Here is a 144,179-nt window from a genome sequence, read left to right as displayed (position 1 = left end):
TACGTTTTGTGTAACACCGCGTAATTTATCCTCATAGGGTTAAGCCAAAAAAAATACTAACTTTTATAAGTATACGGAATAAAATGAAAATTCTGAAAAATGTATCCATCGCGATACGCGATGGGATAAGCACTAAGCCCATCGCGTAGCGCTATAAACTTGCACAAAGACCCAGTTTTGGGCGGCGTAGCGATAGGTGATGGCTCAAACCTATAGACCATCGCATATCGCGATGACTAGGTTAAGTAACCAGGACACGTGTCCAACCATGTGTCAACACGTGGCACGATATGATTGGCCACATGTCACTTCAGTACAAGGCGGCGTAAAACTACGGCGCCACGATACGCGATGGGGTAAGAAAGCCCATCGTGTATCGCGACGTGACACAGAATTTGCCTATAAATAGGCATTTATGGGATTAAACCTCATTCATCCCAATACACAGTCATTTCACATGCACATAGCACAGGAAATCGTGCCCGATTGCCGTAACAAACCAACGTGCCATTTTCTCTAAGTTCGTGCAAGTTTTGAAGTCATAAATTAGTAGTAATCACATAAGCGAGTAGATCAAGATCCTACCATCAAGTTTTTCTTAGTATTATCATTCCAAGTATCCGTACTAAGGTAGGAGTTACGTTTAAGTTATTCACATTATAGCTTAGACATCAATCAAGGCTATGGCCTTTAACCTTGAAAGTAATTTATAAAGCTTTTGTAAACATTCATTGAGTTTTCATAAACGTTATTTCTTAGTGAAATAATTGTTAGAACCTCACATCTCAGATCTAAGATACATTAATACAATTAACCGGATCTAGTTCATTGATTACCCTTAATCGATATAGATTATACGTATATATATATAAGATATATTATTAGTATTAGGTGTATTATGTAATAGCTTAACGAAGTTTGGATCGAGAGAGCAAATGGATAGAGTTTGTTTACTTTAATCTCCAAAACTTAAATTATCAGAGGTATGAACCTCTATATATATAAGATGGATCCAATTCGTTACACAACCCGTAACGAATTGGAGTCCATTTCGTTACATTACATATAACTATACAAGACATAACGAATCAACTGATTCGTTATGCCCTATTCATCAACATTCCATGATGAATGGGAATAAACATAACGAACTACTTACCATTCGTTAAACATCCTTAACGAATGGGAGGAAACTTAACTTAACTGTCTAGTACGTTAAACATCCTTAACGAACTAGACATACATTAATGAACTACACTATAATAATAATATCTTTTCATTAATAAATACAAAACGATAAATACAAAGACTCAAGACGCAAAACCATGCACTAACAGTAATGTTAACAAAAGTTATATTTTGACGGGCATGTAGTAAAATGTAAGGGGGATATCACTAGTAATAAGCTTCTTGCCTAAGGAAAATGAATTCGTACAAATCCCAATCAACCGAGGGACCCGTTTACTTACCTGGAGAAACTTACCAACGTGTTATAACCTATTAAGCCAAATCATGTTATATCAAACGTCACATAAAAACAAAGTGTTTAATTCACAAATAAAGATAAAAGATTTTCAAGGTTAAGCTTAGCAATCATAGTCTAATCAAGAAACCCCATTCAATATTTATACAAACCTATTTATGTATAGTTTAAATATCATTCTCATTCACAGTCAAGGTTTCAAATGCACACCGGCGGTACAAATGAATATCTTAACCTTTACAAACATTCAAAACATATTTATACTCGATAAGATGAACGAGTGTTTGTCTTAACAAGTCAGTCAACGTTTACATGAGTTTACGTGATCTCTAAAACATTATAATACAAAGTAGAAAATAAAATCAATTCAGACCGATAACATATGTGTCTGGATCCCTAACATGATGAGGAAGTGTTGGGAAATGATGATGAGTTAGTCGATGATGTGTTAAAGATTTATGAGATTGAAAAGATTGGGGATCAGATAGAGATTGATAGTGAGTTAGAAGAAGGAGAGATTGTTGATGATGGTGTAGAGTATGATATTCCGAATGTTAATAAGGTGAACTTGAGTCAGGATGCAAATGTGTCAGATGAGTCTGAGTGGGATGAACAACCGAGATGGAAAGAGGGCTGTGCTCAGTGGTTCTTCAAGACAAAGAAGCCCGCGGTGCCCACAATGTTTAAGAAGAGTTACAATATCAAGGGCTACGCTGAGTCAAAGAAAGGTATCATTTGCTGGTTGTATGATGAACAGTTAAAGTTGTTTGTGATTAAACGTTATGATGGGATTCAGTATTTTAAGAAGGACTTGAGATCACTTAACACCTACCTGAGTGTGAAGTGAAATATTTGGAAAATTTGAGGTTGATTAATCGATGTGATGACAATTTTGCAAGATGGGTTGGAAGGATTGTGTGGAAAGAAAGTGTGAAAGAGAAAAAGTTCGAGTTGTTGAAGCCATAGAAAGGGAAATTGGTTGAAGATAAGGAACGGGGAATGCGGGCTGATGGCAAGCCCTGGATGGTGATAAAGTATAAGCCGATTCGTTGCTTGAAAGAGGTTCCGATGAAGATGATGCCCAAGGATGTATTAAAGGATTTAAAGTGGTGGTACGTTGATTTCCAGACAGCTAAAGCTGTTATGGAAGATGAAGATGAACAGGAGATCCTGAGAGTGTATGATCCCATGCACTTGGTTAATTTGTCTCAAGCTGATTTGCAGGTACTAAATGATAAGAAGATATTCTACATTCCTGCGTGGAAGGATGAAGCCAAGAAGTACCAGAGGGTGGTCTCTGTCTGTGTGAGACAGGGCATTCGTGCTTGAAGACGGCGGGTACGAGATTTTTGGATTACAAGACACGAGAAAGAAGATAGAGATATGAAGCTACAGCCAAGGGGGAGTCTGTTGGTGCATATTGTCAGTAGTTCAGTATCTCGTGTTTATTTGTGTTTGTAATCGTTTAAACTGTTTGTTTTGTTTTGCACGTGTTAAGTTGGGTTTGGGTTTAGGCGAACTTGGGGCTTAGCGAAGTTATGACAACTTCGCCTAGTATGTTAGGCGAAGTTGTCGAGGTTTATAAATACCTCAACTTCGGCCATTTTGTTTATGTTTTGGTGAACGACGGGTCTTGGTGATCTTTAGTATCACGTGTTGGCTCTTGCAATATATCAAGTTTTACAGTATAATCTCGTGTGTTTATATACTTATTCAACGTGTTAATTGTCTCGACACTCGCATCGTATACGTGGGGATTCCGCACCCTCGTGTTACGAGATATTCCTATGTAGATCCGGCTGGGAACCTACAATTGGTATCAGAGCATTTTGCTCGTGATTGTGTGGTTCGAGATTATCACACGGGTGTTAAGATCGTTTCGTTTGAGTATTCGCGGAACGAGTTTACGTTGAAATACCTTGTTTTTGTCTTTTGCCCATCTTCCCTCATAAAATATACCTTCAAATCACCCTCGCATCCATCGCAATCGACCTAACTAAACCTGCAAAACTCGCTGTTCTTCTAGCGAACTTGCCGTCACAGAAAGTAGGATTTAAGTGAACATATAAGTGTTTGGCGAAGTTGATTATCTGCGAAGTTAAGGGATCAACGAAGTTGTAGGTGAAGTTATCCTTAGCGAACTTGTGTGGCTGGCGAAGTTGTCCTTAAGCGAAGTTCTACAGGCGAAGTTGTAGTAACTTCGCTGCCTACTGCACCCAGAATCCTAATTTTAAATTCTAAGTATCGTTTCGTACAAGTATGACTTCGATAAACATCACAGAACTGGTGAAGATGGAGGTTGAGGCTGGTTCTGAAACTAAAGCTCCAAAACTACTGAAAGGTACTGATTTCGTTGCATGGAAAAATCGGTTTGAATAATATGTGAAGTATCAAGATGCAAAGATGTGGGTTTGCATTCAAGACGAGTACATTCCACCAACATCCATGTTTGAAGGTCATGAACAGATTAAGAAGTACAGTAAGATGGAAGATGATGAAAAGAAAATGTATGAGGCAGAGAGTAAAGCGCATGCAGCTATAACAATGGCACTTTCACAAGAAATTCTTCACACCTTCAAGAAATACAAAACTGCTAGAGAGCTATGGGAAACACTAAAAAATAGATATGAAGGTAATGTTGGGATTCGTACCTCAAAGACAAAGCTGCTAAAAACTCAATTCTCCGTGTTCAAGTATATGAAAAACGAATCACTTGATATTATCATCACATGATATTATCATCTGATGACCGAGCTAAATAACTACTCCATTGAATACAAGGAAGAAGAAATAGTAGAGAAACTTCTTGATGCTCTCCCACCAAAATGGGAGATGTACACAGTTCTAATGTGAGAAGATAAAGACTTTGAGAAGATTGATTTGGAAATAGTGGTAAATAAGTTACGAAATTTTGAACTTAACATGGCTCGAAAGGAGACACCAACTGATCAGGTTCAGAATCCGGGAATGTATGGTGCGAAAGTCACTCCAAACTCAAGTTCAAAATCAGAATCCACTGCCTACTACTCAAAGGGAGAATCAAACTCCACTCCAGATGGTCATGTGATTCTCAATATGGATGGTGACGTATGTTTCGTAGCAGGAGGTAGTAGTTCCTTAAAACCTCAAACCACAACTGGTAACTTCTCATCCAGTGCTACAAACAAGAACTACTCACATATGCCTATAAGTGTGAAATCAGCTGAACAGCAGTTCGCTCTCTATGCATCCTTCATTGCATCTTATGAGAATTACATCAAAGGTAAAATAGTTGACCCTGCAACGTTGGATGAAGACTATGATCAGATCGACGCTGATAATCTGGAGGAAATGGATCTGCAGTGGCAGATGGCAATGATAGTAAGAAGGGTTAAGAGGTTTATGAAGAAAACTGGTAGAAAGTTTGTTGGAGAAAGACCGGGGTTTGATAAGTCAAAAGTTCGTTGTTACAATTGTCAAAAAAATGGTCACTTTGCTAAAGAATGTACAAATGAGAGAGTCAAATGAAGCCAGAACAGGCCTGCTCAACAAAATGGTGGTGGTAATGAAAATAAGGCTATGGTATCTCAACAGAACGGTGGATACAACTGGAATATACAAGTTGAGGAGGTGTTCGAACAGGCAAATCTGGTAAATATTGAAACTGGAGAAAGTGAGAGAGAAACGGGGGAAGATCAAGCATACATGGCAGAAGTGAACGATCAACTCTCAGAGGTAAGTTCTGACTCTCATTGTGAACAATGTGAAAAACTGTCTGATCAATTGAAAACATTAAATGATCAGTTTGTCAGTTTGGACACTCAATTTATAAACTTAAAAGAAGAACATCACTATTCTAAAACTAAATAAAATAGTTACTCGGTAAAAATGAAAGCTAGTGAAAAGGATATTAGAAGTCTTAAAGCCACTCTAGCTGAAAAAATACAAGTAATTGATCTTAGTTATGAAGTGTTAGAAGAAAAGACCAAACTAATTGCTGAAAAAGATTAAGAGATAGCTGATTACCAGGTAAAAGTGGTGGAACTAAACAGAAAAATTGAACAATTTAGAAATTCTTCTGCAATGTTAGATCATATCATAAGTGTTCAACGTTTCCCGGTTAACAAAGGGGGAATTGGATTCTCTGAAGTTCCACCACCATACAACAATAATTATACTTATGATCCGAGTAATCAGCAATCTGCTAATGTTGAAATTATTCAGACAGTTCCCATAAAAGTTTCTGCTAAAGAAACTGAAGTTAATGAGAGTGAAACAAGTAAGACAAGTTCAAATGTCACAAGTTCTATCTCTAGTTCTGTGTCGTCAAATTCGGACAAGACGTCCGAATCGGATGAGATAGAAGAAAAAGTTGTGTTATTAAAACGAGGGGAGGACTATACGTCTGATGAAAAGAAATCTTCCCTAAATCCGTTCGTCCCACCATATGTTAGACAAACGGGTAGTAACGCAACCTCGACATCTGCAACAACTTTTGAGACGAAAGTTCAAAACAACCAAAATAGTTCGAACAGAAGTTGTTTCAGATGCAACAGAGTGGGACACCTTGTCACTGATTATCCTCTGAAAAAAGAAAATCTAGAAATATGAGGCCTCCAAAAACTGAGAATAAAACGAATACTAATTATGATGCTGGTAAGAATGTGAACACACCAAATTTCAATCATTGGACTAATCCAAGATTTCAAAGAAATCAGTCTCGTTTTTTCCCAGTGTACTACCAAACCAACAAGTTTAATTCAGTTAATTCACAAAGGTTTGGATGGCCTCATAGCCAGTCCTCTAGAAGTTTTCCGTTCAGAACTTATAGAAACTATCCTCAAACTGACTTTGGGCAACCAAGGTACTGTATGCCGGATAACAGGTTTACTCAACCCAAGACCAGAGGGTCTTGGGTCCCCAGATTTTAATCTATCTCTTTAATTGTGCAGGAACAGTCAAACTGGGCTGTAAACAATCTGTGGGTTGTTGACAGTGACTGTTCCCGGCACATGACTGGTAACAAGAAATTGTTACGTGACTGGAAATCTGTTCAAGGAGGAAGGGCTAGTTTCGTAGGAGAAAGTGGAGGAAAAGTTAGTGGTATTGGGACTGTGACAAATGGAAGAATTAAGTTGGAAAAGGTGAATTTTGTGGAAGAATTGAAGCATAACTTGTTGAGTGTATCCCAGATTTGTGACAAAGAATACACTGTTCATTTTACTAAAGATGAAGCACTCGTACTTTATCCTGGTTTCAAGATACCAGAGACTTGGGTTGTAATGAGAGCTCCAAGAGAGAAGAACACGTATGTGATGGATATGAGATCAACCGAGGTATCAACAGAAGAATCATGTCTCTTGTCAAAAGCAATAGAATCTGAGTCAGAACTGTGGCACCGAAGAATGGGTCATATTCATCGTCGCAAGATGAATTACATTGTCAAGAATGGGCTAGTACTTGGGGTTTCCTTGAAGATTTTTAACTTTGAAGATCAATGCATGTCGTGCAAGAAAGGAAAGCAACACAAAAAGCTTCATCACTCCAAGAAGGTTAACTCAATTGTCAGCACCGTAGACCTACTTCACATGGATCTTTTTGGTCTTGCGAATGTAAAGAGTCAAGGAGGAACTTCATACTGTTTGGTGATAACCGATGACTACTCACGATACTCTTGGGTATATTTCTGAAGACAAAAGATGAGACAGTTCAGTTGGTAATTAACTTGATTACCAAGGTGGAAAATATTGTTGGGAGGAAGGTGAAATACATCAGGAGTGATAATGGTACAGATTTCAAGAACTATCAGATGGAGATGTTTTGTTTGCCGAAAGGGATAGAGCATCAGTACAGCGCCCCATATACTCCGCAACAAAATGGAGTAGCTGAGAGGAAGAACAAAACTCTAATCGAAGGCGCAGGACCATGCTGGCGGATGCTAAACTTCCCGTGGTGTTCTGGGCTGAATCTGTTGCTATAGCCTGTTATATCCTTAATCGTGTTTTAACTGTTAAAAGATTAAATAAAACCTGTTATGAACTTATGCATGGTAGAAAGCCAAATTTGAAGGGTCCCCATGTTCGATATTAACCGGTGTATGTCAGTTTCCCGAAGGAATATTGGTGTCGTGGCAGTGCAAGAAGCAGACCACAGTAGCCATTTCCACATGCGAAGTAGAGTACATGGCAGCATCAAACTGCTGCTCCTAGGTTTTATGGATACAACAACAAATGCGCGATTATGGTCTGAATTTCACTCAAACTCCTATTTGCATTGATAACACTGCTGCTATCTCAGTAACTAACAATTCCATTAAACATAGTAAAACTAAACATATTGACATTCGTCATCATTTTATACGGGATTGTGCTGAGAAGAAATTAATTGTGCTTGAAAAGGTTGATTCACTGGATAATTTTTCCATTCTTTTTACTAAAGCGTTTGACAGATCCCGTTTTCAAAATCTTGTTGAGCTTAATGGGATGATCAATCCCGAGTAACCTTGTTTTTAGTTTTATCTTCAAAAAAAAAAAAACCAGCACTATCGCTTAAAATTATGTCGGTTGCTCAAGTTTGAAGGACATATCCAAGGATATGTTTGATCCTTACTTCTACGTGTAGATTATAAGGATAGCCATTAACCAGATGACTGAAAGTGACCGGGGCGGTTAATGATGGGTTTTTATTCTTTCACTTAAAATTAGTCGTTCATACTTAGTTAGAAGAACACATACTCGTATGTGGTCGGTCCGGCTGATCCGTTGGATCTTCAGGATAGCCGTTTACCTAAAGACTTTGACTTGATCGGGGCGCTAGAATTTTAAATTTTTTTTGGGGAGATGATATAATTTTTCAAGTCTATAACTTCGTAAGAAGTTTCAATACGATGTTTAAAAGAAAATTGATCCAACCTTGGAAAGTGATTGATAAACTGATTTTGTGTGCTTAACTGGTGAAGTTATTAGGCCTAAAAGACTCTAGAACAGTCATTGTATGTTATGGTAGCTTTCTATGGTGCGTAAAAGTAGAAATGATACAAACTAAATCTTCTCGATTTAACGTGGAGAATCATTCTGAGTTGTGCATGTCTCCATATACATCTTTCCGAATGATAGGCAGAAAAGTGATTACCCAGTCATACACGAGCCCGTGAGTGTTCTGATTCCCGCAAAGATAGTGTTAAGTATCTGCAGTGATCCAGATTCGGGACTTGCAGTTGTCTTCAATTTGAAGTTGTATTAATGTCTTTATTAAAAAAAAAAAACACCTCTAGTTATTATTGTTAAGCCTTCTGAAGCTTATATCTAGAAAGAGGCAAGAACGAATACTTCAAAGTATGAGAAAGAACGGGAAGAAAACTCTGAAGATCGACGTGTGCTTATTGATTAATCAGACACTACGGGTCGAAGTCAACTCGGGGTGACTTGGGGAAAGCCAAATACGCTTTGAGAATAGATAGGAGGCATCACAATCTCTTATTTGATGTCCATCTAAATTTTGAGCTTAATTGAACCTAATCTGTATCACAGAAACGATGAAAACCATACTAAGTTTTATACCTGCCTACAACCTGCTTCTTTATGTCATAATACCGCTGAACATGGATCTGAGTGACAGCCGCTTAATTCGGTATGATTCCTGTTCGGACCTTTTCTAAAACGTGCAGGTTCTCGTCAAGACTGAAATTTGATCCCGTTCATTCTATTATTCAAATTTTCGTTATATGCTTGGTATAATGTTTAGACTTTATTCTTCTGGTTACTTGGTTCTTTGATCGTTAACTTTGAATCTTTTTCGGAGAACTTTAAAAGCGAAGTTGACTTTGGTCAACTTTATGTGTTTTTGTTTATAAGTTATAAAATGGGCGAATTTAACTTGACGGGCAAAGTTATCAAAAGAGGCGAAGTTGACCTTGGGTTGACTCAGGGGCGAAGTTGAATAAAGGGAGAAGTTAGATTAACTATATATTTTCTTTTTTACTTGATTACCCCTCGAGACATAACTTAGGTCCGGCCCATCGTGGCTTAGGAATATTCTAGTTTTAAAACAATACAATTTATAAACTCAAGTCTCTACGCAAAGCACCCCAGCAAACACCGCAGCGTTCGGCATTACTTAGGTACTATATCTATGCACATGGTCATTACTCCCCGCAGGAGAGCGTGACTATAACCAAGTGTGGTGCGATGTGCCCACCGCATTTTACCACATATGTAAGGATCCAGACAAACGTATCTACAGCCTGAGGGCTAGGTTTATACTCTTGCTTATAAATGTTTTTAGAGACACGTAGTCTCATGTAAATCTTTTCACATAACACATTTGACTTGTTTGAAAACAAGTTTGTAAAGTTTGGGGCGTATTCACCTTTTTGATTTGGATCGGCTTCAATTCACCGTCTGAGGGTCTTTCCTGTTGCTATCTCGTTTCAGGTCCCCGTTTGTTGGTAGATCGTTAACAAATTAAGTCATAACTCACACAATAATGTGTTGACAAGAAAGTTAATGACGGGTTGCTATATTTAGAAAGAAAACCGTTTGATAAAGGCGGAATCAATAACAAACGATTTAGTTGCTGAACAATTAATCAAAGGTAACTAACACACAAGATTCACTCAAAAGATTTCCATTTATATAATGTTAATCATACAAACGATAATCTATCTAAGGTTTTGTTGATGGGAAAGTTATATCTGTACGATTCTTAGAACAGCTGACACTCGCAAATATTCTCTCTCAATTCGTATTAAGCCACTCTCCTAGAGGTGTGCCCTAAATATTCCTTTTATAGGCCTGACACCTCTGGACAGCTATCATTCCTTCTAGAAACCCTAAATATAACGTACATATTCAAATTACATATTCAAAGCTATGCTAAGTGTAAAATAAGTCTTCCGGGTAGGCTTTGTCTTCTTCGAGTAGACTTTGTACTCTGCCTTCCTTGGTAGACTTGATATCCTTGAAGTGTGTTGGGGAACAATTTCCGGGTAGACTTTTAACTTTCACCGGGTAGACTTCAATCTTCTTGATTTTATCAGACTTTTCCCGATAAGATCTTACGAGCAACCTTGTTCTTCCATGGTCCTTTAACTCCTTGCTATGAAATAGCTTATTAGCAAAGTGTGCTCGGTAGCACTGTACTATGCTAGAGTTAAACCCTGCCCGATGTTACTTGGAATATATCATTACTCACATCAAGCTTTCTCGGACCACTATTATTAATGAATACCTTGCCCGGTCTTCCAATCACTTGGTTTCATGAGCTTGGTTAGCTAAGAGCTTACCCGGGGTAAACCTTACTTGGCTATGAAGAACAAACTTGCTAGATATAGTGAACCCTGCCCGGGTATACACTAACTTGTGAACTTGCTCGGGTATGTTGGATTTAATGGTCGGTTCGGGTCAAGTCAACGCGACCGACCCGAGTATGACCCGGTATGAGTTACACCGGGGGTAACGATCTATTAACCCACTTAAATGTTAATTGGGCCCGACACAATCGATTAGATGGACCGGATAATGGTTAAAGGCTTTGTTTTTTTAATTGGGCTCAAGCCCAATTGTTTAACTTGATTAAACCCTAACTATGTTCCTATATATAGTATAACTTGATATTATTTATGGGAACACCATAATAACAACAAACCCTAGCTGCCACCTCTAATTCCGGCGCCGAAATCCGGCAGTCGGTTTTCCGGCGACCGCTTCCGGCCACCGGAACTTCATCCGGTCATTTTCTCCGGCTACCATACACAGCAAACCATCACTATAGCCTTTATTGTCTATTCGTGTTGTACCCTACTGCTGTCCGCCGCCTATTCGAGTTATTTCGGCGATTTTCGTTTTTCCGATGACCTTGCGTTTTTCCGGCAAGGTCGTTTTTCCGGCAGCCCCATACAAGCTCATTTCCGGGCTGTTATTACTCCGAGGAGGGTGTTGATACTGCTGTGCTGCTGTTCCACCACCGAGTTCCATCACCACCACTACTCCGCCGCTGCCACCCTGCCGGAATATCCGCCGCCGCTGCTCGCCGCCGCCGCCTGAGTTCTTGTTTGTTTGATTGTGTCATCTAGCTCATATAGTTAGCCCTCGGCGTCTTCCCGGTTTCTATAACCGAGGTATATCGACAAACTAATCTATGATTGTCTATTATTTACGTTTTATCGTACTCGTACATAGTTGTATTCAGATCCAGGTTTTGGGTTTCGGTTTTTGGTTCGTTTTATCGTTTATATTCCGCTGCGTTTCATAGTTCGTTTATATGTATATATATATTAATATTGATTAATATCTATCGAAACGAATTATTAACTAAAACGGGTTTAAAATACTTGACCGTTTTCGTTCCGAACAACCGTTGAAACCCAACAGTGGTATTAGAGCCGCGGTTACAACGTACGAGTCGATCCCGGTTTGTTTAAAACCGGATCTACATCTTAAACTTTAAATCGTTTAAATTTTTTATCTAGATTTATTTTCGAGTGATTTTGATTTGGTCAAAGTTTTGTTTATTTTATTTGACCAAGTTAAAACGACCCGAAATTTTATTTATTTTAAATATGTAAATCCGGCCCCGGCCTATGTTTGTTTGGTGTTTGAGCTTGTTTTTGGCCATATGGATGGTTCAAAATTTGTAAAAGGTTATTATTAAATTTTCGGTTTTCTTTTGGCCATAACGATGGTTGAAATTTGTAATAGGACAAATTATTGTTAGTTTATAAATTTGTAATTAAGAAGACGCGAAGATAACCGAGGAGGAGCTCAAGGACTTCTTGGAGTTAGTGGGAGTTCGGGCAAGATGACGGGATGCATGAAGAAGTCCATCCTTGTGGTTGTTTTGTGTTGTGAACCCCTTGACCCAATCGGTCTCCCTAATTGGCTCTAGCGAGACCAATCACCTTTTGGCCATAAGGATTTACATATTATTTGCTATTGTGGTTGCTTGGATTGTTTATAATAGGATTATAATATCACCGACCTAATACCAAATAAATTTGAAAATAAACATTTTATTAACCAATAATGTTTTGCAAAATAAAAGCGTTTTGATTTTCAAAACTAATAAGTTAATAGATTTCTATTAACTTAAAATTGGTTAGCCGAATCGCGACAAACTTAGTTTTTTAAATAGGTTATTTAAAACTAAGTGTCCTGATAGATGCGAGCGTTCATCAATTCGTCCCAATAATAAATACACTAAAATTTGCCTTTTACTCTATTTGGTAATTTTAAAATTAATCCCAATTTAAAACCAATAGTTTATGCCAATCCTACTACAAGTCACACTTGAGGCATACTGCGAAATTTTGAGTGTTTGGAGCTACAGCAACGCACTCGTTTTCTAGCCTATCCCATCAAGGTGAAAGCGTTTCGTTGACACATCTGGCCCTTTCACACGTCCTATACTAGGACAACTATTATTTTACTCTCCTGTTACGTGCTAAAGCTGTATGGAGACTTAAAGTGGGCAAAGTTGAGGCTAAATGTATCTATACAGACAATCGTTGTCTCTATAGGCCTCATAACCGAGAGTTGTGCTCTATTCACAATTGGCAATCGTTGTAAGTCTGCCTAACCACTTATTAATGTTGTGTGCTACAGCTGCCTTTAATAACTGGAAGCGGATTCTCATGATCCTATTTCATTAATGTTATTGGGTCATTAATAATAGTACTACAACGTCGAAAATACTAGTTAAATTTACTTTTGCTTAATTAATCAGATGTCATTAAACGAAAACTCACCCTACGCCCTTAAGACTATCCTTGAGATGGATAAACTGAACGGTACCAACTTCATCAAATGGCACCGCAACTTGAGACTTGTTCTCACCATGGCAAAGCGCCTGTATGTTCTCGATGGACCTGTTCCAACCGAGCCTGAAAACAACACAGCCGCTGCTCGAAAAGTTCTTGAGAAGCATAAGGATGACTCGGCTGATGTCTCCTGCATTATGCTAGCCACCATGACTTCTGAGCTTGCTAAAGGCTTGGAAGACTTTGGTGCCTATGAGATGCTTGAGCAACTCAAGGGCATGTTCCAGAAACAAGCCTGTCAAGAACGTTTCGACACCATGAAACAACTCATCAGTTGCAAGATGGCAGAGGGGTCTCCCGTCAGTGCACATGTTCTTAAGATGAAGGGGCACATCGATCAGCTTAAGAAACTTGATTATCCCCTGCCCGATGAGATGGCAGCTGATTTCATCCTCAACTCTCTCCCCAACTCATACGACCAGTTCGTAATGAATTTCAACATGAATGGTTGGGTGAAGACAGTGCCGGAGCTTCATAACATGCTCAAGACGGCTGAGATGAACATTCCTTCTAGGACCAATCAAGTTCTGATGATTCAATCTGCTGGTGTCAAGAAGCCAAAACCAAAGAATCAGGGTTTTAAGGGAAAAGGCAAGAAGAAAGTTACTGTTGCTGCCAAGGTTGCCACCAACACTAACAAGATAGTTGCAAAGCCAAAGTCGCCGCCCTTTGAGGAGCGCAAGTGCTACAAATGCAACCAAATGGGGCACTGGATGAGAAACTGCCCCGACTACCTTGTTGAGATTAAGATGAAAAGAGCCAATGGTGAAGGCTCTTCTCGAGGTATTTCCATATACGTTATTGAACTTTTCACTGTCTCTAGCAACACATGGGTATTTGATACCGGATGTGGTTACCACATCGTTAATGTCTTGCAGGAGCCTGAGAAGTTGAGGAAACTGAATAAAGGCAGCATGGAACTCATCGTTGGAGATGGGAAGAGAGTACCAGTTCTGGAAACTGGAGTATTTCATTTTACTTGTCCATCTGGCCTAGTTTTTCTTTTAAATAATTGTTTTTATGCTCCTGGCTTGACCAGAAACATCATTTCAGTTTCGTTGTTATTTGAACAAGGATTTAAGTATGTTCTTAATGGCATGGCTATTTCTACTTACTTAAATGATATCTTTTATTTTGGGGCTAAACCTCGAAATGGTATTTTTGAGATTGATGTTCAACCGACAATAACGTATATCATCTCAAAACGTATCAAGACTAGCATCAATGATACTTTTCTATGGCATTGCCGACTTGGTCACATAATCAAGGCAAGAGTTAAAAGACTCCAATCCGAAGGGATTATTGAATCCACAGGACCAGACTCTTTTGACGATTGTGAATCTTGCTTAGCTGGCAAACTCGCCAAAGACTCCTTCACTAATAAAAGTGAACGAGCAAGTGATCTGTTAGGACTCATACATACTGATGTATGTGGACCTTTCAGAACCATGACTAGAAACCGTGAAAGATACTTTGTTTCTTTTATCAATGATTATAGTCGATACGCTTATGTGTATCTTATGAAACACAAGCACGAAACTTTTGAAAAGTTCAAAGAGTTTCAAAGCGAAGTGGAAAAACAACTTGATAAAACCATTAAGATACTTCGATCAGATCGAGGTGGAGAGTATCTCAGCTCAGAGTTCATCACTCATCTAAAAGAGCATGGAATTGTTTCACAGCTCACTACACCTGGCACACCCCAACTTAATGGCGCGAGCGAGAGGAGAAATCGAACTTTGCTAAACATGGTTCGATCGATGATGTGTAGAACTCACTTGCCTCACTCCTTTTGGTGTTTGGCCCTTATGACCGCCGCCCGCATTGTCAATCTAGCTCCAACTAAAAAGATAGACAAAAATCAATATGAGATATGGCATAAGGGAAAGAAGCCCAAATTGTCTTATCTTTGAGTATGGGGATGTGATGCTTATATCACAAGTGAGTCTGATGACAAACTTGATCCCCGTGGCGAAAAAGTTATTTTCGTCGGATACTATTACAAAAGCGGTTATTACTTCTTTCATCCTGATACAAATACGATTTCTGTCAGGAGGAAAGACCACTACCTTGAGAAGAAATTTCTCAATCGAGGAACTGGAGATAACATTGTCGATCTTGAAGAAATTCAAGAACCACAAACAACCGCTGAGGAAGTTGGAGCGTCTGATCAACAAGTTGTTGTTGCTGATACATCAGACGTGAACACGAGCGTTCGCAGAAGTAGTAGGACTCCCGTACCAAATTCTAGATACTTATGGCATCTAGATGGTCCCGAAGTCTTATTAGTAGCGGAGTCTGGGGACGAGCCTACTAACTACAAATATGCTATCTTGGATCCAGAATCCAAGAAATGGCAAGATGCCATGAACACCGAGATGCAATCCATGCATGATAACCAAGTTTGGAACTTGGTTGAGCTACCCTCCGATAGTCGGGCAGTAGGGAGCAAATGGATTTTTAATAGAAAAACCGACATGCATGGAAATGTGCAAACCAATAAGGCACGATTAGTCGCGAAAGGTTTTACTCAAACTCAAGGTGTTGACTATGATGAAACCTTTTCGCCCGTTGCCATGACCAAGTCAATTAGGATATTGCTTGCCATTGCTGCATACTATGACTATGAGATATGGCAAATGGATGTCAAAACCGCTTTCCTTAATGGATATCTTTCTGAAGATGTCTATATGGTTCAACCTGAAGGTTTTGTCGATCCAAAATATCCTAATAGGGTTTACAAATTGAACAAGTCCATTTATGGACTTAAGCAGGCATCTCGAAGCTGAAATCTTCACTTTGACGAGAAAATCAAAGAGTTTGGTTTTGTCAAAAATGAAGATGAGCCTTGTGTTTACAGAAAGGCTAGTTGGAGCAATATATCATTCCTCATCTTGTATGTGGATGACATACTGATCATTGGAAACAACATTACTATGCTTAAGGAAGTTAAGCAATGGTTGGAATCTTGTTTTGCAATGAAATATCTTGGAGAAGCCGCATATATTCTGGGAATAAATATCTATAGAGATAGATCTAAGCGGATTCTAGGGCTAAGTCAAAGTACCTACATAGACAAAGTAATGGCACGCTTCTCAATGGAAAACTCCAAGAAAGGAGCTGTTCCAATGACTAAAGGAACCGTGTTGAGCAAATCACAATCTCCGGCAACGGACATTGAATCTAAACGTATGCAAGCAATTCCATATGCTTCTGCGGTTGGCTCTATCATGTATGCTATGTTGTGTATTAGACCTGAAGTCTCGTATGCCTTGAGCATGACTAGTCGTTTTCAAAAGAGTCCTGGCATAGCCCATTGGACTGCTGTGAAGAACATTCTAAGGTACTTGAATTGGACCAAAGACATGTTCTTGGTGTTTGGGGGAGTGGAAGAGGAGCTCACTGTAAAGTGTTACACTGATGCTAGCTTCCAGACTGACCGAGATGATTCTCGCTCACAGTCAAGTTTCGTTTTCACTCTCAATGGAGGAGCTATTTATTGGAAGAGCTCCAAGCAGAGTGTAGTGGTGGATTCTCCCACCGAATCCGAATATATAGCTGCATCAGATGCTGCTAAGGAGGCTGCTTAGATGAAGAAGTTCATCACCGATCTTGATGTGGTTCCGAGTATTCACAAACCAATCGAGATATTCTGTGATAACACAGGTGCTATTGCTCAAGCCAAAGAGCCAAGGTCTCATCACAGAACCAAGCACATTCTAAGGAAGTTCCATCTTATTCGGGAAATATTGGAACGAGGTGACATCGTGATAAGCAAAGTAGACACAGATCAAAATCTAGCTGACCCGTTCACTAAGTCGATGACTCAGGACAAGCATGATCAGCATAGAGATGCTATCGGGCTTAGACTTGCTAGTGATTTATTTTGATTTAGTATTTGGATGTATGAACGTTTAATCAGTTGTACTTCTCTGTTCACTTTTGATTTAATGGTTAAATGCAAACGTTGAATAATACAACTGTGTTCATTTTAATACGTTTAATCCGTGAATATTCTATTCTAAATTATCCGTAGTCGGTCAGACTCGTGGGAACGATTCTGAGTTAAGACTATTCTGACTTTGGACTCAAGCAGTTGACTTCCAAACTCACAGACCTCATTATGAATGACGTTGGATGTAACTCGCATCAAATCATCTTCATGGATCTTGATCATAAGATGTTTTGATAATAGTATGCTCATTTAGTATCCTAAGACCTGAGATACATATTAGAACTTTCGTTTACCGAGGAATATTTTTTGATCATGTCAACCGCTGTTGCATAACTGCCAGCCATAAAGGCATTGGTTGGGAATGTTTTGGAGTTCAGTGGGAGTTGTATGTAGTCAAGATGGGATTTTGTACTCTTACATTAAAATGTAATACTTAGACATATTGGCGCCCTCGTTGATTCAAACTGGTAAAGTGTGAGGCCTCACCCAAACTTACTGTGTGTTTGATTGGACCACTTTGACTCTATATCGAGAACTACAATAATTGAACACTGTATGAGATTGATTTGATCCATGTTTCATTGTTCAATTGATGTCTTATACAGAAAGGATAGATGATAACGATTACTATAAATTCATTATCTTGCAATAAGGTATTCCAAGATATTTTGGTTATGGATTAAAAAATGTCATATTCGGTTGGGGACAACTATGTGTAGCTAGAACGCCTATGGCTGTTAGCGTTGTGATACTTGACCCAAATCCGTCCAAGTGGGAGACTGTTGGATTTAATGGTCGGTTCGGGTCAAGTCAACGCGACCGACCCGAGTGTGACCCGGTATGAGTTACACCGGGGGTAACGATATATTAACCCACTTAAATGTTAATTGGGCCCGACACAATCGATTAGATCGACCGGATAGTGGTTAATGGCTTTGTTTTGTTAATTGGGCTCACGCCCAATTGGTTTAACTTGATTAAACCCTAACTATGTTCCTATATATATTATAACTTGATATTATTTAGGGGAACACCTTAATAACAACAAACCATAGCTGCCACCTCTAATTTCGACGCCGAAATCCGGCAGTCGGTTTTCCGGCAACCGCTTCCGGCCACCGGAACTTCATCCGGTCATCTTCTCCGGCTACCATACACAGCAAACCATCACTATAGCCGTTATTGTCTATTCGTGTTGTACCCTACTACTGTCCGCCGCCTATTCGAGTTATTCGGGCGATTTTCGTTTTTCCGGCGACCTAGCGTTTTTCCGGCAAGGTCGTTTTTCCGGCAGCCCCATACCAGCTCATTTCCGGGCTGTTATTACTCCGAGGAGGGTGTTGATACTGCTGTGCTGCTGTTCCACCACCGAGTTCCATTACCACCACTACTCCGCCGCTGCCACCCCTGCCGGAATATCCGCCGCTGCCGCTCGCCGCCGCCGCCGGAGTTCTTGATTGTTTGATTTTGTCATCTAGCTCATATCGTTAGCCCTCGGTGTCTTCCTGGTTTCGATAACCGAGGTATATCGACAAACTAATCTATGGTTGTTTATTATTTACGTTTAATCTTACTCGTACATAGTTGTAATCGGATCCGGGTTTTGGGTTTCGGTTTTTGGTTCGTTTTATCGTTTATATTCCGCTGCGTTTCATAGTTCGTTTATATGTATATATATTAATATTGATTTATATCTATCGAAACAAATTATTAACTAAAAGGGGTTTAAAATACTTGACCGTTTTCGTTCGAACCACCGTTGAAACCCAACAGGGTATTCACTAAAGAAGACTACTTGAAGATAACCTTGCCCGGTAGGCAAGATATCATGTCCGGCTAAGTAAAACCTCGCTCGGATGTTCTGAGGTGTGCCCGGTTCCATACTTAGCGATTTCTGAGGAGGTTGAGAAGATTCCAATCTTCCATATGATCATTTTAGGTCAAATATTGACTCAACAATCTTCCCCTAGATTGGAACACCTCAGCTGTCTCAAAACACCTCTATGGTTACTTACACGTAATTAAAATACACATCAAATCAAAATCTAATTACATATTCATTACAAAATCAAAGGATTACATACTCAAAGACTGTCCGAAGAAATTACACAATAAATCCTATTCTATAGGTCATTGTCTTCTTCTTCTCGCATCGTAGTAGACTTGTCTTCTATACACAAATACAGTTGCTGCCCTTTGCATAAAGATATCAAGGACTTGGTAATGAGTGCGAACTTCAGGAATGACCAAATCCCTAATATCTCTCAGATCTTCAAAGTGCAAGTAGGTCAGATCTTCATCTCTTCTAATTATGCCCAAAATAAGCCCGTTTGAGTTTCGAAGAAATAGTGACCTGTATTTTCTTTGTATTCAATCTCTGCAATGATCCCATTCTTCTGCCCAGTGTAATTTAGTCTTGTCATTCTTCTTTCCAATCTTATGCAGGTATTCATGTTTGACAGAGGATTCTTGTCTTTGGCATTCATCTGATAATACAGTTCAGCTTGGGCTATTTTTTTTCAACTTGTCAGCCCTTCTTGATTTAATCCTCTTTGTCAAATTCCAGCTTTTCTTCTCCTTTATAAATGGGAATCCCTTGTAAGCTTCGTCCTTCAAGAACTTGGAGAGATCATTTTGTTGTCTTCCTGCCAACTTGCTTGTATCACGATAATCATAAAGATCAAGTGTGGACATTTTCTCCAACTGCTCTTGAGTATACTCATCAAAATCTTCTTTCATAATAATGTCTCTCAATTGTTTGCTTTCCATTATCACTTTAAGAGACTGAGAGACTGAGTCAAAGTAGAGTCTTCTTGGTAGATCCACATTTGATTGTGGTCTTGTTGTTCTTTGCAATTCAGCTCCACTTGATTCACCTCTATGTGTTGTTGATTATTGCCTTGATGTAGATGGCCCTCTTTGTGTAGACATCATGGGTTGACTGGGCCCCTCTACTTCGAATCTTTTCTTGTACCAACTTACAATCATTTCAGCAGGAAGATTGACTAACTCTTCCAAGTTTTCTCCTCCTTCACTGAACAATCTTGCAATCATTTCTTTAATTGAATCATCATGTAGTAAACCAGCAGGTACAAATTTTCCTCAAATAAAACTTCTTGGATTTGCACACTGCAGCAACACCTTCCCCCACTCAGCCTTTTACAAATAGAATAGTTCTTTAAGCTCATCTATGTTCAGTGCATTGAAAGCATCAACATCCATTCCCTTTTGAGTTATCGTTACCCCTTTCAAGATATCAATTATTTCGTCATTTTCCCAAGGAACAATAGGTTCTTCAATAGGTTCAGGCTTTACTTCCTCCGGGATTGGGGTTTCATGAGTTTCACCTTTCTTTGGTCTCTTTTCAGCCTCTTGCTTCCTCAATGTCATTAGTTTTCTCTTCTTTTTAGGAGGCTCAGACTGTCCTTCTTCTTTCTTTGTCGGAATTTTCCTTGTCAAAAACCTGTAATAATTTTCCACCATCTCTTGGGACACTTTCCCCCATATTTGTTGTAAATCTTTTCAAGTCTTTCCTTCTCACTAACAGTTTTCAGCTTAGCTTTCTCAAACTCCTTTTCCTTTTCAGCTTCTTTGGTTTTATGATAGAGATCACTAAGTTTCTCATATTTACAGTTTTTCAAATCAGCTTCAGAGTGGTTGTGCAAATTTAGATACTCTATGAATCTTTGCCTTTCTTTTTCTTGCTTTGAGCCTTTTTGTTTAACATTGGATGTTTCAGTTTGTAGCAACTCTTTCAATTTTTCTTTCCTTTTCATTTTGTTATAGAGTGCTTCAACTGCATCCTTTTCTAAGCAATCAATCATGCTAGGCTTTATCCCTCTCTCCACCAGATATCCACATTTTCCTTCAAATTTCTCTTTCAAAGCTTCAAGCTTTTCAGCTTCCTCATTTTCTTTAACAAAATTTTCTTTTATTTCTTCCCTTGCGCTTTCATGGGCTTCTTTCAGCTTGTCAACATTGAAATGACTCAGATCTTTTTCAGAATACCCATGTTTTCTTAAATATTCTCTGTATTTTTGGGCATCCCTGTTCTTCTGCTGTATTAACCTCTCAATGTATCCCTTTCTTTGTTCAATCTTTTCTCCAGTTCATCATCATTCAAATCAGCTAAGCTCTCAAAGCTTATGCCATAGCTTCTCAATTTCACAATCAAAGGATTTTTCCTTTTAGCATCCAACAGACTTTTCTCAATGTCTGTCCTCTGTTCATCAGTCATTGTAACTTGTGGGGACATAACATTAGCAGTTTCAACACCCTTTCCCTGTTCATCATCATTGTTATCATTAGTTTCATCTTCATCAGAATCATCCTCCTCCTCAGTTGTTTCATTTACAACATCTATTTTTGGTTCATCAGGAGTTGGATCTTCAGGGATTGGTACATTAGGCACTCCTTGCACATGTTCTTCTGGCCTTAAAGTTTGCAAAGGTATTGCTCTTATTGGACTTGCCTCATCATCAGGGGTCTCTACAAAGTAATTGTTCTTATCATCCCATTTCCCCTTTTTGTTAGGCTCATCCCTTTCAGCTTGTTTAAATGATTCTGGTTTATCCCTCTTTCTTGAGTATTTCTTTCCATATTTGGGATCATCCACACATTCCCATTCAATTGGGTTTTGTCTTATATCATCTTTAATTTGTTCAGCCCATTTCTTAGCAGCCATTGAGGTAATAGATTCACCAATTTCTTCTTCCACATTTAAGTCCATATTCACATTGGCAGTTTCAGTTGATTCTATTTCAGGTTGACTTTGAGTCTGAAACTTGCTTACCACCATGGCCAAAGAGTTGTCTACTTCCTCAACTCTTTTCAACTTAATCAAAGCTTCAATAACATCTTGATCATCAGCCTCTTCTTCATCAATCACTTTAGCAATATTGGCCTGATTGATCAAGGCTTCCCGCTCTGCCAACTCTAAAGGATCCATGATTCGGGAAATGCGTTCCCTTTCCCATGTTTCATTAATGCCTTGTTTCATTCTTCTGGCAGCAGCAGTAGCATTATCTTCTTCCTCTTCATCAATCAATTTCTTTTTTACAAGATTTGCCTTAGTAGGCTCTTCATCATAAACCTTTGCCTTTCCCTTTTCAATTCTCCTCTGTAAATCTCCTTCAGTTTCAGATTGTTGATAATCATCTGAAACTGAAAGCTCTTCATCATAAACCTTTGCCTTTCCCTTTTCAATTCTCCTCTGTAAATCTCCTTCAGTTTCAGATTGTTGATAATCATCAATTTCCTTTTCAAGTGCTTCCAAATCTGGATCATACTCTACACTCTTGGAGCTTTCAGGTTGTTCAGTTTTAGTAATTGGCTCCTCAGTAGTAGTATTCCCTTCATTGATTACATCATTTTGGGTTTCAGTCTGATTGTCAGTTAAAACATTAGTGACCACATCAGTGGTAGCCACATTTTCTTCATCATTTGTCTTTTCAATTCCATCCTCTGTCTCCTCTTCATCATCATCCTCCTCACTCCATACAACATTCATTACTTCATCATTCACATCATAATTTTCCTCTCCAACATCAGATTTATCACCTTCATACTCTTCATCCTCCATCCTTCTTTCTTCACTCTCCTTCTCATCATCATAAGCATTCAAAATACTTGTCAACCCATCAACATTTCTGTCACCAGCCTCTTCCATCACTACATCATCAACATTAACAATAGCACCAGTTGGCTCAATTATATTCTCCCCCTGTTTTGGGGCAGCTGAGGTTTTCTCAACCTCCTGTTCCAGGGTTTGAATTTTCAGAATTGCACGGGCCAACTTATCTAATAGTAACACATTCTCCTTGGTTACCTCCTCATTGCTTTCCTTCAACCTCGCATTTTCCAACATTAGATCAAGGTTTCTTTAAAACAAAAATTTTTCAGCAGGAGGGGTTATTGGTGGTGAGGTAGAGAAAGGGTCAGGTTCATATTGGTCTTGGTTAGTGGTTTGAGTGATTATTGGGTTGGCATCTTAAAAAATGTTTTCACTTGTAGATGGTAGTGGGTTGATAGTAAATGTGGGTGGTGTAGATGATTCAGGTAGAGTTTGAGGTGTGGTTTGAGTTTGGATATGGGTAGGCTGTGTTGTTGTAATTGGTAGGGGTGGTGATTGAGTGTGAGGTGGGTTTGGAATGAATATATCTGGTTGGATTGGGCTGTTAGTTGGTGGTGTTTGTGGTGGTGGTGATATTTGTGTTGATGTTTCAAGCTTGCTTTGGGTCAAGATTTGGGTTGGGGATTGGTTGGTTTGGTCTTGTGGGTGTGGTGATTGGTTTAGGGTGGGTGATGGTAATTGTGGTATAGGTGGTTCTCCCCCTGATCAAGTGTATCAACAATCATGGCTCCTCCAGCCCCTCCTTAATTTCCATTATCATCTGAACTATCATCATCTTCATCATTCTCACCCTCTCCTTTCAGCAACTTCCTCATCTTCAGATAATATCACATGCAATTGAGGAATCAGAATATAATCAAACATTAACCAAGGAAGCTCCTCAAACACCTGCTCTGGATCAAATCTGCTAGTGCTAGCAAGATTTCTATTCTCTTGAATGTATCAGGATTTTGCAGAGTGTGTGTGATTCCTGTAGTTGGTAAGTTCTCCAACTCTTGATTGAAAATAATTTGCAGGAATCTCGGATATGCCAGAAATTTCTGCTTGATTGGCTACTCCAAATTTTGAACTAAACCATCAAATATCATTCGTGAATAGTTGAATGGATAGTTAAATAGAACTGCAATGGTGGCATTTGCCAAATCTCTGCTCATAAGGGTCTATGACCCTTTTCTCGGTGCAAACCCCTGTATTATGTGATGAATCAAAAATCTGTACAGGGTAGGGAACATGCCCTTCTGGAATTGTCCATTTTTTGTGTGTCTTTGATAGCCCATACATTTGACAAAGATCTTGTATAATTGAGTAGTAGTAAGATGGATTGGATTAGGGTTATCATAATTCAATTGTTGACACCTTCTTATCACTGCCTCATCCACTCTGACTTCCTGATTGGCAACAGTGGCTTCTATTCGTCGGCCATTCATACCATCTATCAACTGTGCCGAGTTCCAAAAATCCAATGAGTGGTTCCGGTATATTACAGGATTTTCTGTTAGTGCGAATCGGATATTTGATTTTTGCAACCATTGTATTATCGAGGCAACATCTTCATTTGCAGGTGTGACTTGTAAGAAAGCGCACATGTTGTGCTTCTGCTCAAAGAAGTATCTCGGAACTTCTTCGTCTGCCATATCTGTAAAACATAATCAAATATATTCAAAGTGAAATTAGCCCAAAAGTTCTTTACTTTAAGCGATTTCAAGTTATAAAATTGAATAAGAAAGAGAGAAATATCATCAAAAACCTGTTCTTCGACAAGTTTATAACCTAAACACAACAACAGAGTGTTAGCATATGAATACATAATCAACGCCCATTATCGTCTAATCGTGATCGGAAAACACATTATTATTGCTTACCGAGTCAGAATTAGAGGGCTGGTAATATTAGGGTTTGGATTAAAGCGAATGCGATAAGTCGGTTAGGAGTTCTTAGAGTAATCAGTGGAAGGAGAGAGAGAGAGGGAAAATAATGTTGAAAAATATCTCTCACTCCCTCTTATATACCTTTTGAAAGTGGGTTTTAAATGAATTTTGTCGTGTAGTGAGTCATTAGCTGTCATACATTTAAAACTTATCCATTCAAATTTTATCAAAGTTCAAGTGTCAAACCTTGCCCGGTATGAAATTTACAAGGTTTGCCCGGTACTCTCCACTTACTAAGCTTGCTCGGTCAAGATAATTTTAAGTCAAGTGATAATGAAGAAAGCTTACCCGAAATACCAGATTTCTTGAGAACCCAATCACAAGATAGATAATCAAGGATAAAACTATCAAATAAGCAATCTTGCTAGGAATCAATTAAGATACCCACATGCATTTCTCAATTTTAAATTAAAAAGCTTAATCTAGCATAAACCCTATCAGAATAAGAAACACATTCAATCAAGCATACTTTGATGTAAAGTGTGCCCGAGCAACCTTCATAAGAGTACAAAGTGTGCCCGAACAGCCTTCCTATGAAAAGTATACCCGAACAACCTTCCTAGAGTACAAGGTATGCTCGGAAAAAGAGATCTAGTAGAGAGTGTACCCAGAAAGTCAAATTTTGAAATTACCAAGTATATTGAGGGAACAAAGTGTGCCCAGAATATAAAGTGTGTCCGGAGAGCAAGGTCTACTCGGAAACACTTGTAGTATCAAATAATCGTAATCACACCTAACATATAGCTTGCTCGGAATGAAACTAAACATTAAAACACCTAAGTGTGCTAGTCTAATGTCACTAGATCTTTCTCGGTACATCATGCAACATATAGTATGCAAAGCTTGCCCGAAACAAGAAACATTTGATCACATATTCAAAGACTTCAAGCTTGCTCGGGAATTTAGTACATTAAGTGTACTATACCCGGAAAGTGTAAACACTTTAAAGCATGCCCGAAAATCATAAACTTAGTCCAAAATGACTAAGCTTGCCCGGAAAGGTTATAAGACATCAAACCTTACCCGAAAATACATATTCAACTGTTTTGTGCCCGGGAAGGTTTGTAAACATCAAACCTTGCCCAAAAATACTTATTCAACCTTTTTTGAGGCAACATGCAACTCTTTTTGACTTAAACCACTTGTCAGTTATATTTCATTAGAGATCATAGTTTAAGAGAAAATGGTGCATTTAGAGATCAAATTTCAGTCATGATTCCTCTCAAAACTATTTATTTGTTTAACTGAAAAGATCTCAATAAATAGGATCATATTGACTAAGTAGCTCTCTCAATACTTCATTCTCAGCATTATTATGACAACATAGACAGGTTAACAGTAGGTCTATACTTAACATGAATTTCATTTCCTTGGTGATATGATTAAGTTTCATTTAATATGCATGATTCTTAATGGATAACACATGATGTTTTTGGATGCTCCTTATCTATTCTCAAGGCTTATTTGGCTTTCTCCAGATCACCCCAATTTGACTTTGACCCCCTGGATTTGGTCAAAACTTTTAATGACAGAACAATTTTTGTAGAAAATTTTGAGATTTTTTTTTAAATTTTACAAACATATGTGAGGTTGAACATTGGACTTACATGCCAAGCAATTCGGACTTACAAGCCTTTCATTCAGGATGTTTAAAGGACTTATATGATTTCCTCCACCCCTGTAGTTCTAGAATTAACCCTCATGTTTGCATTTTCTTTCAAAATTTGTTGTGAACATCAATCAACTTTTGGTTGATAAAATATTTAAAAATTATGCTGTTCACAGTTGTTCTGAGTCATTCTTTTTAAATCAGACATTTCATTTTGGTGACCAAATACCAACAGGCTTGTGTATGACTGGATAATTTACTTTTCTGCCTATCATTTGGAAAGATATATATAGGAACATGCATAGATATCAATGTAACTCCACATAAGATATAGCAGTTTCTTTATGTTTATGTCACCTTAGATTTTACACATCATGAGAAAGCAACCATACATGTTAATGACTGTACTAAGTGCCCTTTTAACCTATTAAATCCATATGATTGGCTAAGTAGTCAATGTACTATCATTTCCCATAGTTAAACAGTTTTAAGTTCAAACACCCCAATATCTCTTATTTGACTGGTAAATGGCTATCCTGTTATATGTCCTTTCAAAGTCAGAGTTGTTGACATGATTTTAAGTGAATAAACAGAAAACTAGTTATTATTGCCCCAAGTGCTTACAGTTTTCTGGTTAATGGCTATCCTTTAAACCCATGCAGATTATAGGACCAAACATACATGTGTATGTCCTTCCAACTGTACAAATGACATAATTTTCAGCAAGAATAACTACTTGAGACTTTTCATTGAAAATTTCTTCTTTTAAGCTTCTTTTAAAGCTTGAACTGAATAGTATTATCATATCTCTGCACCATTAACAACTTGCTCATGGTTTAATCAAAATTCTTGTGATTATGCAAAATTCATTGGAAAATTCATTTTATCATTTAATTTTGACATAAAAACTAATTTTGACATAAAAGTTGTAACAGATTCAAATCTTAATCATAATAAACATCATCAAGACAAGCAGACAGGACTAACATTCAAGGTCTAGCCTATCTTAATAGTATTACATGGTCAGATAACACACATAAACAAAAAAATTCATCATGACATCAGACAAGCAGGTAATCAGTTTAGACAATTCAAACTACTTATCATAATATCAAAACAGTTAACTAACAAGAAATTATAAGCATCAATGACACCTAAGTTGCACAGATAATCACTTAATCACATATCAGTTAGCACAAAGAAAGTAACATATGCAAACATATTCAATCAACATTCAGTGTGTGACCTTAAACAATATAATCAATAAGCATAAAGAGACACACACTAACAACATATCCTCAATCAGACCTCACCTGAGTTGAGGTCAGCCAAGTTGTCACTTGTATCAACTCTTTTCATTTCAATCAGACCTTTTTCACTGCAATCTCTTATGTAGTGATGTCTGATTTCAATATACTTTGTCTTTGAATGTTGAACTGGATTTTTCACAGTAAAATATGCAGCAGTATTATCAATAAAAATAGGGGTGTTCAGAAAATTCAAACCATAATCCAGCATTTGGTTCTGAATCAAGAGAACTTGTGCACAGCAGGCTGATGCAGCTATGTATTCAGCTTCTGCAGTTGATATGGACACAGTAGTCTGCTTCTTGCATTGACATGACACCAGCCTGTCTCCCAGAAATTGACATCCACTGAGGTTGACTTCCTGCTCATGTTACACCCACAATAATCACTGTTTGTGTAGGCTATCAAATCAAAAGACTGGTTCTTTGGATACCAAATCCCCAATTCTGGTCTTCCCTTCAAGTATCTAAAAATTCTTCTTGACTATATTCATGTGAGACACTTTTGGACTTGACTAGAATCTTGCACAAACACAAACAACATACATAATTTCAGGTCTTGTAGCAGTTAGGTACATCAGGGATCCAATTTTGACTCTATATTCATGCTCATCCACAGGCTCCCCCTTTTCAGCAGCAATCATCTTTTCTTTTGTGTCCATTGGAGTTGAAGCTGTTTTGAATTCATGACATTTGAACTTATTCAAAATGTCCTACACATATTTAGTTTGGTAAATGAAAATTCCCTCAGCTTTCTGTTGAACTTGCAGTCCAAGTAGGAAATTCATTTCTCCTATAGAGCTCATGCTATATTTGGATTTCATTACCCCTTCAAACTCCATACACATTTGTTCATTTGTTGAACCAAAGATGATATCATCTACATAGACTTCTAACAGCAGCAAGTCTGATCCCTTTCTTTTATAGAAGAGAGTCTTGTCAATGGCTCCCCTTTGGAAACCATTTTCAAGAAGATGATTTGACAGCTCATCATACCATGCTCTAGGAGCTTGATGAAATCCATATAGGGCTTTATTTTGCTTATACACCCTGTTTGGATACATTGGATCCTCAAAACCTGGAGGTTGAGCAACATATACCTCTTCATCAATCTTTCCATTTAGGAATGTAGACTTGACATCAAGCTGGAATTTCCTAATGTTCTTTGAGGCAGCATATGCAAGAAAAATCTTGATAGCCTCAAGTCTTGCAATTGGTGCAAAGAATTTCTCAAAGTCTATTCCTTCTTCTTGAAGGCATCACAGTGCCACAAGTCTAGCTTTATTTTTAATCACAATACCACTCTCATCACTTTTGTTTCTAAAAATCCATTTTGTTCCAATTGCATATCTGTTTCTTGGCCTATCTACAAGATCCCAGACATGTAGATCTCTGAATTGTGGCAACTCTTCTTGCATATCTTATACCCAACTGTTGTACTTAAGAGCTTGAACAGTGTTCTTTGGTTCTATTTGGGATAGAAAGCAGGAGTACAAACAGATGTTTGCAGATTCAGAATGACTTCTTGTAACTCTTTCATATATATCTCCAATGATGTTTTCAGAAGGATGATTCTTTTCAACATAAGGGGTTTGAACTATCATATCTGCAGACATATTTATGTCAAGATTTGATTCATTGAGTTCAGGTTCCTCAATGATCAATTCTGTTTTAGCATCATGAAACTCTGGTGCTTCTTCATTGTTCTGTCTTGAAGTGGATGCACCATTGTTTCCTATATTAAACCTCTCAAATAGGTCTTGAAATCTTGATGTTGTTACAACTTCTTCTTCAATTGTTTGGTTGCTTGGGTTTCCTTCATCCTGAACTTGATCAATATTCACTTCTTCATTGTCTTGATTGCCATTTGCATGATCTTGTTCTGGACTGTGATTGTTCTCTTGATCATTGTCTTGAACTTGTTCAATAGTATCACTTGAGGGACCCTTTGTAAATGTATACTCTCTTTCTTGACTAGCAACCTTCTTCCACAACTTTTCTAAATCCAAAGTCTTATTCTCTTTCTCTTTAATCACACTTGTCTTGTAAAATGGATCATCAAAGTCTTCAGGATAAATCTTGAAAGACCTTATCAATTTCTCATGATCAAACAACTATGCTCCACCATCAACTATGTTGAACTGATTTTCATTAAAGACAATGTCAGATGATTCAATAACACTCAAATGATCTTTCACATATACTCTGTAGGCTTTTGAGTGTGTAGAGTAACCAACAAAGAAGCAGTCCAAGGATTTTTTTTGAAACTTGTTCAAGTAATCCCTGGTGTTGAGAAGAAAACATTTACATCCAAAAGGCTTGAAAAACTTGATGTAAGGCTTTCTATTATAAAAAATTTCATATGGTGTCTTTTCAAGCCTTTTGTTGACAAGTACCATGTTCTGAACATAGAAGGCAGTATTAATGGCTTCAGCCCAAAATGTAACTGGTAGGTTTGCATCTGCTAGCATGGTTCTTGTAGCTTCAATAAGTGTCTTGTTTCTTCTTTCTGCAACACCATTTTGTTCAAGAGTTCTAGGAGCTGAGAATTGCTGAAATATTTCTTTTTCTGTACAAAATTCTTCCATGACTCCATTATTGAACTCAGTACCATTATCACTTCTCATTGTTTTAACTTTCTTATTCAGTTTGTTCTCAATCATTGTCACACATTCCTTAATCAGCTCAGTAGTCTCATCCTTTGTACTTAGGAAATAAACCCAAGTGTATCTTGAGTAATCATCAATTATCACCAGACAATATCTTTTCTTCCCTATACTTGGCCCATTCATAGGACCAAAAAGGTCCATGTGAAGTAATTCAAGTGCTTGATCAATTGAGTTGATGAGCTTTGTCTTATGAGAGGATTTGTGCTGCTTGCCTTTCTGGCATGAACTACAATGATCTTCCAATTTGAACTCTCTTGTAGGTAAGCCAATGACATGCTCACATTTAACAAGTCTGTTCATATTCTTCAGATTCACATGACATAGTTTCCTGTGCCACAGTTTTGACTCATTTTCAGTGGTTTTGGAAACAAAACATGTACCACCCCTTGAAACAGCTTCTTTCATGTTAGGCTCATATAGGTTGCCAATTCTTGGGGCCATCATCATAATCATTTCAGGTGGAATTACAAATTCAGGTAATAAGATGAAACAATGTGAGTCATCAAAACCAACTTTGTAACCCTTATCACACATTTGTGATATGCTTAACAGATTATATTGGAGACCTTCAACATGAAACACATTATCAAATGAAACCTATCCATTTGTTAGAATTCCTTTTCCAACAATCTTTCCACCATTCTCATCACTTCCAAATGCCACAGGACCTTCAAACTTTTCTTCATAGTTGACAAGTGATCTCCTGTCATAAGTCACGTGCCTAGAACATCCACTATCCATGTACCATATGTCATTAAGTGGAGTGGACTGTTCCTGCACAAAAGAAAGAGTTTGATTAGCTAGTGATGAAGTGCAAGCTATTTCAACTTGCAGCTCATCAGTTTCAATTTCAGTGGCAGCATTGGAAGTGAGTGTTGTTGGTTCAGGATCTTCATAAGTTACTTCAAGATTATCTGAGTTGTCAGTTTAATATCCACACTCTCTTGGAGTTTTCACAAATGAAGTTGTGTTCTTGAATTCATCAGATGCATTGTCAGCTTCTTGCACAACATAATTTTTTTATTTGAGAAATCTCTCACATCAACAGTCTTTATCACTTTGGTTTCAACCTTGGGTTTCCAAAGAAAACCTTGAGGTTCAAAACCATGTTTCAAAAGATACTTTTCATCACCAGTGAGTTCAGTTGGTTTCTTTCTAGGAAAGATATCCCTGTTTCTTGTTTTCTCACTTCTTGGTGATCCTTGAGAATCATCAGACTTCATAGATTGTGTATCCTTGTTGGGGATAATTCTTAAGGGTTGAACACTCCTTTTCACAACCTTCTCAGACTTCTTAGGAGACATGCTTCTTCTTACTGATTTAGTCACAGGTTTCTTTGTCTTGACTTCAGTTTTCTTTTCTTTCCTTGTCTCTTCAGCATCTCAAACTGTTCTCACTTATGATTTCATTTCCACACACCTTTCCTTTTCCTAGGTATGCATCATAATTTTGTTTGTACAAAACAAAGTCTTGTCCATATTTTGTCTCATTTGGTACATGAAAAGGTTTGAAGTTGAATATCTCATTACATGAGTCATTGTGATGACTATACTCATCACACTTCTTGCACCAAACTTTTCCCTTGTATCTTTCATGTTCACATGCTTTCTTGAACCTTTCACTTGGTTTAGAAGCTTTAACTCCAAGTGTCTTTTAAGTCTTCTGACCATCATAATCAATTGAAAAAGGAACAAATTCCTCAATCTTGATATCTTGTCTTTCTGTCTTGCTTTTGATAAAGACAATCTTTTCCATAATCATAGGTTCCTCTTCTTGACTTTCTCTATGTCTTGATTGTATTTTCTCATATTCTTCCATGGTTTCCATCTATCCAATGTCAAACACCTCATGACTGGAGAAAATAGGGTAAACTGGAATAAAATTTTCAACATCAACATTTTCAGTCACCCTTTTCTTGTTGTTTTCCTTTATCCTTTCCAACACAGCTTTGCTTGGAGGCCTCACTGCATTGTAGCTTATCTTCTTCCTTTCACAACTGTCAAAAGACACATGTTCTCTTTTCAGTCTTTCATTCTGCTTCTTCATTCTTGGTGTGACAGGTGGGTACAATGGAAGTTTGTCAATTGATTCAGGAATCTTCACTCTTCTTCCTCTATCAGCAGCCTTGATCTCTTCATCAGTTATGTGATCACTTAATTCACTCAAATCATCTTGATTAAGATCATCAGAATCAAAGTCATCTTCAGAGACTTGCACTCCAATTGATTTTTCTTCTTTCACCTCTTCCTTAGCCACAAACTCACCTTCTTCATTCACCTCAACATTCTTGTACAAATCAACAAATTCTTCTTTGTCGTGAAAGACATTTCTGAATTGTTGTAGATACGCATCTCTTTTCTCTTTATCAACTTTTGCCATAAAGTTGTTGTTGAATGGTGGTGGAACTGCTTTGTATTTATCTTTCTCACTTACTTGGTTTAGAATACCACATATGTTTTATGTGGAGACCAAGTTTTTCAAAATTCATTCTCAACTTGTAGTTTTGTGTTCTGCACCTTTTCCTCAACAATCATCTTCTTCAACCCATCAATCTCAGTGGTGTATCTTTTCTGAGCTCTGTAACTACTTATGCAGTCATCTTCTAAACTTTTAATCTTTTCTTCACTTATCAGCTCACTAGCCTCATATCCATTGATTATATTTTGCTTCCTAAAACACTCACTTTCCAGCTTTCCTACTTTTGTTTTTAGATCATTGATAATTTCATTTAAATCAACAGTAGGAGCAGAGTGTACCTGAGATGATGATCCACCTTCTTTCTCAATCAAGGCCATGAATGCCACATTTTCTCTCTTAATGTCATCTGCAATGTCTTCTTCATGATTGCTCCAATCAAAATTACCCTCATGCTGTGTGGTTACAGCCACATTCCCTTGATTTTTGGGTTGATTTTGATTAGTTGGGATTGAGTTGTTTGGAATAGTTTGAAGGTTTTGATTGTTGTTTCTTTGAAATTTTTGATTCTGACGCACAAATTGTTGATGATTGTTCATTTGAGGCTGTTGAAAGTTGTTGAAGTTGGGATTATAGTTGTTGAAGTTGTTGTTATTGTTGTTTCTCTACTGGTTTTGCTGATATTGGTGCTGCTGATTTCTTGAATGGTTTTGGTACTGGTTCATCTGAAAATTTCTTGGCATGTTACATTCTCTGGCAAAATGACCAGGCTGTTGGCAGTTATAGCAAATGGCTTCTGACTTATCAAAACCAATTCTTTCATTAGGCCATGATAAGAGTGATCTACCAGTCCTGTTGTATAGCATTTTGCTTCTAAGAGCCAACATGGCTGCTTGCCATTTCAAATCCATGTCTTCCAAATCATCAGCATCTATCTATTCAAGGTCATCCTGGATGACACTGGTATGAATCAGATTTTTTGCTACAAAAGCATTGTATGATTCTGTAAACATGGAGAGCAAAGCCCGTGTTTCACTTCCTTGGCCACTTCCTCCACCAGTGTAAGGTACATGTCCACTAGCCATTGAGGCATAATCAGTATCATCCATCAGTTGGACATTCAACCTTTGCTGGTTTCCATGATGACTTGTACTACCACCAACAAAAGATTTAGATGTATCCACACCATGCTCAACTGGTTCTTCAATGATAGGAATCTGTTGTTGATTTTTGTTTGAAAAGTTGCCCATTGGTGCAATGAGAGCATTAGTGACCTGGAAGCATGGCTTCTCTTCTTTAATAATTTCATTTTCAATCATTTTAATTTCAGCAGCCTGAAGGAAGCACACTACATCATCCACTTTTAAATAATTTTTGGAGGATGAATTTGCAGGCAGTGTACCATTCCTTAGGCATTGAGTTAAGCAGCTTGGTATTCAAGTCAAAATCAGTCATGACATAGTCAGTGGTTCTTAGCTCATTCACAATAGTTAAGAATCTTTCTAGGATTGACTTTAATCTCTCTCCATTCTTGTATTTAAATCTCTCTAGCTGTTGCTTGAGCCTTTGCTTTTTTATGTTCTTCAATTCACTGTTTCCCTCAAACATTTCACGGATTGCATCATACATAGCCTTAGCTGTGGTGTGATGTGCAACCTTGGTCAATATTTCCCATGACAGACCGATCTTTATCATGGCTAAAGCCCTTTCATTCACTTTCCTCATTCTGTCTCTTACAGAAGCAGTTGCATTAGCACCTTCAGTAGTGTCTTGTGGACCATTCTTGATTGAATTCCACATATCCACATCAATATAGCAAACGGCTGCTTCAAATAAGACCTTCCATTTTGTGAAGTTTTCCTGTCCATATAGTCTAGGTATCTTATTAGTAGACATCTCTTGGTCTTCGTAACCAGACATTTTGAAAATCAAAATCAGTTAATCAGTGAATACAAGGTTTGAAAATTATCAGATTTGAGAACCGGATCTACAGATCTGATGTTTCTGGTTTGATTAGAGCAAGATTAAGTAATAAAGATTTAAACTTTAATTGAAATAAGGAAGAGAAAACACCGAAAAGTTGTAGATCTGGACTGAAATGAAGAACAAAGCAGCTGACGTCACTCTTTAATGGAACAGTGTACTGCTTACGTCATTATTCTTCAGATCTTCAATCAACAACAAATTTCTTACTAAAATAGCAGTGACCAGCTCTGATACCAATTGACATAATGTTGAGTCAAGATTTGACCTAAAATGATCATATGGAAGATTAGAATCTTCTCAACCTCCTCAGAAATTGCTAAGTATGGAACCGGGCACACCTCAGAACATACGAGCAAGGTTTTACATAGCCAGGCATGATATCTTGCCTACCGGGCAAGGTTATCTTCAAGTAGTCTTCTTTTAGGAATACCCGAGCAAGGTTCACAAGTTAGTGTATACCCGGGCAGGGTTCACTATATCTAGCAAGTTTGTTCTTCATAGCCGAGTAAGGTTTACCCCGGGTAAGCTCTTAGCTAACCAAGCTCATGAAACCAAGTGATTGGAAGACCGGGCAAGGTATTCATTAATAATCGTGGTCCGAGTAAGCTTAATGTGAGTAATGATATATTCCAAGTAACATCTGGCATGGTTTAACTCTAGCAGAGTACAGTGCTACCGAGCACACTTTGATAATAAGCTATTTCATAGCAAGGAGTTAAAGGACCATGGAAGAACAAGGTTGCTCGTAAGATCATACCGGGAAAAGTCTGATAAAATCAAGAAGATTGAAGTCTACCCGGTGAAAGTTAAAAGTCTACCCGGAAACTATTCCCAAATACACTTCAAGGTTATCAAGTTTACCAAGGAAGGCAGAGTACAAAGTCTACTCGGAGAAGACAAAGCCTACCAGGAAGACTTATTTTACACTTAGCATAGCTTTGAATATGTAATTTGAATATGTAAGTTATATTTAGGGTTTCTAGAAGGAATGACAACTGTCCAGATGTGTCAGGCCTATAAAAGGAATATTTAAGGCACACCTCTAGGAGAGCGGCTGAATACGAATTGAGAGAGAATATTTGTGAGTGTCAGCTGTTCTAAGAATCGTACGAATATAACTTTCCCATCAAGAAACCCTAGATAGATTATCGTTTGTATGATTAACATTATACAAATAGAAATATTTTGAGTGAATCTTGTGTGTTAGTTACCTTTGATTAATTGTTCAGTAACTAAATCGTTTGTTATTGATACTGCCTTTATTAAATGATTTTCTTTATAAATATAGCAACCCGTCATTAACTCCCTTGTCAACACATTATTGTGTGAGTTATGACTTAATCTGTTAAAGATCTACCAACAATCGGGGACCTGTCAATTGGTATCAGAGCCTGGGTTACCGAATCATTCAGACTAACCGCTGAACTGATGCATTTCGCTCTTGAATCCACCATGGACGTTAAATGATGAAGTTCGTTGAAATTATTTTTGGGGGTTTTGAAATTATTTGATGTTTTGGAGAAACCTATTTGGATTTATGTTTGGGTTGATAACTCGTTCGGAGATCCAACATCAATTTCATGTTTATTTGGTCAGAATGATCTAGATCTAATGTAACAGTGTTATTTGGCTCGTTTTGGGGCAACTCTGTTCATTTGATGATTTCCAGATCTGAAAAGGTTGATTGATGATATGAAGATAGGCTTTTTTGATTTTGAGACGACATGGATATTGCTACAATGATCAATTTCAGATTATGAAACTAGTTTCTAGATCTGAATAAAATTAGGGTTTTGTTTGCTCGTTGTTGTTTCAGATGAATGTGCTTCACAAACAGTAAATGGTATGTTGGAAAATATTGCTGAGGGTACAAATTGATAAGGAGAATGTACAAGTGAAGAAAGCACAGGTACTAAAGGTAATATCATCAATGTTTGTTGCAGCAGATGCAAATTGAATATTCAAGCATGTTCTGCAAGGGCAAATCAGTCACTTTGGTGAAACCCAGAGCATATCCTTTGTCTTCTCAAGAAAACTATCTTTTTAAGGCTCCAGAGCACACTTATTGCTAGTGAAGGCTCCAGAGCACACTTAGTGCTAGTGAAGAAATGAAAAATCACAAGTGCTAGTGCTACCGAGCACACTTTGTGCTAGAAATGAAAACCGAGCATGCTTTCCGAGCATGGCTCCTGAGCACACTGTGTGCTCGTGAAAAAAATTAAAAATCACAAGTATTTTGCTTCCAAGCACACTCCCGAGCATACTTCCGAACACACTTTTGCTCCCAAGCATGTTCGGTGTAAAAAAAAAATTGCAAAATCACAGGTGCTATGCTCCCAAGCACACTGTGTGCTAGGAAAAAGAGTTTGTGTGCTAGGAAACAGAAAGTTTGTGCTTGTGAAACATTTCAAGGTTTTGAAGAAACTTTTGAGATTTTTGGTGCCGTTGACCGTTTGACCAAGCTGTTCTCTACGGTAGATATATACTCAGGGGTATTTTGGTAATTTTTCTCCAATCATCAACAAGCTTATGAAATTCAAACCTCATCCAATTTCAAGACTTAATCAAAAGCTTTACAAGAACAAGTGTTGACCAAGCTTAAGGATTTAATCAATTTTAGTGTCAACCAACATATGAATATGTTTATTTTCAGATTTTTACAATCTTGATAAGGTTGGTCAAGATTGCATCACCCACACATGATTTTAAGACACATTCATTAAAGACAATTGCAACGAAATTGGGGGAGTAAAAATCTTTGAATTTCATTGCAAATGGCAAGCTTCAAATCAAGTAAACGACTCAAGTTAAGGAAAAGTTGATCAAGATCAATAATCCAAGATTTTTCAAAGATGTTTCATCGTTTGTCAGTTTTCAGATTTCCTAGTACGGATGAGAAGATAGAGTCATCTCGAGCAACAATGTTGAAAGGATGATTAGTAGAGTTCAACCTCCTATGAAATAGTCATTTGAACAGTCAAGAACGAGTATGGTTGACTTGAATACTATCTTAATTCAGGGAATTGTTTGAAGATGATTTACGGGGAAGAGACAAATTTGAAAAAATGAAGATTATTTGATGATCACAATGAGTTTATTTCTTTTTGTGATAACCTTGTTACTTGAAGTTGATCTTTAAAGTTCAAAGCCTCATTCGTATGCCCATACAACAATATCCAAAAGTGGTATAAGAGTGATAATTTGAAATGAACAATGGGAGAAGCTTTACGTGAGGGGGAGAATTTCAAAGAATGACAACGAGTTATGAGGTGATCATGAAAGAAATTCGATGGCATCGGTTTAAGGGGAGATTGTTTGGACTTATGTTTTAGACCGACGCATCGAATTAATTTGTGGGTGAAAAATATATTGTTTGGTCTCAACCAAGGGTGGATTGCTTGAAGACCAAGTCATGCTAGACTAGTATAAATAGATATTTTTATTTATTTGTCTAGTATGAGTGAGTGTATTGTGTATGAGTGTGATCTAGGGTTTTATCCCTTTGAGAGAGTCTCCTCCTCCAGGATGAGCTCACCTGGTGGCGGCTGATATATTTCTTAATCAAATGTATGTATGATTGTATGTATGAGTGTTTCATCTTAATGAGAATCATTCGGCTAATATTTCATACTACCATTTCTATCTTTTATGTTTTGATTACAATTGTTCATCCTATTATTGATTGTTAATCAAATCAGGCTCTCTCCCAACACACCTCATCCGTCCAAACATCTTTCAAGAGTGAATCAGAGTGAGATTTGATCCTAACCCTAGATCCGAGCTCCACACCGTTGTTTAATACCGACTATTCACTCTTCCGCACCGAGGCTCGGTTATGTCATCTCGTACCTATAGTACGAGTATAACCTTTAGTTAAGTCGGACATACAATCCGGCTTAAGACCTTTAGTCTTTTATAATCTTTACCTAGATTATGTGAACCTTTAATTCAAATCTCTTTTCTTTACTTTAAAACCTTTAGTTAAAAAATATTCTTTTTCTTTTTATAAATTAAAAGTCTTTCTCTTAACTTATACTATAAACCTTTAGTTTATTTTCATAAATCCCTACGTTTCTTCTTCTTTAAGAAATGTATTCTTCTTTTCTTTTATTGTTGTTTAATAATAGTTATTATTACTTAAATAATTATTCAATAACAAAGAATCATACATATATACATTTAGATATACATATCTCTTTCTTTTCTTTTCTTTGTTATATGTTTCTTTTATTTTATCGAGGTATGGAGTATAACCTCGACTTTGGGTTTTAAGTATTTTATAATATTTTATTATTTTATTTGCCACTATGCCTACCTTTGTCGGCTTATAAAACCCTACATACTCGAGCATTACTTCCATGCCTTTCACCTTATTTTTCTTCTTGGTCAAACGCCTTTCCTTCGACGCTCCTCCTTTGGCACGCAAAACAATGCACACCAATACTTCTCCACCTTTGGCACGCTTCACGAGATGAGTCGTCGGGACATTGGAATGGAAACTCCTTCTTGATTGGAACGTTGGTGGTAAGTGGCACGAATATCGTGGTAACGGGCTGTAAGGCCCCGTTACTGGTAACCCTACTTTCGTGTTGGATTTACTCATAAACACAGTTCTAAATATCAGAGTTAATTAAAACATTTATGCGGAATATAAAACTTTCATTAAACATTACATAATTCATAACTTGTCTCAAAACATCCTTTGTCTTTCACATTAAAGCATTAAAATTAGAACATCATAAGTCTTCAGATGCCAGACTCTTGTTCAGTGCCATGTGTCTCCTCAAGCGAGCTGCCTCATCCTACTCACCTGCGTGCATACTAAAAGTCAGCTACGCTGAGTGAGTTCTAGATAATCACATAATCATACCATTCACATAACATCACATTCTTTCATTCATACTTTCATACTTTCATACTTTCTTACTTTCTTACTTTCATACTTTCTTACTTTCTTACTTTATTTTGTATTAACTTACCTTCATATCTTACGTTATAAAGAGCATTACGCCCTACATTCCTCGAGTATTATTAGGGCTCGGTACCCTCTTTCCTCGAGTATTATTAGGGCTCGGTACCCTCTTTCCTCGAATATTAGTAGGGTTCGGTTCCCTAGTTCTCGAATATTAGTAGGGTTCGATTCCCTCTTCGTTACCATACAACCATACATCATACCTCGAGTATTATTAGGGCTCGGTACCCTTTCCGTAACCATACAACCATACATTATCATTTCTTTCTTTTATTATCTCTATCACGTTCATACACATAAACATACATAACATACTTACCTTATACATAGCGTTACAACCTGACAGTACGTGCAATATCCGAAGATCGTTCACGTATCATCAAGCAATCATTCATACATTTCACATTATCCACATAAGCATACACTTATCTCTTAGGATAAGCGTATTAACAAACATATTGAGTATGCACACAGCCCCGAAAACATAACACATAAATGGGGCTAGAAACTCGCCTGAACACGGTTACGTTCACCGTTAATCGTAATCCCTTTCTTCAGCTGTGCACGGCTGACTGTATAACAAGTATACGTATCAATTAACTATCACTTCTCATAATGTATTTCTATCTTTATATGACCCACAACGAATGGGGGTCCGGGGGCAGCGCCCCTAGCAGCGGGGTCTAGGGGCGGCAGCCCCTAGCAGGGTCCAAGGGGCAGAGCCCCTGGCTGGGGTCGAGCTGCCAGGTCAGCTTGAAAAAATTTTATTTCCATTAACTGTCTTAACACATTTTTCATTAGGTTTTAAATTTATTTTCTAATCGAACTTGGCTTTAGGCGAAGTTAAACCTTAGGCGAACTTAGCTTTAGGCGAAGTTAAACCTTAGGCGAACTTAGCTTTAGGCGAAGTTGTCATCAGGCGAACTTGGCTTTAGGCGAAGTTAAGCCTCAGGCGAACTTAGCTCTAGGCGAAGTTGTCATCAGGCGAACTTAGCTTTAGGCGAAGTTAAGCCTCAGGCGAACTTAGCTCTAGGCGAACTTAGCTTTAGGCGAAGTTGCCATCAGGCGAACTTAGCTTGCAGGCGAAGTTCATCAGGCGAACTTGGCTTGCAAGCGAAGTTCATCGCTTTGAAGGCGAAGTTGCCCAGATGAAGGCGAAGTTGCCCAGATAGCCGCAGTTTCGGTTTCTGTCCAACATTTCGAGCGATTTTAACACCCTTGTTACGGTTCAACATCACCCACTACGCTTCCCGACCATTTTCGGTCGTTTATACACTAAAAGCTCGGATCTTTAAACTTCAAAGATCAAGAATCATACCTTTTTGAGCTTGTTTGGGTCTTGTTTATTTGCTTAATCACAACTAGTCTCTCTCTCTCACACTCTCGGATCTCGCCTCTCTCTTCCGGCCGCCGGCGGTTGAGGTGTGTGGTGTGTGTGTTTTGGAAGTGTTAGAGAGTATGGTAAAAATGAAGATATTTTTGGATTTTTGGGGTATTTATATCCCTGAAATCCCATTCTCATTTAACCCATCTCAATTAATCCAAGTCCAAGACCCGCTCCTTACCCGATATTAATTAATTACGCGAAATCACTAAACATATCTTCCTTTATTCATCATTAAAATTTTAGGATGTTACACGGGCACGGAAATCGAGTGATACAGACACTCTTTTTGAGGTGGATCGAGGGTATGATTCTTGGGTTCTAGAGAGAAGTTAGAGAGAGAGGAGAGAGCTGAATTTGAGGTGTGAAATGAATGAACCCTTAACTTGCTATTTATAGGCAAATCAAGTAGGGCATCGCGATACCCGATGGCCCTTTGGCCTTGGCGTCGCGTATCGCGACGTAGCATCGCATCATCATCACTAGACCAACCACGTGGCAGTTGTTGTGCCACGTGTTTGACACATGGCGACATGTGACGGACGTGCTGCCACGTGGTGACTGTTGTGCCTCGTGTGGACACGTGGAAAGCCACGTGTTTGCGTGTCAGACAACCCATCGCTATACCCGATGGGTTTCCCTTCTGATCCATCGCGTATCGCGACGGGTCAGGAAACCAGAATTTTCATTTTAGTCCTTGAAGTTTAGTTTTTGACATTTTTGGTTCATTGACTTTAGAAACTTGGTATTTTGAACTCGAAATTTTCATGGTGTTACATCCTCACCACCTTGAAATAAATCTCATCCTCGAGATTGCTTCTTTAGAATAGATGGGGGTATTTCGTTCGAATTTCGGATTCGAGTTCCCATGTATACTTAGGTTCTCTTCGTGAGTCCCACTTTACTTTCACGATTTTTAGGGTTCGTTTATTTAATTCCTTTTTTTTGAATCTTCGATTTGAATTGGTTTTTCAACAAATTTTAAGTTCTCATTTATTTCTACATCTTTTAAAGGCATCGATAAAGATTCGTCGGCTAAACATTTACGCAGATTCGAGACATGGGTAGTCGCAATCGGTATGCAACAGTACCAATTCGTTCAAGTACCTCGAAGGGTCCAACGAACCGAGGACTAAGTTTTCCTTTCTTACCGAAGCGGATAACGCCTTTCCATGGCGAGACTTTCAGAAGAACTTTGTTAACAACATTGAATTCCAATGGCTTACGACGGACATTGGCGTAACACTTTTGGCGGTCACTAGCCGTCTTAAGTTGTTCTTGGATTTGTAGAATCTTGTCGGTGGTTTCTTGGACTATCTCGGGTCCAGACAATTGATTGTCTCCGGATTCATATCAGCACACGTGTGTTCTACATTTTCGACCACATAACGCCTGAAATGGTGTGGCTTGAATACTCGTGTGACAACTATTGTTGTACGAAAATTCCATTAGGGGTAAGAGATCATCCCAACTTCCACTTAAGTCAATCACACAAACGCGGAGCATATCTTCCAACGTTTGAATTGTCCTTTCGCTTTGCCCATCAGTTGTGGATGATAAGCGGTGATAAGCTTTAGCTTTGTGCCTAACGCTTGTTGGAAGTTTTTCCAAAAGTGAGACGTAGAACGACTGTCTCGATCAGAAATTATAGACAACAGTACTCCATGCAAAGCAACGATGTTGTTCACATAGATACGTGCTAATCTATCCATTGAGTATGATTTATTGATGGGAATAAAGTGAGCGGATTTTGTTAGCCTATCCACTATGACCCAAATTTCACTATGTTGTCGAGTCGTTTTCGGGAGTTTAGTGATGAAATCCATGGTTATTAACTCCCATTTCCAAACGGGAAGTTCGGGTTGCTAAACCAATCCTGATGGATTTTGGTGTTCAACCTTGGCTTTCAAAAAAGTTAGACATTTCGCAACATGCGAAGCGATGTCCTTTTTCATCCCATTCCACCAGTAGTTAGGTTTAAGATTTTGGTACATTTTGTCAGTACCGGGGTGCATCATGTACTTGGACTTTTGAGCTTCATTCATTATCTTCTCACGCAAATTCCCAACGATTGGTACCCAAATCTGGTTTCCCATTCTAAGGGTACCATCGTCAACCTCAACTAACGAGTCAATGGTGCAGTTACGTTTTTCGTTGGAGATCTTGTTTTCGTTGATCGCTTGGTGTTGAGCGGATTTGATTTGTTCAATGAGATCGATTTGGAGTTCTAACCTTAATTCTCGAACTCTTCTCGGCTTTTCATGTTCCTTACGACTCAAGGCGTCGGCCACTACGTTGGCCTTACCTTCATGATAGACAATTTCGTAGTCGTAGTCATTTAGAGTTTCCATCCAGCGTCGTTGATGCATGTTAAGCTCTTTTTGTTCGAAAATGTGTTTCAAGCTCTTGTGATCAGTATACACAATAAATCTCACTCCATAGAGGTAGTGCCTCCATATTTTCAAAACAAAAGTTATGGAACCTAACTCTATATCGTGAGTTGTATAGTTCTTTTCATGCACCTTGAGTTGACGAGAGGCATAATCGATCATTTCTTTCGTTGCATCAGTACACATCTGATGTGTGTTTAATAAATTCCCTTTTTAAATAATTCACAACTAAGCTTTAAATTTATAAAACGAAAATCCTAACAAATCCACACACAATCGGCAAGTGTACCGATCACTAATAGTATAGACCTAAGGAATTCCGAGTATCGAACACAAGGACACTTGAAAACATACTTAATACTTAACCCTAACAAAGACTCACCTAAGAAAAATATTTTTTTGAAATGATTTTTATATTATTAACTATTTGATCTAACTTACTTTACTAACTTGAATAACTAAACTTAACAAGACCAGACGAAACTTTGAGAATAAGATTTATCAATTGAGACAACGTCTACCTTGGTAAGAATCCTATTGAAGGCATAATAAGCTGATGGATTAAAGATTCCCACAACACTGGTATCTAAGGATGACACAACTAAGGTTCGCTCAAGAAAGCTAGATTACCTCTCGGTCTCACTAACAAACCCTAACCTACACTTAGTTGATTTTAAGAACAAAACCGGGTAACGAATTGCTAAAGTGCTCTAATGTCGACTCTCCTCTCGGTCTCACCGACAAACTACCCTAATGGAGACGAATACTACGCAACCAAGGATAGAGGAACAATTTAGTTTAACTTAAACTAGGTCAACTAATCGCTCACAAGCCCAAACCCGATAAGAACCGAACCCGCTCTCGCGCGATCCTAATCCTAACAAGTAAAAGCTATGAGAACCCTACTTCCTATAACCTATCGGTCTCTAAGAAGGTGTCTACCCGCTGATTTTGACTAATTAATATATCCAACTTAAAACCCTACGGTTGTACTTCCCGCAAAAATCTCTAAACACAAAGTAAAGAGTTCAAACATGCTAAAATCAATCAAAACTGATTCAATCATTCAAAGCAAGAGGTATATGAGTATAATTAAATAAATCACAGCAACTAAACACAACCTAATTTAATATTAAACCAAACTTTCATCAACAATTCAAGTCATGATAATCAACAATCCATATTACTTACTAAAACCTAACAATATTCATCAAACCTAGGTAGAACTAACAAGTTTAGCCTAACATTAGTTTTGGACAGCAACTATATCTTATTATAAGCACCATATTAATCATCATAAACATCATATTAATCATTCAACAATCTACCAAGATCATACACAATCCAATCTTAAATTCAATTGCAAAAGAAATCAAGTTTAAAGATCAAATCAACAAGTTATGAACCTTGAACAAGAACACAAAGTATAAGGAATGTTTACTACCAATTGGGGTTGAGTTTAATGATTAATATCAACCCTATTTTCTGTCCACAACCTTTTCTAATGATCTTCTTCTTACTCTAGACGCCACAAGCTTCAAAAACACTTTTTTTCTTTCTTTTCTTGGCTGCGGATTGCGATTGGACTAGGGGGGCTGCTGATTTCGGGATTTTGGGCTGGTCTAGGTTTTTTTCTTGTTAATTAACTTAATATATTATTATGTAAGGCTTTAATCTTGTGGGCTTGGGTCAGGCATTGAGTTGTACCCTTCAAAGTTGATCAAAAAGGCCCCTTAGAGTCTTCAAACTTTACTCTTTTCTCCATTAACAATCATAATCTACAATTAATATTCAATCTTTGTAAGATCAAGCAAAAACAATCCATAACTCTTATTAATTATACTATTAAGCAATTAAAACATGATAAAATGATACAGAAAGTAAGTGTGTTTTACAACACATCAGCATCCCAAACCGGAATGAGACGCGTCACTAAAGACAACAAAGTCCTCAGTACGTTATTGCAAAGCCAGTATAGATGCTTCGGTGAGGTTTTGTTTAAGTATATTGAACGCCTCTTGTTGTTTAACTCCCCATTCGTACTTAATGTTTTTGCGAGTCAAAGAAGTTAGGGGAACTGCTATGCGAGAAAAGTTTTCAATAAACCTACGATAGTAGCCGGCCAAACCTAAGAAACTTAGGATCTCGGTTTCCGACATTGGGATCTCCACTTAGAGATAGCTTCAATCTTAGTGGGGTCCACTTGAATACCATTGACATTGATGATGTGACCAAGAAATTGCACTTCGTGCAACCAAAACTCGCATTTCGAGAACTAGGCGTACAACTTCTCGGTTCTAAGTATTTCAAGCAAGGTTCGGAGGTGATTTCATGATCATCCTTAGACTTAGAATAATAAGTATGTCGTCGATGAATACGATAACAAATTTATCCAAGTAAGGCTTGCAGACTCGATTCATCATATCCATAAACGCTGATGGCGCATTAGTGAGCCCGAATGGCATAACGGTAAACTCGTAATGGCCGTACCTCATTCGAAAAGCGGTTTTAGGGATATCTTCGGATTGGACTTTGAGTTGATGGTAACCAAAACGAAGGTAGATTTTTGAAAAGAAGCTAGCGCCTTAAAGTTGGTCAAATAGATCATCGATTCGAGGGAGTGGATAACGATTCTTGATGGTAACTTTGTTCAACGCTCGATAATCGATACACATACGCATGGATCCATCCTTCTGCTTGACGAAAAGTATCGGCACTCCCCTTGGTGATGAACTTGGTCGAATGAAACCCTTCTCAAGTAGCTCGTCAAGTTGCTTCTTTAATTCCTTCATTTCAGTTGGAGCTAGACGATATGGAGCTTTGGCGATCAAAGTGGTACCAGGAATAAGATTGATCCTAAACTCTACTTCACGATCAGGAGGGATTCCAGGAAGTTCGTCAGCAAAACCATCGGCAAAGTCGGAGACAATAGGCACGTCCTTTATCTCCTTTGATTTAGATTCTTTGGTGACGTAGGCTATGAATACTAAGCATCCTTGATTCGAACATTTGTTAGCCCTAATCACTGAAATTATGATAACTTGGCCAACATCTTTGTCCCCTTCAATTCGTATAGTTCGTTTATCAGGGGCTTAAAGTTCGATGGTTTTGCTATCGCAAATGATACGAGCATGATTGTTGGATAACCAGCCCATACCAAGTACAATATCAAAACCAACAAGAGTCATTGGCAATAATTGAATGGGCAGAATATAACCATCTAAAAGAATTTTTCCGTTTTCAAAGGCTTCAGAGATTTTGACTATGTCGCCGCAAGCAGTCTCGACGTTTAGAGTTTTATTTAGTTTTGTTAAAGGTTCGTTTAATAGACTACAAAAGTTATAATCTATAAAACATAAATTGGCACCCGAATCAAACAAAACTCTAGCATAGGTGTCATTGACTAGAAACGTACCGGTAATGGTTTCCGGCATGTCAACATCATTTTTAGTGTCAAAGACGAAGACTCTTGCATTGCCTTTCTTAACATGACCACTTCCACCCGCACCGCCAGTCGCGGGTTTGTTTCTGGGGCATTCGAAGCTCATATGTCCCATTTCCTTGCAGTTGTAGCATGTCATTTTCTTCTTCTAGCAATCGACCGTTGCGTGGCAAGGTTTATGACATGCTTCACAGACATTTGCGGTGGAAGACGGAGAGAAGTGGCATCGACCCCTATGATACCTTCTGCAGGTTTATCATTGAGGGTTGGGATTAAATCCTAGCTTGCGTTGATCCACACCTTTGCCTTTGAATCAGGAGCTTCCTCTAGTCCTCCTTTGGTCATTGGTTGTCACAACCTTCTTGTCTTCCTCTTCTTTTCGGACAAGGCCGCCAATGAGATAACCAGCTAACTCCATCGTGGAGTCAACAGTTTTTGGGAGATGAGACCTCACCATGTCGCGGATTTCCCGCGGCAATCCCCAAATGTAGCAGGTAACTTTGCTGGACTCAGGGTTAACCAGCTGGGGAACATGGCGACAATACTCGTGGAACTTAGTATTATATTCTCGAAGGTTAGTTCCCACGACCTTATGATTAAGAAATTTGGTTTGGATCTGGTCGGTATCCTGTATCGGACAATATGTCGCCATTAATAGTTCTTTGAATTCTTCCCACGAAATATTATACATTACTTGTCTTCCTTTACTCATAATCAACGCGTTCCACCATTCTAACGCTTCGCCCTTGAACATTTGGACAGAGTATTATATCTTTTCTTGGTCGGAGCACTTGCTTATGATCACTATCGATTCCATATATTCCAGCTACCTCACAGTCGTAATGGCTCCCTTGTCACCATGAAACTCTTTTGGTCCAAAATATTTGAAATCTTTGAACGAACAACCACTTATCTTAAGTTTCTTAAACTCTTGTCTAATTCCACCATCGCCATTGTACTAATGAACACTCCCTTCTACATGGGACGGTTTTGGACGAGACTTGACATATTTTCGGGAGAGTTCAAAAGATTGGGAATGTTTTGATTGTTTAGATTGAGATCTAGCTTCGGTTTTAGCCCTAACGGCTTCTTTGATCATGCGTTGAATATGATTCATATATTTGTCGGGAATTTGTACGTCTTGTTCTTTCTCAGGATCTTTTCCCTTTTCTTTTCTTTTATCAGCTTCTTTTCGAGAAGCTTCAAGGCTATTAATTTGTTGAGACATTGTTCTTTTCTTTTTAACGTTTTCTTTTTAACTGAAATTTAACAAATTTCTTTTCTTAAAATTCATATTTTATTTATGTCACATTATATATAATGAAATGATATTATATATATATACTTACAATATTCATATGTATATCATTTACTTGATATACATATGTACCTATCCTTATTATTACACATATTACACACATAACTTTCAAGTTACATAAAACACACACACAACTCTTCCACATTCGTCCTTCTTCCATTTCCTCAATCATTGATAAATTCTTGACCATCTTTGTCATCTTGTTGCATTTTCTTAGAAGTATTTCTCCTACCTTCTTCTTCTTCCCATCTACTGCTATCTTCTTCTTGAGGTCATCTGTTTCATGCAAGGGTCGGTCCAAATGCTCCTCTTGTGACTGAGGGATCTCGTTTGGGTATCCATACTTTGGTGGGGATCGCGGTACCCGATCATGACCACGTCGTAATAGTTCCTTGGGTTCGGGTATGGCGATGATGTTATGTTGGATGGGTAATTGAAGAAAGCTTCGGCAGCCTCATTCTGCTTACGGATTTCATTTGCTTGGTCTTTAATTGATAGGAAGTCACCTAGGTATGGTGGGAAGCTTGATGATGCTTTGTTCTTGACTTCCTCGAGATATTGCAATAAGGATCGACGGAGCCATAACTTGGATTTTGGTGAGAGAATGGTGGGAAGCTTGATGATGCTTTGTTGTTGTCACTTCATCGGGATTTTCTGGGTACTCTTCTTCAGGGTCCTCTTCGGATTCTTCTTCAGGATCCTCTTCCTTCATTAGTTGGGCAGTCTCCTTCACTATCGAGGATATGCGGAAACTTTCGTATGGCATCATGTAGGTTCCTAGCCAGATCTACACAGGAATATCTCGTAACACGAGGGTGCGGAATCCCCACGAATACGATATGAGTGTCGGGATGATTAATACGTTGAAAATATAAAAACACACGAGAACGTAAGATAATACTTGATATATTGAAAGGACTAACACGTGATACCAAGAATCACACAAAACCAATTGTTCTACCAAACTTAACCAAAACAGCCGAAGTTAAGAGTATTTAAAGCTCGAAAACTTCGCATACCACACTAGGCGAAGTTGTCATAGATTCACTGACCTTCAAGTTCTCTTAAAGCATGGCGAACATATAGAAACAATATTAAACAAAAAACAAACAATCTAAACAATTATAGATACAGTTAAACACGAGATACTGAACTACTGACATCATGCACCAACAGACTCCCCCTTGGCAGTAGCTTCATATCTCTATCTTCTTTCTCGTGTCTGGTAATCCAAAAATCTCGTACCACTCATCTTCAAGCATGAACGCCCAGACTCTCAACTACCTCTAAGCCACTGTTAATCTCAATTGTTCGCCAATCTTTTTAATCTCACTGAATGATAAAGCATCTTCAACCAAGTCGTCTTCATCATCCACAACAATTATCTCACTATCTGCATTGCCAGACCGGAACAGATGACTCCCCCTGAGATGTGGAAGCCCCAAGAAATTGTGATGTTCTTGGCAGCTCATTACCTGCACCTTCCGATGCATTGAGATCATTGTCTATGTCCTCACCCTTTTTCTTTTGATCTAAGCTCATCTCCCTTGCAGCTACTCACCCCCGTATTCCCTAGATTTCTCGGCAACAGCACGTTCCAGAACCACAATTCGCTCGGAATCCATCAGAGAAGTAACAAACTCAAACGACATATGAGAAATATCCTTAATAAGTGAACAAAACCAGAATTGATCAAGGTTGATTCTGAGATTAAATTCGCCGAGGGTTTTAAGAGTAAAGTTTGACCTATTTTGACCAATAACTTGTTTATAAACCCTTTGGAAAACCCAAGAAGTTAAGTCAACTTCGCTGGTTTAGAAAACTTCGCCATAGTGAAGTTAATTTTAGAATCATTTTGAAAAAGATCAAAAACGAGTAACCAAGAATTTAAAGAGGAAAAACCATAAGACAAACCACATAACAAAAGTTAAATAAAAGGACGGGATCAAATTTCAGTCTTGATCGAACCCTGCATGATGTTAGAAAAGATTCGAACAGGAATCATACTGATTAAGAGGCTGTCACACGGATCCATGTTCAACGGTATTATGACATAGAGAAACAGGTTGTAGGCAGGTATAAAACTTAGTATGGTTTTTATTGCTTCTGTGATACGGATTAGGTTCAATTAAGCTCAAAATTTAGATGGACATCACATGAGAGATTGTGATTCCTCCTATCTATTCTCAAGGCGTATTTGGCGGTCACCCCGAGTTGACTTCCACCCGTAGTGTCTGATCAATAAATATTCACATGTCAAACTTTCCGATTCATCTTCCCGAACTCTCTCATACTTTGAATTATGCTTTCTTGCCTCTTTCTTGATATTTGTAAACATATAATCTTCATCAGGCTTAACGATAATAATAATAAGTAATGTTTTTTTTTTTTTAACTAATAATACAACTGCAAGTCCTGAATCTGGATCACTGCAGAAACATAACACTAACTTCGCGGGAATCAGAAAAATCACGGGCTCGTGTATGACTGGGTAATCACTTTTATGCCTATCATTCGGAGATGTATGTGGAGACATGCACAGCTCAAAATGACTCTCCACAGTAAATTGAGTAGATTTAGTGTGTATCACTTCAACTTTTACGCACCATAGAAAGCTACCATAACATACAATGACTGTTCTAGAGTCTTTTAGGCCTAATTACTTCACCAATTAGGCACACAAAATCAGTTTATCTATCACTTTTCAAGGTTGGATCAATTTTCATTTAACATCATTAAAGAAACTTCTAGCGAAGTTTAAGACTGGAAAAATAATATCATCTCCCAAAAAAATAATTAAAAATTCAAACGCCCCGATCAAGTCAAAGTCTTTAGGTAAACGGCTATCCTGAAGATCCAGTGAATCAGCCGGACCGACCACATACAAGTATGCGTCCCTCAGACTAAGTATGAACGACTAATTTTAAGTGAAAGAATAAAAACCCATCATAAACCGCCCCAGTCGCTTTCAGTCATCTGGCTAATGGCTATCCTTACAATCTACAAGTAGATACAAGGACCAAACATATTCATGGAATATTTCCTTCAGACTTGAGCAACCGACATAATTTTAAGCGATAGTGATGTTTTTTTTTTAAGAAAACAAGAAAAAACGAGGTTACTCAGGATAGATCATCCCATTTAGCTCAACAAGGTTTTGAAAACGGGACCGGTCAAACGCTTTTGTAAAAAGATCGGCAAAAATATTCATAGAATCAACCTTTTCAAGCACGATTAACTTCTTCTCAGCATAATCCACGGTTTGTCTTTTATCTTCAACCTTTGAGTTATGCGTGAAGCTCTCTTCTTCGACAGTTAACATCTGAGTGTCCATCCTTTCTCCCATATCAATGCCTGAAATACTCTTTCACTTTCACCTCCAACACTCACTCTTCCTCCTTGTACGACTTTCCAATCACGTAACAATTTCTTGTTACCAGTCATGTGCCGGGAACAGCCACTGTCGACAACCCACATGTTGTTTCCAGCCCTGCTCGACTGTTCCTGCACAATTAAAGAAACGGATTAAAATCTGGGGACCCAAGAACTTCTGGTCTTGGGTTGATTAAACCTGTTATCCGGCATCCAATATCTTGGTTGTCCAAAGTTAGTTTGAGGAGAGTTTCTATAAGATCTGAAATGGAAATTTCTAGATAACTGGCTATGAGGCCATCCAAACCTTCGTGAATTAACTGAATTAAAATTGTTGGTTTGGTAATTTACCGGGAAAAAACGAGACTGATTTCTTTGAAATCTTGTATTAGTCCAATGATTGAAATTCGGTGTGTTCACTTTCTTACCAGCATCATAATTTGTATTCGTTTTATTCTCAGTTTTAGTAGGCCTCATATTTCTAGATTTTCTCTGTTTCAGAGGACAGTCAGCGACAAGGTGTCCTATCCTGTTGCATCTAAAACAACTTCTGTTCGGACTATTTTGGTTGTTTTGAACTTTCGTCTCAAAAGTTGTTGCAGATGTCGAGGTTGCGTTACTATCCGTTTGTCTCACATATGGTGGGACGAACGGATTTAGGGAAGATTTCTTCTCATCAAACTTATAGTCATCCCCTCGTTTTAGTAACACAACTTCCTCTTTTATCTCACCCGATTCGGACTACTTATCCGAATCTGACGAGACATAACTACATGCAGAACTTGTGACATTAGAACTTGTCTTACTTGTTTCATTCTCATTAACTTTAGTTTCTTTAACAGAAACCTTTATTGGAACTGTCTGACTAATGTCAACATTTGCAGATTGCTGATTACTAGGATCATAAGTATAGTTATTATTGTATGGTGGTGGGACTTCTGAGAATCCAATTCCCCCTTTGTTAATCGGGGAACGTTGAACACTTATGATGTGATCTAACATAGCAGAAGAATTTCTAAATTGTTCAATTTTTCTGTTCAGTTCCACCACTTTTACCTGGTAAACAGCTATCTGTTTATCTTTTACAGCAATTAGTTTGATCTTTTCTTCTAACACTTCATAACTAAGATCAATCACTTGTATTTTTTCAGCTAGGGTTGCTTTAAGACTTCTGATATCCTTTTCACTAGCTTCTATTTTTACTGAGTAACTGTTTTCTTTAGTTTTAGAATAGTGATGTTCTTCTTTTAAGTTTTTAAATTGAGTGTCCAAACTAACAAACTGATCAGTTAATGTTTTCAATTGATCAGACAGTTTTTCACATTGCTCACAATGAAGTTCAGAACTTACCTCTGAGAGTTGATCATTTACTTCTGCCATGTATGCTTGATCTTCTCCCATTTCTTTGTCACTTCCTCCAGTTTCGATGTTTACCAGATTTGCCTGTTCGAACACCTCCTCAACTTGTATATTCCAGTGGTATCCACCGTTCTATTGAGATACAATAGCCTTATTTTCACTTCCACTCCCATTCTGTTGAGCAGGCCTGTTTTGGCTTCGTTCGACCCTCTCATTTGTACACTCTTTAGCAAAGTGACCATTTTGCTGACAGTTATAGCAACGAAATTTTGACTTATCAAACCCCTGTCTTTCTCCAACGAACTTTCTACCAGTTTTCTTCATAAATCTCTTTACCCTTCTTACTATCATAGCCATCTGCCACTGCAGATCCATTTCTTCTAGATCATCAGCGTCGATCTGATCATAGTCTTCATCCAAAGTTGCAGGGTCGACTATTTTTCCTTTGATGTAATTTTCATATGATGCAATGAAGGAGGCATAAATAGAAAACTATTGTTCATCTGATTTCACACTCATAGGCATCTGTGAGTAGTTCTTGCTAGAAGCATTGGTTGAGAAATTCCCAGTTGTAGTTTGAGGTTTTGAGGAACTACTACCTCCTGCTACGAAACATACGTCACCATCCATATTGAGAATCACATGACCATCTGGAGTGGAGTTTGGTTCCCCCTTTGAGTATAGGCAGTGGATTCTGATTTTGAACTTGAGTTTGGAGTGACGTTAGCACCATACATTCCCGGATCCTAAACCTGATAAGTCGGTGTCTCCTTTCGAGCCATGTTTAGTTCAAAATTCCGTAACTTATTTACCACCGTCTCCAAATCAATCTTATCAAAGTCCGATTTCCAGATTTTCTGGAAATGAAGAACACAAACACCAGAAACCCAGAAGTTTCAAATCCGTAATACTTCCTCAAATCGCAACCAAAACTCACAAATTACCTACCAAAACACTTGTAACTCGATTGCGAATCCAATACAACTAACCTCGTAACCGATTATCTCCGATTACCAACTCAATTATACCAAGACACAACCTCTGTTTCGGCCACAAACCAAACCAATACAGAATCACCTCAAAACCAATCCAAATCTCAATTCCAACTCACAATACCTTACCAATACTCAAATCCATTCCAATTCGTCCATAATACACTCAATTAACCTTTAAATTTATCCAAATTCAACCAAAACAGAACACTAACAAACCAATACTCTTAAAAACCACCAAATCAAGTGTAATTTGAGCCCCGAAAGCTCTGATACCACTTGTTGGATCCCGGTGTATCAATCCAATAACAATAACAATAACAATAACAATAACAGATCTCATATCTGTATATAATAGATTAATACCTTGAGATAGATCTAGCTCATAATTACGTATGATTAAGTGTTACATGTGTATATATGTATTATCAGTATATATATTAGTAGTATAAGATTAAGGTGAAGATTGAGAGAGAGAGAGTAATTGGACAACACTTAGTTAATTATCTCAAAACTTTAATTAAAACGTGAACAGGGGTTCACAATAAATAGAAGATAGGTCTGGTTCGCTAACATTCCCTAGCGAACCAGACACTACTTCGTTACATACATAAATAACAAAATAAACTAACGAATCACCCCCTGAATCGTTAACATCCCCTAATGAATCAGGAGGGAATAATCTTAAGGCTTAGTTCGCTACACAACTGTAGCGAACTAGACAATACATATAACAAACTAGAGAATAACTTAATAGTTTATTACATTAAACATAACACAAATACTTTAACGATAATTACAAAGACTCAAGACGCAAAACCGTTCACTAACATTTTGAAACATTTGTTATTTTCATGTTTAGATGGTTGTATTGATACATATATTAGTTTATTGTTTTGAATGTTGGTTGGTTAACTTTTAAATGATTTACTTTTATAGTTTCTTGTAACATATTGTTTTGAATGTTGGTTGGTTACATATTTTAGTTTATTGTTTTAATGGTGCCTTTTCTATGAAGACTTTTAAAGAATTGTAATTATGAAGTATCTTAAAACAAATCGTAAAAACAAAAAATAATTTGTTAAAAACGCTTGTGATATGCTTATTAAATCGTAAACAACACTTTGTTAAATCTAAAAATAAAACAAAAAAAAAACACTTTGTAAATGATTAGGTTAAAATACGTTATAATTTTGTTCAAACGAGTTTATTACGCTTGTAACACGCTTATGCACAAAAACATATATAAATATTCTAATACGCTAGTAACACGCTTATGTACAACAACTCCTTTCTAAACCCTCCTATATATATATATATATACACATATATATCTAGTTTTGTTTTCAATAAAAACTCCTTTTTCACCCCATAAACACTAAAATAAAACACTTAAAAAAACCACAACATCCATGGAAGAAATCTCATCGCGGACCACAACATCCAGTAACAGAAGCAATCGATCTCAGGTTTATTGTTTTTGTGGTCAAGAAGCCATTCTAAGAACATCAAGGACCACCAAAAATCCAGGTCGGAGGTTCTACAATTGTGCATCTCAGGTTAGTGAAATTGCAAATAAAGTTGGAATTCATCTCGTCTTTATGTTGATTGTTGACCCTAAACTCTATATTTTTTAACTTAGGGCAAAAAATGTGATTTCTTTATATGGTCTGATTGTGTTTCGTCCACAAGCTCTGATATGTGCACAAGATGTACAGACCTAATTCCTATCTTGATAAGGGCAAATAAGTCATTAGAGGATCAACTTGCAAGAAGTGTAGCTTCACGTATTGAATCAGAAAAAAAAAGTGAAGATATTGTATTTTATTTTCTTCTTGTTATTTTTAGGGCTTTTAATTAGTTTTGTAATCTGAGTAAAAATCTAAGAAACTTTGTTACGGAGTATGATTTTAGACCAGCTATTATGATGTATTTTTATGTTTCTGAACGGATTTAAAGGCATTTTAATAAGTAGTTTAGTTTGAGTGTTTTCAAAATGAGATGTTTGACCGTACACAGTGTATTCATTTCATTAAAAAGAGGTTACTATAAAAATTTAATAAAAATATGTTCCTCCTGAGTTTCGAACCCGCGACATTTGCAATCTATGTTTAATCACAAGCGCCTCAACCGTTTGAGCTACACTCTGAGAACAAAATAGAACCTCTTCTAATATTTATATAACGAAATTTCGATGTTTTAATATTTCATTTTTACCCACCAATTAATCAAGTTATCTACTGGAAGACTCCCAAATCAATTATTGACCAAATAAAATCTCACAATCTCACCAAACCCTAATAAATGATCTTCTAGTGTATTTATTGAACTCTCATCAATCTCAATCCTACCAAACAGCTTCATTAATCTTAGGTGAGTACCAAATATTTTTGCTTTTTGTGTCATACTTAATAAAATGTCAGTTACATTTATTGACGTTAATGTATATCATTGATGACACAGTTAATAAAAAAATTCTTGGATGATGGATTAGTCTTGGATGTCAGTAGGCGACAGGTGCAGTAAAGCATATAAAGATGGTGTTAAGGCGTTTCTAGATTTTGCAGTTCATAATTTCAAGGAGACATCACCACCAATTTCTATTTCATGTCCATGTGTTCGGTGTGTGAACCACGTATCTCTTAGTTTAGACGATGTAGAACATGACTTATACAGGTTTGGAATTGATAAGAATTATACTACTTGGATAAAACATGGAGAAGCCGACACCAACATTCCAACTAATTATGATAATAATACTGGGTTTGTTGACACCAACATTCCAACAGATGCCTGTGAAACTATAGAAATGGTAAATGCTACAAAATACAATTTCAAAGGAGACAAGAAGTATCAACAGTTTCTACAACTACTTGTTGACACTGAGAAGCCCCTGTATAAAGGATGTCTTGACTTCACCAAGTTGTCTGCATTAGTAAAACTACTCAACTTGAAGAGCAAGCACGGGGTATCTCATAAGTTCGTTGATGAACTTCTGAAATTGTTGAAAACTATGCTACCTGCAGATAACGAAATGGTAAATAATATGTATGAGGGCAAAAGGATGATGAAGGCAATGGGCTCAGGATACAAAAAGATACATATGTGTATCAATGACTGCATTATTTACTATAAGGATTAAAAGGATTTTGAAGCATGACCAGTTTGTAACAAGTCAAGGTGGAAGGTGGATGAGAAGACTAACAAAACTTACATAAACACGCCCCCTAAGGTACTGTGGTACTTTCCCATTATTCCACGATTGAAGCACCTCTTTCAATCAAAGTCCACATCAAAGAATTTAGCATGGCACGCCACGAGTACCAATAAACCTGGTGTTTTACGCCACCCATCAGATTCACCAGCATGGAAAGCCATAGATGACAGATACTCCAATACCATCGGAAGCGATCCAAGAAATCTTCATCTAGGGATTTGCACTGATGGGGTCGACGTACATAGAGGCAACATATTCCACAGCGTCTGGCCTGTTTTAGCAGTCATTTACAACCCTCCACCTTGGATGTGTTAAAAGAAAGTTCATCATGCTTTCCTTATTAATATCCAGAGTGCCAGGAAACAATATTGATGTGTTTTTACAGCCTTTAATTGACGATCTAGCATCTTTATTTGAGGTCGGGGAGCCAACATATGATGCATAAAAACAAGAAATATTTACACTACGTGCAGTTGTGTTATGGACGATTAATGATTACCCAGCTCTTGGTACACTATGTGGTTACCCTTACAGTGGATTCAAAGGTTGTGTAGTGTGTCGGGGCGACACTCAGTGTGTTCGACTTTATCACACAAAGAGCAGAGTTATGCTGCCCACAGAAGGTATTTATCACATGACCACCCTTTCAGAAAACAAATAAAGACGTTCAACGGAAAAGAAGAGATGAGAACCGCTAAAGAACCTATGACAGGGGAAGAGATATACGACGAGGTCAAAAACATTAAGAATGAATGGGGAAAGGGATCATAATCTCTAAGTGGGAGTAAGAGAAAACGGGATAACACAACGCCGCAGCCATATTGGAAGAAGTTCAACATATGGTACCAACGGCTCAGCTATTGGAAGTATTTACATGTCCAACATTGTATTGATTTGATACATGTTGAAAAGAATGTGGCAGAAAGTATTGTCGGGACGTTGCTGAACATTCCCGGTAGGACAAAAGACGGATTGGTAGCTAGAAAGGATTTGGAGTTTTTATGGATTAAAAAGGAGTTGCAACCGAAAGCAAAAGGCAACAATACAGAACTGCCTGTAGCATGCTTCACATTATCAGCACAAGAAAAAGACATGTTTCTTGAAACATTGTATAAACTGAAGGCTCCACTAGGGTATTGTTCTAACTTCTCTAGTTTGGTGAATCTTAAAGAAAGGAAGCTACAATGCCTTAAATCACATGATTATCACATGCTTATGCAACAGTTCTGCCCCTTGCAATACGGTCCATCATGCCATAACCAATGAGAAATGCTATAATCAGGCTTTGTTTTTTTTTCAAGTCAATTTGTAGCAAAGAAATCATTGTAGAAGAGCTTGATAAGATGCATGAAGAGCAAATAGTTACACTGTGCCTGCTGGAGAAGTACTTTGCTCCATTATTTTTTGATGTCATGGTTCACTTAACCGTGCACCTTGTCAGAGAGATAAAATTATGTGGGACATCATGCTTTCGTTGGATGTATCCCTTTGAAAGGTGTATGAAGGTTATCAAAGGGCATGTGAGAAACAAAACTTATCCATAAGGGTGCATTGCTGAGGAGAACATTGCGGAAGAAACAATCCAGCGATTACCAAAAAAACATCAAGAATACGCCTGAAATCAGTTGAAGTTTCTCCTTATCTCTTCAAGAGAGCACATTTCTATGTGCTGCAGAATACGCCTGAAATAGCGCCGTATATCGAGTAAGTATTACTAACATATATACTCTAAATTATATACATATATATATATTCACAATATATTATACTCCTACTTACAGACAACACAAGACCTCTTTGAAAAAACAAATGCCTGGTAAACGACAAGCATTGCTGGAGAAGGAGCATACTTTAAAGTTTGGTGACTGGTTACGCGACAAGGTAGATCAATTTATTAAGTCTTCTATAATTTTTAAAAATATTTTATAGTTTCTACAATGTAGGTGAAGAATCTAATCCTTGTAATGAAATTCAGGTTGAAAGAGAGCTAGCAGGCTCCCCAGGTTCTGTATAGAAAACCATAAAGTGTATTGCACACGAAGCACACCGCAACGTATACAAATACGACTCATACGACATCAACGGTTTTGAATTTCGTACAAAATCTCACGATGTATAGTTTACCAGAACAAAGGGGTTGGTGTAGAAGCGGATGACATGCACATCAAAAAATACGTGGTGACCTATGGACAAAACTTTTATTTTGGGATTTTGCAAGAGATATCGGTCCTAGATTATCATACTAAAAAAATTCAGTCTTCATGTGTCGATGGGTTGACCGTAAACATGTCAAACATGATATTCTTGGTTACACGTCGGTCAACCTAAACAAATTTGGCCACAAGGATGATCTGTTCATATTGGCCTCGCAAGCACGCCAGGTGTTTTATGTTCAAGATCAGCTGGATAGAAAAAAGCATGTTGTCAAAATGACTCCACCCAAGAATTATAGGCATTCGTATGACAAGGTCGATGAGGAATTTAGTACAATAACTTTCCCTCATGAGGGTAACACATTGCCACTTGTATAACCAAATCAACTGATTCGTAATGAGTCCCCGGATGATTACTGGAGGCCCGGGAAAAAGCCTACAACTATTCGTATTGGAGATTGATACAGTAGTTTGTTCGCCTAGCTAAATGTCAATAATGTCACCAGCTTTACTTTGTACTTATCAATTCAAAGTAAACAAATATTGGATGTTTTTAATACTATTACTACTTATACAGGCCGGTTTGTTGAATTCATTTCATTAAAGTCTCAGTCATTAAGTTGAAACAGACATTAACAAAATACACACATTCAAACATCAAGTGTAACGCTGAAACCAAATAAGCAACAAATATAAAATACAATATCATGCTGTCACAGTTCATCCACTTTATTTCCATGCTGTGACAGTCATCATTTCTCCGCCTGCTGGTTTTGTTTCTTCACTATTTGTTCATATTGTTCTTCTGCTTCTAATTCAACTTACTTTCAACAGTTGGTTTTCCTGCAAAACATTATCAACTCATTTTATAAAAAAAAGATCATTAGGCCCTTCTTTTCACTAACCTGCATACCAAAATTGTACCATCTATACTCATATCTTTGACCAAAGCATTTGTGGGTCTTAGACTTTGAAGAAGCCTTTGAACAAATAAAATTCAGTTTTAAAAAAACCCTTCCAAACTCAATGCCATCACCAGTAACCTAATTTAAGATCTGGTGATGGCATCGAGTTTTGGAAGGGATTTTATCAAAATTTTAGATCTTTGGGAAGTTTAAGATCTGTGGAAACCTTAGATGTTTTCTGCTTGGCCAAGTTTGGAATTCACATAACATACATATAAGCATAATAAATTTCAGTCAGAAGTTTTATTGCAGTCATTAAAGTTGTTGAGTAACTTACATTTATGCCTACTTCCTGTCAAAAATCTTGGAAATATATTTATGTAATGATAGCCTACATTAAAGTTAATTAAAATAAAAAAAAAACTATATCTAGTACGCTTTAAAAACGCTTACTAGAAATATTGGTTGTTTTAATACTATTACTATATCTATTACGCTTTAAATGCGCTTACAAGAAATATTGGTTGTGTTAATACTATTACTATATCTATTACGCTTTAAATACGCTTACTAGAAATATTGGTCGTTTTTAATACTATTACTATATCTATTACACTTTAAATACGCTTACTAAAAGTATTGGTTGTTTTAATACTATTACTATATCTATTAGAGCTTTTTCACGAGCCGATCTCGAGTAGCTCGCGAGCAAATCGGCTCGTTTGCACCCCCAGTCTATTTCATTTGGTTAAGTTCAAACGTACAGACATTAACTAAATACACACATTCAAACATCAACACAGTTAATAGAATAACCAAAATAAAATACATGTAGTATCATCAACACAGTTAATAGAATAACCAAAATAAATTAATTATATTTGTAGTTAATAATTTATTTACATTACATTAATATAAAAAAAAAGTAATTACAAATTATTACTAGCCGGAGTCCTACCATCAGATTCCGTATATGAATCTACATCCATCGGATTCTCTTCCGGATTAAGAGAGGGCATGATCCTCTCCCACATGCCGTCCGAGGTGTAAGTGGAGTCCTTTAGCCTTTGCAGGCGAAGGTGCACCTCAGTACGGAATGTCCCATAAGCGGACACAGCCTTGAAGTCTTCGATTCCTTTCATTTCAATGCGTGCCACCTCGATGCCCCGGGCTTCCATCACAATGCTGAAATAATCAGCAGTAGTGTACCCAAGAAGCCTAACCATCCGGTTAAGTTGTTGGTACTGGAAGGTTAGAGAGTTGAGATAGTCAACATACCTCACCCTTTAATTCTTCCGGATGGCGCCGGAATCAAAGTGGAAAACAATAGTGAAGAAGGTGGAGTCGTAGTAGATGGGGACATGAGTACTCGGTTCACGTACAATCCAGTTTGTCGGCGCCAAAATATTTTCGGATGTGATTTGCTGGTGAAGAAGATGGTGAAGGCGATGGGTCGATTGTGATTGTGAATATTGGAGGCGATGTGGTGGAAATCGGAAACCATGAATGGTATTTAAACACCATCATCGGAAACCAGTACATCTCCCTGACAATTTGAAATTGGCGGCACAAGGAAACTGGAAAGACAATGATTACTTGGCCACCCGTCAATTCACCTTGTGGCCATTATTACGTTTGGACACACTTAAAAATATTTTAGTGTGAACATTTATCACTTATAGCCACACATAACAAGTGTATCCGTGACAATAAAAAACTTAGAAAAATAAAACTAAACTACTATTTGGTCACACAACCTTGTTTAAGTGGCCATTAATTATATTTGGATACACTTAAAAGAATTTAAGTGTGACCATTTATCACTTATAGCCACACATAATAAGTGTATCCGTGACAATAAAAAACTTAGGAAAAATTAAACTAAACTACTCTTTGGTCACACAACCTTGTATAAGTGGCCATTAATTACATTTGGACACACTTAAAAATATTTAAGTGTGACCATTTATCACTTATAGCCACACAAAATAAGTGTATCCGTGACAATAAAAAACTTAGGAAAAATAAAACCAAACCACTCTTTGGTCACGCAACCTCGTATAAGTGGCCATATATTTTAAGCGTTTTAGCCACATTACTAATAAATACAATGGCTGTTCGTCATATTTCGCCACATTATTAAAAATGTGGCTAACAAATGTGACATTAGGTCACACAACGTAATATAAGTGGCTATATCTTTTACCTTTTAGACACATCTCTTATCATAACAGTAGCTGTTTGTCACATTTGGCCACACTATTAAAACATGTGGCTAGCTAAATGTCACAGTTTTCCCTTAGAGTGTGGCTAATACATGTGTTTTTGGTCACATGTATCAAAGATCAAACAAACTATGACTGTAGGTCACATTTCGTCACATATTTTTATAATGTGACTAGATTATGTCACATTGTTTTTATAAAGTGTGGCGAAAAGTACCTGAGTAGATATAGAATTGTCACATGAAGAAAAACATGTGTGGCCAAAACTAGTCTGGAAGGTTTTCAAACGTGGTCAATGACCTTTTAGCCACACATTTAAGCCGAAGTGTAGCAAATCGCCCAGACCACATGTGTGGCTAAAAGGCGATTTTCACGTAGTGGCTTGTATTGTGATTGTTAGATGAGAGTCTGTGTATGAATGAGTATATCACTGCCCTGTAACTATAAGTGTGATTGTGTTGATAGATTAGTAGTGCAACTATTTGTTGTTTTTTTGTGTGTAGAAGCCTCCAAAGAATTTTATATTGCTTGAAACTATAATGGATTTGAAGTGAATTATTACTTTCTCTTTGGTGACAATGACAGGATCAGGTCTTTGCACAGGTGCTATTATTTAACTAAGTTGAGGAGGAAGAAATTCACATATGTTTTTCTTTAGTGAAGACCTTTTTTTCATCTATCTTCTTCCTCAAATCATCTTTAAGATTGGGTAAGTTTTAGTCTTCTCAAAGATTGTACAATGATCATCACCTATTTGCTTTTAATGACTATTATAGATTTAGACATGGCAAACATATAAGATTATTTAATAGAAGACCGGTTATTAATTAAGTCATGTCTTCTTTGTATTAAATGAAAATTTAACTAGAAATTGTATGAACAATTGTATTAAATGTGTATTACCGGACATGATCTTCACACTCCTTATGACCTTATAGGCCATTCAATAATTAAAACATATTGATCTCTTACAGGTCATTTAGGAATGAGTAATTATAAATTTATAATTTAAACATATTGATACTTCACTATTTCTTATTGCTTTTGATATATATTAGGCGGTTTTTTGGTTAATTTCTTAAATTCATATGAATATAATTCATGGTTTTTTATGAGTAGTTGTTTACTATTCATGTCGTTTATCTGTTTTGCACTATTTGGCTTATTATTGTTCATGATTCTTTGTTGGTTTTCATAATCCTAATACTCGTCCAGTGTCATTGGGTTACTTTTACTTTTAGATATTTTGTTGGTATTCATACTCCTAATACTCATTTCTTAAATGTGTTTATTTTCATAAATTTCAATATATATTTTTAATTGTTTTAGATGTTTTTTTTTAAATTTTATTTTGTTGGGTGCTGCCTTTGATAGTTATTAAATACACTTTTACCATATGAAAACAATTTAATCTTTGGCAAGATGCAGATAGTAGGATGAAGTTTTGCTTCGTCTTAGATTTGTTAAATGCGTTAAAGAATTGAGGTTTTGTTTTTGTTTGCTCTCGATTAAGATTTTTTTTGTTGAATGATTTCATTTAGAGGTTTACTTTGTGGAGTTAGTACATGCTTGTAAAGGTTTATCATCATTTTGTTATGAATGAGAGTCTATATATGTGCTCTCAATTGTTTGTTGTTGATTTGATGTGGTTATGTAAGTTGGAATTCTTAATGTACAAAGTTTATGAATATCTTTATGTGTATGCTTCTGCTTGACCCTTTGTGTTGTTTTTAGTGTATGGTAAGGTAAATATACTTAGTTTTGTGTAAATGCACTTTCGAGCCCACCATACTTTATCCTATGCATCCTTCCGCAACGAAAGAATTTAGACATTTATGGTTTTTCCCAACTTTAATTACCTATAACAATTGTTTTTTATTTAACTTTATTTATGGTACTTAATCTATTATGATGGCAGCTCTGTGGAAGCAAAAACATCTTGGGGTCTGTCACACAATCCATCATCCCAACTAAAAATCAACGATGAAGAGGAAGGGATGATCAAAGTATTGAAGGTGAAGATGATTGATAGTTTTTTTAAACACATTGCACCGGATCAAGATGAAGGAATGATCAGGTTAATATTATATAGCCTTCTACAAGATTTTATGAAGTTCAGGTAACTAAGTTGGAATATTTGTGTGGTGTTAGACAACTGTTGGAAGATTTTTATTTCTCTCTTTTAACCCGTTGCACCCAATCAAGATGAAGGAATGATTAGGTTTATATGTTGGTGTTTGTTATACAGACCACATGGAACTGCTTGATCCACCCATTACCAAGGACTTGTGGAACAGATTGGTTCCTCTGCGGATGAGTTGCAAGAGGTCATGCCTGTTATCCTCTCCACACACACTTATACTTTTATATATACATGTTGAATATTTATGTGTTTTTCGAAGACACGGCAAAACTAATTTTCAAAAATTAATTTGATTTGGTACTTTGGTACTTTGATACTTTTAGATAATGTCTAAAAAAGATTGGGTGGTGACGGGATCCGGAACAAGGAGAGATAAAGGCAAGCTTACTAGATTCGCCTAATAGGGCGGGCACCTTTCTGACCCGAAAGCTTCTATAACTGAATTCAGATGGCCTAGACGCCAAGACCAAGTATTGTTTGAGAGTTTATTATTTGTTTGAAATGGGATGGAGTGAGAGTACTTATTTTAAAATTGGTCGAAACAGGCCAACTGGCTTGGGTCGACCTACAAAGTGCGTATATCTTTTTGTCCATTTTTATATAACTGATGCATTAACAAATTACAAATTCGTGAACAAAACCCTTTCTTAAGTATGAGCACTTTTGCTTTATATTTTCTTTAATAAATGATTACTCTATTTCTACTGACTGCTTAGCCTTCTTTGATAATGCTCTCAACATTAAGTTGTTTGTAACATGGTGCAAGAAAAGTGTTAGTTCGTGTGTGTCATAAGAAAAATTTATTTAAATGAAACTAAGAAACAATCCATATAATAACTGATTTTGTCCATAATAACCAGGTTTCCATATAATCAAGTTGACCTATTTCTGGGCTGCACAATGCATTAGTAACAAACAAGACTTAGTTAAAATTGTATTATCAAATTTTATGACACAGAAGATAAAGCATTGTAATATAAATATATAAAATACTAAAACTTACATTGTAAAATCTAACGGCCCGGTTCGGTTTAATACCGCCGGTTTTCGGTATAAACCGTAAACAAGACCGTACGTTGTGGTTTATAATTTTCGAAACTGATCAACCCAGAGTTATCGAAAAAAACCGACCGTGAAACCAATGATCAGTTTGGGCGGTTTCACTGTTTCAAACCGAAGCGTTTACACCCCAACTTAAAGTATTAATATGTTAAATCAATAGAAAGTTAAAAAAAAATTGGTCAAACAGATTATATTCGGCTCAAAATGCGAGGTTTATATTGTTCAGTTTATGGTTTGAAAACCTGACTTTAACAGCTCAGTTCTTGGTTTAGAACCAACCTATTTGCTCTTTTTTTCATGATAAAGTATTTTTAAGAAAGCGGTTTTTAGTTATATTTTTTAAAAAGCTCCAACCTCCAAACCGAACCGTTTTGGTTGGTTCAGAACTTAACAAACCTGTATGGTTTGCTTTTCTTTTATCTTTTGAAAACATACATCAGAGGTTCACCCAAACATGTTATTAAAACTTGATTGTGAACATGTCGGGTGACTAGTGGTTGCAATACGGACCGATTCTTGCATATTTTTACTTTTTTTTCTTTATTTTCCTTTCAAAGGCTATCTGTTTTATTTTCCTTTCAATCTGCAAAGTTTTTGCTTTTATTCATTCAATGCAGATTGCCGCCAATCAGAAGCGCTCGGATTGTTGAACATTCTAATTTACAAGGTCAATAATCCATACTTTATTTGCAGTAGATACAAACTTATAGCTACTTATAATAACCCATACTTTATTTGCCTAACACGGGTATTTTGGTCATAATTTCATTTCATTATCATTTGCAGGTGCCACAAACAAATCTTATTTCAAGGTCAAAATATTGCAGAATGCTTTCAGTTTAAGTAAAACGTAATTTAAGGATAAGGATATGATCAGAAATTGCAGAATGCTTTCAAGTCTTGGTTTCGTGTTGAGAATAGATTACGGGTCAAAATTTGAGCACAAAGGATATAATCAGAAACTTGAAGGAAGTTCATTTGTGAAGATCAGTTTTAAAAGGGTTTCAAAGTTCAGGGGTATTTTGGGGAATTCTTAGTTGATTTGAGTTTAGAGGATTCTAAGTTTATTGGTAGTTCTCTCCCTATTATAAGGGATACCCGAATAGCAAATAGCTCGTGGCTCGAAGCTCGCTCAAAATTGGCTCGGTTGTAAACGAGCCAAGGCCCAATAAGTATATATAAACTTGTAATAAATGGGAAGCTATATTCTTTTTTCATCTTTATGTCATATGCTAGGGGTGCAAACGAGCCGAGCAGAGCCCGAGCTCGACCAGGCTCGAGCTCGGCTCGTTTAACTTACACAGAGCTCGAGCTCGGCTCGTTTCGAGCTCTATTTTCAAAGCTCGAGCTCGGCTCGTGAGTAGATTTTCAAGCTCGAGCTCGGCTCGGGATCGGCTCGTTTACCATTTATTAGTTATTTTTAAATAATATAATTATTTTTATATATTATTTCCTATTATAATTTTCTGTATAAAATAATATATATACATATATATTATTTAGTTATTTTTATTTATTTTTTATAACAATATATATATATTAATTAATAATTATTAAATATATATTTAAAAAATTATTTAAATGACAGGCTCGTTTAGGCTCACGAGCCGACTCGAGCTCGATAGGTGAAGCTCGGGCTCGTTTATTAAACGAGCTTACATTTAGGCTTGATCTCGGACTCGGGCTCGATTAAGCTCGGCTCGTTCGAGCTTTTTAACGAGCCGATCCCGAGTAGCTCGCGAGCAGCTCGGCTCATTTGCACCCATATGCTATATTTTGTTTAGTGCGTTAAAATTTTATTTTAAATGCTCGTCAAATTGTTAAACATGCATGTTAGTTGGTTGGTTGGTTAATGAGAATTTATTTGAAAGTTTATTCTCACCTGACTTGAGATTAAGGTTTGTTTTAGATTTATTGTTTTTAATGTCAGGTTTGATTTCATATTATTAATATGTTTAAAAAATAAATTTTTCAACACATGTGTTACACAGGCATATAAGCTAGTAAATAGATAGAATAAAATAAATGATGCAGCCAAGGGGATTTGAATCCACGCAGCTCTACCATACAAAGACGTTAGCAAATCACATTTGAGCCAACACATCATCACTAGACGTGCACAAAAAAACCGGTTCCGGACCCGAACTGGTGTACCGACCCGGATTCGGTTCCAGTTCGTACCCGGTGGACTTAATACCCGGCTTGGGTATTTATATACCCGAAATCCGTACCCGGTTCCACATATTATATCTTCAATCGGTTTGTACCAGGTTCCATTTTGAAACCGCTTCCGGTTCCTACCTGGAATAACCGGTTCCGTCGGGTATTTTACAACATGTCAGAAACTAGCTGTTGGAACCGGTTCCAATGGTAATATAGCTGTTGGAACCGGTTCCAATGGTAATATAGCCGTTGGAACCGGTTTTTGAGAGTATCCAACCTGCTCCAACGGTAATATAGCTGTTGGAACCGGTTTTTCTTGTTCAAAATGTTGGTGCATGATGTCAGTAGTTCAGTGTCTAGTGTCTGTAATCGAGTTTGTAATGTTTTGTATTTGATGTAAGCGAAGCTAGCTAACAAGTTCGCTGATATAGGCGAACTTGTTAGACAATCGAAGTTAGGGACAACTTCGCCTGAACATGCCAGGCGAAGTTGTCGTGTTATATATTGATTAGGTTACGGCTTAATCAATAACATTAAGAACTTTTATTATTCGAGTTTACGAGTCAGAGAGTCCTGTAATCAGTGATTGATATCATGTGTTTAAGGTTGCAATATAACGAGTATTTGTTTATTGTAACGTGTGTTCGATTGTGTTAACTCGTATCGTCTTCTACGCTCGTAACGTCTTACGTAGGGATTCCGCACCTACGTAGAACGAGATATCTCGTGTAGATCCGGCTGGGAACCTACAATTGGTATCAGAGCTTTTGCTCGATTGTGTGGTTCGGGATTATCACGCGGGTGTAGAAATCGTTCCGTTCGACTATTCGCGGGACGAGTTTTCTGAGTTTTTGTGTTATACTCACCTCCTACAATCATAAACAACCCATAACACCTTCACAAACCTCGTAAAATCCAGAAATCTAACCTGCATATTCATTGTGTTCATCAGGCGAAGTTGCCGTCACTGTTCGTAGGGTTTCAGCGAAGATATAAGGTTAAGCGAAGTTATCCACAACTTCGCCTACCTTCTCAAGTTCGCCTATACCAGCGAAGTTACCCACAACTTCGCCTACTTCACAAGTTCGCTTACCTTAAGCGAAGTTATCTACAACTTCGCCAAATCAGGCGAATTTAAAAAGAAAGAGAAGTTCAGAATCAGCGAAGTTCAGACTTAAGCGAAGTTATCCACAACTTCGCCTACAGTACTGTTAAAAATAAAATTTTTATTTTTCGGGTTTCTGTGTGTTTCGTGAAAGATGTCTTCAATCAACATTACGGAACTAGTTAAGATGGAAGTGGAAGCGGGTTCGGCTACAAAGGCACCGAAGATGCTTAAGAAAACCGATTATGTAGCGTGGAAAGATCGTTTTGAACAATATGTCAAGTACCAAGATGCTAAGATGTGGGTATGCATACAAGATGGTTACATTCCACCTACTGCTGAGTATGAGGGTCGTGACCAGATAAAGAAATACAAAGAGATGGAAGAAGAAGAGAAGAAAATGTATGAGGCTGAAAGCAAAGCTCATGCTGCGATTACTATGGCTCTTCCACAAGAGATTCTACACACCTTCAGAAAGTATAAGACTGCTAGAGAGCTTTGGGAAGCTCTTGAAAACCGTTTTGAGGGTAATGTGGGAATTCGTGCTTCAAAGATTAAACTACTTAAAACCCAATTCTCGGTCTTCAAGTACTTGAAGAATGAATCACTTGATGATATCATCACTAGATATTATCATCTGATGACCGAACTCAACAATTATTCAATTGCTTACAAAGAAGATGAAATTGTTGAAAAGCTTCTTGATGCTCTCCCACTGAAATGGGAGATGTACACTATGTTGAAGAGAGAAGACAAAGACTTTGCTGACTATGACCTGGAAACAGCAGTTAACAAGCTACGAACTTTTGAACTAAACATGGTTCGAAAAGAGACACCTACTGATCAGGTTCAAGATCCAGGAATGTATGGTGCAAAGGTTAATACAAGTTCAAGTTCGAAGTCTGATTCGTCTGCTTACTACTCAAAGGGAGAGTCGGGCGCTAACTCAACACATGAAGGTCATGTATCTCTCAACATGAATGGTGATGTATGCTTTGTAGCTGGAGGATCAAATGCTTCTAACCCTCAAGCAACCAAGAGTAGTTTTACCCCAAGTGTTTCGAACAACAACTACTCAAGGATGCCCATGAGTGTTAAATCTGCTGAACAGCAGTTTGCTCTCTATGCATCCTTTATTGCTTCGTATGAAAATTACATTCAGGGTAAGATTGTTGATCCAGCAATATTGGAGGAAGACTATGATCAGATCGATGCTGATGATCTGGAAGAGATGGATCTGCAGTGGCAGATGGCGATGATTGTGAGAAGGGTTAAGAGGTTTATGAAGAAGACAGGAAGGAAGTTTGTTGGTGAGAGACCGGGTTTTGACAAGTCAAAGGTGTGCTGTTACAACTGTCAACAGAATGGCCACTTTGCGAAGGAGTGCACGAATGAGAGAGTTGAACGTAGTCAGAACAGGTCGACACACCAGAATGGGGGTGGTAATGATAATAGGGCCATGATTTCCAGACAGAATGGGGAATATAACTGGAATCTGCATGTTGAAGAAGTGTTCGAACAGGCCAATATGGCGAACATCGAAACTGCAGATACTGAGGAAGTGACTGGCGAAAGTGAAGCTTACATGGCAGAGGCTCAAAATGAAGCTTGTATGGCAGATGTGAAAGATCAGCTCACCGAGGTAAGTACTAGACTCCCTTGCACTAAGTGTGAAAATCTGTCTGAACAATTGACAACTATAACTGATCAGTATGTTAGTTTGGATGCTCAATTTAAAACCTTAAAAGAAGAACATCATTTCACTAAAGCTAGAGAAAATAGTTATAAAGTAAAAATAAAAGCTAGTGAAAAAGATATTAGAAGTCTTAAAGCAAATCTAGCTGAAAAAATTAAAGTAATTGATCTGAGCTATGAAGTGTTAGAAGAAAAAACCAAACTAATAGCTGAAAGAGATAAACACATAGCTGATCACCAGGTGAAAGTGGTGGAACTTAACAGGAAACTTGAGAAATTTAGAAATTCCACCGCTATACTTGATCACCTCGTTAGTGATCAAGGTTCCCCAGTTAAAAGGGGAGGAATTGGATATCATGAAGTTCCGCCACCGTACAATCATAATTACACTTATGATCCTAGTAATCAGAAATCTGTTGATGTTGATTATAGTCAGACAGTTCCGGTTAAGGTAACTAGTAAAGAACCAGAAGTTAGTAAAGGCGAAACAAGTAAGCCTGTTTCGAGTGTTAAAATTTCTGTTCCTAGTCCTGTCTCATCAAACTCGGACAAGTCATCAGAGTCGAGTGAGACAAAAGAAAAGGCAGTATTACCAAAAAGTGGAGAGAAAAATAAAACAACTGGAAAGAAATCTCCACTAAACCCGTATGTTCCACCATATGTGAGACAAACGGGCAGTAATGCAGCCTCATCATCTAAAACAACTGTTGAAAAGAAAGTTGAACACAGGAGTTGTTTCAGATGTAATCAATTAGGACACCTAATTGCTGATTGCCCTCTGAAGCAGAGATTCAGAGGTGTGAGGCCTTCAAAAACTGAAAACAGATCTAACAGTAACTATAATAGTGGTAAAACTGAAAACTCATCAAAGTTCAGAAATTGGACTAATTCAGGTTTTCAAAGAAAAAGATCTCAGTTTTTCACTGCTAACAACCAAACCACAAGTAATAATTCACTTAATTCCAGAAGGTTTGGATGGCCTCATAGTCAATCTCCAAGAAGGTATCCTTTCAGGACTTACAGAAACTATTCTGATACTAACTTTGGACAGCCAAGGTACGGGATGTATCGACCCAAGACCAATAGGTCTTGGGTCCCCAGATTTTAATCATCTGCTTTAATCGTGCAGGAACAGTTGAACATGGCTGCAAACAATCAATGGGTTGTGGATAGCGGTTGTTCTTGGCACATGACGGGTAACAAGAATTTGTTACACGAGTGGAAACCTGTTCAGGGAGGAAGAGTGAGTTTCGCTGGAGAGAGCGGTGGTAGGATTACAGGAATTGGGACGGTGACTAACGGAAAGATGACGTTAGAGAAAGTGAATTTTGTTGAAGAACTGAAGCATAATCTGCTAAGTGTTTCGCAGATTTGTGACAAAGACTACACCGTGCATTTCACCAAGAATGAAGCGATGGTGCTATATCCTGGTTTCAAGATACCAGATGATTGGATACTTATGAGGGCTCCAAGAGAAAAGAATACGTATATAATGGACATGAGGTCGACTGAGATGACCACAGAAGAATCGTGTCTTCTGTCGAAAGCAACTGAATCGGAATCCGAATTATGGCATAGGAGAATGGGGCATATTCATCTTCGAAAAATGAACTACCTTGTCAAGAATGGGCTTGTGCTGGGTGTTCCCTTGAAGAATTTCAACTTTGAAGATCAATGCTTATCGTGCAAAAAGGGAAAGCAACACAAGAAATCCCATCGCACCAAGAAGGTTAACTCAATTGTCAGTACCCTAGACTTACTTCACATGGATCTTTTTGGTCCCGTGAATGTAAAAAGTCTAGGGGGGACATCGTATTTCTTGGTGATCACTGATGATTTCTCTCGATACTCTTGGGTATATTTCCTGAAGTCAAAGGATGAAACGGTTCAGATGGTAATAAATTTGATTACCAAAGTTGAGAACATTATGGGAAAAAGAGTTAAATTCATCAGGAGTGACAATGGGACTGAGTTCAAGAACTATCAGATGGAGCTCTTCTGCTTACAGAAAGGAATCGAACATCAGTTCAGCGCTCCATATACTCCATAACAAAATGGAGTGTCTGAGAGGAAGAACAGAACGTTAATTGAAGGAGCCAGAACCATGCTGGCTGATTCGAAACTTCCGGTGGTGTTCTGGGCTGAAGCTGTTGCAACAGCCTGTTATATCCTTAATCGAGTGTTAACCGTTAAAAGATTAAATAAAACATGTTATGAGCTTATGCATGGGAGAAAGCCCAACTTGAGTGGTCTTGAACCATTCGGGTCCCCGTGTTCGATATTAAAGACAAATTCTAAATTTGGTGAAGTAGCCGACGAAGGAATCTTAGTCGGATACGTTGTTGGGACTCCCAACAGACGAGTCTTTAATACATCGACCAGCAAGGTTGAGGTGGTCTGTAACACTGATATCACAAGTTACAAATCACCAAAACCAAGCACGGGACCCGCTGGGGTTTTCGACTATGATAGACTTTTCAAATCTTTTAACATACCTTACTTGGATTGTGCAGAAGTAGATGAAAGAATTGCTTCGAAGATGATTTTTGATGAGGAAGACAATTATGTGCAAAGACCGAAGTATAATGAATGTCAGCCTTCCTCATCAAAAGCTGTCGATACCCCTGCTGCCTCTACTGAAGAAGAATTTTTCAATCCGTTTCACTCTCAACAACAATCACCCACTGATGAGCTACCTTCGAACCTGGAAGACAATCTAGATGTCAGTGCGGTTCCGACTACGAGAGTTCACAAAAATCACCCATTGGAGAATGTGATAGGTGATCTGTCCGACGGTGTACAAACAAGACAAAGCTTGAATGAGCACACATGTGTTTATACAAGCATTAAAGATTCAGGCATAATCAACGAATGCTTGTACACCTGCTTCATCAGCCAGATTGAACCAAAGAACTATCAAATGGCTCTCAAGGACAACTCGTGGGTCGAAGCCATGCAAGAAGAATTAGCCAGTTTAAAAAGATGGAGGTATGGAACTTGGTTGCAAAACCAAAGAATGTGCATGCGATTGGCACAAAATAGGTCTTCAAATGCAAGAGAGATGAGAAAGGGATTATTATCAGGAATAAGGCGAGGCTGGTTGTAAAAGGTTTTAATCAGCAAGAGGGGATTGATTACAATGAGGTGTTTGCTCCTGTGGCAAGATTGGAGGCCATTCGTTTGTTTTTGGCATTTGCTGCACATAAGGAGATGAAGGTTTTTCAGTTGGATGTGAAGAGTGCTTTACTTAACGGTAAAGTTGATGAGGTTGTGTACGTTGAGCAACCTCCGGGTTTTCCTGACCCAGACTTTCCCGATCACGTATACAAGCTAAGTAAAGCACTGTATGGACTACATCAGGCACCTCGTGCCTGGTACTCAACGTTATCCGACTACTTGCTTGAGAATGGTTTTGAACGGGGAAAGATTGATAGCACTTTGTTCTTTAAGAGAAAAGGGAGCGACTTTCTACTGGTGCAAGTCTACGTGGACGACATCATCTTTGCTGCATCAAAAGTCGCAATGTGTCAGGAGTTTGAGGCCGTCATGAAGAAGAGATTTGAAATGAGTGCTATGGGTGTACTAACTTTCTTTTTAGGACTGCAGGTTGACCAGAAGAAAGATGGGATGTTCATTCATCAGACTAAGTATGTCCATGATGTTCTCAAATGCTTCAAGATGGAGGACAGCACTCCATACGTTACTCCAGTCTGCGTCAACCTCAAATTGGGTGCTATTCAGACAACGATGCAGACGTGGACCCAACTCAATATCGGGCAATAATAGGCAAACCCAAAGGAATCTCACTTGAAGGGTGCGAAGAGGATTCTACGGTATCTCAAAGGCAAGCCTAAGCTGGGGTTGTGGTACACGAGAGGAGGAGACTTGGAGTTGGTCGCCTACACAGATTCTGATTATGGAGGGTGCAATCAGAGTCGGAAGTCAACTACAGGTGGATGTCAGTTTCTTGGTGGCAGATTAGTGTCATGGCAATGCAAGAAGCAGACCTCAGTCGCGATTTCAACCTGTGAAGCAGAATACATGGCAGCATCTAACTGCTGCTCCCAGGTTCTTTGGATTCAACAACAGTTGCGCGATTACGGTCTGAATTTCACTCATACTCCTATTTGCATTGATAATACTGCTGCTATCTCAGTAACTAACAATCCCGTAAAACAGAGTAAAACTAAACATATTGACATCCGTCATCATTTTATACGGGATTGTGCTGAGAAGAAACTGATTATGCTCGAAAAGGTTGATACGCTAGATAATTTCGCTGACATGTTTACGAAAGCGTTTGACAAAACTAGATATCAAAACCTTGTTGAACTGAATGGGATGATCAATCCCGAGTAACCGTGTTTTTATCTTTATTAAAAAAAAAAAAGGTCACTATCGCTTAGAATTATGTCGGTTGCCTCAGTTTGAAGGACATATCTTCGGATATGTTTGGTCCTCATTTCTACTTGTTGAATATAAGGATAGCCATTAACCAGATGACTGAAAGTGATCGGGGCGGTTTATGATGTGTTTTTATTCTTTCGCTGAAAATTAGTCGATCATACTTAGTTAGAAGGACACATACTTGTATGTGGTCGGTTCAGCTGATCCATTGGATCTTCGGGATAGCCGTTTAACTGAAAACTTCAATTTGATCGGGCCGATTGAAGTTAAAAATTTTTCCGGGAGATGAAATTATTTTTCAAGTCTACTACTTCGTAAGAAGTTCCTTTACTATGTTTAACAGAAAATTGATCCAACCTTGGAAAGTGATAGATATACTGATTTTGTGTGCTTAACTAGTGATGTTATTAGGCCTAAAAGACTTTAGAACAGTCATTGTATGTCATGGTAGCTTTTTATGGTGCGTAAAAGTAGAAGTGATACTAACTAAATCTACTCGATTTTACGTGGAAACTTCTTAACAATTGTGCATGTCTCCATATATATCTTTCCGAATGATAGGCAAAAAAGCGATTACCCAGTCATACACGAGCCCGTGAGTGTTCTGATTCCCGTGAAGATAGCGTGTCAAGAAACTGCAGTGATCCAGATTCGGGACTTGCAGTAGTTTATCTGAAGTTTGTGTAAATACTTAAAAAAAAAAAATTAGTTATTGAGACATTATAGAGTTCATAATGATAAGACTTCTCAATCAAGATGCAAGATAGAGAACGGGATTAAGAGTCCAAAGATCGAAGAGTTCCTACTATTTAATCAGACACTACGGGTCGAGGTCAACTAGGGGTGACTTGGGGAAAGCCAAATACGCTTTGAGAATAGATAGGAGGTATCATAATCTCTGAGTTGTTGCCCACTTAAGTTTTGAGCTTTATTGAACCTAACCCGTATCACAGAAACGATGAAAACCATTCTAAGTCATTTACCTGCTTACAACCTGTTTCTTTATGTCATAATAAAGCTGAACACGGATCTGTGTGACAGTCACGTAGTTAGTATGATTCCTGTTCGGATCTTTTCTAAAACATGGTAGTCCCTATCGAGACTGAAATTTGATCCCGTGTACTTTAAATTTTAAAATTTTTCTACTTATGTAGTTGTATAAATTTATATCTGGTTACTTGGTCTTGATCGCATCATTTAACACATTAAAGGTTGTTTTTAAAACTTAATTGCAAATTGTTCAAATTATAGGGGTTTGTTTTGAAAATTTTAATACCGGCGAAGTTGTCCATAACTTCGCCTGCATTAGGCGAAGTTATCCACAGCTTCGCCTGTATAATTTTGACCCTATATAAAGGAAATTAAAGGTCAAACTGGTTCATTATTTTCAAAACCCAGCGAACTTATCCAGCGAACTTAACCTCTAAACCCACAGCGAACTTATCGATCTTCATCTGTGTTCTTATTCCAGTTTCTAATCCGTGTTTAAAGGTGTGTAGGGTAATCGAATCGATTAATCATGTTCATTAACGTTTATCATCGGTCGATTCGACCCGATTCACGTTCTCGTTTTTTGAACCCTTAACAACCGATTTTCAAACGTATCTTTACGTGTTCATAATCAATCTAATCGTCTAAATCGTCATTAAATCAAGTTTTACGAGATCCGCAAGCTCAAAATTGACCAAATCACGTCGTTCGATAAACCTAATTGATGCCGTTTCATATTCGGCGAAGTTACAGTTTAGGCGAAGTTGTCCGTAACTTCGCCTAAGGTTTAACTTCGCCTGATAATTATTTTTGAAACAGTTTATGAGGCGATGTTGTGGTTAGGCGAAGTTACCATTAACTTCGCCTGGACTTTTTTAATTAACAGTTAACAGACGAAGTTAAAGTTGAAGCGAAGTTGTTTCCCAACTTCGCCCCTTCTTTAACTTCGCCTATACTGAAAAGATCACAACTTCACTCATGGTAACAGGCGAACTTGTGATTTGCTTTATCGCTTATCTAACTTAGTCTGTTTGGTGCAGATATGGCTGCTATAGGTGGTGTAGGCGGTGATGACGGTGGTGATAACCAGAGACAGTTCTTCCCGGGTCACAACATGTATATAACATTAGACCCGGAGGCGAGCGGAGTTGATGATTTCCGTGAAATCATCACGTTCCTATTACGCTCGCGTATATTCCACGCGATTACGACAACTCTGCCGATATCCTTACCCAACATTGAGGATATTTGGCAGACCGTGGAATATGATTGTAGGGTCGAGCCCCCGGTGATGCGAGCAACAGTCAACAATCACATTGTTCAGTTCTCATCTGAACAGATCCGGGCGGCTTTACGTTTTGGAGATGAGACGAGGGATGACCCGACAGATTTTGTAGCTCCTTTCCGTGATGGAGCGTTTTTGAGGATGGGATACTCAGGTCCCTTGGGAGATACCCAGAGAAGGAAGGGGTTTTTACTTGACCAGTGGCGCTTTCTCATGCATGTCATGATTGTTTGCATGTCAGGGAGAAAGGCGGGCACTGATGGCATGGGCGCGACCATGCAGTCGGCAATGACTGCTCTGACTTATAATAAGCGTTACAGCTTTAGTCAGATGGTCTTCTACGAGATCGATCGACAACGAAGAGCGGTGGTGCGTGAGAGATTTATCATGTATCCAAGATTTCTCCAAATGATCTTGAATCATGTTGCTTCAACGCTACCTCAGCGCCGACTAATCCGATACGTAGAAAGTGTGAGCAAAAGGATCTTTGCCCAATGCAGATCCTCCAGTGCGAGGAGCAAACCTGAGCTCCGTCCTCGGCATGCTCCACTATTCGGGTACCTAATCAACCCGGGGTATGTGCCTGCTCGTGGGGACGATTTTCAGGACCCGGCACCACAACAGGCAGGAGCACCTCAAGCTATACCTGCTGCTCCTGTTGTGTCACCGGAGGAGAACGTTGACCTTGACGCAGAGTTTGGCGGTCAAGGATTTTTTGACATGGAAAGCGTTGATCCAGAGGATAATGTACAGGTCTCGGTTGAACAAGCTTCGGGTGTGAATGTTACTAGGGCAGCTACAACGGTGGCTGACTCAGATTCTGATGATGAAGTGGCCGAAGCAAGACGGATTTTGGTAACACATGAACGGACTCATGGGAAAAGAAAGAGAGCTGATGATGATAGTGAGTCAGACTATGAAGAAGAAGTTCAACAGTTGATCCGGAGATCAAGAAGGGAACGGATAGGTGCAGGATCGGGAGCCGGTGAGAGCTCGAGGGTGGTACGTTTCACCCCACCCGCACTGTCCGGTATGACAATGGTTCCCTCATCATTACAAGTTACAAGGCCAAGCGCCACGGACATTCCCGTGGTGGCTACCTCATCTTCATTTGGCCTCCCACTCACTTCATTTCAACTATCGGCTCCGGAGATTGTCTCGTTGCCACCTCCAACTCTTACTCCAACGGAGGTCGTGGCACATTTTATTGAGTCGACGGTTGTGGCCACTGCAGGGTTATCGGTGACGATATCACCTGCGGTTACGTCTACTTCTAAGGTCCCGGTTACATCGGAAATCCCTCCTCAGTACACTTAAGATATATCACATCTGAGGTTTGATTTCGATGCAACCTTATCAGACTCAGAACGAATAGCAGCACTTGAACGGGTCGTGGCAGAGCAGTCAAGGATTAATCTTATCCAGACCCAGGCTATTCAACGCCTAGTTGCAGAGAATCAGATGCAGTCGTCCCTGCTGGTAGAACATGGAAAAATCATAGATGCTCTGAAGGAGTTCTTGGCATCTCAGGGGGAGACGAGCTGTAAAGGCGATGAGTTGAGGACCAAGAGGAGAAATGATCGAGACGATGATCCCAATGCATCGAAAGGTGCAGGTGGTGAGTTGCCAAGAACTGTACAAGCTCTTGGGACTTCCACAACTCAGGGGGAGTCGACAACTGCAGGTGGTGGTGATGATGTGGTGGTAGTGGAGGTTGAGGAGATGGATGATGACTTTATGTGTGATGATGATGTATTACCGAGTGATGAGATAGAGAAGATTGGTGAACAGATTGTGATTGATGATGAGATAGAAGAGGGAGAGATAGTAGAAGAGAATGTAGAGCATGAGATTCCAGAAGTCGATAACGCAGATATGAGTAAAGAGATGGGAAATGATGAGACTGAATGGGAAGAGCAGCCTAGATGGAAAGAAGGCTATGCTCAGTGGTTCGTCAAAACGAAGAAACCAGCGGTCCCTACTATGTTTAAGAAGACTTACAACATTAGAGGCTATGCTGAAGCGAGAAAAGGGATTATTTACTGGATATACGATGAGCAGTTGAGGCTCTTCGTGATTAAGAGATATGATGGTATTCAGTACTCCAAAAGAATGTTGAGATCGTTGAACACACTGCCAGAATGTGAAGTGAAAGACTTAGCCAGATTGGGATTGATAAATCGAAGTGATGATAATATGGCTAGAGTCATCGGGAAGATAGTATGGAAGGAGAGTATAAAGGAAAAGAAGTTCGAGCTGCTGAAACCACAGAAGGGTAAACTTATCAAAGATAAAGATAGAGGGTTGAGAGCAGATGGCAAGCCTTGGATGATTATGAAGTATAAACCGATCCGGTGTTTGAAAGAAGTGCCGATGAAACAAATGCCCAAGGATGTGCTCAAAGAGTTGAAGTGGTGGTATGTATATTGTGAGACAGCTGAAGCAGTGATGGAAGACGAAGATGAACAAGAGCTGCTGAGAGTCTATGATCCGATGCATCTAGTGAACCTGTCTCGAGCTGATCTGCAGGTGCTGAATGAGAAGAAAATCTTTTATATTCCTGCTTGGAAAGACGAAGCGAGGAAATATCAAAGAGTTGTTTCGGTATGTGTACAAGAAGGAGTGAATGCTTAAAGATGAAGATTCAAGATTGTTGAAGATTACAAGACACGTGCTTGAAGATAAAGAGATGAAGCTACTGCCAAGGGGGAGTCTGTTGGTGCATGATGTTAGTAGTTCAGTGTCTAGTGTCTGTAATCGAGTTTGTAATGTTTTGTATTTGATGTAAGCGAAGTTAGCTAACAAGTTCGCTGATATAGGCGAACTTGTTAGACAAGCGAAGTTAGGGACAACTTCGCCTGAACATGCCAGGCGAAGTTGTCGTGTTATATATTGATTAGGTTACGGCTTAATCAATAACATTAAGAACTTTTATTATTCGAGTTTACGAGTCAGAGAGTCCTGTAATCAGTGATTGATATCACGTGTTTAAGGTTGCAATATAACGAGTATTTGTTTATTGTAACGTGTGTTCGATTGTGTTAACTCGTATCGTCTTCTACGCTCGTAACGTCTTACGTAGGGATTCCGCACCTACGTAGAACGAGATATCTCGTATAGATCCGGCTGGGAACCTACACAAAACTTTTATATAAATTGTTTTCCACCCCTTGTTTCACCACCAAACTCAAAAACATTCTAAAATACTTCTCGTTTTACAAACCTGACCAACCGACTCAAAAATATTATGGCACCCGCCAAAAATACTAACAAGGCTAATAAGAACGTTTTTATTGACCCGGTTCGTGCTATTGATGACCCACAAGTTGTTGGGGTCATCGACCATAACCGCAACAAAGAAGTATGGAAGAATTGGGATTTGGTTATCACTATCGAATGTGATAAAATGGCTCGTTGCAAACTTTGTGAAACTTTTTTAAAGCACGATTCCAACTCGACTTGAGAAAGCATATCGAGAAGCCATTTTGCAAGGCCTTGAAAGGCATTCGCGCAACCGACCAAATGGACTTGGGTAAATATGGTACACTATTTCGTTACAACACGAACCAAGTTTAAGATAGAAAGGCAAATTTCGTTATTCAACGAGGTTTGCCGTTTAACCACTTTAACGACCCGGATTGGACGGCGTTGATTCGAGAAACTCTACAACCGCGATACACACATGTAAGTCGTACTACCCTAAGACGTCATTGTATCAAGTTGTGGGAGTGTACAAAAAAAGAGTTAATCGAGTTTTTTCATACTTTAGAATCGATGGTGAGTTTAACTACCAATGTTTGGTCGAAACCACACGGGTTACCCGAATGATTCATATGTGTAACCGCTCATTGGGTTGATCCGGTGACATGGCAAATGATGAAACACACCATCGCTTTTGAAAACTTCACGTTCCCACATACCGCCAAAAAATTGTTTGAATTGGTTGATGAAGTTATAACGACTTACAACTTGAAAAATAAATATTTTTGATTTCGTTTGACAACGCATCAAACAATAAAAAGGAGGGCGAAAAATTTATCATTAAATATTCACCACCTAGTTACGGGGATTTTTTTCATGTTCGATGTGTTGCACATATCATCAACTTGGTTGTTCAACAAGGTCTTGATGTGTTCAAAACCGCAATAACTAAGTTATCGGGAGTTTATTATCCTACTAGTTGTTGGGTTTTGCAAGAATTGTACAACATGTCTTCTACTTTTAGAGTGTTTGAGGAGAAGAACAAACTATTCAAGGATATTGTTGCGGTAATGAAGGAAAAGTTCTTAAATTATTTTGAAAACATACCGCCGGTCTTTACTTATGCCGCCGCTTTAAACCCCTATTGGAATGTTAATGGGGTTGATGCATTTATCGAGGAAATATTCGACAACATGGGTATGCACGAGATCGACCCGAAGTTGTCGACGGAAGCGAAGGAAAAGTTTAACAAACACCTTCAAGACCTTTATGACCATTTTTTCAAATTTATGGTCCAAGCGATAGGTCATCTTTTGTGAGGCAAACAAAGACTAGTAGGTTGTGCAAGGACAAACTTATAAACTTGTTGAATGCGGTTCGTGAATCGGCATCTAAGAGGCAAAGAGGAAACACACCAACTCGAACTTGGTCAATATAGTGGAGCAAACTATGTTGAGGGCGCAACGGTCGACGAAATTCGCAATATTGATTTGTTGGCTTGGTGGAAAGGAAAACAAAACAAATTTTCTATTCTATCCGCCATGGCTCGTGATTTGCTTTCCATACAAGCCTCAACGGTTGCTTCCGAATCGGTTTTTAATCTTAGCGGGATGGTATTATCAATGCGAAGAACAAAATTAACTCCCGAGTATCTAGAGGTTTGCATTTTCCTAATGGATCATTTGGATGCGGTGGATCGTGTACAACACAAGGCAAACTTTGAAGACGAAATACAAATAGAGCGTTCTATTCATGATGAGGAGGTGGATGACGGACTTTCTTCCGAGAATTCAGGTGGTGAAGAAGACGAGGGTGAAGAGTGAAGACTTGTAATGTTTTATTTGTTTTAGTAAAATAATTTGTAACACGATCAAATTTCAAATAATATTTAAGTTTTGCTTTGTTTATTAGCTAACTTTGCTTTGTTTTTTACTAGTAATGTTTTATTTGTTATTAGTCATGTTTTATTTTTTTTATTACAATAACGATGACGAACATTTTATTATATAAACAACACATATTACAAACATTATTAAAACAAAACGATACTAAACATAACAATTTAAACTAAAAAACAATGTCCGCCGTTTTAATCCGGCGTTCTACAACGATTAAACGTTGTTACCAGCGGTAGGTGCTTGAGTTGTAGAGCCGAACGACTCTCCCGCTTCCGCTTTCTTGGCATCCAAACTTTTTTTCTCACGATAATATTTATTAGTATGCTTGCATAAAGTGGAGTTCGATCCCGCTTTTAGAAAATTCGAACAGTACTTGCACCGGGCCATCTCTTGTGAGTCGTTCATGACACACAAATCGTAATGAACCCAAACATCGGGGCATCATGTTGTTTCGATCACCAGAACAACGTCGTCGTTACTTGCCATCGTTTGTCGGTTTAAGCTTAATTGTGATTTAAAGTGTGTTTTAGAGTTTTGAAAGTGGTTTAACAAATTATACACAACACCTGGGTATTTATATTATGCGGGTAAGTTGTTTATAGTTAAAAAACCGGTTCCAACGGTCAAAAACGGCTATATAGCCGTTGGAACCGGTTCCTAACGGCTATATTGTTTAAATTTCAAAACAACCCGGTGTACCCGATTTTTACGTAAAACCCGGTCCCGGTTCCTACCCGAACCGGTTCCACTAAGTTCACATTTCAGTCCATCGGGTCGGGTCCGGAACCGACCCGGTTCCTGGCCGGAACCGGTCCCATTTTGTACCCGATGTGAAAAAACCGGTTCCGAGTTTTAAAAAAACCCGATATTGTACACCTCTAACCATCACTAACAAATTTGTTTAAATGATGAAACTAAAATCTTTAATACTAAAACAGTGTGTTTCTAAAAAAAGGTTGTGGCACCAAAATTTTATGTTAATCTATATATATATGAGAGGGTTATTTTGAGAACTATGGTGAGTTTTAAGAACTTTAAGAACTCAATTTTGAACCACACATTTAATTAAATGATTTGAAATATGTGGCTGAGATTAAATTTAATTAAAAAATGAAGCATGAGAGAAAATAAGTATTTTTGATAATTACACAAGTTTAAACGTTAGTTACACATGTGTAAAAAAATACTGTAATTTTTTGTACATCACTTACACTTACTTATTCCACATGCGTAAAAAAATTTCGAGAAAAAAAAATTGTTACGTTGAGTTCTTTTGAGTTCTTAAAACTCAAAGTGGTTCTCAAAAGAAATCAATCATATATATATATATATATATATATATATATATATATATATATATATATATAATTAGGCTCCAAACCTTTGCACCTCTCAATTTTCCTCATGGTTGTAAAAATCTCGCCTAGACGCAAATTAATCCCTAATCAGCACCCCCACTAACTAATTACCGATTAATTGCTCTTTGGTCAAGATCGGTCACAATTGAAAATTATAGATATATAATTTGGTACAAATTTATATTAAAAAGTAAATATAAATTCAAATCCGACTAATTATGATTAATCCCTACTAATCCCGATTAATCATAGTAGTCCCTAACCACCCCATCTAGCACTTAGGATTTTTACAAAAGCAGCCATGGAAACGGTCAAACTAATTAAATTGCCGACTAATTTATTCAATTACGTAGCTAAGCTAATTTGTAATACATAGAATAGTGGGTCAGTTCGTATTAGTGTTTTTTAGCAAGCAATTGTAGAGGATTAGTTATAATAGTTTTACTTTTCTTTGTTTAGCAAGCAACTATTGGGAGATACAAGGACGAGGAGTCATCCTGGAGTGATAATTGATTTTTCCAAAAATCGAATTTCCCTCATATAGTCATATTAGTGGAGGGGATCCTCTAGGGCGGCTACTATAAAGCAGATGAGTTCTTCCATTACTAGCACATACCCGATGATGCATCAGGTGGGGGTGCGTTGGGTTTCTTCACCTGGATATATACGGACCAAGTTAGGGGTATTCAAAAATTCCGTATCCGAAATTTCTGAAAATCTGAAATCCGAATATGAATTATCCGATAATTCGGATATCCGAATCTCGGATATCCAAATTTTCTGATAATTTGTTTTTGGATATTAATTATGAAAATGTTCGGATAGTTCGGATATTCAAACTATACAAAATTTTAAATTATTAAATAATAATTACTATATATAATTTCCAGTTACTTTTTTGGATTTTTCGGATATTTTGGATTATTTTCGGATATTTAGGATAAATTTTCGGATACTTTGGATAATTTTTTGGATGTTTAGAATATTTTGGATATCCGAAATATTTTAAAAAGTAGTACTTAAAATTTCGGATGTCTGAACTTCGATTATCCGAAATTTCATATTCGGATTCGTATAGTATCCAAAAGTCTGGATAACAGATTTTTAACACCCCGATGTGTGAGTGAAATAACGTGCTTTAAGTGTTTAATATTGTGTGTTTTCATTGTTTATATCTATTGAACACGACTACTTTGTTTAGTTTTATGTTATAGGTGTCTGAAGCTTAAAGGAGCTAACTTGGAACATTCAAGATGGTTAAAACACGAATATTGGACGTGATTCAGAGGATACAAATAGATTGGACATGAAAGTAATGTAATATGATATGACAGAGAGTTGGAATAAAAAGACGTAGCCTCAAACAGGGAGGAAAATGGGGTTGAGATGAAGATTTTATGAAGAAAACGATATATTTAAGAAAGCTGCCAGAGTAGCTTACGGTGGCGTCACCGTAGATTATGGTGGACCAGTAGGCTACGGTCTTAAGACTCTGCCTTACGGTTTTTATTTTCTTCACACCCACCGTAGCTTACGGTGGCCTGCCCATAGTTACGGCGGGCCTGACGCAAAAGTTTGTTTTTGGGTTTTTCTTCTATATAAAAATCTTGTTAAACCTAAAGTCATTATTCATTCACACCCTACCCACCAAGGACGATTTTGAAGCAATTCTTCACCATCTTAACACCTCTCAATCACCAAATCATCCATGAATTCATCATTCCAACCAAGAATCAAGAGAACCAAGATACATAGGCAAGGCTAAACCACTTGTAACTGCTTCAGGTGTAGGGTTTGTATAAGCTGATTGTTTTTGTGACTTCTATCTATGATTGGATTGAGTTTTGATTTAATCATTTGGTTAATCTAGCTTTACGTTTATTTGAACTAATTTAACAATTGGTTTTTTTGGGATTTGGGTTTCTTACCAATCAATTGGTTTGTGTTTATCAACATGTAGGATGAAGTTCTTATCGTCATTGAATTGTTTACTTTTGAACATTGATTTATTTGGTGTCTTATAATAATAAATGGTTAATTAGATAGATTACGATCTGTTGTGTCAATTTGCCAGATTAAGTTATGTGAATCATCATAACCAAACTAATGTGTCTAGTAATTATTTATCAAAATTAGTTAACGTACTATGTATATGTGGTTATCCATGAGATAGGATTTACAATTATACAATTATTTGCATTAACTGAACTTGAAGTGTAGTCAGTAGTCACACTTTTTCATATTTATTTTAAAACTAAAGTAATCGTGTTTTCATAAGCAAATCTTTAAAACCGTTTGACATCGCTTGTCCTTCTAGCATAATTAGTTGTTAAGTATTGAACTTGATTAACACTTTTCACCAATTCCCTGTGGATTTGACATCTTATTTGTCCTTGCTAGTTGATGACCGTCGTTCAAGTCATGCAAAAACCCAATTAAACTAAATAGTTAGAGTAAGTAGGGTATCGTATCCACGAGGAGCGTGTGGTCAGTATTACAAAGTTTGTTTGATTTTTAATATAAAATTAATCAACTAAGATGGACAAACGATGTCAAGCAAAATTAAAAGATTGATTTTAAAAACAATTTAAAGAAAATGCAACCTCCTCTAGGTTCCAGGTTCTAGGTTTCACACAAATTCATTTGATTAATTGGACACCACATAGACATGGTGTTGGAAAGTCGGTTACTTTAGGCGGTAATCAAAAACAGATATTGTCATCAGATCTTTTATAGTTCAATTACCCTATTTATTAGCGTAAATCGACCTACTCTATGTCACCCAACAAGCTACTAGGTTTTGTTATCAACCGAACAAGTTGTAAAGCAAGGATTACTAACACACACAAATAGTTTAAATAAACCAACACATCAATATGTTCATACAACGTTGTCAATGTCAAGAACAAATCCAAACATGAATAAAGTTGAGAAAAGTGTAAACCCTACGAACCGTTCACCCGAAGAAAGTTATAAAAAGATTAGCCTTGCCTCATCATGACTATCCCTTCTTGATTTTCGTGCCAAACAGCCAAGGAGGCTGCCCTAGTCTTGCGACCTTGTTCTAAACTGCCGTCTCCTCCCTTTCTAAAACTCTAGTCGTGCCCTTATTTTCTTCTCTTCCCTTTTTGATGGGCTTCTGACTATTTTTTATTGTTGGCTCTCTAATCCCAGCCCATAAACTTAGTTTTCCCTTTTTATTTGTGTACTCCATGGACACACAGTATTTTTGTGTTAAAAGCCCACGTGATGCCACTGTCAAAACCACCACAAGTAATAGTGTAATACTATAATAATAAAAAGTTCAATATCTCAATTCTCAAGTGTGATGAACACACGTGAGTTAGAGATTTGTTTATAAGCATTTTATTTAACCACTTTATTATAATTTATTTATATATATCAAAAGTTAATCATTTTAGTTCTTTATATATTGAGTTCTGTAATATCTAGAAATAAGTAAAAGTAATATACTTAGTAATAATAAAGATACATTTTATAAATAATTAACGCGTGAATATCATAACCAAACACCCATTCATCACTAGTAAAGACATTTTATAACTATTTTTTATTGATCTTTCGACATCGATCACGACCTAAACCAAGTGATTAGTTATTAGGGTGTGTTTGGGATTCCTAATTAAGTCCAAAAGGACGTTTGACACACAAAAAAGGTCAACTTTTTCAAAAAATCATAATCTTGTAACTTATAAAAGCTCCTTATTTACACTACTTATAAGTTAAAACATAAAAGGCATGATGACTTTTTCAAACACCTTATCAACTTATTACTTTTAGAAAAAGAAAAAGTTAATAAGTTATAAGGATCATAAATAAGCACTCCTAAACACCCTCTTAATTCATGCCTAATGTTGAATTTCAAAACTCGGATGAACATTTATGCAACATCAAGAAAATGGATACAATGTAGGAATATATCGTCTAAGACTTTGCCAAACGGTCCTCTCCCTCTCTGGTGTCTCACTGCCCGAGCATTGTCAATCAGGGGATTTATAAACAGTTTGAAGGAAGAGCTTAGATTAGATTCACAAACCGAGAATAGTTTGTAAGGCGATGAGTTGTTAAGATATGTAGGCTTAAACCTGGTCTAGGTTTTGGTGGAGGAACATGATAGGGTCAACCAACCCTTGTCTCTCGGGCTTAGTTAGGCGTTTCTTGGTGATTAGGTTTCCAAGGGTCTTACCATAACTAGGTTTACTTATATATTTATCTCATTGTACTTGCAATCTTGTATCGCATAATAATAAGAAACCCTAATTGTCGTAGTGGATGTAGACCAGTCTAGACCGAACCATGTTAAATCCTCGTGTTCTTTATTTCCAATGGACGTAGACCAATCTAGACCGAACCATGTTAAGTCATCGTGTTCTTTATTTGCTTTTGTATTCGTTTATTCATGTGTGTTCGGTTAGTTTGTATCATTCCTAACATGAGTCTAGCTCTTGAGTATGAAACAAAGATCGGTCATCCTCGGGCTGGAAAGGGGTCAAGTGATCTGGAAGCTAGTTTGACTATAAATACTTTTGTCAGATAATTATGTATATAGGTGTTTAACTATATTACATTAAGGGAAAATTCCCAAAATAGGCCAAATGAGGAGAGAGTGTCTCAAAATAAGCCAAAATTTGATCAAATTTCAAAAGTAGTCCTTCGAAAACCATAGGCGTCGACACATTTGGATTCCCGTCGATGGTTTTCGACTACCAATGCTACAATGACACGTGTACATGAGCTGACGCATTCTGATGGTTTTCCAATGAAATTGGTATAGACCGATAATTTTTGAAATGAAAATCATCTCCACGAAAACCGTCTCCAAAACTCATCGAAATTCGTGTTTTTTTTTAAATTCGTCTAAGCAGATGAATTTCAAAAAAACACGGATTTCGATAAGTTTTGGAGAAGGTTTTCGTGGAGATGATTTTTGTCCCAAATTATCGGTCTAGATAGATTTCATTGAAAAACCATCGGAATGCGTCAGCTCCTTTACACGTGTCATTGTAGCATTTGTAGTCGAAAACCATCGGCGGGAATCCAAATGTGTCAACGCCGATGGTTTTCGAAGGATTACTTTTGAAATTTGATCAAATTTGACATATTTTGAGACTCAATCTCTTCATTTGATCTATTTTATGAATTTTCTCTAAATTAATGGGTTAAAAACTAATAGTCTTATAGATTAAATGTGTTGTTTATAGTTACATGTACATTTAGACATTTGCATATCTTTTTTATTATTATTATTACTTTGCTTGGTAACTTGTATTAAATAAACATTTTAGTAAAAGAGTAAAGTAGTAAATAACACATCAAAAAAGAAGGCAAGCAGCCAACAAGCTGAGTCGCTATCTTTTTGAACTAGCATTTAGCAAAACCCAATATTTTAAACACTACATTGGCTGATCTTGGAGTCATAACCAGTGGCGGAGCCACACTATCACTATCGGGTTTGGCCGAACCCGGTCCTTTTTCAGTTTTATATATAACCTATGGTGCTGAACTAACGAGCGAACCCATTCTTTTTCGGCGAGCGAACCCAATTTCGTTTAAAAAAGGTATGTCCGAACCCATTGATTATAAAAAATTTAGTTAATAAACAAATAAAAACCTCAGCCATCGAATCAGCAACCGATCAACTTTTTTCTTCGCCGTCTGCCTCAAGGTTTCAACCATCGCCAACAACCAATACCTATTGGTCTATCGTTTGAGAAGTGTTTTTCTTCAGTGAAACATATGAAGTCGGATTTGCATAATCATTTGGGTGACGATTATATAAATGATGTTTGTATTTGTTGTATTGAGTCGCGATAATAATGTTAACGATATATTTTTGTTATGATAGTGATATTGCACCTTTATTTATGTAACCTAATGATAGACTCGACCCGACCCGACCCATTCGGGCGTGAAAACTTTGACACCAGAAAAAAACTTAAGCATCGAAAATTCCAAACCCATAGAAAAAAGTTGCTGGCTCCGCCACTGGTTATAACATTACTATGCATGGCCGTTGAACTCGGCTAAGTAGCTCCACAGTTTTAGACGCGAGGAAACTAAAATTGTCGAAAGCAATACAAAGACTTTACTACTTCATAATATTACTTTTAAAACGAGAATTTACAATACAAAGAATTTATCTTACAAACCTTCATAAAACATAACATATGATCTTCTCATTCTAGAATTTATGCCCCTGCAAAGAAAAATGATGGAGAAAGGATGGTTAAAATCTAACCGGTAGTAGTGACACCTGCAGTTTTCATATAATGAACTATGTTTTTGTTTTCCATTACAGTCTCTTTTCATTTATTTTGTATGTGGCTGAAAAATGGTATTTTTAAGTGAAGTAGAGGAAAGTAAATATTATCCTGAAACAAATGTGTGAATATAATGTTTATGTTTTCAGCTAATGAAGCCCTTTTAAGAATCATTGAAAAAGAACACTTTGTAATTATGCTTGTACATACCTCTTCATGTTTGGTCTTTATAAAGGAGTTGATATCTGTCTTTACGTCGCACATCCCAAAGGATGTATCGATTTCTTTCAGCTTAGGGGTAGACAAATGTCCCTCTGTGAAAACCGTAATGGTAGGGCAGTTGCTTATTTGTAAAGTTTTCAAAGATGGGAATGAGAAACCCATCTTCCCTAAGCAAAATCCCTTGAGACCTGAAAGGTAAATTAGTTTTAAGGACCTAAGACGAGGTAACATGATCTCATTCACTTCGGCATCAGATTCGTTTTCCTCTTCCTTCACAACTACCTCTATATAAAAGCAGCCAGTTATACATAGGTCTCGGAGTTGCACTAGACTACCAGCCATGGAACATGTAAAGACATGTTTCAAGGCGTGGCAAACTTGAATGTCTACGGTTGTTAGATTTGGAAACTCCAGCACCATCCATTGGTTGCTCTTTCATAAATACTTGAGATTAATTAAACTGTTTATATTCACTTGTCTTAGATTTGGAATTTTGACAACAGCTTGTGATTCTTTGACATCAAGATTATTTGTCCTTTCAAATTCTGATACTTCAAATACCTCATTTAACCGACCACATGATTTTAGAGTAACCTTCTCAAGCTTTTGCAATTGTTGGAGCGCATGGGATGGAATAACAGTTGTTCCAACATCTCTCTGTACTAGATTCATTTCAATAAAATCATAAGATGTCATCCCTTTGGAAACTTTTGGATCTGAAGATGTCAGGAAAGTGGTCTACAACAAAAAAAGACAAGACATTTGTCATAGGCAGATGTATTACCGTGGCAGATATTTATATATAGCATGGAATTTCTTAAGAACTTTTATTTTAAATTAATGCATTGATGAGAATAATTGAAGACATTATAACTGATTTCAGTATTAAACTAGCTAAAAGTTTTGTGTATGTACCTGAAAGTTAAAGTTACCTTCAAGACTATATTTCCCAAAGCTTGTGTGTATGTACTTGATCTCTGGAGTTGTGAACTTACCAGATGTTAAGACTACCCGTTGAGGGCAATCATTGATCATAATATTCTCCAACGAGGGCCATTGGAACTCATTCATTCCCAAGAAGAAGCCCTTGAGGTTGGGTAGATTGTCAAGTTCAAGTGTCTCTAGACAAGGAAGCTTCACAACTTCTGATAATGTTTCATTTTCTTCTTTTACAATTACTTCTATTTTCTTGCATCCTTTTACTTTCAACTTTTTGAGTTGGCCGAGGCTTTCAAGAGCGGAAAATGTGAATATATGTAACAGACGGTCACACTCAATGATACACACAGTTTCTAAGCGGGAGAATTGAGGGAAAACAGCGGTCCGTGTTTGACTTGTTAATGAAGTATAAACATGATTAATAGTATTGTTGTTCATTGATTTATCTTCAAATACCTCAGTCATCATATCGCAAGACTTTATTTTCAGTTCTTGAAGCCTTTTCATTTGTCCAACGGCATACCATGGAATTAGACACGACAACACATTACAATTGCGTATGTTGATCTTTCTGGGATATTGGCACAATGACCAATAATCACTAATGACTTGAGCACTCTTAAATGAATACCAAATCATACTTATTTTAGTGTCATTATATAACATTTTACCAAATCATACTTATTTCCTTCTCTTCCCTTCTCTTTCTTATCCTTCTCTCTCCTTTTCTTTTATTTTCTTGGTTAAAAAACTCAAGAAGAAGGCATAATTTCTTAATGTTTTGAGATACAAGTCATATTTATTCTCTCATGCCCTTTTATAATTTGTTTTCAACTTTACAAAGCAGGATACTAACTTCTGCCTATTTTAAGATACAAGCTATATTTCTTTTTCATATCTTCATTCAGGTATATTGGATTTTAATAATTCAAACTTTGGTCTATTAGCCGGTATTAATACCAAATTAAAAAATTCTCTAGGTTAATCCCAACATTTATCCTATTGGCCTCATGACCGAGCATTTTCCTAACGGGGACTAAAAAATGGTCATTTCTTCAACTTGAGAGGGACAAATGAAAAAGGTAAATAAACTTAAAAGCCCATCACCATCGTCGCCACCGACTGCCGCCACCACCACTGTCGGCAGCGTCACCACCGCCGCCGCCACTACCATTGTTTTGACGTTGCCGCCATCGTCACCTCCGCCGTCATCACTGTCACCGCCTTGCATATTATAGGTTTATAAAGGAGAGTTTGAAAATTTATATTTTTATTATTAGTTAATATATTAAGTGACGAAAAAATAAATAAATAATACATATTATATAATATTGTTTTTATATATATATAGGAGGACCACACATTTAATTAAATGATATGAAATATGTGGCTGGAAATAAATCTGATTAAAAATAAATTATGAGAGAGAATATAGATTCTTGATGATTACACAAATTTAAATGTTAGTTACACATGTGTAATAAGTCGATTCGGTATGTAAAAAAAACCGGAAATTTTTTTACGTTACTTACACTTACGTATACACATGTGTAAAAAAAATTCAAAAAAAAATCGTTACGTTGAGTTCTTTCGAGTTCTTAAAACTCAAAGTGGTTCTTAAAAGAAATCAATCCTATATATATAATTATAGACATATAAAAATTGATTAATAAATAGTAAACGAGCTAACCTAGAGCCTGAAAAACCACTCATGAGCCGAGCACGAGCTTTAGAAATAAAGATAGAAGCGAACCGAGCTCGAGCTCGTCTCGACTCGTTTGCACCCCTAGTTGGAGAGAATAATAAACTTGGTTTATAGTAAACAAAAGTTTTTTACCCCATCAACTTTAACAACATATTTTAGGCCAATATGGTGAAAGTTCATATTAATGTAGGGAACTTTTTAGATTAGGGTTAATGACAACCAAAAGGCAAAAGTGTTTGATTATTGAAATTCAATATCCCTTAAATATCTTAATTCTTAACCACATTTCCAGGGCAAACCAAGTAGAAATAGAACTAATCAACAATTTGTTTGATTTCTTATAATCAAGGCCAAAGCAAAAAGGTCATATATAAAATGTTAAGTAATCCTACTATATCATACCTGGAGGTGATCATGAATGGTATTAGTAAACTTTGATGAAGTTTTGTCGGTCCCACTCCAACTATTTTCTTCACTATTGATACGCTTTAGACATTCCATATCACGAAGATCGAAAGTGTCAAAATGAGGAAAGAGTGTGGTGTTTCGATAGGATGATGGAGATGTAGTATTTTCATCATCTCTGCTGGAAATAACTTCTTCAATACCATTACACCAAATTAAACGAACACACTTTAAGCTGGATAAATATTGTGCCATTATAGGTGAAAACAAGTACTTTATTTTGTCACAGGAAACCAAGGTAATGTATGTGAGGTTTTGGAATGGAAGCAGAGGTCGATGTTGAGGAAATCTGAATTCATTCCACTTCCACTTCCACTTCCACACATGACTCATTTCATTCAACCTATTTAGGTGTATACTTTCAAGGTAAGGAAGTAGTAGCGGTGGTTCGCTTGTTTCTAATTGTCTACTACTTGGACTATCCATATCAAACACCACCTCCACTCTTTCATCTCTCTCAAAGTGAAGATCTCGAAGGTGATGACAGGCGTGCAGAAGATTAGATGGATATCTGACATTAATCTGCATGTAATTAAAATTTTATTTATTTAGAGCATTGAAACCATTGATGTTAGTTTTATCTACTAAAAATTGATAGTTGGCGTACCTTTCTATCCATTCCTTCCAAATCAAATCTAGGATAGGTCAACATATAAGAGGTAAGTGCCTCCAAATCAAAATTGGTTATGGTAGGCGTGAATGTGTTTGTAAACCTTGTGCAGTTTTGTATCTTTAAAGTTATTTACGCCTCTCATTCTCCACAACTCTTTTAGCTTCCAAGATTTGAAAACTTCCATCCTTCTTAATCCGCTGCTATTGTGTTTCCCCATTCCACAAACACTTTCGAAGTCGATGTTAAATAACACTTCAATGGAATCACACCTTTCAACTACAACCTCTTCTAAATTATTCAATAAAGGCAGTGGATTTGTTGGAAAAAGATTTATAAGCCTATCACATTCTCTTACTCTAATTTGTCTAACCAAGGAAACATAATTTTCCTCACTAGTAGAGAAATGACATGGCCATATCTGCTTCAAGCTCTTCATCATAGAAATATCTAATTTCTCCAACTTAGGAATCGCATCCTAAACAATAATTAAGTCATGTTAGAACCATATATATATAGCATATACCCTAAACAATACATTTGCAAATTATTTATAGCTTAAGATATTGAGATAATGTTGTACCATTTTGTTGAATAATTGCTGCACTTCAGATGTATTATTATTATTATTATTATTATTATTATTATTATTATTATCGCTGTCCGGATAAATGCTCGTGAACTTGGGAAGCCGATCAAGTCTCAACTCCACCAATTCTGGTAATTCGATTACATTATTGCACAAGCTTTTCATCTCCGGTAGACCCTCCAAAGACATAAAACTCAACTTATTTAATATAACTAACCCAATTCCACTATTATCTCCAATAAGTGCTTTCAAAACAGGGCACTTTGAAATTGTGAGGCGCTCAAGTTTCTTCAAACCATTTGCCACATCAACTGTAAAGAGGTATTTTAATTCTGCACACTTAGAAATATAAAGGAATCTTAATTGGGAAAATGTGTGATGCAACGAAACATCTTCAAAATGAATCATATACTTCACTTCTAATCGAAGTTCCTCTGTTTTTTCAAACACGTCCCTGACATTGCATTCTTTGAGCTTGTTGCAGTGAGCGACAAGATTTAGTGTGTTTCTGAATGAATAAGTTTCATAAACTTTCAACTCACAACCTATTGATATCCTGAACCTTTCAAGGTTCTTAAAGGACATGTTTTTCGGTTGGAGCTTATTATCAAAGAACTCCAAATCTAATGCAAAAAGAACTTGTGAAAGCTTCTCCAATTCATCACAATTGCCTTGTGTGTACCTAATAGGCCTCCCTTTAGAAGCTCTCATGTAAAGTTCTTCAAGACTGCCCAAGTTTTGAAATACACCATGATCAATAGAAAGGTCAACACATCCAGTCAGATCAAGTAACTTTAGTTTTTTTAATTTCCCAATTGTCGCTGGCAACTTTCTTATGTTACAATTAGCAAGGTTTAGTGTTTCCAAGTTGCAGAGACTTCCACTAAAAGATATATCGCCAGTCAACTAGCATGAACGAAGAAATAGTGTTCGAAGTGTGGTTGGGTGTCGGAATGTTATCGGAAGCATGGGAATAACCATATTCTCATAAGATACAACCTCAAGCCTTTTCATTTGTTTGAACATATCTTCCGGAAACTTAAGGAGCTCATACCCATCCATCAACATCAAAAGTAAGAGGTTTGGGTAATTAAACTCAGCAAACAATTCAGACATGCCTGTGCATTTTAGTAGGAGTCTTTCATAAGAATCTTTTGTAAGACGCTCCCATGACATATTATCATTGCTAACAATTGAAGCTTGCTTGACTTTTGAAAAATTACTTAGAACAAAAGCACGCATGAGATCATGCATTTTGACACATCCCATGCGATCACTTTTTGTTAACAAGTTTGCACGTATAAGGTTGTTAACACAAATATTGGCCTGCATTCTTGCTTCGATTAAAGTGTGTACCTTAGTAAACAATTTCAATCCCCACCCATATATCATCAAGTCCTCAATAGGAATATTAAAGTCATATGGAAATAAGCCAGCAAGAAGAAAAATTGCTTTATCGTCCTCCTTTTTGAGATTGTTGTAGCTCATTTCAAAAACTCTATTCACAATGCTATTAAGGTCTTGAAGTTCATGGTGTTGTAAATTGGAAAGTGCCTCTTTCCATGCATCCTTTATATTGCCCCTAAGACTTTTTGCAATTGTTACTATGGCAATTGGTAAACCACCACATTTTTTTACGATATCTTCTCCAATCCTTTGGAGGTCGACATCATTATGATCTGAAGGAGATGTTCCCACAGTACTACAAAATAAATTTTGTGCTTCCGAGTCATTTAAGACGCCCACCCTAAAAATAGATTCAGCTCTAACACCCATTTGAATGCAAACCGTTTCAAATCGCGACGTGAACAATAACTTTACCCCATTTGGTAGAGGACTTAGCCCAACATCTTTGAGTTCAAATTCCTTCCAAAGATCATCCATTATTACCAAAAAAATTTTTGTGGATTTTTGTGACGTCACGTCAAATATCCTCTTAAGACGATCAGCCCTTGCATCTATGGTTGTTTCAGTTAAATTCTTACCAATGTATTGTGCAATAGCTTGTTGAAGAGAATACGCATCATTAGTTTCCCCAATAACCACCTTCACGACCCAATCAAACATCTTTGCATCTTCCACAGTCTTCTTTAGTCGTTCCATCATTGTGGTCTTGCCCACACCACCCATCCCACATAGAGCAACCATATTGTGGGACTCACTATTTGATTGAAGGGATTGCAATGCATTTTTGAATATCAACTTTCTGGACATGAAGTTGATTTGGGTACCCACAGGTTCTGCTGTAGAGGTGGAAAACCTTGTCGAATTAGAACCCACCTTAGCAAGACTTTGTTCTGTATGAGTAAATATGATTTTAGATTCTCGATTTTCAAGATCTTGTATCTCCTCGAGAATGCTACAAGATTGTTTTCCTACTTTGTATCTCTTTGTCACATTGAAGCATCTGGTTGCTTCTATAACATTACTTCTTTCAATTAAATTATTGGCATCTTCCAACCATGGCTCCACACGTTCTGGTACTATTTCTGTGTTTTCAACAGCCCTCTTCCATTTATCTTGAACTCCTTTTCTCGTGACTTTTAGTTGCTTCACTTTAGAATCCATCTTCTTAACATAGATTGTGGAGGATACCAAGAAACCCAAGTGTCTCGTAATAGGGACCATCAAATATTGAACAACTGGACTAATAATTGGATTTACAAAATCCATTTTCGAAAACTGCACAAGCCATAAAAATCATCAAGAACAAACTGAGTGCAATTACTAAACAAGAAGTTGCTTTTATATATAGGGGATGGTTCAAGAGAGAAATAATATTAATGCAAAAAATGCGAGAAATGAATATGTGCCACTAGTTTTGTTTTAAGTTTTTAAATGTTTATAGCTAAATAAAGAAAGTATTAATCATTTGCTTTCTTCAATTAATATAACTAATAAACCATAATACTTATCTACTTAATTAATATAAATAATTAAATTATTATAATTAGAAAATATTAAGAACTCGTTTATTTTTATAACTTATTTTTTGTGTCTTGAACTTTTATCTACACAAGTATAATTTATTCATGCATTAAAATTTCTTTCTATCCAAAACTAATTTCTTCCAACTCAATATATTAATATTCATCAACACATACTTACATTATAATGAATAATACCAAAAAACTATTTTAATTATGTTTGCATTAGATATCAGCAAAAACACATACAACCTACATAAAAAACGTATAATCTACACTTGTTCTAAGAATAAGACAACATATAACATACACATGAAAAACATATAACCTACACACAAAATTCTAAAACCAAAAAAATACACACGCACACGAAAACATATAACCTACACACGAAAAACATATAACCTACACACAAATATTTTATCTTACACAAATACAATTTATTCATACATTAATTTCTTTTTGTTCAAAACCAATTTCTTCAAACTCAACATATCAATATCCATCCACACGTATTTACATTGTGATGAATAATACAAAAAACTATCTTACACATGTTTGCATTAAATGTCAATAAAAAATATACAAAATACACAAAAATATATAACTTACACTTATTCCAAGAATAAGAAAACATATAACCTACATACGAAAAACATAAAACCTACGCATGTGTAGGATATGCGTATCTTTGTGTAGTTTATATAACTGTTAATGTCGAATTACATATGTAAGTTGTATGCTTTTTGTATGTTGTACGTTTTTATTTCTCAAAACAAGTGTAGGTTATATAACTTTGTGTATGTTGTATATTTATTGTTTACATTTAATGAACACATTTGTATGATATTTTTTTATTATTATTTATGACAATAATTTTTATAGGCATAACAATTGAAAAAAAAAATATATTATGTTTTTATATTTAGTGTTAATAAACACGTTGATATATGCTAATAAATTGAGTGTAAATTATTTTTTTAATATAAAAAAATTGTACTATATGAATAAATTTTATTTATGTTATAATAAAATGAAGAATGTATAAATAAAAGATAAAACTAAAGTCGTGTTTTTATCTTTTTTTACTTATTATAGTTAAATTAGTTAGATATATTAATTAGAAATAGATTTATTATGGTTATATTAACTGTATTAATTGGAGGGAGAGAGAGAGAGAGTTCATCTATTATTGCATTTACATCTTTTTTAGTTAATTTTTTGAACTAGTTGTATTTTTAAAACTACGCATGTGTAAAGTGGCAAAGTCGTCCAAGGTTTGGTCAAGAATGTCACTTCGGTCCAAAAATTTTTTTTTTGTGCATATGGTCCATTGAGGCTTCCTACTTCTTGCTTACATCAAATCATTAACTCCGTTTAATTTCGTTGTTAGGTTAAGGATAAAACCGCCTTTTCAATAAGGAATAAAAGGGCATTTCGGTCTTTTCTTGGTGTTTCGACATGCATTGGAACTTCTCTGCATATACTAAAATCATTAGCATGCGAAAATCATGCATCGACCTGAAGGTTAAGGCCCCGTATAACTTTAACTTATTTTATCTTTCTTATTTCGTTAAAATAGAATCTTATCTGCATGTAAAAATACCGATCTTAAGGGAACATTTTAACTATCTACTTTATGTTCTTTTTATTATTTTGCATGGGACATAGCTATTAAATACTAAAAAATGAAATACATGTGAAAACATGACATTTGATTGAAATTGTGTCTCATAAGTGGGGTTCACATATGATTTGTGATTAAATATGATCTAATTCATATCATAAGGCTATCGAAACATTATGCCTGAATTTAAAGTGGACAAAGATATTCTACAGTCATCTTTAGATTATTTACATAATAAATTGAAATGGAAATGTTGCTTAGGACGTTTCTAATCAATATGATCCCATGTTGCGATATTTCTTATAACAATATGCACAACTTGTTGTCTTTCGTTTAATGTTTGGTTGATAAGAAAACTACTACAAGGTTTTAGGTGTGTTTTGACATAAACTTCAAAATTTATAAACAATTTGGGTGTGCTTTTTCATTAGTCTTTGTAGAATTCAAAAAGATTTTATTCTTTGTCATTTTCGATCACTGAGTTAAGATAATTCATTGGTTAACAATCTATACTCACTGGTTTGTGTCAAATTTATCTCCTGATCACGTTTAAAGATTCAAAAGGTTTTGGTTCGAGTTGTAATTTGGTAATTTCATAGGTACATACGCCTGATTGTATATCTTATTCGTTTGATGTGCAAATGTATGATGCACGTTCGTTAAACCTGTAGGCGTATGGAGCTCATTCGCTTAATATAAACTCATAAGCTAAGTTGGCCGGCGTATGTACCTTATACGCTTCCGTTACATCACTTGTATCAACCAAATGTGTACGTCCTATTTAAAAAGAGACCTGAAGCAAATGGAGAGTCATCATTTCCTTTGCTACAGTTCATACTTTCTCAAATCCCAAACCTTTTTTTGAAGAATGTGTGTTATAATGCATAATCATCATCTTGAAACTTTACTAAAGGTTTTTCAATCATAATCATCATCAAAATAGTTCTTCTAATTGGTTAATTTGAACGGATGGAGACCGAACCCTAATATGACTGAAAAATGAATGAATTGACAAGTTTAACTTTATTTAAAAACAAATTAATAGACTCCATTGAGTTTTAGATATATTTTCAAGTCTGTTGATTCAGTTTTTATCGTTTCATCATGCTAACTTGATGATTATCAAATTCAGGGTTTAGTGTTAGTAGGTCTGTTCGTTGACACATCCTTTTAGTGTTTTGGGTCATTTGCTTGATAATTGAGTCATTCGCTTACTATAATATTGTTATACGTTTGATTTCATAACTTATGTAGTGATTTTCACTTAGTTTAAGCAAATGAATTCTAGTTCAACGTATGAAGGTTTGGATAAGGGTCACATAGCAAAATATTTGAATGTGAAGAGTGTTCAAGGTGACATCATATCATGGATATATGAGCCTGAGTTGAAGATTATGGGAGAACGATGTGCAATATTTCGAGAAATTTACTGATATTCTAACATTGCTTCATTGGGATGTTAGAACATTGGCATTTTAACCGTTTTTTAATCGTGGTGAAGCTGAGCTGCTTAGATGGTGTCATAGTCATCTGGTCTATGAAGTGAACATTGGTTTCAAATTCTTCCAACGCCGGATTATTTTTTGGTATACTGTACCAGAGACTGATTCTATTACCAGATTAAGGAAATTGAAAGTAAGAGTCAAAGCTCCTCGTGTGCTGAAGAAGATGCCACTGAAGATCACGGAACTAAACTTTTCTACAAATTTTTCAGTTTTGGTATTATGATGAGAAGACGGGGGAAGTTGTTATTGTGTTGGGGAAAAGGAGTAATAAGAGATTCATTGAGTTCTTGATCCAATGTGGATGATAAACTGTTCAAAGAATGATATCAAGACTTTGTATGATAATTAAATAAGGTGGAAGAATAATGAAGACAATGAGTTGGTACTTCAATTCCAAAGAGTAGTTCGGGTTTTCTATGCTTATGGAGTGTATGCTAGTGGCAACTAGAAAACCAAATGGATGTATTCAAAAGCTTAACACAAAGCATAAGACAAGTGGGAGTTTTTTGATACATAATTTATGTATTTGTCATGTACTTTGTGCTTATCTGGTCTAGGTTGGATTGTAGAAGAGCCAAAAATATAAATTATGTAAAGGATATAGTCTTATACGCTTAGAGTCTAAGCGTATGAGGTCATACACATGTTCTTTTGAGAGCCCATACGCCTATGTAGTTGGCATATAGGGAGACATTCACTAGGTTTATAGTGTTTTGAGGCATATGAAGTCCCATACTTGGGATGTAAGCGTATGAGATCATATCTATCTATATATATATATATATATAGTTTGATCAACGCATGTAAGTTATTCGCTTTCTTATGAACTTATAGCGACGAAACTCTGTCCAAGTGATCCCAAAATCTCACAATTATATATATCTAATCTGAAGATTAGATATGATGAGTTCTACAAGACCTTAACCCCTGCCCATTCTTTTTCACAGCATCTCTTTAACTCAATTTCATTTTAGCTTCTTCATTTGGAACTTTTGCCTACTTTAACTTCTAAAAGTCATACCAAGTTCAAAGTCTAATCTTGTTATTTTAATCCGTGGGTAATTCAAGTATATTTGTCCTGCATAATTTCACAAGATGATCTTTATCCCTATGTCACATCCATTTGAACAAGGGTGATTGTTTATGGGAAAATTCCCAAAAAGACTCAAATGAAGAGTGAGAAAAAAATAAAGATCCAAAAAGTCAAAAGATTCCTAAAATAACCCAACGAACTTGTACTGAGGTGACACATAGGAAATATAACCGCCGGGATTGTAGAACCAATTAAAACTTGACACTTGGCATGACTCTTACAAAACCACCAGATTTTTGAAAATCTTGTTGGGTTCGTAGGCCTTGTTGGCCCGGTTTATTATTTGAAGTCTAAAGGGCAGACAGGTGTAGGGTGGCCAGACAGAAGCCCGACCCGGTTTTGATATCTTGTTTAATAAGTTATAAACCCTTGTTCAGTCTCTATATAAACCACACTATGAAGTTGTAATCCTTTGTCACTCAATAAAGAATATCTAATTGCCACCAGTGGACGTAGGTCAGTTTAGACCGAACCACGTTAAATCCTCGTGTTCGTTTATTGCTTTCGTATTTGTGTTCGGTTCGTGTGTGTGTTTAATCCTAACAAGTGGTATCAAGAGCATAGGTTCTGATCACACGAGAACACACTGAACCAGTTACGCTCATCTCCGCCGCCACCCTACTGCGCTAGGGTTACGCCATCGTCGTCGTCCGATTCTCGCCGCCACAACAGCCGGTTGTCGCGGTTGATCGCCGTAAAAGATTGAAGTGTTTGGTTTCCGTACGAAATCAAGTAGCAAGAATCGCCGGCGGAGTAGCCGGTCTTGTGCCATCGATCGTCGTAAGGAAGCGAAGAGGTTAGTTCATTCATCCCGTTTTGGTCTTAGGGTTCACATCGACAGTTTTCGGCGCCACCCTTGAGTTTCTTGCTCGATTCACCGGAGTTCAATAGATCGATTTTGTAGAGGCAGAAGCCTTGATAGTGGTTTACTTTAGAACCAAAGGCGTGAGTGGATTTCTTATGGAAGAAAGTTCAGTTTGACAATTAGTTCTTTTCCTTGTTTGATATTTTGGCTTGGACCATATTTTTTGCAAATAGTGGGCCGAAATTAAGATCCTATTTTGGAAGAACAGTCGTCATATCAGAAGAAACAATTTAATGAAACCGAAAACCAGTGCCAACCGCGTTTGTCAGGTTTTATTGTTTCAGTTTAAATTTTCAATTTTCTGATTTTCAGCTCATTATTCCGCCATAGTTTAAAATAGATTGATTATTTAACAGAGTTTAGTAGAACAGTTGTTAAGTTCAGGCCCGTGAAATTGTTGTGTTTGTCTCAGTTTTATCCAGTTTTTCGTTTTAGTCATTGTCATGGCAGAAGACGGAAAGGTTTCGATATAGAATTTTGATGGACAATTATTTGGTTGGTGGAAGATGCAAATTGAAGCGCTACTTTGTCAAAAAGACTTGGATGTAGTGTTTGAGGATGAAAACCCAAAAAAGTTGTTAGAAGCAGATTGGAAGAAGTTAGACAAGAAAGCTAGGCTTTTTTTACTTTGCCGTTGTCGGAAGTTGTGGCGTTTAACATCACGATAGAAACCACAGCCCGTGGTATGATGGAGGCACTATCCAACATATATGAGAATCCTTCGGCAGCAAATAACGTCTACCTTATCCGAGAGCTAGTGACAACCAGAATGAAAGAGGGTGGGTCAGTTACAATGCATATTAATAATCTTAATTCGAACCTCTCTCGCTTAGTGTCAGTCGGCATTAAGTTTGATGATGAAGTTCAAGGTTTTTTTGTTATTAACCTCTTTGCCCGACAGTTGGTCGCAAACAGTGACTGCGGTTTGTAGTTCGTCTACAAAAATTACTTTTGATGGGATTCGAGATTGATTCTTGGAGAAGATTCAAGACGCATAAGTTCAAGTGAATCAGCAGGTAATATATTAGTCACAGAAGGTAGAGGTAGGGAAAAACAACGAGGCAGTGGGAGCAGGAAGAGGAGTCATTCTAGGACTCGTAAAGATATTCAATGCTGGGGTTGTAAAGAGAAGGGACACTTCAGGAATCAGTGTCCGCATGATAAGAAAGAGGTGAACGTTACAGAAGACGACACAGATGACGGAGTCAGTAGTGATGAGTTTTTAGTTCTTAGTGTTGAGAGTAACGTTGATTCTTGGGTGATGGATTCCGGTGCTTCGTTTCATGCCACTCACTGTAGTGAAACGATGAAGAATCTAAATTTTGGGGATTTTGAAAAGGTTCGACTTGCGAACGATGATATTCTAGAGGTTACGGGTATGGGAAATGTTAATTTGATAACTTTAGCCGGTATTTCTTGGACTATGAAAGACGTAAGGGTTATTCCAAGTTTGAAGACACGTTTGATTTCAGTCGGGCAGTTAGATGACCAGGGTTGCGATGTTAAGTTTGGGAATGGGCAGTGGAAAGTAGTCAAATGGAATCTCATGGTTGCTCGTGGCAAGAAAATAGGTTCGTTGTATATGGTCGATATGTCACCGAAAGGAGTGGATCCAGTTTTGGTGAAAGACAAAATCCGGTTCACAGAATCTCATGGGCAGAAGAAGGTTCGTTTTGCAAGTAACAAACCCAGAGCCAAAGTGAAGGTTCAGAATGAACGAGCTAGGAAGGTTAAATCAGTCGGAGGACATCGTGACAATGGGAGCACAGGCCGTGTTTCAGTTACAGTTCCAGGTCGACAGTGGATTAAGAAAACCAGTATACCAGCTGTAAAAGTCTCTCCAGTGGATTACTTGCTGAATATGGAGAGTGTTTGTTCTCGGGATATCTCAGGATCCGGTAGTTCGTTACAGTGGGATCCGGTAGGGACAGAGAACGGGTCAGGGGCAGTTTTAGCCGTGACTGACGTGTTGGAGCTCCGGGGAGCTTCAACGGGCCTTCAGGTTAATTGATGAGAAGGTGGTGGCAACTAGAAGATGGTTAATGTTCAGATTACAAAAGTACAATCAGGAGTGCAGACGAGAGTGCTCAAGGCCAGTGGGAGATTGTTGGGTTCGTAGGCCTTGTTGGCCCGGTTTATTATTTGAAGTCCAAAGGGCAGACGGGTGTAGGGTGGCCAGACTGAATCCCGGCCCGGTTTTGATATCCTGTTTAATAAGTTATAAACCCTTGTTCAATCTCTATATAAACCACACTATGTACTTGTAATCCTTTGTCACTCAATAAAGAATATCTAGTTGCCATCCGTGGACGTATGTCAGTTTAGACCGAACCACATTAAATCCTCGTGTTCATTTATTGCTTTCGTGTTTTCGTTCGGTTCGTGTATGTGTGTTTAATCCTAACAAATCTTGGGGTTTTCGTCCAAATCTTGTATTTAAATCTTTTTGTAAAAAGCAGTATCTCTAGACGGTTTTTTTATGTTTCTTATCTAGTCCGTTCAAATTTTGACTTATCCTAACTTCTTAATCTTCATCTTCTTTATTTTCATCTTCATCTTCTTAATCTTCATCTTCTTCATCTCCCATCATCATCTTCTTCATCTTCATCTTCATATTCCATCTAACAATAAACCATTGTTCTTTTATAATCAACAAATTAACTCCACCACTCAAGTAAGAACAAGAATTCGGAACCGCCACTTTCCACCGGAACAAGAATTAACAAACCCACTGGAACAAGAATTAATTCCGTCACTTGAACCATCACTCGGAACCGCCACTTTCCACCGCGCATGCATCACCCGTTTATAGCTCCAAACCAACCTAAGAAACCCTTGCGGTACGTTATTAGACCCGAAACCTACAATGGAATTTGATAATATTGTAGTTTGTTCCAATGGAAGATGAAGATGAAGTTAGGAACAATAATAATTTGAACGACCCAGGTAGGAAACATAAAAAAACCGTCTAAAGATATTGCTTTTTACAAAAAGATTAAAGAACAAATTAGAACGAAAACCCCAAGATTTTCAAAAATACGGTCGGATTTGTCAGATTCTTGTCACGTGTCAGCTTTTAAATGGTTCATCAATCTCGTCGGTTATATTTCCAATGTGTCGCCTCAGTACAAATTACTTAGGTCATATTGAGAAAGTTGAGACTTTTTGGATCATTTTTTTTCTCTCTTTTCATTTGAGTCATGTAGGGAATTTTCCCATTGTTTATCGTGTTCCATTTCTGTTCGTTAATTCGGTATACGTTTAAGACCTTGTTTTTTATAATATAACAATCATAATCTGAGTTTTCACTTCTTTTTCAAAACACGACTCTTTAAAAATGTTTGACAAAAACTCAACTCCACCCTGGGTTCATGTCCGACCAAACCGTACCATTGGCTTAACTTTTTATTAATATCATCAGTTTGCTTATTTTCTAAACTAGCTGAACCTATTAAACATGCTAACTATCTTAATCAAGTCCTTTACTAAAACATGAACTATAATACTTTTCGACAAAATTCATCTAGACTATATATTTTTAATACAATATAAATTTTTATAAATCTTTTGGTATTTATTTTAAAAACACTTGAACTCTAAACCGATTCATCAACATTCTTGCACACTTTTACGTTCTTTGAGTCTTCCTTTGAACATAGAATATCCTTTTTTTAGGAACACTCTTTGAACCGAACTTCTTTAATTCACTCGCTAAAAGTTGTGCTTACTTTCATCTCAACGTACTTTACGTGCATCTTTCATGTGAGTTTTCATAACCCCTTTTTTCCATATTTTTACACTATTTTGGGGGTTTAAAACGTTACATTTTTCATTTCTATTTCTTGACCTCATGTTTTAAACCAAATCACGCTATTGTCTTACATGTGCTATTGTCTTGCATGCTACTTTTCTTCATATTTATTTATGAACTTTTTGAATTTTATACTATGTCTTTATTGCTTTATGGTGAAAGAGACTACACATAATCTAAGTGGGAGGATCGGTGGGGCGTACCTACGCCTCCTAGTAATTCAACTTTATGTCAAAAAGAACAGCAGTATCATTTCATGTCATTTATCTCTTGCAATTTGGCTTTACGTCAAAGAGAACAGGGTTTTTTTAATCTTTTGCTGTTTCATTTACTTTATTTTGAGATAGTACGGGGGTGTTTGTTTTTTCTTCAAACATCTTCAAGGGAGCTAATGTCTGCAGGCGCGCAGACATTACCCTTGAAGACTGTTTGTTTTTTTTCTTAAAACAGATCTGAAGTTATCTTCTTTCATCTTAAAAGAAAAGCAAGGAAATCTTGCTTAAAACATCTTCACAAAAAAACCCTACTCTTCTCCCTTTGCAGCCACCCTCTCATCCACTGCTCCTACCACCGTCCGCCAACACCACCACCCACCGTACGCCGCCACCACCACCCCCGTACCCCGCCGCCACCGTCCACCACCATCCACCGCCACCACCACCCACCATCCATCACCACCACCGTCCACCACCCACCATCCATCACCACCACCGTCCGCCACCACCACCACCATCCATCACCGCCACCACCACCATCCATCACCCACCACCACCACCATCCATCACCGCCACCACCACCACCATCCATCACCGCCACCACCACCGTCCACCACCCACCATCCATCACCACCACCGTCCACCACCCACCATCCATCACCACCACCGTCCGCCACCACCACCACCATCCATCACCACCACCGTCCACCACCCACCATCCATCACCACCAACATCCATCACCACCACCACCATCCATCACCACCACCACCATCCATCACCGCCACCACCACCATCCATCACCCACCACCACCACCATCCATCACCACCACCGTCCACCACCAACCAAAACCATCCATCACCACCACCCATTGTCCACCACCACCATCCACCGCCACTACCCACCGTCCGCCGCCACTACCACCATCCACCACCACCACCTTCCACCACCCACCAAAACCAAATCGGCATGGCAAGCAAAGACTAAAAACTAGATGTAACTTGAATAAATGACTTCTATCTTGTGAGATAAGTTTGACAGTTATGCAGACAGTATCAGCTTATAAAAACAAACAGTCTTATATTTTCAGCTTGCAGATCTTCAGACCACATCTTCAGTTGCAGACATGAAAACAGATGAAATCAGCTTGCAGACAGTTTATGTCTGCAAAAACAAACAGCACCTACATCATCATGACAAGGGAATTGTTTTCTTTTTATATATTATATTTATATATACACTAGTTTTTATCCCCTGTATTACGGGGGTTGTTTATATTGTTTGTTCTAATATTTATTTATTTTTTAATTTATATTTTTTTATTGTATGAAATTTATTAATATACTTATGGTTTGATGATAAATTGTTTCACAAATAAATGAGATGTTATAACACAGTTTAAAAGCTATGTGGTTTTGATGAGACCTAAGACCCGTTTATTTTTTTTACTATGAAATTGGTTTTTAATTATAAATTACATAATTATTATCGAAGACGTGTTTGAACCTGAGGTAATACACAAGATTTTTACATTCATTATATCCTATTTTATAAGTTTTTTACATAAATAATTTGGTGAGAATAATTTTTAATTTAATGAGATGTAATAACCGTTTAAGGAAAATCTGTGTTTGGTAAGACCCATACCCATGAATTCGGGTCAAATGCATTAGAAGCCTCCATTTAAAAATCAAGCAAATCTGGTGACTCCAAAAAAGGGGGAGCGTCCACATCGCGACATGTAGGATTTTTATGTCTTCGTTTATATATATTATAGATATACAAACTTTAGAATTCTCGCAAACTTAATTATTGACAAATTATTATTATTTTTAACGGGCAAGGTGAAATTTTATATGAGGATCAAAGAAAATTTAGTTTGACTTAGGTTATTATAAATGAATAATGTTTGACAATTTTGATGTATTCTTTTTTTGATTTTAAGACAATTGTTTACTTGTGAATTGATGAAATAAATTAAATATTATTATCATATTAATAGTGTCTACGGGATATGAACAATCAACGTACTGTCCCATGTATAATCTGCCATTGGTCGTGGTGTAACACGATGACTCATCACCAATAAGGTACCATCGGAGGTTCCGACACGGTCTGTGATAGCTAGATATGTTTTGACATGCATGACGCATGTCAATGACGTCGATCGTAAGAGCAGCGGCGGATCACTACTAATTTCTTAATGGTTTTCCAATTGGCAACTTGGCTATAACTAGGGTCATTCGGTTTAGTTGAATTCATCAACATTTGACGTTTTCCCTCGATATTTGTTCCTGAGCCCTTAGCCTTGTTCCTCTGTCCGAGTCCCATGTTGATTCCCGACATCCCAACGCTTCTTACAAGCAAGTATTATGTTCGATCAACGAAGCCCTAATATGACCGTATAACAAGTTATTAAGCATGCTTAGGTAATGGTTATTGCTTTAGTGAATTATTATATAATATAAGAGCATAGACAAGGTTATAGTCAAACCTTTGTAAACTTAAACAATTAGTACCAGTTTGTCAAGTAAACCTTTTTAAGAGATGTATGGTTCTTCATCTCTCTTTAATAATGGTGGTGTTGTTATGTCATAACGAACTATGAACATTTCTCTGTTAAGTTAGCATTATTTTTCATCATATAGATAACATACTTACATTTTTTTTACGTGTTTTGGGTAATCAAGAAAGTGAAATATAGACAAGGGTATGCTAGACGGAGATTTTAGATTCGTACGTGTAGTACGTAGTTGACAACCAACTAATTTTGTAAACTGAACCATTGTAAGCTTGTTTGTGAACAATTAAATTTTGTGAACACAACGGGCGTTTTAATCTTGATTTTAATGTAGATAACGCTTTATTCAAACAAAATTCCCTTGCACTATAAACTTTAATAAATTTAGAAAATCAATACCAAGTGTTAGTCATACGTCGAGGGAGGTTTATTTGGGGACCATGGATTTTACATGTAAAAAGCTCATAAATAACTTATTTTTCATATATAAGAGATTTTGTATATAAACAAATGTTGTAGCTGTTTTAAGAGAAAATTCCAATTTGCCTCCCTGAAATATAATGCGGGAGATGGAATAGCCACTAAAAAAGAATTTACGCATGTTGCGCCCCTGTATTTCTCCGGCGGGTTTTTCTGACTCCTTCCGTCATTTGACTTACCGTTGACTTAGTGAAGTTACCATTATGCCCTTTTATAATAATAATATACCCAGATCTTCAAGGTGTGCTAAGTGTAACAACAAACTTCATCATCATACTCACTCAAAACCTAGATCTTCATCATCATCATCATACAACACCGAACCTAGATCTTCATCATCATCATACCCACACCACCACCAACGTACTCCATTCACCAAACCCGGAAACCCATAAACCCCAAACCCTAAAACATAATTCCGACGGAGGCGACGGCCGGAAAATCAAGAATACGTTGCCAGAAGTTCAAGAAAGATGTTCGAATTTGATATTGGACGAAGGTGACCTGGAAATCCTAGCCGCCGCCACCACCATCATCTTCATCTGGTAACAGTTCATGCTGGCGGTAACCCTAGCTGACGCCACCACCGTTGTCTTCCTGTTGCCGGAAAAATGAACCGGTCTCCTACACCACCATGGAGCCATCGCCGCCACACATCTCTCTCTCTCTCTAGCCGCCACCACCACCGTCTTCCTAATTTCTTCAATTTACAATCTTGATTTCAGAATCTTAACCCTAAACTCAATAGTTGGTAAGGGTTGAAAGTTTGATTTGTTTCAAAATGGTTTATGTTATGGATATGAGGATGATAATGAGATTCAGATGAAAAAGGAATTGTTATGGATGGATATGAAATTTATGTTGTTGTTAGTATGATTAAGATGGGGGTGATATGGATATGAGGACATGAGGATGATTGTGAATGATGATGATGATAAGATTATGATGACTATGATTATCGTTTATTATTATTATTATTATTATTATTATTATTATTATTATTACGAGATGATTACCAAAATGCCCTTGGCATGCGTCAGTCAACGACGGTCAACTAACGGAAAGGATTTAGAAAAACCCGCAAGAGAAATACAGCGGCGCAACATGCGCAAATTCTTTTTCAGTGGCTATTCCATCTCCTCCCAACGATATATTTCAGAGAGTCAAATTGGAATTTTCTCCTGTTTTAATAAACAAAACTCAACTATGTAAACAAATTTACCTATTTAACTCTTTTTTTTCATATATACTTTTGTCAAAATGGTATCTACATGTGTTTATATGCAAAAACTCTTAAAACTGTTATGTAAAAATTAGTCTTTTTCATCTAAAACTAATTTTTTTTTAGAGTTTAATGTCTACATGTGAAACACAGGGATGAGATTAGTGTCGTACTGGTACCAAAAGTACCGATAAGGAATTTTTGAATAAGAATATCGTACCGAATTTATCGGTACGGTATCGACATGGTATTGATAGTTGTTTCAAAAATTCAGTACTTAATGGTATATGTAAGTTTAGTACCGATACCAAAAATTTGGAAAAATGTGTACCTAATACCATATTGAATACTTTGGAACGGCTCCAGTTTGGTATGGTACTAGTACGGTGTGGTTCCCGTACAGTATGCAGTTGCAAATTACTAGTAAAACGTTTTTCTCAGCCCTAGTAAAACGTAGTTTCTAATATAAACCCACCCCGAAGTGTAAATATGTAGATCAATAAATAAAAGAGATGACCCTTACTGATTTCTCTTGCTTGGTAGAGAGAAGGACCGGGAGGATTATGTTATGAGGTGTGAAAAGGGTAAGCGGAACTCCAAGCCACAAGTTAAATTGCTAGCAAAGGGGAAGGGATGCCATTTATAGCATTCTTTGTATATCCAGAAAGAATTTATTCTGCAATCTAAGCATGTAAGGAATAAATAATAGAATTTGGTGATGTAATTAATTTACTTACTATCTTTTAGTTGATACTTCTAAATACTTGTTGCCAAATTGGTATCTCACGTAAATGCCCACGCATCATGTGTAAAGGGATATTTTAGCTGCCAATGATGGACATTTGTTTGAATTATGCATCTAATTTCACATTTTTGGGCATTGACTAATACTCTTGTATGCAGCAATGCAGGCATCCTAATTAAGCAATGTCCTACAAATCGGTTAACAACTGGTTCTGGTTCTGAGTTTGAGTTGATTCAATATTAATTGGGGTTTATTTAATCAGATGTTTAATTTCGTGTTGTGTGGCTGCGTGTTTTACAGATTTTTCTTGCTTGGTTGCGAGGTTAAAGACATAAAGTTATAAAAGGAACTCCAAGCAACGAGTTATACCGAAAGTCTTTTACTACCATTACTTTTATAGGAAGAAATCATTTATTCTGAAATCTAAGAACGTAAGGAATCAATAAGCGCATAAGGAATTAACATAGGAAAATCTTCAAAATGACCACTCGAGTTCTAAAAATATCCATGGATTCTTAAAATTTCTTAAATGTTCACTCCAAACTGCTCAGACCCGCTCCATTTTTTTTGTCAGCCGACAATTTTTCTTACCTAATAGAAACGCACCACGTTGTAAAGCTGGTCTAACCAACCAAATTTGAGTGTGATTCTATCAAATTTGTTTGTGAGTTCCGAGTAAGCCATTTGTGAGGACCGGCATAATTTGAATTAACTTGATTGCAAGGACCAACACAATTCATTTGTATTTATTTTATGTAGTATTATTAGTTTTAAACATTTTAATATAAAAATAACAAGTTGTAAAATTTATATATATATATACCTATATATATATATATAGATAGGTATATATATATAGGGGAGGGTTATACTAAAAAGAAGTAGTTTCCTAGGAAGACTAGGAATAGATCATATCCATTGGATCATGTTAATCAATGGTTGAGATTTAAAATTACTAAAACCGACATAATTTCCTAGAATTACTCTTTCACCATTATAACCGGCATAGTTTCCTAGAATTATTCATTGACCATAAGATGTAATGTCATATATCAAAAATCTATTGGTTCTTACCATTCCTAGAAAACTCTTTATTTTTACTCAAGATTTCGGTCAACGACTCGGGCCATTTTCGTCCGGGTTTTCTTGGTTATTTTCTTCACACCATCAGCTAATTCATCAACGGTTTCAGTTCTATAATCTTCATTTGATACACATCATCTTGCTGATTCGTCAATGTCATCATCGATGTCCACATTAGGCTCATCAGGCTTCAATCCTATAGGTTCATAGTATAAAAATTGGCTAAAGATGCAGTAACATAATTAGTTATGTAATAATCAAATGCTATGCTAGTGGTTTTCGATCATTAAATTTAATTATACCTTAATACCCCAACATCCAAGTTTCTATAGACAAACCTAAAACTGTTTTTAAGCATTAGTAACACTGCAACATTTCGATTTAGAATTAGAACTAAAAAAAACTATGTATAAAATTAAAGACAATTAACTTTAAGGTTGGGCTAAACATACGTCACTCCTTACTTGTCATATCCAATCCCCTATACTTTTAATTACTTTAATAATTTTATTTGACATATTACCCATTCTAACATTTTTTCAACTTATGTCTTTTATAAAAATATTGAATTAAAAAGTATAAAGTTTGATTTTTTTTTATTTTTCTTCTTTTTTATGTTTATGGCTATTGAACATAATAAAAATAATAATAACAATAATAATAACATTATTATTATTATTATTATTATTATTATTATTATTATTATCAATGTCAATGTATTATTATATTGTGTGTGACCGATACTATTATTGATACAATTAAAAACAAAAAAAATTATTTATAACTAGTTTTAGAGCCCGTGTCACACATGGGATGATCCAAATTATAAAATTACAAGTAAAAAAAATAATTACATAACATATATGAAAATACGTATTACATCTATGCTTGTATTTATACTATTTATACATAAATTGATTTTATTTATATCACAAAATGATATTTTTAAATGAACTTAATAAAAATGCACGTGCAAAAACGTATCTAAGGACGCTCTTTTTATTAAAAATTTCATTCTCAGTGTCATATATGTATTTGTAATATCCTACTTTCGGTTATATTAATAAAATAAAGTTCGTTTATTTTATAGCGGGTCGTTATCGGTTTAGTTGAATAGAATACGGGATGGACTTGTGTTGGGTAAATGGATATGGGTTATGGACTTGGGTTATGGAGGAATGAAGGAAAGACCATGGGCTTAAGCCCATGATCAAAAATATATATACTCTTAATCCTCCATTTAATTCATTTACACATATCCCTTACACCATCCAAAACACACACTTAAGATTCTCTCTCTAGTTCTCTCTCTCTCTAAACCGATATCAAGAAGGAAACCGAGAACCGACCCGAGGTAATGATAGTATTTTATTGTTTGAGCTTAAATCCGTTAGATATAATCATGAAACGACGAGCCGACACCGTTAAACCGTTTAAGTCACGAGATACGGGTGGATTCGAGTATAAACCGAACCTATGATGAGCTTAGGAGTCACCCTAGCTCAGATCTGGATTGAACGGGACGAAAAACGGTGAAAAACGAGCTAAAACCCGTTTTTCCGGCGAAATCGAGTTTTTCCGGCGGCTTTCCGGCAATGACGGCGCCGGAAAGTGGTACGAGGTTAAGGGGGAATGTCAGGGAATGTTCTGACATTCCTGACCTAACCCTAGTTCGCTACAGGAATATAGCGAATTAAAGGTGATTCGCTAGCTAGTTCGTCCATGGGAACATAGCGAACTGATTACAGTTCGTGTTCAATTCGTTAAGGGAAAAGGGTGACGAATCACCCTTGATTCGTTATGACCAGTTCGTTAAAGTAGATAACGAATTAGAAGGACCAACTCGCTACTTGGACTGGTTCGCTACATGGACTGATTCGTTAAGAGTCCAGTTCGTTAAAGGTTCCAATTCGTTACAAGAACCAGTTCGTCATGGTAAGTCAGTTCGTTTAGGATAAGTAACGAATTAGAAGTTTAACAGAATGGTCCCTGGACTTAGAAAAGAATGATTTAATTACAAATAAACCCTTGAACTTTTAACCCCAGCCAGGGGCTCTGCCCCTTGGACCCCGCTAGGGGCTGCCGCCCCTAGAACCCCGCTGCCAGGGGCGCTGCCCCCGGACCCCCGTTCATTGAGGGTAATGATTAAACTAGAAAGGCGATATGTGTAGTGATAGTTTACTGAAACGTATAATTACAAATAAACCCTTGAACTTTTAACCCCAGCCAGGGGCTCTGCCCCTTGGACCCCGCTAGGGGCTGCCGCCCCTAGAACCCCGCTGCCAGGGGCGCTGCCCCCGGACCCCCGTTCATTGAGGGTAATGATTAAACTAGAAAGGCGATATGTGTAGTGATAGTTTACTGAAACGTATAATTATTATACAGTTAGTCGTGCACAGCTCAAGAAGGGAATAACCGTAAACGGTGAACGCAACCGCATTGAGGTGAGTTTCTAGCTCCACTTCCTTGTTATGTTTTCGGGTCTGTGTGCATACTCGATGTGATAGTTAATACACTTATCTTAAGTGGTAAGTGTATGCCTTGTATGATTTATGTATGATGATTGTTTGACGGTGCGTGAACGATCTTCGGATATTGCATGTACCGTCAGGTGGTAGTTAAGATATGATTGATAAGTATGATGAAAGATTGTGACATTCGTCAATTTCAGGTTAACTCCGTTAACTCAACTCCGTTAATTCAAACTTAAAGATCATTGAATCTATAACGCACACCTCATTACATTTAAACTAGGGTTTAAATGACGCTTGACACTTACTACATGTGTAGTCTTTCGGGAATTGCACCGAAACGCAAACGAGTTGACGCAAACGATTGGTGAATAAACGAGAAACATTAAAACAATATTTATGTGTTAGGCTTATGTGTTATGTGATTACATTGTTTAAGAAGTTAACTCAAGATGCAAACTAATTACTTTGGGCTAGTAAACTAATAATTTGAAGTGGAGGGACCTAGATGTAACATGATTATTATTAATAATATTATAAACCCTAGCCTCTCTTTCTCTCCTCTCCCTCTACCCCGATCGGACCCCCCCTCCCCCTTGCTCACGGCTGCCGCCAATCACACACACACATACAAGCAAATTTTCAAGCTTTTGATTGAAGATTAAGGTGCTAGGAAGGTATAAACGACTATCCCTTGCATCCTTTATACTTAATTTCGATTTTTAATGGGTTAATTAAAAACCCTAGGGCCGATTTTTGTATATAAGTTGTGTTCATATGTCTTGTTTGATTTGATGATGTATTGATGATGATTTGATAACTAGAATGGATATTATTACATGTTAATTGTTGTGTCTTTGAATTTGAGATAAAATAAAACCCTGACCATGTATGTATGGTTTAATTTATATGCATGGAAAGTGGTTATGATGTCTAGAGTGTTATATGAACGGATTATGGTCCATAGATAGTTAATATGTTGAGTTTGGATGCAAACAGTTTCTGGACAGATTGTGTTGTTGATGTTCAATTGACTGTAACGGGGTGTAAATGTAAAAATTGATTGAGATAATTGATACTATTATAAACTAGGTTGAGTCTAGTTTCTAAAGAATGTAAATTTGCAATTTTTGGACGTGTAAAAGTTAACCTTTATGATTTTACAAAAACGTTGTGCAAAGCTGAGTTGTTAGACCTGCTGTTAGGTTGTTTTGTAAATGTTATATCTCATGAACTACGAGACTTGGGTTGGTTCCACTTCTGAAAGTTGACTTGTTGAGTTAGGAACCTAACCCAAGTGGTCTTGCATTTATTGGATTTTTCGTTTAACGGGAAGTTCAAATAACATTCTTTTGCGCATAAATTTGACTGTTATGAGTTTGCTGTGGTAAATTGATCTTTGTGAGAAATATGTATGGAATAAAAATACAACAAAATATGTTCTGGAAACCTAACACATACATGCTTTTGTGATGATTTTTGGTAAATTAATTGTGATGCTATGATCGGTGGGATAGACTAGTTTTTCAAGTAGAATTCTGTCGTTAAGAAACTAGTTGCTGAATTTTGTGAAAGTTGCATGAAACATGGTGATTGCTAATTTATTATCGTGTTTTGACCAAATTGCCCTTGTGGGGGATAATTGCTAACTAATTGTTGTATTTTGACCAAATTTCCCTCGTGGGGAATAATTGCTAGTTAATTGTTATGTGTTGACCAAATTGCCCTTACGGGAAGTAATTGCTAGTGATGTACATTATGAATACATGACACGTAAATAATTGCTCACACATGTAACGTATCACAAATACACTTGTTAAAGTCCCACACGATTCACAAACGAAACACGAAACATGTTGTGTGCATAGGTATTATGTGCCGAGTCTAGAGACTCGATAATAGTTCCGACACTTAGAAAATCTCTTTGTTGTTTTAGAACGCTAGAGAGAGTTTTTGTCGGTGACGCACATCCTTTGGTGAATTATTTTGGGAAATTCTTCGCAAACAGTGAGTTCACTTACCCCTTTTAAACTGTTTTCAAACGCTTTTCACTTGGGGAGATAACATACTCCGAAAACGCATTTAAGATTTTGTTAATATAGATTATATATCACTTGTAAAGACTAAGTGGCAAACGCAATAACTAAAGTCCTTCATTCATATCGAACCGTTTAATATTGGATAATAGCGAGTCATTGTTGAGTAGTACTACTGGGTTTGACAAACCCCACCCAATGCTAAACTCGACTGGAGGTCGAGTGCGTGTAATCTTGGCTAAACACATACCATGGTCGGGATAGACCTGGTGGAAAGGCAAATGATAAACAGTCAGCTTCGGTGTCGAACACTTAGTAATACTTGTTTTATAGGCTAGCTACCTATAGATATATAATTGACATAACACTATCTGGTAACGCAAAACGCTTAACGCAAAACGCTGAATGCAAACGCTAAACGCTTTATTTTATATAAACTTGTGAACTCACCAACCCCGTGTTGACACTTTTAGTATGTTATTATCAGGTAGCCGAGGCGGGCGCGCGGTATAGGATCATGCATTGTTTGAAACGCTTTTGTTTATGCAAACTGATTTTTAACTGTTGTTATGGGGTGTTAAGTCGTCCTGCGTGACGCAACTTTTATCTTTTGGTTTTACGCTTCCGCACTTATTTTCAATTAAACGTTTTTACGGTTTGATTATAACTAATGATTCCAATCCTGTTAGTTCACACCCTCTGACGGTAAAACTCCGTTAGTGGATTTTGAGGGTGTGACAGATTGGTATCAGAGCCATTGGTTATAGCGAACTAGAAATTGCATGCATACTAGACTATAACCGCGACGACCCATTAGTTATAATGATACGCACTGCATAGATTTGTGTAGTCTTTGTTATCTTATCTCTTTACCCCTTTCACTCATACGCGCGCATACACGGCTTACCTGTAGAGATGTCGACGCCATCATCATCATCATCATCATCATCATCATCCGATCAGATGACTCATGCTCATGGGAAGGAATCGTAGTTAACTACCTCGTCGCCACCTCGTGTAGTCCCGGAACTCGAAGCTCCTGCACCGAAGAGGTATCGCTTATCCGGAGGCATGTACGAAAACGAAGTTAGCTGGGATTGGTACCCTAATATGATTAGGCGTATGGTCTATCGCGAACAAGTTCCCCCGCTACCCCACCCGAGCCATCCTGCTTACCCCAACACCCTACCACCTATAACCAAACCTGTAGAGCGTGTACTCGCAGCTGTTGTTTCTTGTTTGGAGCGTGATGTTGGCTACATGCGCTATACGAGAGCGAACGTTTCCGGACTGTTAAAAGATGGAACCGAAACTAAGGAGGAAATTTCCCGCATGACAGCGGCCATGAAGGAGATGCAAGAGGCTAGCGACCAACAAATGAAAATTATGAGAAGGATGCAAGCCGAGATGATAGACTTGCAAGAGCAACTCCAAGTAGCAAGGACCCGAACAGAAATAGCACTAGCAACGTTTTCTTATCATCCAGCCGCTTCATGATCCATACCAACCGGCGGTCACCATCATCCACCAGGTCAAGCCGTCATTGTTTCAAGATATAGGAGATATCTAGGATTATGTTCCCTTTCTACTAGGTGGATGCTACTGTTTTACATGGTGTACGACTCCAAAGGCTAGTGAAGATGCTACCGATAGACTAGACTACTTTCATAAAATCTTATACACATGCAAGGTTGCAAAGATCGGTAAGCGAATCCTAGGCGGCCGACAGAGGAGTTGAGTGTACTTGGAGCAGTCGGAAAGTACTCGGACAAGGAAATGGAAGGAAGAAACGCTGGACACGGACGTGGTGACATCAACTTGATTGCAGCAGAACTCCAAACTCTGCTGAACGACCATGCGGCGGCCGCTCTAGCCGCACATGTACAAACCAAGCTGGAGGTCCAATTGGAACGTGTACCTTCAAGAATTACCTTGACTGCAAGCCCGGTACGTTTAAGGGCACTGAGGGAGCTATAGGCTTCCTGCGTTGGGCTGAGAAGGCCGAATCGGCGTTTGAGATGTGTAATTGTCCCCCTGCCAGTAGGGTCAAATTTGCTGCTGGAACACTTGAAGATTCTGCCCTCACTTGGTGGAATTCAAACGTGTAGATCATTGGATTGGAACTGGCTAACGCTATGAAGTGGGAGGAGTTCAAAAACATGATGCGAGAAGAGTACTGTCCGAGAGAGGAGATTGCAAAGTTGGAATCCGAGTTTTGGTCATTGAAGATGGTGGGTTCAGAAATCGAAGCCTACACCACCCGTTCTCACGAGTTAGCTGTGATGTGTCCACGGATGGTAGACCCGCCGAGTAAGAGGATTGAAATGTATATTGATGGGTTAGCACCGCAAATTCAGGGCATGGTGACGTCTTCCAGACCAGCCACTATTCAACAAGCGATTCGGTTAGCTCACAAACTAACAGATCAAGCAGTGACCCAAGGTGCGCTACCACCTAGAGGTCAACCACTAAAGCCCGTAACAACCCGATTACTGACAACAGCAACAACAACCCGAGCAATGGAAAGAGAAAGTTTGACAACACCAGATCCTCATCCTCGAACCCCTCACAGCAACAACACTACCGTAAACCCGAATTCACTCGGGGCTTCAACAATCAGGGTCACAATAACAATAACAACGGTGGCGGGCAGGGTTCGAGCGGATATGCTGGGAAATATCCGAAGTGCAACAGGTGCAATTATCATCATGTTGGGCTGTGTGACCGTGTCAAGTGTCTGAGATGCCGAAAGATGGGTCACCAGGCAAAGGACTGTAGAGGAGACCTGGCGGCAAAGGGTGCTCCTAAACCACCTATGACGGCTAAGGGATGTTTCGAATGTGGTCAGGAGGGTCATTTCAGTAAAGATTGTCCCAAGCTGAAACAGAACGACAACAATGGAGGTAATGGAAGTGGCAGTGGTGGTGGAAACAATGGTAAAGGAAGAGCTTTTGTTATTGGGTCGGGTCAAGTCCGCAATGATCCGTACGTGGTGACTGGTAAGTTCCCTGTGAACGATTGTTTTGCTTCTGTATTGTTTGACACTGGAGCTGATAGGAGCTTTGTGTCGAAAGCCTTTAGTCAACTCTTAGACTTAACTCCAACCCCGTTAGATGCTAAGTTTCCAGTAGAATTGGCCGACGGAAAATCTGTAGAAACGACTCATGTACTTGCGGGATGTAAGTTAAAACTGTCAGATCATGTTTTTGATATCGACCTTATTCCTTTTACGCTTGGTAGTTTCGATGTAGTGGTCGGCATGGACTGGTTATCCGAGAACCGAGCAGAGGTTATTTGTCATGACAAGATAGTTCACATTACTACCCCTTCCGGTGAGATTATTTCGATCCGGGGTGAGAGAAGCGGCATGACCACCAGCGTTATCACCCTCATGAAGGCGCAGAAGTATCTACGAAAGGGTCATCCGGCAATTTTGGCGCAGATTGTTGAGAAACCCGCGGAAGAGAAGCGAATTGAAGATATACCGATTGTGCAAGATTTTCCGGAAGTTTTCCTGGAGGATTTGCCTGGACTCCCTCCTATTCGACAAGTCGAATTCCAAATCGAGTTGACCCCCGGTGCATCACCCATAGCACGAGCTCCGTATCGGCTCGCACCGGCGGAGCTTCAGGAACTGTCCACTCAGTTGCAAGATTTATTGGATAAAGGTTTTATCCGACCTAGCTCATCGCCATGGGGAGCCCCTGTCTTATTTGTCTGAAAGAAGGACGGGACTTTACGAATGTGTATCGACTACCGAGAGTTGAACAAGGTGACGATTAAGAACCGTTATCCTTTACCCCGAATTGATGATCTGTTTGACCAGCTCCAAGGATCGAGTTACTACTCGAAGATCGATCTACGATTTGGTTACCATCAACTAAGAGTGCGCGAAGAAGATATTTCAAAGACGGCATTCAGGACTCGGTATGGTCACTATGAGTTTTCAGTTATGCCTTTTGGCTTAACTAACGCACCAGCCGTATTTATGGATCCCATGAATCGTGTATACAAGGCATACCTCGACAAGTTTGTGATTGTATTTATCGATGATATTGTCGTCTACCCCAAGGACAAGGCTGACCACGAGGAACACTTAAGGGTAATTCTGGAATTATTGAAGAAGGAACAACTGTATGCTAAACTCTCGAAATGCGAATTTTGGCTTCGCGAGGTTCACTTTTCAGGACATGTGATCAATGAGAACGGTATCCATGTCGATCCCGGTAAGGTAGAGGCCATCAAAAACTGGGAAGCACCTAAGACTCCGACTGAGGTGCGGCAATTCCTAGGACTGGTCGGCTACTACCGGCGTTTCATTGAGGGATTCTCAAAGATTGCTCAACCCCTCACCGCTTTGACTCACAAAGGCACTAAGTACAATTGGGGTGACGCGCAAGAATCCGCTTTTCAACTGTTGAAAACCAAACTCTGTAGCGCCCCTATTCTAGCCCTACCCGAGTGAACAGAGAATTTTGAGGTACATTGTGACGCATCGATACAAGGTCTCGGTTGTGTGCTGATGCAACTCGAGAAGGTAATAGCTTATGCCTCTCGACAACTACGGGTTCACGAGAAGAACTACACGACCCATGACTTGGAACTCGGAGCTGTGGTGTTTGCCCTTAAGATATGGAGGCATTACTTGTACGGTACCAAGTTTACCATTTACACCGACCACAAGAGTCTCCAGCATATCTACGATCAGAAGGAGCTGAACATGCGACAGTGTCGTTGGGTCGAGCTGCTTAAAGATTATGATTGTGCCATCAAGTACCACCCTGGCAAGGCCAATGTAGTGGCCGACGCCCTCAGCAGAAAAGAAACAGATAAACCCAGACGAGTGCGAGCATTGCAACTCACGATTCATACCAACTTACCCGATCAGATTCGCGATGCCCAACTCGAAGCTTTGAAAGATGATAATCTTCCATCGGAACTCATGCGGGGCATGAACAAGCAACTTGAAACCGAATCGGACGGGGTCCGATATTTTGAGAACCGGATTTGGGTTCCACGGTACGGAGAGTTGAGAACTCTGGTGATGGACGAAGCACACAAGTCCTGATATTCTATCCACCCTGGCTCAGATAAAATGTACCATGACTTAAAGGCACTTTACTGGTGGCCAAACATGAAAGCCGACATTGCCACCTACGTGAGCAAATGCTTGACTTGTGCAAGAGTCAAAATAGAATATCAGAAACCATCTGGTTTGCTGCAACAACCGGAACTTCCAATGTGGAAATGGGAACGCATCTCAATGGATTTTATCACGGGTTTACCAAAGACACCGACGGGATGCGATACCATCTGGGTGATCGTTGACCGGTTGACTAAGTCGGCACACTTCTTAGCAATTAAGGAATCGGACAAAATGGAAAGACTGACTCGTGTCTACATGAAGGAAGTAGTGTCTAGACATGGAGTGCCTGTCTCAATTATTTCTGATCGATATTCCCGTTTCACTTCGCACTTTTGGAAGTCGCTACAGAGTGCCCTAGGCACACGCCTTGATATGAGCACAGCATACCATCCTCAGACGGATGGGCAAAGTGAACGAACTATTCAGACCTTAGAGGACATGTTGCGTGCATGCGTGTTGGATTTCGGAAAAAGTTGGGAACCTCACCTACCTTTGGTAGAGTTTTCGTATAATAACAGCTACCACGCAAGTATTATAGCAGCGCCGTTTGAAGCACTGTACGGACGGAAATGTCGATCACCTCTCTGCTGGGCAGAGGTGGGTGACAGCCAAATCACTGGTCCAGAACTGGTACTCGAAACTTCGGAAAAGATTGTTCAAATCCGAAACCGCATGGCAGCAGCACGAGATCGCCAAAAGAGTTACACCGACAAGCGCCGAAAACCTCTCGAATTTCAAGTGAATGACCAAGTGTTACTCAAAGTCTCACCTTGGAAAGGTGTGGTTCGCTTTGGAAAGAGAAACAAACTCAACCCACGATATGTTGGTCCTTACCGGATAACGGAACGCGTTGGTCCGGTGGCGTACCGACTGGACCTACCAACGGAACTCAGTGGCGTACAAAATGTTTTTCACGTATCCAATTTGAAGAAATGTCTATCTGATGAAACCCAAGTAGTCCCTTTGGACGAACTGCAAGTTGATGAACAGCTACGCTTCATTGAAGAACCAGTTGAAGTTTTGGATTGGGAGACCAGAACACTCAAGCACAGCAAGATTCCAATCGTTAAGGTTCGTTGGAACTCGAGACGTGGACCGGAGTTCACGTGGGAACGCGAGGATCAAATGATGAAAAAGTATCCTCAACTTTTTGAAGGGCTGACCAAACACCGGAAACCGCGAAACCCGACAAATCGTCAGAAATCACCGGGGGTATGAATTAAATTTCGGAACGAAATTTCTTTCTACTAAGGGATGATATGACAAACTGAAAATTTTTCTTACTTTTTCAGACACTCATCACGACATGACTCAAATTTTCGGGACGAAAATTCTTTAACATGGGAATGATGTGACATTCGTCAATTTCAGGTTAACTCCGTTAACTCAACTCCGTTAATTCAAACTTAAAGATCATTGAATCTATAACGCACACCTCATTACATTTAAACTAGGGTTTAAATGACGCTTGACACTTACTACATGTGTAGTCTTTCGGGAATTGCACCGAAACGCAAACGAGTTGACGCAAACGATTGGTGAATAAACGAGAAACATTAAAACAATATTTATGTGTTAGGCTTATGTGTTATGTGATTACATTGTTTAAGAAGTTAACTCAAGATGCAAACTAATTACTTTGGGCTAGTAAACTAATAATTTGAAGTGGAGGGACCTAGATGTAACATAATTATTATTAATAATATTATAAACCCTAGCCTCTCTTTCTCTTTTCTCCCTCTACCCCGATCGGACCCCCCCTCCCCCTTGCTCACGGCTGCCGCCAATCACACACACACATACAAGCAAATTTTCAAGCTTTTGATTGAAGATTAAGGTGCTAGGAAGGTATAAACGACTATCCCTTGCATCCTTTATACTTAATTTCGATTTTTAATGGGTTAATTAAAAACCCTAGGGCCGATTTTTGTATATAAGTTGTGTTCATATGTCTTGTTTGATTTGATGATGTATTGATGATGATTTGATAACTAGAATGGATATTATTACATGTTAATTGTTGTGTCTTTGATTTTGAGATCAAATAAAACCCTGACCATGTATGTATGGTGTAATTGATATGCATGGATAGTGGTTATGGTGTCTAGAGTGTTATATGAACGGATTATGGTCCATAGATAGTTAATATGTTGAGTTCGGATGCAAACAGTTTCTGGACAGATTGTGTTGTTGATGTTCAATTGACTGTAACTGGGTGTAAATGTGAAAATTGATTGAGATAATTGATACTATTATAAACTAGGTTGAGTCTAGTTTCTAAAGAATGTAAATTTGCAATTTTTGGACCTGTAAAAGTTAACCTTTATGATTTTACAAAAACGTTGTGCAAAGCTGAGTTGTTAGAACTGCTGTTAGGTTGTTTTGTATATGTTATATCTCATGAACTACGAGACCAATTGGGTTGGTTCCACTTCTAAAAGTTGACTTGTTGAGTTAGGAACCTAACCCAAGTGGTCTTGCATTTATTGGATTTTTCGTTTAACGGGAATTTCAAATAATATTCTGTTGCGCATAAATTTGACTGTTATGAGTTTGCTGTGGTAAATTGATCTTTGTGAGAAATATGTATGGAATAAAAATACAACAAAATATGTTCTGGAAACCTAACACATACATTCTTTTGTGATAATTTTTGGTAAATTAATTGTGATGCTATGATCGGTGGGATAGACTAGTTTTTCAAGTAGAATTCTGTCGTTAAGAAACTAGTTGCTGAATTTTGTGAAAGTTGCATGAAACATGGTGATTGCTAATTTATTATCGTGTTTTGACCAAATTGCCCTTGCGGGGGATAATTGCTAACTAATTGTCGTATTTTGACCAAATTTCCCTCGTGGGGAATAATTGCTAGTTAATTGTTATGTGTTGACCAAATTGCCCTTACGGGAAGTAATTGCTAGTGATGTACATTATGAATACATGACACGTAAATAATTACTCACACATGTAACGTATAACAAATACACTTGTTAAAGTCACACACGATTCACAAACGAAACACGAAACATGTTGTGTGCATAGGTATTATGTGCCGAGTCTAGAGACTCGATAATAGTTCCGACACTTAGAAAATCTCTTTGTTGTTTTAGAACGCTAGAGAGAGTTTTTGTCGGTGACGCACATCCTTTGGTGAATTATTTTGGGAAATTCTTCGCAAACAGTGAGTTCACTTATCCCTTATAAACTGTTTTCAAACGCTTTTCACTTGGGGAGATAACATACTCCGAAAACGCATTTAAGATTTTGTTAATATAGATTATATATCACTTGTAAAGACTAAGTGGCAAACGCAATAACTAAAGTCCTTCATTCATATCGAACCGTTTAATATTGGATAATAGCGAGTCATTGTTGAGTAGTACTACTGGGTTTGACAAACCCCACCCAACGCTAAACTCGACTGGAGGTCGAGTGCGTGTAATCTTGGCTAAACACATACCATGGTCGGGATAGACCTGGTGGCAAGGCAAATGATAAACAGTCAGCTTCAGTGTCGAACACTTAGTAATACTTGATTTATAGGCTAGCTACCTATAGATATATAATTGACATAACACTATCTGGTAACGCAAAACGCTTAACGCAAAACGCTTAACGCAAAACGCTGAACGCAAACGCTAAACACTTTATTTTATATAAACTTGTGAACTCACCAACCCCGTGTTGACACTTTTAGTATGTTATTCTCAGGTAGCCGAGGCGGGCGCGCGGTATAGGATCATGCATTGTTGGAACGCTTGTGTTTATGCAAACTGATTTTTAACTGTTGTTATGGGGTGTTAAGTCGTCCTGCGTGACACAACTTTTATCTTTTGGTTTTTACGCTTCCGCACTTATTTTCAATTAAACGTTTTTACGGTTTGATTATAACTAATGATTCCGATCCTGTTAGTTCACACCCTCTGACGATAAAACTCCGTTAGTGGATTTTGAGGGTGTGACAAAGATAGGATGTATGTATGAATATATGATGTATGCATAATGTATGTATGTTATGATGATGGTACGTGAACGCTCTTCGGAGATTGCACGTATTGTCAAGGAAAGTATGTATGAACAGGTACGGTACAGTTACACGAAACAAAGGGACCAGACCCTAATAATATCTGTGATGTTAGGGACCAGACCCTAATAATATCTGTGATGTTAGGGACCAGACCCTTATAATATCGATGATGTTAGGGACCAGACCCTTATAATATCTGTGAGGTTATAGGGCAAAAGGCTCTTTAAAACGTATGATTATGTATGTAAAGGAAGTATGAAGGTAAGAATGAAAGTATATGCACTTACGTGTGTATGTAAGAAAGTTAAGAGGTTAAGTATGAAATGTAAGAAGGTATTGTATGATTATGTGATTAACTAGAACTCACTCAGCGTAGCTGACTTTTAGTATGCACGCAGGTGAGTAGGATGAGGCAGCTTGCTTGAGGAGACACGTGGCACTGAATAAGGGGCTGGCATCGGGAGACTCAAGACGTTTAAGTTTAATGTTTTGTTTATTTTGAAAGACAAGATGTTGTTTTAAGACAAGAGGAGTTTTGTTATGAAATGTTTTATGAAAGCTTTTATATTCCGCGAATGTTTTAATTAACTATGATATTTAGAACTGCGTTTATGAGTAAATCCAATACGAAAGTAGGGCTACCGGTAACGGGGCCTTACAGTATTATTGAAAAAATTTGGTTATGAATCAATTTCAAGAATAAGACTTCTCATACAATAGTAGTTCTAACCATTCAAGCCTAAATATAAAAGATATTTTACCTTTATTGATATATTTATCAAATTATCACCCATCGAAGAAAATGAAAACATTAAATTGTAACGACGAATGTTATTCAAGAACTATGTTTTTTAGTTCCACCATGAAAAAGATTTTGATAAGTTTCAAAGGGCTTCTCGACTTTGTCATAATGACAACATAAAAAAATACATGTTAACTCATTCAATTTTGTGAATATTTTGCTTAATTTGAGCATAGTTTTGCATGACATGCTTTCCAGATAACGTTCGGATCACCATTGATGAAAAAGTTACTGCTGACACAAATATTTCAAATTTGATAAAAGTTGGAATCATTGGTAGGCCTGAGGGTGGCATGTCGAAAGTATTTGCAATATTTTCTTAAATTTTAATAGTCGAGGGAAAATAATCAATTTGCCAAATTCTGTACTTTTTTATTACTTCCAAAATTGCCTTGAAAATAAATTTAAAACCCAAATCATGTTTAAAATTCTAACTTTCATCTGTTTGTCATTTAAAAGTCAACACTTTGAACCCGTAACAAATTTGACGATAAATCTATTTTGTAATCTCTAACTTTTAGGCTATGTGTAGTGTACAGGCTACAAATTGGGGAGAATTGTGACACGTGCCGATAGTCAGCAAAGGGTAGTAATTTGTTTTTGGGTGTCATGGTTTTGTAGCCCCTTCTTTGCCACGTCACCATTTTTTATTATTTTTTTTATAATTAAACTAAACAAATAAAAACCCATTAAACTAAATAATTAAATTAAATAATTAAATTAAAATACATTAAAATTAAAAAGAAATACAAAAAATATATATAAAAAAACTAATATTCATAATATTCGTGCATTGTTTCAACACTTCGTCAATACAATAATGCGGACTCTTCGTGAAACCCATCCGCTTTGAGGGATTCGTAGTCTTTATTCATTTGTCGTAGTTCCAACGTATGGGCTAGTTTTTCGTGGTATTTGTTGGATTCTTTCAAGTCCTTTACCATTTCCACGGCATGTGTTTCGAAACGACTGAACACCTCGTTTAAATGTTCGACTTCTTTACTGGCCGCCGTATTGAATCTTGACGACGATGAACCCTCCTTTTTTGTATTATTTTTTCTTTCTCTCCCGCGGGTCGAGCCAACTCATGTACTTCGCCGCCGTCGTCTAAATTAAACGCGTCGTGTTCGTCAACGAGGTTGAAGTTACGAGCATCGAATGGTGTGTTTGGTGTGCTTGGATTTGTCGACGCCGATGTCCTCGACTTTTTTGAAGGCCGGGATGATGCGGCGGCTCGTCGAGCGACTGGAATGGTGGGTGCCCATTCCATTCGTGCATAGCCTTAGTTTATCCCAACATTTTAAATACTTGAACGCTTCCCCGATCCTCCCTTCGGTTTGCCCTTGAGCTCGAAAGTCGCTCAATGCTTTAGATTGGATGTCGGCGTGGTTTTGCCCGTTACGCCAACCGGTCTAGCGCAAGCGGTTGTATATCCCGGAAAATTTTTGGCAATCGGAATTAAGGACCTTCAAGTAGGCTTGAACCTTCTTTACCCGGGTAGTCTTCGGATTTACCCGTTAGCGCGACCCAAGCTTCAAATACTATCCTCCAAAATATCCTGACGGCTTGAAAGTTAGCTACAAATTTAATTTTTTTGTCACAATTAATATACATTTTTAATAGACACCAAATAAAGTTATAAAAATACTTAATATTAAAAAACTTACAAATGTCGGGATCCTCCGATTCGATGATCCAAGCCATTGCGAGGGCTATTTCCTCATTCTCGGTCCATTGCTTGTATGGATCACGTTGGGCCGTCGACTCCCCCGTTTTTTTTTTTTTTTTTTTTTTTTTTTGTGTTTACGGGCCGGCGTTTGGCTTGAACTTGAGGCCCGTGTCGTTTGAGTTTCCGGCACCGTCACCGTCTCCGGTTGGGTAGACCTGAATACCAGCATGAGGTTTTAGGGCATGAGGTAGTTGGCATACATGTTTAAGTACGGCTCGAGAAAAGGAAATAGATAGTTTAGGTTCGGTTGGTTTCGGGTGTTCGAGGTCCATTGCATGTTACGTTCGGATGGTTTTGTGAACCATGGTATTGACCGAAAGGAGGGAATGGTTGGTTCGGGTTGTTTCTATGATTCATTTTTGTTGTTTTTTTTGAAGATATTGGTTATGTGTAGTGTATTTAATGGATGTGAGTTTAGAGAAGAAGAGGTATATATATATATATATATATATATATACTAGTTTTTATCCCCCGTATTACTGGGGGTTGTTTTATATTGTTTGTTCTAATATTTATATATTTTTTGAATTCGTATTTTTTTTATTGTATGAAAGTTAATAATATACTTATGGTTTGATGTTAAATTGTTTCGCAAATAAATGAGATGTTATAACCCGGTTTAAAAGCTATATGGTTTTAATGAGACCCAAGACCCGTTTATTTTTTTTACTATTAAATTGGTTTTTTTAATTATAAATAATATTTATGAAAGTTAATAATATACTTATGGTTTGATGAGACTCAAGACCCGTTTATTTTTTTACTAATAAAATTGGTTTTTTTAATTTAAATAATATATATCTTTTTTAAAATAAATAAGATATTATTTTTTAGTATATCCTATTTTATAGGATTTTTACATCAATAATTTGATGAGAATAATTTTTTATATAATGAGATGTTATAACCCATTTAAGGAATATATAGGTTTAGTAAGACCCATACCCATGAATTCGGGTCAAATGCATGAGAAGCCTCAATTTAAAAATCAAGCAAATCTGATGACTCCAAAAAAAGAGGAAGTGACCACATCGCGACACCTAGGATTTTTGGATCTTCGTTTATATATATCATAGATAGTTTAAATTACTTTGTTTAAATATGACCGTTTGGGCCCAACGGTTACTTTTGAATATAATAATAATAACAAGCAGCGACAAATACCCTCCCCCCCCCCTTATTGCCCCCCAAATCGCTGGGGGGGGGGGGTGTTTGTGCCCCCATATCGTCGGAAATCGCCCCAAAAAGTCAGCCATTACGTTTGGCCTTAAAAATAGTCAGTTTTCTCATTTTTTTATCCATAACAAATTTTGACCTAAATGTAGTTAATTTGTACCAAACTATCTATTTATCAACTTTTGACCCATAAAAATCAAATTTAGGTTCCATAAAAAACTCGACAATCCTGATAAAAAAACTAAGAAATTAAATACGATAAACCTTGTTATGTCTAAAAGTGATTGGTATATGTTATCCTTACATTTTAACATATATGAAGTTTACTAAATTATATGTTAGATAACATTTGAAATTATATTCTTTTCGATATTTGAAATATTTTTAGATTTTACCAAGTATTTTAGAATATATAGTAAAATAACATGTTAATATTTATTTTTATAAAAATTCATAGATATAATATAAATATAGTGTAAAAAGAAAATGAATAATTATTGATATATCACATATATTAGGGCTAATTAAGATATTATTTTTGGAGGGAAAAGAATTGTGCGAAGTAACCAAAAGATGACAAGTGTCCACATTTTTTATTAGAATAGAGAGATATTATCTATCTTACATTTAAAATTTTTTACACAAGTGTTTGTCTTTTAACTTTTATTTCATTTAAGAGTCCATTATAGACATGTAGGTAATAATATAATTAAAGTTTGTTGGTTATTATTATATTTATATAATACAATTAAGAATTTTGGTGCCGCCAAGCTCCCATTGGGCCACTTGGTGGCATCTTAGTGGTGCAAGTTTTTTTCTTTTTGTTATTCTTTTTTTTGTTTTGTTTTTTTTCGGTGTGTAACGAACGTAACGAAACCAACCGAATATCAATTTTGTTTTTCTTTTATTTTAGTAATGATACCATAACGAACATAAAGGAAACTGACCGACTTCGCATAAACTCAGTGACTCACCACCTTTTGTTTTAGTTCCAGTGGGCATCACGAACGTAACATAAACCGACTGAATGCTGATTTTGTTTTTTTAGTTCCGATACCGTTAACAAGTGTGACTGAAACTGGCTTAATTTGCGTAGACTTGCCGCCTCAACGCACGGGATCGAAATCGGCCGACTTATACCAAGGATCGAGTTTTACCGACTGACGTCACCTCATTGGTCCATCTCAATCTTTATATATTTGTTTTATTTTGATATAGTTCCGATACAATAATGCGTGTAACTGAAACTGGCCGAATTCGCATCAAGTTATCGCCTCAACGGTTGGGTATTACCATCGTCCGAATTTTACCGACATGCCCCGCGCAACACAGCGGGTAAACCGCTAGTTATGAATAAAGTCCATTGTTTGACGATTATTGGAGACATAGGTTAAAACGATACTACGGAACGACTAATGATTTAATCAACCGTTGCATCGTTTCTCTACGTAATAAACGACAACCGCCGCCACTCCTATAAATACATATATCCATTCATTCTCCCTGACACTAGCCTACAATCTTAATAGTGAAAGCGTCAATGACCGTGATGAATTATTGTAAGAACCCAACTCCACCGTCTATGTTGGGACAAAAGCCTTCGTGAACCAAGTGACCGTTGACACCCCTTAAGACGGAATTCTGCTGCCGGCCGGTAGATGGCAAGAGCGTTGGCTTCGCCAGCGTGATCGATGAGTCAGAACCGCAAGTTTTAAGACACCGAATCTTAACATGCCTCCGTCATCAGAAGTCGTCGATATGCCTTTACATTTCATGGATATGCTTTTATTTTAAGTTATGTCTCTCATCAATATATCATCATATTTGTGTTTTTTTCCCATTGCTTTTATAGTGCATGGTGTCTATTTTCTTGATGAAACTGATCGTGTGTTTTTTATTGTATTAAACATGTTTGATAATTATAGAATTGAAGTATAACAGTTAACCAACGCATCCTTCATGATTCCTTGAGAATTCTAATTCTTACCGTGATGATAAGTATTATGTCAACAAATAAATTTAAGTGATATTTCCAGACACCCATAAGATCTTTACTCAACCGTCGTTTCTCAATAACCACTAACTGTTTTCCAACTGAAGAAACACTAAGTGAACCCTGGACAGATTATAGATAATCTGGACAGATTATAGATAATCTGGGGGTTAAGTAATGTTTCCCACGGATGAGATCTAACTGAGAAGGCTGTTCTTCAGGAGACCTGCAAAACAAACACCGTAAGCTCGTCACTGAGAAGGGGGGGGGGGGGTTCCTCCTTGTGACCACCCTCCGGCGTGAGAATCAGACTAGATTGCTCTGAATATAAGTGTATATTAAGAGATTGCTAGATAACTGGGTAGCAGATGATCTTACCATTCCAAGATGTTGGAGTATTTATAGCCGAAGGTAGGTTAGAAGGTATAGCCGGCTGAATAGTATTCCTGTTCTACCAACAGTGGACTATGCACAGGCCATACTGGTTGGTGGATAGGTTAGGGCCAACAGTAACTATGTCGGCTGCACTATTCCTCCAACTGTAGATTATGCACGTCCTACCTACTGTGGATTATACGCAGGCCATGCTGGTTGGTGAATAGGTTACGGCCCACAGTAACACTATTTCACCAACTGCAGGTTACGCATGCCCTGCAGTAAGGGTTGGTGAGTAGGCAGCGGCTAATAGTGACAAACAGTACTAGAGGGTGCTCCTCCTCGTACTGTTGTCAGTGAGCTGTCACCCTGTGATTGGCTCATGGGCTGTTCTGGTCAGATTGTCTGTCCTATCCATACCTTGGTAGGTGCAGTACAGATCTTTCAGAATCATACGGACTGGCTCATTTTGGCGGGATTGTTCCCGTCTTGCTCATTCCTTCATGTGACTACTGAAGTATCTATTGTCTTGTGCGTGTAGCCCTGCTGTCTGCGGGTAGCCTTCCCTGATGGCTTGTATCCGCAACTGCGGGAACAGGCGGGGTACTTCACCATTGGGAGGCTTTCCCTGCGTGTACAGCTTGCGTACTGCGCGTAAGGTTCTCTGAGCATGGTGGGTCCTGCGGAAGCAGATGGCCTTTGCGCAGACGTCCCTGTTCAAGGTGAGTCTTGCGGGACCAACTGGGCTCTGCTGGGACCTACCTCTTCAAGTCCCCCCAGTCCAATGTTCTTCTCATGAATGTTTAATAAAGTGAGGTGAACTTTTGGACTTTGAGCAAGGGGTTTTGAAAAGGCTTTTTAGTTTTAAGGTTCTCCGTGGGGATTCTTCCCGCGGGTTTCCTAGTGTCACTTGCAAAAATTCCCGATTTTTTTGCTTGATCTTTGGGTATGATGCGGGTAGGTATGTAACCTTCTCGCAAGGCAGGAGCGTTGAGTCTCACTTGTATATAGTCTCCATGAGGTTCTGGTGGTTTTCAACATAGTGATCAATTATGCTAAGACCACCAATTCCATTACGGAGTTTCAAACAATATAATTCTCGACGTTCCCGTTATGCGGGGATGTTATTCCTCTATCCGCAAGCATTGCCTAGAAGATCCTTCTTGGTTTCAATTCTCTGCGGGTGCTAGGTATGTGAAGGGTTTTGCCTTAACACTGTACCCGCACCTGTCTTATAGTTACTTGGTTGCCAAGGTATTCTTGGCTTCAATTCCCTGCGGGTGCTAGGTATGTGAAGGGTTTTGCCTTAACACTGTACCCGCACCCGGCTTATGGTTACTTGGTTGCCAAGGTAAGGGGTGTTTTCCCGCTTACTTTTGAATCTTTTTTGAATTTTGAATTTCAAAATTCGAAGAGTTGGTAGAAAGATAGGAACAGTCCAAACGTCTGAAACGTCGTGCGACGGTTTCTTCTGACTGTGTCAGGATGTGCAGGAAGTTATGGTGACGTGACATTATATGGTCATTCAAGTCTCTTTTTCAGGCGCGTGGGCGCGTTTTTTCGGGCGCGTGGCCGCGAAATTGCTGGCACACGTCCTGTCAATAGCTGTTGCCAGCCTGCTTTATGCCACGTGTCATAGTTTCATTGCACCTTCGATTTCTCTCTCCTCCGCATTAAATTCATCGCATTAATTGCGATTAGTATATAAAGGGGGAGAGGGCTGTTTGCAATCCACACTTTCACCCTTCTCTTCTTCTTTAGCGATTTCCGGCAAATACTCCCCTTTTCAGGCTAGCATTTTCCCGAAATCGCTTTCTTTTTTCTGCACAATGTCTTCTCGTGATCTTGAGTCTTCGGCCGATGACAAGAGTACTGCTGGTGAGTGCCAGTGTGCTCTGCCCGGCGATCAGTACCGGTATGTTGTTAGGAAGTTCATGCTCGATCCTCTCGAGCCTGAGTTTCCTGAACCCCACCAGACCGTGTACGATGCCCCCAGTGGCAAGATCGGGGTATATGCTGCATTCTTTGTTTATGGGAACCTTAGGTTCCCATTGACAAAGTTTGCTTACCGTGTCCTCGAAAGGCACGGTGTTCATCTGACCGAGCTGCACCCAATGGCGATCGCGAAGATTCGCCACTTCGAGTGGGTGTGCCGGATATTGGGTGTTGAGCCCTACGTGGACCGCCTGATGACCTTCTATACTTGGAGGTGCATCCAGGGGTGGTACACCCTGACAACCCGAATCAAGGGTTTGAAGATTTGCGCGACAGAGCGCAGTCTCCTATCGTGGAAGCGGGAGTTCTTCTACATTTCTGTTCGCGCCGTCCCCATCGCCATGAAGTTTAAAAATGGCCAAGCCATTCCGAGCCACCACGCCACAAACTATCAGGAGGCGGAGTGGTTTGCAAAGATATCCCTGGTCCAATCTCCGGTTTTCCGGTTTCCGGAGTCCGGGATGGTGATGTTGGGGATGAGCCGAGTGTGGAAAGAGGCTGACGCGCAAAAGGTTCCAATCGTCCTCGAATACGGTTCGAACTCTATCCCTTACGGTATGCTCCGTTTCTCTTTGCTTATACGAGTTTATCTTCTAACTGTTTATTTTCTTTCAGAGGGGAACAACTTGGAGTCGCTCCTGTACCCGCGGGAAGCTGACGGTCCCGCGCGGATGGGTACTCGTGCTCTAGACGAGAACGAGTTGCCCATCCTGGAACAAATGGCGGATCGGTTTGTGGAGGTCTATCCGCCGGGCCAAGAGATCCTGAGCCACCGGCGGCCAGGTAAGGCGATATTCTATCCTCAACACCTCAATGCTGTACCCGCTGCTGGAATTCCTTACGTCCTTTCTTCTTCTGAGGAATCCGCAGATGGTCCTCCGCTAGTGCGGAAGAGGAAGGCTGCCGGCTGGAAAGGGAAGGAGAAGGTGGCCTCCACAGCTGATCCGGTGCTTCTATCTGACACCGAGTCAGATAATGAAGAGGTGGCGGGGAACCCCGGTGGTGAGAAGACCACTGCTCCGGAGGCTACGACTGTTACCTCCGGAGAACCGACGACGACGGTGACCGGCATCAAGAGACCGGCTCCATCGGGTTCATCCCCGCCCGTCCGTACGTTCAGGCTCAAGAAAACCCGTAAGTATAAGCATTCTTTTTGTAGATTTATCATACTTCATAAATTTATTAACACTTGTCTTCTTTCTGCAGGCGTGGATGTTGACGCATTCCAGGGTGGAGCGCAGGGGAGTACCTCTCCGCCAATGACGGTAGGTTCGGTCAGCCTACCTGAGGCGTCGACCCAGGCACCTTCGCCTGCTTCCGCTGGTCCAGTTGCTCAATCCTTTGAGCCAACTGTTCCAGCCGAGATGACGTCACCGCCGGCGGTGAGTGCAATTTTTACAGCATCGTTCACCGAGCCGGCGGTTACTGTTGCTGCTGACTCTTCGGCGGCGTCCGCGGCGGACACTATGCCTCCGCCATCGACTGCGGCGGAAACCATGCCGCCTCCGCCATCGGCCTCGACGGCTGGACCTTCAGGTACGCGCGGGGCTTCTCGCCGATCTTTGTTACCTTCCCATCTGCCTTACCTTTTGGATGGATTTCCCTTAGGTTCAGGTGATGGGTTCGGTGGCTATCGGCCTGTGATCGACCCTACAGGTGCGTAGGGTTCTTTTGTCCTTTATGCAATTTTTATCATCTTTTCCTAACTGCTTTGTTTCTTTTGCAGTGTCGGATTCCAATGAAGTATATGTTCCAAGATGGAACATTCGCCGAGGAACAACCCTTCGCACACCTGTGGAGTGCGTGGACTGGGCTCGCCACGCTGCTCCCCATGGTGCGTTGGGGGAAGCCATGGATAGCTACCAGGAGGGTAGGCTAACCAACGAGCTTCGGGTTCTCCTGGCCCGGATGCAGCCACGCGTCGAGCTGCTTTGTCGTGAAAACGACAAGTTGAAAGCAGCTCGCGTTAAAGAAGTATCTCAGGCGCGTGCTCTCCGGGAGGAGAACCAAAAACTAACCGCAGCATCTGCGGAGAAGGAGAAGGCCTTCAAGGCCCTCGAGGTTGAGGTTCAAGCGCGACTCGAGGCCCGCTCCAAGGCTGCCCAAGCTGTTAACGAACAGCTTCGGCTAGCTAAGGAGACTGCGAGGAACGCGACCGAGAGGGCCACCAAGGCTGAAGCTGTTGCTGAGCCTCTCCGCCTGGAGAATGAAGAACTTAAAGCTAAGTTAGAGGCTCTTCAACAGGCTCATGATGCCTTGGCTATGGAGGATGCGAAGAAGCTTCAAGAAATCCTGGACCAGAGGGGTGTGCTTGCGCACACCGAGCGAAAGCTGAAGGGCGTTGAAGAGGCCGCTGCAAAGGATGTGCTTCTCGCCAATCTTAATAAGAACGAAGCTGAACGCGCCTGCACCCAAGCTCTGGTTGTCCAGGAATGGCTTCTTCGAGAAGCGTTGCCTCAGGTATTTTAGCTTTATGTTGTCACGCTTTCCTTTGTAGGATAGAAGTTCTTATACTTGTACATTTTTTGTAGGTTGTGCATCGGGTCTTTTCAGAGACATCTTACGACGATGCTATGAGCGCAGCCCTCAACGCTTCTCATGAGGATGGGGAACGGACCGGCTTCCTGCTTGGTCTAGGGTTTGCTGAGAAAGGCGTCCCGCCTTCCAACTTCCCTTTGTACAATGCGGATACCGAAACTATTTATGACCAAGCAGTGAACCAGTATGCTGCCTTCCCGCATCCGGTGGTGGAGAAGGTGAATGAAATTGCTGCTGCTGATGATGGGCTTGCTGTCCTTAGAGCTTTCCTTGAACCGTCACCCTCTGCCGATGGTGCGGGTCCAAGTGGGAGTGGTCCTGAAGCATGATCCAAAAGATCCCTTTCCACCACTAGCGTAGATATTTGCTCTTGTACTTCTTTTGTATGCGGGTATATACCCAGCAATGTTTGTAATATTCAAGTTGATGAAATAAAGAATGTGTTTGTCCTTTTCTGTTTATTTTACGCATGTTTACACTTAGCAATTTCTTTAGTACTTAGATAAGTTAACTTTTTGACATGGTAAATTATAAGTTTATTTTTGCTTCCTCTTTCATGATTGTGCGGGTGGGACCGTCACTTGCACTTAGTAGGATGGCTAAACTTACATTTATCCTGCGTGGAAGTTTTCCTTATCTTTTCCTTGAAATTTTCTAAGTGTTCAGAATAAGTTAACCTTTGAACGTGGTAGATGATAGGTTGAAGTTTTGCTTCCTTGTTTGTGATTGTGCGGGTAAGACCGTCACTTGCACTTACAAGGATGGCTAAACTTTACTTACATCTGACCTGCGTGTAGGTTTTCCTTAGAACTTTTTAACATTTTTAGCGTTGTGTTTATGCGGGTTTTGCCGCCTTCCACACGCAATTACTTACTTCTTCACGCATTGGTGCGGTGAATACCGGCACATGGGAAGTTCATAAGTTAAAGGTTAGGCTATCAACACATTGTGTAAGGAGAATCATTTCCATTAGAAGTGGCTCTAGGCCTTTTCTTTACAAGTTTGGAATTGATCTACATATAACATTTGCGTAATTGAGCTCCATTCCATGTTCTTGGGATAGGAGTGCCATCGAGCCTTTCAAGCCGGTATGCGCCTTTTCCCAGGACTTCTTTGATAATGTATGGCCCTTCCCAGACCGGGGCCAGCTTTCCTGGGCGCTCTTGGTTTGAAGCCTCGTTGTTACGCAGTATGTAGTCTCCTTCATTGAAGTTGCAGAGTTTTACCCGCGTGTTGTAGTACTTTTGCATTTGTCGTTTGTAATTTTCTTCACGCACTGCGGCTAAGTCTCTGCGTTCCTCGGTTAGCATAAGGTCTAACCGTCTTTCCGCATCATTGTCTTCTGGCTGGATCAAGACCCTTGGTGAGGGTAAACCAATTTCGACTGGGATCATGGCTTCAGTGCCATAAGTGAGACTGAACGGGGTTTCCCCCGTACTGGCCTTTTTCAGCGTTCTGTTTGCCCAAAGTACGTGCGGGAGCTCGTCCACCCAGCCGGATCTGTGTTTCAAGAGTCTTTTCTTTATGCCATCGACGATGCTCTTGTTTGCTCTTTCCACCTCACCATTACCTTGCGGGTGTGCCACTGAGGTAAAGGTGTGGGTGATTTGAAGTTCTTTCAGCCACTGCTGTAGCTTCTTGTCAGCAAAGTTGGTGCCGTTATCGCTCACCAGATTCTGTGGAAGTCCAAAACGACAGATAATAAATTCCCAAATAAATTTTTTAATATGTTTTGCGGTTGTTTGGGCTAAAGGTTTTGCTTATATCCACTTGGTGAAGTAATCGATGGCTACCACTAGGAACTGAACATTTCCTGCTGCTGTTTTCCAACTGTAATAACCGACAACCGTCACTCCTTCCAAACCTATAAATACATCGCCATATCCGAGCATCCTTCTCACACAATCTTCTAATATAATTACCGCCTGTTACACATACTCATTTAGTCATTGCATTCCATCCTTACAATGGTGGCAATGGCGATCACATCCAGTTCATGCGTCATCTTTGTCACGGCCACCCCTATACAGGATACTGGCCAAGTATGAGATAATGTGAGCGCTGGTCACGTCCGGTGATGAACCGACACCGAAGCATTACAAGAACCTGGGCCTTAACCGGTCCCGCTCTAACACTTGGTGGATGACGGGTGCTTTTTATTGTGTGTTGTCGTATACGAGAAACGTTACAACCTGCTTCTACGTGTTGTCACATTATATATTTATATTTATATAAAAACAAAGACAAAAAATTAATTGCCTTGAAATGAGGTAAAACATACAAACATGGTAGAGGCCAATTGCTTGCATCGATCGTCAAGTTTTAAAATGTTACCTTCGATGTCGAACGTGACAAATGTATGGATTTCAATTTAAACTTTGAACATGATTTGGGAATGTTATAGCCTTATAGGAGTTGGGGATTTGGTTTAGAGCAGCGGTTTTTAAGTAACAAAGCATAAGTAGCTAAGCAGGGTTTTAATCAAATGATAATGTTCAACATGAAATATAATTATAGACTACGTTTATAAATATAGACTCTGTTAATAATATTTAGAATAATTTGCATCACTAAAATTTAAATTAACTATAATTAAGTTATTTCTATAACTAATTTTGAAGTATTTTTCACTTAAAACTTAGTTTCACTAAATATATTAACCAGGCGAGTGCGACACAACAACTCGGGACATTTTTTAAAACCAAGGAAAAGGAAGAAGATGTATACCTACACTTCTAACTTTAGATGTTGGTTTTATTACTATACAATTGAACAGTTTCAAATGTACCAAACAATAATTGCAAGTGTCATGTAGGTCAAATTTGATGTAAACTTAAAGAGTAACATACAATAAAAAACGATATTTGTAATCATACAAAAACAGTATCGTTGGTCCGCCGCAACGCGCGGGTAACAATGCTAGTTAGTAATAATACATATAAATTAATTATAACAACTTAATAGTTATAATTTTGATATATTAATTGGTAAAAAAATTGTTCTACGGACTAATATGTATTTAAATAATGTTAAGAGTATATTTAGTAAAAATAGTATAATAAGAGGTATGTTTAGCAATAGTACACTCAACTTATTTCAATTCCAAACCTATGTTTTGCCCATCATTTATTGGATTTATCTTACATCAACGTTACTTAATATATAACTAGTTTTTAGCCCCCGTCGCGTTGCGGCGGGGTTGTTAACCTTAACATGGCGGGGTTGTTAACTTTTGTACGGGTGTCATGTGGTGTTAAAGAAGTAGTTATCTTATTATTTGTCTAGGCTGAAACGTAAGTTGACTTTATTATTCGTCTAGGCTGAAATGTAAGTCGCAAATTAATGTCGTGTTTAAATCAAGTTTCTGTAATCCAAGGCTATAATATTAGTACTTTAGAAAAATCAACATTTAAGAGCACTTTGTAACTGTGCGGTGTGCATGCTTTTTTTTTTGTTTGGTGAACACTCTCAGTATGAAGTTTATTAATAGATGAGCATTGTAGTAATTTAGGATAATACACCAGCTTGCCGGCCCATTTTTAGCAAAACTATATGTGAACACTTATTAAAATGTCATTTCCATTACATGAGCACATTGTATCCATACTAATAATCACCATCATCCATGCACTTACAATAGCAAACTCATAAATAGAAAGCAAAACTGATACATACATTGACACATAATTGGTTTTGCAGTATCTTCAGCATGCTTAAGTATACTCACCCTTGAGACGTATTTGATCTTCTAATGTAATGGTTACTGTGCAACCGGTTCAAGCTCTAGCGAAACCTCTTGTGTTAGCTTCGCCAAATGCTACCATTCCTGCTCTTGAAAGCCTTTAATAATATGATTATTAATCATTTCTCCAAAGGGCAGTGTCATTAACAATCGCATTTGGAGCGAAGTCTCTGATTACATTCCTTCATATATATAAAAAAAAAGAAATTAAATAAAAAATGTTCATATGGTGTATGACTATTAATATATACAAATAAACCAAAATGTTATGCCACATCTGCATATGGATGCAGAGACAAACTAATTTTCCAAACAAATGGAACAAAAATTAAAATAAGTATAAAAATACGATCCCCCCATTTTAAAGTTATTTTTTCTAACTTGTTTAAGAGATAAAACACAAAGAATTAAATTCAATTACTTGACTTAAATATGTTTTTCAAAAGATATACAATTTGTGGAATGCAATAATGCTTATAACTAATAGATATTAATAGACCATTTAAGGTTCAGACCTGTTTTGAGTATCATAGCAACACGATTACACAAACATGGTTGCAAGATAGGTTGCAAATGGAGTACTCAATTGCCAACATATGTATACGCCAAGCCAAGTTTAAACCCAATTGCTAGTCAAACAACGTATATTCATCACAACCTAAAGTTTGATATGTAAAAACCTAAAACAATGACCAGAAAGTAACCTATCTGCGTGTAACAAATGGCGGCGGGAGGACACGCGTAACCGTACATGGCAACATTAACACACTATAAGTACTTTTAAACCACACATAAAAAACGGCAGTAGTAGCACAATACCAGACTGAGAGTGACCACTAACTTGCTAACTAATATATAAATGGGCCTACAACAGCAGCAACATACAGCCGGATGACAACAGTCCAACACGCGTCAATACAGGTAGAATGTGAAGACATGCATAAGAAATGGTCGAGGCAGAACAGTACCATTTTGTGAGGGACTAAGCACATGCTAATTAAAATATAATGATATTGATTAAAATACCGTTTTAAGGCTCATAGCCGTATAACCATCTGAGCAACACAGTTACACAAACATGGATGCAAGATAGGTTGCAAATGGAGTACCCAATTGCCATCCTGCGTATATGCCAAGCCAAGCTTAAACGCGATTGTTAGTCAAATAACATGTATTCATCACAGCCTAAAGTTTTAAGTGAAAATACATCAAATGTACGTAACCTCCAAAGCTACTTATCTAACAAATTGATAGCCATATTGTTACTTTCCTCGAAATATAGGTTGCTAAGAATGTACCAATAGCCATCCTATGAAAGCAATTTCGGAAAACAACACCATGTGGAATAAAAACTAATTTGTCATTCAAGAAACACTGAATCAAAATTGAACAATAACATAAAAAACAAACCTGTAATCTGAATTGCCGAATCACAATAGTTAGATTCGATGAAAGTGAAGGTGTCAATCGATCCACTATCAACTACCTTGCAAAAAGATGAAAGTAACAAAGCCTCAGATTCCCTAGATTTAACAGCCATCACTTCTCCACACTGCCAACACCGCACGACCGTCGCCTAGGGTTTGAAAATCAAAACTGGTAATAGTCGACAATGATGGCAGACATCTCCACGCCCGAACAGTGCCAAATGTGGCTCAGATTTGGAGTAAACACTACGTTCAGTAATGGCGAAACATAAAAAAAGTAATCCACTAAAACAGATGCAGAGTAAACCTCCACATATGAAATAAATGAAAATTAATCAACGAATATAACCTGAAACAAAATTAACAGTTGACACTAATTGTAGGAAATCGGTTACGTAATTAAACCATTAAAGGTATCCCTAATTCGATTAAAGAAAATGATTAAACGAATAATACCAATTGTTCGATCACAAAAACAGCACCCAAATAAACAACCTAATTCATAAATTGCAGCTAAACAATAATCGTGAATCAAATTAAGCAAACACATACAACAATAAAGGAACATAAATAAGAATTGTTACCTAGTTACGTCAATGGGTGACGAAATCAGATCAAACAATTGAACCTCAAAATACCCCCAATACACCGACGCAGTGGGCCTGCAAGATACGACCAGACGACAACACGCGTCCATACAGGGGCCAGGTGGCATGTGAAAGAAAATCTAAAGGCATGGAGAACATGGATCGAACACGGGCTTGTAATGAATAAGGAAGGTTGAGGTGGTGTACAACATAGGAATCAAAGGGTACAACATCCATTGCTCATGAAAGTTGTGTTTTAATATATATATATATATATATATATATAATAATAATACCTGAGTTAAATTCCATTTGTGTTTCGAGAAATAGATAGACAACATCGATTCCATCTCATTTTTAGTAAGCGCATAAACAACAGATCCAACAACACAGCATTAACCCATCTCATTATAAATTATAGTTGTTGATATAACACGATACTTTTTGTATAATAATGAAACAACGATATGATATTTTTAGCTTCATCGTATAAAACAAATATTATCTATTCTGAAGTGAGAAACAAGAAAATAGTTAAAAATAAATTTTGATATTTCAAATCAAGCATGGAGGATGTGGAGTAGAGTAGAGGTGCACCGATCGGGTTTTTCTAATACTTTGTTCTGGGTATGGAAGCATGCTCGGGTATGACCGGGTATTGGAAAATCAGGTGTTGGTCATTACCGGGTCAGGTTCGGGTCCGAGAATTGTCTCTAAATGCCATACCCATGCATCGGGTTCAGATCGGGTATAGAACTGGGCATACTAAAACTGGGTATTTGAATACCCTATTTTCGGGTATTGAAAAACCTATATTTGAGTTTTTTCGGGTATAGATTGGGTTTTTTAGGGGCTAGACTTTTTGGGGATATATTTCGGGTAGTTTCCAATTCTAGTATTTTAGTATTATCGGGTACAAATTGGGTATGGTTCCGTGTTGATACATCTATAGTCGTCTCGTTTTTGTAATAGTTTAATGTATAGGGACTAGTTTGCAATTAATGTAAAGATTCATTCACTATGGAATATATAGCGAATGAATACAATTTTGATTCCTCATTCGCTAGGGAATGTTAGCGAACATGAGGTTAAATATTAGGCCATCAGCTAGGGGAATGTCTAGCGAATGTGGCTCATTCACTAATGCATAGCGAATGAGTGATCGTCTATGTATAGGTTGTAAACTATTTCATTTATAACAACAGTCTGCTTATTTGTTTAACTTTAGGCTCGTTACTCTGCTCGATTATTCTCTCAATACACCCACATACACACACCGTAACCCTAATCATCTAACATCGATCAAATCATATGACTAGATACTTAAGTATTGGAATCAAGATGATTAAATGACTCCTCAAGTGGTATCAAAGCTTTCTAGATATCTGATTGGTTGAATTGTTGAACTAGATTAGGAT

At 37.9% G+C, this 144,179-nt stretch overlaps 1 pseudogene; it reads right to left on the bottom strand.

The window, feature by feature from the left end:
- Nucleotides 1–61,210: 61,210 nt before the first annotated feature.
- Nucleotides 61,211–97,297, bottom strand: LOC143561101 (uncharacterized; annotated as a pseudogene).
- Nucleotides 97,298–144,179: the final 46,882 nt, after the last annotated feature.

This window comes from Bidens hawaiensis, unplaced genomic scaffold (genome assembly GCF_021521415.1).
Source record: "Bidens hawaiensis isolate Kalapana, Puna unplaced genomic scaffold, B.hawaiensis_p1.1 tig00000097_1, whole genome shotgun sequence".
NCBI lineage: Eukaryota > Viridiplantae > Streptophyta > Magnoliopsida > Asterales > Asteraceae > Bidens > Bidens hawaiensis.
The sequence above is the reverse complement of the archived record's forward strand: the minus strand, read 5'-3'. Positions and strand labels throughout refer to the sequence as shown.